Source organism: Lipophrys pholis (assembly GCF_963383615.2).
Source record: "Lipophrys pholis genome assembly, chromosome: 17".
Classification (NCBI taxonomy): domain Eukaryota; kingdom Metazoa; phylum Chordata; class Actinopteri; order Blenniiformes; family Blenniidae; genus Lipophrys; species Lipophrys pholis.
The window spans coordinates 16,812,850-16,922,972 of record NC_137643.1 but is presented as its reverse complement, the minus strand read 5'-3'; the positions used below and the strand labels follow the sequence as shown (position 1 = coordinate 16,922,972).

Here is a 110,123-nt window from a genome sequence, read left to right as displayed (position 1 = left end):
CAGCAGAGCCGAGCTGATGTCCTCTGGGAAAAGGTTTTTGGTTTTAACATACGTCACGAGCGAATCTTTTTTTTCCTTTGATACCACGTTTATTGATTTGTTACTCTCATGAAACCACCAGTCTGAATCACAGTTTTATCTTCTGCAAAACAATCATGATTTAAAATAACCAGACCCCAAAATTGTAATTATTATTAATTATTGCTTCTCCGTTCTTTCTTCTGCCAATTCTGTTTAACAATCAAAAAACAAAGGTATTTACAATGAAACCAAGATGCATTAGTTTAATGAAAAATGACTGTAGATTGGTTAGAATTCGCCTCAGTAAGAAAAAACCCTGGTTTGAGTCGGGTCTCAGACCGTTCTACTCCTCACTGCTGAACACATCTCCTCTTGTTAATTTTAAAATCTATCAGATTCTACTTCCCCAGCAGAACAAAAACAAATGATTGTATTTTAAAGGATAGAAGAGCTGCTAACACTCATGCATCAAGAGGGAAAAATCTGACATGGAAATCACACGGATCGTATGTTAAAAAACAAACTGTCAAAGAATATTTTGATCTTAAATAAAGTTAGATACATGTTGGATCACAAAACAATGAGAACGTTGTATTGTTCACTGATATTGCCTCACTTCAGTTATTGCGCAGAACTGTGTGGTGACACATATAAGAGCAATATCATATATTGTAAAAAAGAGCCATTCGAATCCTCCATAGGGTCAAATTCAGGGAACATACCGACAGTTTATTTGTTAAATTAGAGTTAATAAAACGTAGAGAAATAACAGAATTGCAGACACTGCTAATCATGTTCAATGCCAAAAATAGAACTTTACCAGCAAACCAGCAAAAATGAATTGTGTTCACTTCAGAAGGAGGGAGGAGAGTCGATTTTAAGCACCAAGTTGCTCGGACTAATTTGAAACAAATGTGTATATCAGTTGCTGGTGTACGAATCTGGAATTCCCAAATACAGGATTTAGTAGGTTGTAATAATATTTGCGGGCAGCTAAATATAAGAATATCTTTCTTCTGGCTGTTCCCTTCCAATCATTGAGGTGTTTCTGATCATTTAGGGTGTACTGTTGTAAAAGTTTCTTTGCTTTTATGAAAGGAACAAAAAATGAATGAATGAGTGAGTGAGTGAGTGAGTGAGTGAGTGAGTGAGTGAGTGAGTGAGTGAGTGAGTGAGTGAGTAAACCGTTTTCAACTTGTGTCGTATCACATGGAGCTTCAAGACAAATCTATGAGGGGGATACGAGGACTTTAATTCTCTTTAGCTGTCAGCTTCGTCTCTTACAGCTCTTTGCAAATGAACACGGAGGAGACGGAGTGACAGACGAGGTGAAAGGAGACAGATTCTGTCTCTTCACTGTCCGTCTTACGCCATGTGTGCATGCGCTCATCCTCTCCGGAGATCCACTGCTGCTGCTGTGTAATTGTGTGTGTGTGTGTGTGTGTGTGTGTGTGTGTGTGTGTGTGTGTGTGTGTGTGTGTGTGCGTGTGCGTGTGCGTGTGTGTGTGAGTGTGTGCTGGATGAACAGCAGCCGGCCAACCAGAAGGACCTGAGAGAGCCGACACGACGCTACAAAAACCCAACACCCTGACCACACTTGGCTGCTTGACTGTAAAAACCACATGATCTCTTAAAAAAAAAGAAAAAAAAAAAAAAGACAATCCACTCTTCAGTTTTTGTGGGTTGAGTGCTTTTTGGGATGACCTCATTGCCTGAATGTGTGTCCACTGGCAGGCCCCAGCATATTTACAGTTCAAAATAAACCGATTTCCTCATCTTTCACTGTGCGCAGACCATGTTGGGAACTTCTTTACACCCCCTCCAGGCCTCCCATGTCATTTCCACTCACATTAACCTCGAGTCTGCCGTGGCTTTGTCTTTGTCTGGCCCGTCCCCGCAGGGCTCATGTACGCCATTATTGTACTACCGTCCTCATATGGAGCACGGGGGCCAAAGGCCGCCTCCATTGGTCCAATTATAATTCGCATTATCATGCATTGTTGTTCCCGATTACTGTTAATCAGCTCAGCCTCCGGGCGGGGGGGAGGAGGAGCGGTCTGGACGATCAAGGGTTACTGGGGAAACTCCGGTCTAGACGCACAGCAGGACGCAAAGAGCAGAGTGTGGAGAAACAGGAGGAGTTGTTTTCCCTCGCCGGCTATGTGAGGGACATGCACGCTCGATCCTAAAGCTGTATTAATCCAGGATCTGTTTTCGACTGATAGCGTTAAAGTGGGGCTGCACAAAGACGGCCGCAAGGATCGGAGTGTCTTCCGCTGGCACCCTTCCATCTTTTTCTCCTTTTCCCGACCTCCTCTCCTCCTCCTTCTCGGGTCTGTCACCATCCATGTGGATGCCCAGCGTGGGGGGAAGGGGCGAGAGGCGGCTGCCAATTTCTGGGACACCCCAGCCCCACCACCACCCGTGCAGCTTCCCCCGTTGGCACTAATACAGATGCAAACACACACACACACACACACACACACATGCACATATAACGAGTTAACTCGCTTCATTTTCACGCAGTAACTCTTTGGTCACGGTTTATTCCTAAAGATGTGTCACATCCCATTTTTTTTTTAGCCACCGGCCTCGGAGTCAGCCTGGATCACCGCCCTCAGTGTGTTTAACACGTGAAGGTAAAAGTCACAGTGACGTCACGCATGTGTCATTTCTACGCTTCTGCCAGGCTACAAATAAGTAGCAGTCATAAGGTGACACAACACATCCAAACTTCACATTAAGAATGTTAGGAATCTGCCAGGAATGATGAGGAAATGATATTTGTAACGCATCGTGCCGATGTGTATTAGTCCACAAAGAAAAACAGAAATCCGAAGCGACTTCCCCCAGTTCTGATGGGCCGACCCCTCGCCCAGAGGAGGGACGGTAAATCCTCTTTTTCCGGGAGGAAACAACAGATGAAGACTTTAAAGGTTTCGCGTTGACACGGCAACGTTTCGAGACTGACGCCCGCTTACACGGCCACGGCGGAAACGCTCAAAAGTATGTCGTTTTCAAATAGGTCCACTAGAGGGCGCTGTTGACTGAATTTGTAATGAAATCAAACACACGCGTGCAGGGAACAATAGGCGGTGAGCACAACGACATTCGTATTGACGGACGACGACGTTGGATGAAGTATGTGCAGGAGAACGGTTCACTGCGGTCGTGGTGTGCGTGCGCTGGAGCAGTGTCTCTGAGGTCTAAATGGAGAAAGAGATATCAAGAAGTTGCGTTTCTCAAAAAGTTGCCTATTTGAACTTAGACTTTTGATGTGTTTTAGACATTTGGTCATTTGTTTCCATATCTGTTCCTTCAAAGTTTTTTCTCCTTTTGAAGACGGAAACATTTGTGGGATTTGAGTCATGCTGCACCATCCCATGACGACTCCAGAGAAGATTGCCTGATTAAAAAAAAAGAAAAGAAAAGAAAATGTACACAGAGATTTGTACAAAGCCGGACTAAAATGAGGACGGAGCTGAAAGAAATCTTGTTTGGTTTGGGACAGAAGTTGAGCTCAAACCTTAAAATATGTATTCGCGGTGACGGCGGCTTCCCAGATGAGCAAGGTTTTTAAAACTTCAAATCATCACATCCTGTTTTCATTGACAGGCAGAAAACAATGTGAAATGAATCTGAGTGAACCGCTACTCTCACATTACCAGTCGACGCCACGTTATCTCTTCTTGTTGCTATCAGTGAATCTCGATTGGCGTAAACCTGTGACCTTGTTCTCACACGTCCCTTAACATACCCATCTCTCTCTCTCTCTCGGCTTATATCATAACCTCTTTACAAAACCGACACACCATCGAAAGTTATCAGAATTCCCTCCCAACAGTTTTATTTCTCTAATTCCTTCAAGAGGAGTGTCGATTCAGATGCACGATGTGGAGCTACGAGGAGGAGATGGTTCAGTTTTATATTCAGAGACGAGACACAGCGAGCACGGGCTTATCTGCAAACTCCCTCTGAATCTAGATCCGATTTATTCATCTGATCTATTCTCTTCTACTTCTGAGCTTCACTCAGCTGTGTGGGCTTTAGGGTGGGTTTGAGTCTTGGGGGTGGGGGTACTATTCATTGTAAATGATCTACAGCCTACAGGTTGCCAAAGATTAGCAAGCATGGATGTTTCATCCTGATAATATACCGAAAGAGACACATGAACAAACTCCATGGTCTTTGCTTGCCTCTGTTTATAGATGCTGACACACTTAGCAGCCGGGTGTTATGTTGGTTTAATTCCCTTCTCCTCACCCCCCCCCCCAGCGCCAGCTTTTTACCCCACTCGGGGACTTGTGACGAAAAGGATTTGCAGCTCTCTTTCCTGCATCACTCCCGAAGGGGGTGTCATTCCTCCATCTGCGACAAAACGGGAGGGTCTGTTCAACTCATCACAGGCAGCCACCAGCACAGAGAGGAGGTGTGTGTCTGTGCAGTGTGTGTGTGTGTGTGTGTGTGTGTGTGTGTGTGTGTGTGTGTGTGTGTGTGTGTGTGTGTGTGTGTGTGTGTGTGTGTGTGTGAAGATGCTGACGCGACAGTGTACTGTACAAACACACACAGGTCACATGACCCCTTCTTTCACCTCCATTCAGGGCAAACACCTCCATTCAGAAGAACTCAGAGCCAATTAGCGCCTGGCCGGCTCCTCGCAGGCCCAACAGGCCGTTTGCTGCATGGGAAGAAGTGTGACGCTGAGAACTGCTCCAGCTGAATCAACAAAAACAACCCACACACACACACACACACACACACACACACACACACACACACACACACACACACACACACACACACACACACACACACACACACACACACACACACACACACACACACACACACACACACACACACACACACACACACAACCACGAGAAGAGGGAAGACTCCAAGGCCCCAGTTACACGACATCCAATACGAGCGTATCCGCAAAACTTTCTTCACTTATGGAGGGGCGGATCCACTGCATCCGTGAAGTTTTTATCCCGGCTCCCACGGTGGAATGTTTCATTCACGGTCGCAATTCCCTCCTGCAGAGACTGATGGAGGCGACGGAGCGCCGTTACTGCGCATACGGCCAACATGGCAGCCCCCACAGTGATAGGACTAACATTCCGTATTGTAGTTTTCTTGTCCATATCAGTAGTTTAATAGTTGAGACTCACCCCTGATTGCATCGTCAGTCCATACGAATGTCAGGTTCTCTCAGTTTTGTTCATGTTTATAGCGTATTGTTCTCTGCGCACAGGTCTTACAGATATTACAGATAACACGTCCCAGCGCCCGGCATACTCTTTACATCCTTGTCAGTGTGTCTGCCACTGCAGTGTAAATGCAACACTTAAAAAAAAAAAGGCATTAGGTGTTGTCAAATGAAACATTTACTTTTTCTCTCGAATTAGTGATTTAAATGGGGCCCGAGTTAGATTGTGGGTCACATAGATGTCAGGTCTCCATGAGAAAGAGTCACCAGGAGCACAAAGAACAATAGTTTTGATTTCCAGGATTGGTGGAGTTCTTTATAATACAACTGTGTTGTTTTGTTGTTTCACCAACTGCTGCAGGTCCTATCAGGTCTCCTCTGTACTGTTGTAGATTCACACAATGCAGGTCTATAGCAGGTGAATACATAAATGAATCCTGAGGAAGCCCAGTCTTTGCTGAGTCTTCTTCGCCTGTTGCAAGACGTTTGTAACCGAGGTGAACTGTGACACTGATATCAAGGGCTTTAACGCTCTCAACGCTGTCTGCCTGCTCCTCTCGTATGCCCTGGCCGTCAATTAATTTAATTCAAATCAAAGAATAGCTCTTCTGGAGTGGATGGACGCATCATCCGAACGACTTACATCCAAGAGACCAGAGATTCAGTCCAGTTTGGAGATGAAATTGAACACTGATTTTCATGTCGCAATTTCAGGGCACAATTACAGTCCTCAGCAACACCAGCATCTTCGTCCAAACCGCATGGAGTTTTGATTTCTAACCGAACAGCGACCGTGGGGGAGCATGACAAAAGTCTGCGGGCTGTCAGGAGGTGTTTTTCCCTTTCAGTGTGGTTTTGGTATTCCTGCCACATTCTCCCACAACTTCAATGTTACTTATTTAGTAGTACTGAGAAATGTCTCTGTGGCTCTGGAGAACTTCTGACATTAGGCCAAAATCGCTGCAGTTTATGAACTGAGACATTTTAGAAACGAAAAACCACTGTATCATGCTGTTGAAGAGTTTGATGCAGACGTTTTACACTTGACATTGAGGGTCGAATGAAAACCCAGTATGAAGAGTTTTGGTAACTATTGCATACCGGTGGTTGTGATTCTGAGAGTTGAGGCAAATATTCACATTTTAATGAATGGATGATTAAACTGGCACTTAGCTTAGCCTGACAATCTGCATCGGCTGAACCACATGAAGCAATTTCATCAGTTGAGCCCAGTGTTACGATGTTGGAGGTACACACTCTTTAGAGGAATCATTTCGTCTGATTGGTGTAAATCTGTGACCTCATATAACAGAAATCTTGGGGTTTCAATTATTTAGAATGCAGTTTCCATTGCGACTGGATCCAGTCTAAACTGTGTTATGTCTTCCTCTTTCTCTGTGATATGATGTGAGATCTCTGAATACCTTACATACAGAAAACCTGCAAATTAATGTTCCGTGAAATTAAGCATTTGAACTGCTAGAAAAGCTTCACCTCAGGTCTGGTTCTCTTCACCCTCTCTCAGGTCATCTTCACCCCCAGCTCCTTGGTCACTGTTTCTTAATCTCTGCTTCTACTTCATATCTCTTTTACCCCCCCCCCCCCCCCCCCCCCCCCACCCCCACCCCCACAGTCCCCCTACCTGCCTGCTTGTGCTGGTACAGCCCCCTCCTCTCTGCCTCTGTCAATGTATTTTGCCCTTATAAGGAGAGAGCACAGGCAGACTGTACTAACCGCGTGAGCTCGGCGGGGGTGTTGCAGGGGCACGGCGACTGTAGATGGGAGGAGGAAGGAGAATGGATGGAGCTATGGGGTGAGCTGGGGGAGTGGGGGGGTTGAGCTACCACACTTCTGTCAATGGCTCCCAAGTAAGATGACAGAAATAGGCACAGGGGAGGAAGAGGAGGAGGAGGAGGAGGAGGAGGAGGAGGAGGAGGAGGAGGAGGAGGTGGGGCTGAAGAGCAGAGGCTGCGGAGAGGATGGCGAGGAGAGGCAGGTGAATACATCTGGGAGTGGGGATGCTTGCACATCAGGCTGAGGTGATGCTATTAAAAGACTTCCGGGAGAACACTCATGTCAAAAGCCAAAGTTGTCCCACACAGATAATATAGATTCACACAGCTCTCGTTTGGTCAGTGTGGACTCTGCGTATCGCCAGCTCACCGGCTGCCCACATGCTCATCAATATAGAAGTGTAACATTTAGCTGCCGAGAGTCATGGAGGGAGAGCGTGGGCTTCAGTACGCACGGCTGTAGTGCAACGTGACTGATCCGGGCTTCAGATGTTTGCTCCTTTGATGAGAGGAATAAGGCCCTTTGACTACCTGCTCATACAATACAGCCGACACACTCATTCAGTCTCTTCGCACCTATCAGAACCAGAAGGTATCATAACTAAGAAGAAACATGATCAATAAAGTATTTCAGGGTCAACGTTAAGGCTCTGCTAATACAACTAATTATGCATGATGACAACAAAGGAAAACAGAAGTAAAGAAAGAAAAGAAGAGATACTTAGAGACTAATATGATATACAATTCTAGTTAAAGAAGCTAATAAATTAAATCAGCCCATAAGATTACATGTTAATGTAAATTATGATTGGTGGAATGACTGGAGATGTTGAGTGTTATTTTTTATTCAGGCTTTTTTCAGCTAGTTTATGTGAATCTTTAAACTAAAACAAGTATAAACAGATGAATATTGCTTTTTCATTTTGTGAAAAGCACTAAATGGACAGTTTTTGTGCACAAGTCCCATTTGGGTCATTCACAGAGAGATTTAATTATAAGCCAGGTTTCTTTTTATCTTGACAATTTCAGCATGTGTGTCCAAAGCTACCTTAAAAAAAACCCTAAATGAGTAAAAAAAATCATCTATATTTACAGATTTCCTATTAAAGGTATTATTGTCATTTTAAGACTAATTATTGCTAGAGATGCATTGTCTGCACAGTTGCCCAGTCTGTCATCAGATAATCACATGCAATTTACATTGATGTGAGATTGAGAGCCATCAGCTAATCTAATATGCATGTCTTTGGATTGATGGAGGATACTGGAGTAGCCTGGAAAAAAAATCTATTCATAGACAGGGAGAGCACGCAAACTTCTCACAGAAAGACACCTCTGCTGTGACTCTGTCTTTAATTTGCACTGATATCAATGACAGTATTATAGCATGTTACTTCTCTGATGCCGTTCGTGGGCTGGGCTTCTGAACATGCCACACCAACATTAATTTAAAAACTTTTAAATTACTTGTTTAAAGATAGTTATGAAATATGGTCTGTGCATTAATAAGTAGACTTCATAGAGTTTTAAAAATACCTAAACCTGATTTATTGTCAACAATTATGCGAGGGACCTTTGCAAAAAGGAAAGCTTGAAGGGCTTGGTTTTGGTATTACAAGTACTGTAATCATGATGCGATATAAAATTTTGCTCTGTAATAATTTCAAATCGGGAGAAACATTTCTTTAGGAAAAAAAGAGATGATTCATTGCAAATCAAATCAAACCTGGTAGAATATTCAGCGCATTACATGTAGCAGTTTGGAGCACTTTCAGAAAACTCACACTCAATCAAGTTAAAAGTTTTCTTTGATTCCAAGACCCAAAAATCTAAAGGTAATGAGTTAAAATGATGGCTGTAGACTTTCGAATTTGTAATTATGAACAAGAAGTGATTAAATTATAGTTTTGTTTGCACAGAAAAGCTATATGACAGAAGATGTGCCCTTTTTTAGAGGCTCCTGCAACAAATGTATGCTCTTTAAAAATGTAGCACCATTTAAAAGAAAAACAATGAAGTGTTTAAAACAACACTTTGGCAATTTCCCTTGTGACATATGAACGTAAAGCCCCTGCTCAGCTTTGATTTCTTTATCCCGGAATACCTCCTCCACAGTGCTTCATTTCACCCAAATGGCAGTGGTGCACTTTACTCCTTCTCATAATTCATAACGCATGCCTTCATGGAGACTAAACTCGTCTGAGGAGGCGGTACACACTCGACACTGTCTACCGTTCATGCGGTGGCAAGCAGGGTGGGACAATTGACCTAAAAAATAATAGATTCTGTATGAATAATCCAACACGTTCCACCTCACGCTTGTTGGCAATAATGCTCAGGTATTAATATTTCAGCTAAATAGACTTGCACTTCTGGACCGTGCAGGCTGGGTGTCTAGAAAGACAGAATGTCCTCTTTGCGGCTTGACAATCAGTTATGAAAATCTGAAAATGCCCTCAGCTCCACAGCTGATGTGAGTTTAATGGAGAGTTAAGGACTGCGATTATGAGACACAGAGCTTGAGACTGAGACTTCTGTGCCATTAGGCGAGCTTAAGCAATCATTATTTTACATTTATGCTCGGAGGGACGGTAAACAGCAGATTACTTTTGCTGGTAAACTTTACTTCTCAGCGCGTGCTGATTGAAACGCTCATCACCCTTCTTCAGTATCTGTGGATATTATGCTGTTTATTCATTGTGGTCCTCCTTCACTGCAGAGCTGCTGTCTGCTGTAATGCAACGTGTCCGAGTCAGGTGATGATCATGTGTCTCAGCCGGGGGTCTGCGGTATCTGCTGTTCGATCACACACACTGAACAGCATCCAGGAGGACATTTCACAGTGTGGCGCGATGTGAACATTTTATCTGTTAGTCAGAGTTCAGTTTGTCTACAAGGGCTCCCATCAAAGACATTGTTTATTCACGGACAACAGGCGAATGTCACCCCTCAATGCCCTCTCCGGTTTCAAAGAGAACATCTGGTCCTGTGCACGTTTGACTCATTGTGGGGAAGTGGCAGGGGGGTGTTTCATGGTTTGAGAGGCTTCCAGACTCTGATGCATCAGGTAATAAATGATCCCAGGAGACTTTTCAAAAAGGAAAAAAAAGAAAAAGGAAGACAATAACACTGTGAGTTTAAATAGTTTAGACTGGCTGCAGGTCATCAGGCTCAGAGTGCTGAGCGCCACCACAGACAGATGTCGCTTTATGGCAGGGGTGTCAAACAACGTTGGTCTAAACCGGCCCCGCAAGAGGCTTCAATTCGGCTTCAAACCACCACCACAAATTTTAGAAGAAAACAGTGATTTAAAAACCCCCACTAATTTCATAATAATAGCGACACAATACTGAGACTCAAGCTAAGATATCAATTATGCTCCCCTGACAGACAGCTACTCAATCCAAACGTTAGCCTTGAAGCCATGCTGTCATGGTGGGTTTATAAAAACATTCATAATGCAACAACGACAGGAGAAGTTTTTTTGGGACATTTCACTGTATTTTGCACCAGAAGGTTTCATTAAATGTCTTTTTATGTTGAGATGGCTGTCATTTCCACCCTACCACTGCACATCAGACTGCATCACCACATCACTGTCCATCTTTAAAACTCACTTAAAACAATTTTTTTTTCACACCTTCATTTGGTTCGGGTGGCGTTCACATTCAGATTTGAGACCGGACCAAACCATCTGTGTAATCTCACGCAATTACAATAGCTGCTAGTTTGGGGGCGCTGTCGCCTGACACAAACACTGACCAAAGAGGAAGTGAAGAAGAAACACGGCTCATTGATTGGTCCGGACCGAAACTGGAAGTCCCGCCGCTTTAGCCTGTGGTGGCTAGGCGAGTTAGCCCGTGGCTCATAGGTAGCCACAAACAACCGCGATATCTAGTCTTCAGTCCAGATATCAATAAGCGCCCTTTTCACTACTTCTTCCTCACTAGTCCACGGCTGCCCGCAAGATATTTTCAAACTTTTTCTTTCTGTGTCTGCTTCTTCTGATTCGCATTATGAACTGTTTGTTTACTACCCAGAATGCATTGCGCACGTCCCATCCTCCCCTGTCCTCTCCCCCCACCCGCTAGAAAAATCATTTGTAAAGGAACTACTTCCTCCACGTCTATGCAGGAGCCATTTTCCAGGAGAAAATGAATGTTACAGGACTACTGCTTTCTTTTCCACATCTTTTTCAGATTTGCACACCCAAAATGCATTGCGCTCCACGTCACATCCCCTAACCCTCACCTCGCCCGCTTGAAAGTCCATTTGAAAGAACACCGAGATCGGTGTGTTAAAGGGGACCAGGTTCCGCTTGAAAAATCCCGAACTGAGTTCGGGGTGCGTTCAGATTTCCCCAAACGAAACAGACTTTCCCAGAAAGTCCGCAAAGAGAACTCTGGTCCGCATCAAACAGCCGAATGTGAACGTGCTCTAAAATGCTTTACAAATAAAGTTTAGCTGAGTTGAGTTCTTTGAGTAGTAGCTGTGAAAATAGACATTTTTATCACATGTACTCTGCGCCACAGAGAAAAACCTCAGAGTTTAAATTGAAAGATGATTTTAGCGCTATTTTAAAGGTCCGGTCCACTTGAGATGAAATTGGGCTGCATGTGTCCCCTGAGCTAAAATGTGTTTGACACCCCTGATTTATGAACGGCCCCTGATTTCTTTGGGCGCCAGCTGCTGTAGAACAAGTAACGTTTGCGACCTGCCATAAACAGTCCTGTCACAACCCCACCGTAGCAGAACAGCTGCTTAAATATCAAAAGCGCAAAATATTTAACAGCAACTAGCAATATCAGCATCTAAAAAGTACGGAGGGTTCATTAACGGCGCTTTCACATTGGCTGTATTTAACAGACGAAATGCTCTGCGTATGCCAAAAGTTTGGCCTGAGAAGGCTCCCGTAGTCCGATGAGTAATGCAGATGAATTTATTAAAAAAAAACAAAAAAAAAAACACCTCAGTACTTCCTGCCATCTTGACATTTTATTCCATAAAACGCCTTACTGGAGCTGTACAACAGCGTATGTCACAAGATCATTCAAAAGAAGAAGTGACCACTGTTGGTTTCACTCGACTCCTGTAGCTCTGATGTTTGCTTCATGTCACTGCTGAGCGTCTTTGGATTGATTCTGACACCATAAATCCACAGTATGTTAAACAGGACATCCACAAAATGTAGGAAACAAAACATGGAACAAGTGTATGTCTTTTTGTATCCGATAAAACCAGTTTTCAAGTTTGAAAATTTAAGAAATGCAAGTGTCAAATTGCCTGATATTCAATTAAAATTGAATTGAGTTTGGGGTGAGAAATTGTGATCGGTTCATATTAAATTCATTCTGCTCACTTTTCTCTGGGGTATCACATCACCAGGATGTACAACAGGGAAGATGAAGTGAAAGAGAAACTACATGAGCATGTGATCACTGACAGTCTGTGCTGAATGAAGCCTGTTGAGTAACGTTAGAGGCTGTTTGATGATGTGAAAGTAGCAGTCAGAGGATCCACTTCTCACACACACAACCACAAAAACAGGAAGACGCAGACTCTCCTGTTTCTGACTGTCAACGCTGCATTAGGCCTGTCACGATAACAAATTTTGCTGGATGATAAATTGTCCCAGAAATGATTGCGATAAACGATAATATTGACGTTTTGATACCATTTTTCCACTAATATATTGATATTGGTATAATAATGCAAGAACACCCTTTTAAAGATAAATAAACTTTAATTTCTTAAGAATATTGAAAATTGGAATTGTATTATGAAAAAAGACATTGTAAATATCTAAAATAAATAATCAAAACAACCTCTCTCTCTCCCCTCCACTCTTCACAGGGGCTCTCATGCTGCAATCAGGTGTGCCAGGTGTCACCACACCACAGTGATTGACAGGCAGTGTTGAGAAAGTTCAGTTTCTACATGAACTATTTCAAAGTTTAGTTTACAAATTTTAATATGAACTAGTTAATTTCATGGTTCTAAATTCATAGTTCCAAAAATGAACTAGTTCATAATTCTTTTTTTCGACTCTGGTGGCTGCTGTTGCCAGATTGGCTGTTTGCCCCATGTTAAGGCCCGTTTACAGTGAGCCTTACCCGGGTTTTCCACTGGAAGGCTCAGAAATCTGGCAACTTTCTAAAACAACATTAAACCGTGAGAGCACCGTTCACTAACACCAAAATGAGCGCCACTCACAGTGACGTCTTTGGTAAATGAAAGATTATCGAGCCTGGCAAACTTATCGAGGTCATTTTTATTTATCGTGCAATTAATTGATTTATTGATTATCGCGACAGGCCTATGCTACATGGTAAAAAATATAGTTACAACCAGTTTAGTTACTGCTCACTAGGCCTGCGTTTCCATGAACTAAAATTCTCTTGTATCAACAGTACGACGCACTAGGAGCATTGAATAAATATTAGATCTACTTCATGGTAGCTGTCTGCTGCTGTCTGTATGTTATTTGATGATCTCACTTGATTTTGCTTCTGTGAACTCAGTCCAATCAAATTATTAAAAAAAGACTGTTATTTTTAAGTCATTTTGCATGATTTCCAATGGGAAAAGCTTAGTTCAAAGCACTTTCCAGTCCAATATCATCTTATAACAAGCTTATTGTACCCAGACGAGATGTTGAGTTAATTCATGATAAAAAAAAAAAATTAATAAATAAAAACTCAAGCAGAACCTTCAGGTGGACCCAAACTCACTCACACAACCTTCTCCATAAGAGGGAACTGGGACTTTTTCACCTCGTTCTGACCTACATTTGGCTCCAAAATAAACTGCAGCTGAGGACAGCAGCTTTTGGTCCGGAGCTCTTTGCTCTGCTCCGGTCCCCCCGGCTGGTGCTGCCACAGTCTCTGGTCTGAGTACATGACCAGCAGACAATAGACATTCTGTTCACTCACACACTCTCACACACACATAGACACACACAAGAGTGTCAACTTAGCCATGGCTCATTTAATCGTGGCCTTTCGTCCAGGCTGCGACCCTGAAGTAAGAGTCCCTAATGGGAGTTTCCAGCATCATGAATTCTTCCTCAAAGATGAGAACAATGAGGGGGATAGACGGCACAGAGACCCACTCACCGGCTGTTCCACCTGCTACACGGACAATCACGTGCAGAACGTCTTAAATAAGTTCTCATTCCTGCCCACAGCGTGTCAGCACAGCTCAGTTAAACAGTAAACACAAACACCTTCACGCTCACTCTGCCTGTAACCGCACATAATGTGAATTTCCTTCCCTCTCTCTGCAGCAGAGAGGCAAATGATGCTCAAGCAGTCACCCACACAGTTTGCAAAAATACCCTGACGCACATCCCGACTCACCATGATTCATTTTCACACTGTGTGGACACAAGAAGTCACTCTGCTGCTGAAACAATGTCAAACACAATACAAGTCTGCGCGCGCGCACGCACACACACACACACACACACACACACACACACACACACACACACACACACACACACACACACACACACACACACACACACACACACACACACACACACACACACACAATTACACAGCAGCAGCAGCAGCAGCAATTCACACACAAACATAGTCCCCCCCCCTTTAACTGCCAGCAGGGTAGTGGGAGATGTTAGTCAAAGGGGGAGGGGGGTGTTGTGAGGACATGCTGAATGTTTGTGAGTGTGTGAGTGTGTGTGTGTGTGTGTGTGTGTGTGTGTGTGTGTGTGTGTGTGTGTGTGTGTGTGTGTGTGTGTGTGTGAGAGAGCGAGAGAGAGAGAGAGAGAGGGGGGGGGGTGTCTTTGTGAGTGAGAGAGGTGGGAGGAGAAGGGGAGAGGGAGGGGGACATGGCGTTCTATTTCTCATAGACCAACAGCTGCTGTCTTTAGAGCAGAGAGAGAGAGAGAGAGAGAGAGAGAGAGAGAGAGAGAGAGAGAGAGAGAGAGGGAGGGCTGAGTGGCGTGAGGCAGTGCGTGTGCTCAGTGTTTAGGTGAATCCACAGCCCTCTGGCTCACAGGGATAAAGGATCCTCACTGAAGAAGAGAGAGGAAAGAAACAGGTTTTTTTTCCAGCTTATTTTTTAAAGAGGGCATCTGCAGCAGTCTTTCTCCTCCCGTAAGCCACCAGCTGCCGGTGTCTGTTGTTTCCTCACCCTCCTCTTTTGTCCCCCCCACCCCCCCTGCATCCATCTCTGCTTCACCTCAGTCCGGAGAGAAGGAAGAGTCGAGTCAGAGGCATCATCCTCCCGCACGCCCAGCCGGTAAGTTGTTGTGTTTTTTCTTCCCTCCCTCTCTCAGCATCACTCCCGTGCACGCTGCACTGATAGCAAGGAAGACAGCCAGGCAGTCCCACCCTGCACCTAGAGGAGAGGCTGACCAGAGATGTGGGTCAGACTCACGATGGAGGTTTGAGTTGGCAGGATTTTTGCGTGTGTAGATGGAGCGGGCGTGAAGCGTGGACGGAATATCCCGGGGGGCAGGGTGGGAGTGTGTGCGATGAATTAAACCCTGCGGGGCTGGTCGACTGGGGCTTGTCCTCCTTCACTGCAGTGCCTAGCCAGAGCGGCGCGGTCACTGCCTCAGGAACAGTCACACACACACACACGCACGCACGCACGCACGCACACACACACACACACACACACACACACACACACACACACACACACACACACACACACACACACACACACACACACACACACACACACACACACACACACACACACACACACCAGCATCTATTCTGTGTGCATTACTTGAAACCCATCAGGGGAGAATGAAGTCTAATATGTGTATATTTCCAGTGATGGATGATGCTTTAGTCACAGGACATATGTGACCTAGAACCATCACAGCACATGCATCATATATCACATCGATGCAATGGAATGATCTGTGCACAATGTGGATAAATTACATGTCAAGCACCGACCCCCCTCCACTCGCCTTTCCGGGCCCATTATCACACGCGCTTTGCATTCAGTGGACCGACTGTACAAATAGCACTCTGTTTTACACGGAGGCGGGCGTCTGAGGTGCGAGCGTGTGCGAGCGTGTGCGCCTCGTTTTCCTGGGTAAAAACAATAGCCCCCAGATTGCAACGCTGATCCAGAAGGGGTGGGTGCATGCGACTAGAGTGGAAGACAGGGAGGAGGGAAGGAAAGAGGAAGGGAGGGAGGGGAGGAAAAAAAACTGAATGGAGGGATGAATGAATGAGGGGCCGAAGCTTTTCAGGAGAGTTTTGCGCTTTCAAATGTGATGGGGGAAAAAAAAAGGAAAAAGAAGACATCTGGAGGAGAGAAGGGTGCTGGTGAGGTCTGGTGATGGGAGCGGGTGAAGCCACCTTCACTGTGCTACCATGTGACTCTGCAGGTCTTCTTTGTGTGAGTGTGTGCAGAAGATTGGATGAGAGAGTGATAGAGACTCTGTGTGTGTGTGTGTGTGTGTGTGTGTGTGTGTGTGTGTGTGTGTGTGTGTGTGTGTGTGTGTGTGTGTGTGTGTGTGTGTGTGTGTGTGTGTGTGTGTGTGTGTGTGTGTGTGTGTGTGTGTGTGTGTGTGTGTGTGTGTGTGTGTGTGTGTGTGTGTGTGTGTGTGAGAGAGAGAGAGAGATTGAAGGTTCTGGTCTGTCTATCCTTGCTGTAATCTGGTGACTGGTTGTAATCCATGTCAGCAGATGATGTACTGCCATGTTGACTTTTATTAAGTATTATGCCACACACACACATACATGTATGCACACACTGTAAATGGGTTTACGCATCTAGCATACAATGCAAATCATGTCTTGCAGGCATGCGCGCCTTATCTTCAATTGGGGATATGTTGGTGCATTTGCATCTGTACACACACACGTCAAGCATGTGTGTAGACATAATCACACATGTACATTCATTGATATGCGTGGCACATTTCACCATGTACATTGACACACGTCTGTTTAAAGTATTGTTCATACAGATGTTCATGGATGTATATATAATTACAAGATACGAGTGTGTGTTTGAGTGTGTTTGTGTGTGATGTTATATGGTGGGAGACGCGATGGGGGCTGCTGTGGTATTTACTCCGCTGTTGCTAGGACACTCCCTTTGAACATTCCAAGTGAGGCTTCTGATTGGCTCGTGGCGATGATGCAAGATTCCCTCACCCCAAATCTTTCCTGAGCGCCCATAGAAACATGCCCGTCTGCATTTCCTCCACTCTCCTCATCACTCTCTCCATCCCCGCCACTTCCTCCTTTCTACATTTACACCCTCTCACTCTTTTCCTCTGTCCCTTCCTTCTATTCCCTTTTCTCTTCCTCTCTGTCAATTAATTCCTGCTCTCAATAATTCTCTCCTCCAATCAAGTCCTTCTCAGATCTCCCGTTTCTGTCACTTCCGCCTCGCTTGTCCAGTCACAGCGCTCGCCGCAAAATGGTGTTGAAAAGCGTGCGGCGTCGCCACCATCGGCCTCACCCGCCGTCTTGCGGAGGATTATTCCTCCCTGTGTTTCACTACGTCCCATTTCCTCCCTTTCGTATATTCAATCTGCCTCCATGTGTCAAGATTATCGGGTCTGACAAGGCGGAAAACCAAACTGGGGGTGGAGGTGTGTGTATGTGTGTGTATGTGTGTGTGTGTGTGTGTGTGTGTGTGTGTGTGTGTGTGTGTGTGTGTGTGTGTGTGTGGGTGGGTGGGGGGGGCTCTTCATGTACATCACCTTTTTTTTTTCTACTGTATGTACAGTCGGCTCGTCTTATCTCTGCAATTACGGTGGAGATCGTCAACCTTGTGGCTGTGGCGTGTCGGGTTATGCATACTGAGGGGAGGGAGCGGAACACGGGGGTATGTGAGGTTAGCGAGAAAGGAAGGGGGCCGGGGTGAAAGGGGGGCAACGACGTGCCGCGTTTGTCTTGTTTCCTGCTCTCGTTTGTCACTTTGGAAGAAGTGCTGTCAACACAGCCCATCAGGTGTAATAATGTGTAATGATCTTCAGCAGCCTGCGCTGAACTCCACTCTCCTGAGGTCGCAGCATCATCTCACCTGACAGTCTATGAATGAGGAAGGATGTGCGACGATGAGGGGCAAAATGTGCATTGCTGCTCGCAGGTGTAGTGATCCATAGTTGAAAATGGACATTAATGTTATCAGGCGTTTCACAGAATGACAGAAAAGCCCAAGTATTTGTCTCTGAAGCCGTGATTTGAACATCTGACACAAATCTGCTTTAATTTTTTTTACATAAAACTATATTAGAACATTCTGCAGATGGTTCATTATTCTTAAAAAGTGAAGTGACAGGAGGACGGACAGCCATGTTGCTTTCAATCCTTGTAATAAAAGACAACCTCGTCCATATGCTTGTCCATGTGGCTCCGCTGATTCTCCTCAAAACGCCTGACAATCCAATCCCAACACTTCTAATCTTTCCGGTCCATCTGTCCAACAGCAACATCTGTTATTCTGACATCTGCCACTCCAGCTCACCCCCTTTGTTTTCCTCTCAGTGCAGAATAATGTACGAGAGCTGAAATAAATTCAGGAATCTGAGACGCGATCCCGTCTCTACCTGATAATCTGGGTGGTTTTTAAGCCAGCGCTGTCAGGAATTAGGGATTATTCCCACAGAGCTGAGATGATCCTGTTAAAGGGGCACCGGGTGGGGTGACGTGGGAGGCAGTAAGAGAGGGTGAGTCCAATTATGGAACGTAGCGCGGTGTCTAAAAGTTCGCTAACAGTCACAGGTGAGGATAAAAATGCTCAAAGAACTCAATAAAAGAGAGTAAAATCTCTTTTACAGCCTTGACTCTTGGGTTGGAGTCTTGTTCGGTCACCTTTAGCCTCCTGCTGCGAACATCATTGCTTTCATGCATCCGTGCATGACCAAGTCGAGCACGGCCACATGTAATCTGCCTGAAAGTGCTTTTCCCTCGACACGCAGGCAAAAATAAATAAATAAATAAAAAAAATAAATAAAAAAATGCGGTTCACTTTTGAGGGAACGTCGTGTTTTTTTTCCCGTTTTTTTTTTTTTTTTAAAGAGAAAGATGTCGTGTCTGTTTGAAGAGTATTTACAACATTAAAGTTGAGTCAGAGGACACACCAGGGGTGAAAGAGAGAAACTGTGCCTGTTTTGATGCAATCTTACACTCTGAGGACCCCTCCATGTTAGTTTGACTCTTAATGCGGTTAGTGCAGAAGATTGATGCTACGGTCACGTTTATAACGTTGAGTCAGCGGGTCGGTTGCTTAGTCTAGCAAAATATAAATAAATAAATACAAATACAAGGAACCAAAAGGAAAAGTGTGATGACCTATAATTCATCACAAACCGAGATTAGTTTTTGACTCAAATATATATGTTAATTTGAACATTATGCCAACTTGATTTCACTGGCTTCTCCAGAAATCACATTTAAGACTCGACACTTAATTGAATATTCCAACTTACATGGATTCTTTAATTAAACACGTATCTATGAAGCGACTCACTGCATCAGTGAGAAAGTGGATTGCTGCGAGATTTAGTTGCTCCGGACAAGGGAGCGACGATATGACAACTCATCGATCATATTTATACACGTCCCCAAACTCTCAATGTTTGAGAAAACTGCTGAAAAAAGTCTGTGATGGCGGGGAAGCTTTTCCCGAAACGTGCGATATCCCGAGCGTCAAGGCACAGCGACGACTTCGGCGAATCCCCAGCCGCTTCTAAACCAGACGTGACTCGGCTTGTCAAACTCGCTGTTTCTGTGGCAGTGACGAACGGGGGAGGGTGAATTTCTGGCTGTAATCAGATTACCTCACATCTGCTCTCTCGGGCGCCACGACAATACTGTGGCCTGTAGTTTATAGATGCGATCAATCGCTGTCCACTAACATCAATAAATGGGCCAAATGCTCAGCCTCTGGTCATATTTAAGATCAATATCCCCATTTCAGTAGGCGAAGCTGATTTGAGCCGAAGGAGGGCCTGAGGAGGGGGGGGGGCTGTGCGCACAGGAAGCAATACGATATTGCAATTAGTGTGTAATAAGTGAGGAGACACATTATCTACTTAGCGGCTCTGGCTATCTTAATAAGTTCTGATACAGTCGAGTGTTTGCTTATTGAGGCTCGGAGTAAATTCACTCACAGGAAAGAGGGACTGTTTGCCCATGAGGCAAATGAATGAATGAGTGAATTCAGTTTTTTTAATTGAAACATCCTAAAGTGTTACCCAAGTGAATATACACCGTATTGAGCCATTTATACACTGTGAAATATGAATAAAAACATTATGCCAAACAACATCATATATTCCATAATTGCTAGTTTTAAAAAAGTCTCTAAATTGGATTCCTCTCTTAAAATGTGTTTCATGCTATTGAGCTATACTGTCTTGCATTATTTCAAACTTTCAGACTTATATATGACTTACTAACAGCACTAGACATGTTTAAAACAGTTTAGTATGTTCATTGTGTCGTCCAGGAAAGTCTTTTTCAAAGCTTATTATATTTCTAAGATAATTAGGCCCTGTTTAAATGGAAACATTATCAGGTGAAAATGGCAAACTTTCTTTGCGTTTTTAGTGTACGTTTACCCGCTCAGCGGTGCGCTGAGCCACTGAAAATGCAACTTTTCGAAAAAGGTGGAACTTTTCAAAAGTGCTCTGACTCGATTTTCATGCAAACGGGGGAAAATGCAAATTTTGGAAAACACTGACTCCGTCACCGTGTGAACAGGGGGCAACGCAACGTTTCTGAAACACTGAACTGAGCATTTGCACCATGATCATAGTAAACAGTTCTTCTGCACATGTATAACAACAATGTTTGCCTCCAGAGCGTCATGACTCATAGTTCCTATTCTCCTGGGACTCGGTAGTTTCATAGTTGAGAGTCACCGTAATAACAATCCAACTTTGTCTTCTGTCCATATGAATGTCCACGTACTCCTATTGTTAATGCTCATAGTGCATTGTTCTTTGCACGCATGTGTGTAGTTTGATTACAAAAACTAACAACAGCACCCTCTGGAGGCCCTACACTGTTCTGTGTAAACAAACAGTGTTATCTAAAGTTTGCTGTGTGAACGTGAAACTTTCGTAAAATGAAAACACAAAGACGATGCATCATATAAAGTAAAATCAACCAAATGTGAAATTGAAAGCCTTTATTGCTTTCTCTGAGTTCTTTCTAATCCTTAGAAAGAATTTATTTGGAGAAAATGAAATAACCTGAACTTGCTCCCTGCTCACTATACTTGACAATAATCTCATGATAATCACTTTAATGGAAAAAATGTACATGATATATTAGTGTTTCAGTGTTTGTGTGACCTCAGGAAATAAAACGTCCAAGGGACTATATGTAGTAATGTCTGGATCTGCAAGAAGATAACAAATATCATCTAAGTTTGTGATGTTTGATAAAGTTTCAAAAAGAAAAATCAAACTGAAAGATTTGTGGATCGAAACATCAATAAAAAGGTTTGTGCAGGTATTTCTGCATTATGTATGACCTACACAACAAACATCAGAGCCATCTGAGAGCATGAGAAACGCCGTTATCAAAGAGCTCCGAAAGCTACAACGTGATCACTGAAAATCTCAAAATTCCTGTTTTATCGGGAAGTTTCACAGTGTTTCAGAAGTCTGGCGGACACGGAGCTGAGAAGAAAGTCCATTCAGGTTAAAAACAGCGTGCAGGATGTGTATACAGCTTCGGGCTGAGGTGGAACAATGTAGAGTGCTGCTTTCAGTCTGTATTAGATACGTAAACCAGCACGTGAGAGAAAGTTATGAAGCACTCAAAGAAGCAAGACAAACCTCTGAGGTGGACCACAGTCCGCTATGATAAATGCAAGGAATTCACTTCTTTATACAGGAGATAATTAAATGAAGCCAATCGGGAAAAAGATGGATCTAATAACTGAATATGTAACTGCTGAATAAATATTGTAGACCGTGAACCAAACAGTTTAATAGTATTAAAAAGCGAGTTGGGAAATAGAAGTAAGGGTAGGATCAACTAAGCTTTCCTTCTTGATTAAGTTTATATACACTATAGCTGTAATATGGGTACATGACCTGTGTTTATAATTGTGCGTGTATATGTAAATATGTTTAAAACAAAAATGTTATAATTTCTATGTCTGGAAAAACAAAACAAAACATCAGCATAGACGCTGTCTAAAGTAAAGCATGGAGGCAGCACCATCACACTGTGGGGCTGCCTTGCTTCCTGTGCTGCTGCAGGCATAAAACTGTATTAAATGTATGCAAGGAATAAGTGAATCTTCAGACTTTTAGAAAGAAATCAACTCTGGTAAAGTTTTGAAGCATGATATCAAGGGGATGGTTGAAAAGGCGAAGATTCTTCGGAACCTAAATCACAGTAAAAATGTTTGAAAATCGCTGAAAATTGTGAAATTTTAAAAAGAAGAAAAACATTCTGAGGCGATCATTGCTGGAAGAAATTCTGCGAACAAGTACAAGAGAAGGATGCCAGTGACGGTGCCAAGAGCACATTTTGTGTTTGGACTTATTATACAAAGAGAAAACTATTGTTCGTGTTATTTCTTTCATTTTCAAATTTGGACAATTTCTTAAAACATTTCAGTAATTTGGCTCATTTGCATCAATATTGGAGATTTGAATGACTCTGCAGATATTTTCCTCGTTCTCTCAGTGCCTTTTGACATTTACTTGATTGTTTTCCATTCGTCTGTGATGACATCCTAACATGTTATTTCAAGTGTGTATGCACACGGGTGGACAAAAAACAAGCATTCACGTTTTTACTCACTCAGATTTATTGCTCTCCCTAGAACCAGTTCTGCTTTTACGATGATCAGATCGGCCCTTCATGCACTCATAAGAGCTCAGGTGGAGATTGGGACATGGAGTTTTTTTTAATTTCTTTATATACAGTCAGATTTTTGTTCACTTTATAGTGTAACTTCATTAGATTAGAGATGTTGTGTATGCTCTCCCTACGATTGGGTTTTGTTTCTGATGAACCGAGTATAATTAAAGTTTGATATTTCACTTTTAACTGGCCATACGGCAACAATATATATCATCATCTCTAGATACCTGAGATTAATGCAAAATAATCTCATTAGTGCTTTAATGAATTATCTGCCCGTGGGAACATAGGTAGAATAATACTGTTGGTATAGTAGCGAGTAATGTATAATTGTCACGTCTTGAAGGTGGAGTTTTGGGCAATGTCAACAGATCTGATTCAAGAAGTTTATTCTGCAACTTTAGAAATACATTAAGAAAAACATGGTAGTAGTAAAAACAAGTAGTATTTACCTGTGATTAATACAAAAAAATATGTCAATGAAACAGGCAGGAATTGTTTTGATATTCAAAATGCCAAGTTTAAACACGTGTAAGTTTGATGTCATATTTTGACTGAAAGAATAACATGGATGCTTAAAATGTCAGGGTAACAATTATTTCTCATTACAGTAACAGTGTCATTTACTCCTCAAGTTCAGTGTTTGTTGGACTCAGAAAAGGACATTACATAAATTTGCAGTTTATTTCATATAGAAATAGGACCAACACACTCTCCTGATCCTTGTTCCAAGCATATTCTTATATAAAAATCCAACAACCACTGAGAAAAAAAGTTTGAAATAGCACAAAATGTTCTCCTGTTAGGAGATAGTATATCATACAATCATGACAGTGTACATACACGGCTTTCTTCCTGAAATGGTATATTCAAGATCCATGATCTGAGGCTTTTCTAAATGATGAGAAAAATGAGTTTGACAGGTGACTCCCTGATAATCGAGGAGGGCGGGGCTTGTCAGACGTCAGCGTGTAATCTCGACTGTTTAGTGTGTTCCAGCGAGTTTCTGTGTGTGTGTGTGTGTGTGTGTGTGTGTGTGTGTGTGTGTGTGTGTGTGCGTGTGTGTGCGTGTGTGTGCGTGTGTGTGCGTGTGTGTGCGTGTGTGTGTGCATTCGTTCACGTGTGCAGTCCAGATCTGTCATGGGCAAACTCGGATGCTGGCAACCGATACTTCTCCTCTGTGTTTGATCAGGCTTGTGAGACTAAAAACCCTCTGACGATTTTCTCTTCCGCACACACGCACTGCACGCTAATTAGTTTAACTAAAGTCTGCGAGGATTTATCGACCGTATACATCACTGTTTTTAGCATCAAACCGCAAAGACAGAGCGGGCATGTAACCCAAAAATAAATCACTGGACAGAAATAAACAGAGGAATCATGCCAGGATCTCAAACTTCCACAACAGGGATGCAAACCAGTTCACATTCTCATCCCGTTCCATAAATTCTTTTTATTTTTTTTCCCTGCATCAGCTCAAGCCCATGCCTCACGCTGAAGCCAATTTCCGATATTCGAGAGCTGCCGCTGCTGTCCGGCCCCTCCCAGTGGGACATGGAGTAGTGTAGCGCTATATCCTCTGCCATGTGAGATACACTGCAGCAGTGTGATGGAGCATCGCCTCCGCCAAGGACGAGCCGAGCCGGGCCGAGCCGAGCCGGGCCGGGCTGGGCCGCTCGTCTTCCTGCGAGAGCCAGACGCACCGAGCTCAATATAGATCTGAGGTCACGGCGGGGTGAGGGGTCAACTCGTGCAATTCTTCTCTTAGGATCACGTGCCCTCGTTCCACACTTCACGGGGAATCTCATTTCCCTCTCACTGCATAACACCATGCATGGTGTTTTTAGTTCATTCACACGAGCTGTTTTCAGAAATGTGGTAAATGCAGGTGAAATCCATTCTAAAGAGCTTTTATTGGTTTGAATTGACTTCCATCAATCGACTGCCATCAATCTGTCCTCCTCTGCCTTTGTGCCGTTTCTGGAAATCCTTCTTTCACCATTTCACTTCAAGATGAAGATGATGAGAGTATTGGTTTTATTCAACTAAACTGGCTGAAAAAGATTTTAGTGAGCTCCTGGAATCAAAAGAATCAGTGATTCTTATTGATCTGGTCTGTGCAGAATAGATTTCCCACAACATTAATGCTTTAATGGATAAAGAGCTTGACGGTTAGGTTCGCTTTTTTTGGGGGGGAAATTAAAATGGTTTACACAAAAACTAGACACATTTGCATCCGTGTCAGTCGTATTAATGAAATATTTTCAACAATTTAGTTGTTCCTCAATACTCTCATAGTCATAGTGGTCTCAACGTAATTAATCAAATAACCACGAATGGGAAAGTGAGAGAAAGGATCCTCCAAGCATGTCAGTTTGTTCCTCATCCAAGTTGGCGTCTTCACCCAGCAGCATCTGCACTTCGTATACGAGCTCCATTTTCCTCGACCTCTAACTGACGAACGGATTCATGGATGGACGGAGAGCCCGTCATCACACGATGAAAAAAAAATTCTCGATATTTTGCGAAAGTGTTGCACGACGTTTGTAAGAGTCGTGAGCACCAAAATTTTAGTTTACGTATTTATCTATTTTTTTACACTACTCTGTACACTCGACAAGAGGCAAAAACATGAAAATGGCATTCAGCTACAAAAAGATGAGAAAGGAAAGAAAGTTCTAAACTCGTGGGAATAGCGGGTGGGACACGCCGACAAAGGAGCAGGCAGTTAAAAGGACAGACCGAAAGGTAATGAACGGCCCGAACGAGTGAAGGAGAGTTGAAGGAGATGGGAGTATCATAAGACAGTGAGACGCTGGGGAGTTGAGTTCAAACTGCATTCACGTGCTGTTTTATAGAAGTCCTTGTCTCTTTGTAACTCACTCGCAGTTCAACACACTCACTCCCATGTGCACACACACACACACACACACACACACACACACACACACACACACACACACACACACACACACACACACACACACACACACACACACACACACACACACACACACACACACAAACACTCACATAAATCAGCCCCATGTCCAACTCCAAAAGCCTTAGTGTTGTTTTTGATAGCCGCTGATTGGAATCAAACATTACAAATAAAAATAACTGGGACTTAGAGTGCATCCGTCTACATGCCGACAGCAAAAGCACAGATCCAAAAGTGCTATTAAATCTAAAATGTAAATCTATAATTTTTTCCAGCCCTGCTTTGCCAAGGTTCAAAATGCCCCAGAGCCAAGCAGAAGAGGTCTTGAAATATTAATGCCTACATTAAATATCAGCCATACATTAATCTCTGTGATGGAGAAGAGAAAGAAAACAAGAGCACTGTAGATGAAACACAGCACTGAAAATGTCTTATGTTGGACACTTTGACAAACATGATGCAGCCACGGATGAATATATACAACAGAAACCATTAAAGCACTTAACGCCGAGACATCAGAACTCTATTTCTTTATCCACCCTTGAGCTAATAAGCCATGAAATCCCCCAGTTGCTGCCCCATTTTTTTTAATTTTTTTTTTTCATTGCACTTGAAAAAAAAGATCACAGCATGTTAAACAATGGAAATAGATTCAAATACTGCTTAAACATTCTATACCACCTTTCATCCTCGGCCATTTCTCCCCGTGTCTCACGCTATCATCCTCTTTTCTTTGTCAGCTTCTCAACGCAGACTTGCAAGGCTCATTTGCTGGGATCCTTTTATGAGGCATCGTGCTCTGCTTTGCACTGGTGGACGTGTGTGTGTGTGTGTGTATTTGAGTGTGTGTGTGTGAGGGAGAGAGAGAGAGAGAGAAAGAGAGAGAGAGGAAGAGAGAGAGGGAGAAGGGGGAGGGGTGGCGGAGGAGAGTCGTAACCTCTTCTTTCGATTTCCATCTCTCATTTGCTGTCTGCCATTCCAACCATCGCTCTCACGCTCTGTGCTTCGTTCCCCCTTTTATTCTCCTTTTCCACTTCACCTCAGTGAGGGACGCGATATCTATTATTGCGTTTGTGTGTGTGTGTGTGTGTGTGTGTGTGTGTGTGTGTGTGTGTGTGTGTGTGTGTGTGTGTGTGTGCATTAGGGCCTGAGGCAAATTGGCAGGAGCATTCCATCAGCGGTCAATCTTTAGCGATGGTCGAGCTGAATTTGACACTGCCACCTTCCATTTTACCGAAAGTGGCTCTTTGTCAAATTTCTTTTCTGATTCCTTCCTTCCTTCCTTCCTTCCTTCCTTCCTTCCTTCCTTCCTTCCTTCCTTCCTTCCTTCCTTCCTTCCTTCCTTCCTTCCTTCCTTCCTTCCTTCCTTCCTTCCTTCCTTCCTTCCTTCCTTCCTTCCTTCCTTCCTTCCTTCCTTCCTTCCTTCCTTCCTTCCTTAATAATGCATACTGAAATACTCTCAATTACACTTCACCAGCAAGCAAATCTTCTTGACTTTATTTTTGTCCTCTGATCGATTCCACTCCTTTCCTCTTCAGACCTCCATGTGAGGCTGCAGCAGCCCCTTGCACTCGCCTTTATCTTTAGGGAGAGTGGGCACAGGATAAAGAGGCCGACGATAGCGGGAGGATACAAAAGACACGTAAAAAGAACAGGAGGTCAAAAGGGTGTGCAGCGAGGAGATGAGTGAATGAGCGGCTGCTTTAAAGAGCTCCGGGTGAAGAGGAGGTGGATAAAGGGGGGGGTGGGGGGGGGGGGGGGGGGGGGGGGGGCTGGAAGAAGCGAGCGAGCAAGAAGGGTAATGATCATCAGGACCAGAAATAATATGAGCTGAGTCTTCACAGGTAACTGGACTTGCTGAAGGGACTGATGAGATAAAATGTCCTTTTACCTCCAGCAAGTCCAGTTGAGTTTCAAGATAAGAGAGAAAAAGACACCATGACCGAGAAGAGTCTTCAAAGACGAGGTGAGCTGAGCAACATTGCGAGCACATCCATCTTGCTCTTTGTTTATACGGCACCTGGTTCTCACTTTGCTCTTATAAAGCAGTGTCTGTACATTCAGAGTTTGTCCCCTGCACATTTTCTAGACGTGTCTGACAGCGTCTGCTCTCTGCAGACCGTCGAGTAGGCTAATATTTGATTACCACGACGCTGATTCATCATTGGGCTCACCAAGTGGCAGCATTGATATTGAGATCTTCCTGGAATCTCATTGATTGGTTTTGACCATATATATTCACATAGATGAACAGAAAATGAAAAGACATGCCTTAGGGACTTGGTGTAGAAAGATATAGTGTATGTTTTGCTTTTAATATTCTATGCATCCGTACGTTTACATGAGAAATTCTAATGCTGCATTTCTTAAGACATCCGTTTCCGGTGGAAACGCTTACATCCACCCAGTTGTGCCTGGGATATGGTCACCTCTCCCTGCTACCATAACCTGGAAACCACAGGTATGAAAGATGGATAGAAGGATGGACGGAGATAGAAGCATACCCTTCCAGAATCAGCATGATCCTTAATGACTTGCAGAAAATAAGTCTCAAAGACCCAATGCTAAACAAACAGTGGTATTGAGGGGTTTAGTCATCCAACCATATATCTGGTTTAGTCTCTTGTCTCCTCTCCCAACACTGACAGATATGGGCGATTTCGGGTTATAAATGACCTAACATACATGTCTTTGTTGGAAAACGCCAGAGAACCAATAGAAAACTCAATGAGAACATGCAAACTCCACAAAGAAACGCATAGGATCAAAGCGAGTGTTCACTATTCCGACACCATGCAGCGCTGTTCAAGACGGGTTAATGACAATTGAGGTTTGTGGTCAGATTCATGATTGCTGAGAAGGCAAACAGATGGCACTGACCGCAGACTAATTAGAAGAATGGAAAACTGAAATTCATCAGAATGTGTAGTATTGTCAGCATTGGTAAGAGTTTGTGTTTGTCCAATCAACACGGATATAATGAGTTGTCATGGCTGTGTATGCCTCACAATGTCCAGCAAAAGGCGCTTTTGAACTCTGCCCCGATAAGACAAGATCAATAAGCATCAGCCAATTAACTACAATCAGTCGGAAGAAAAACTCTGTCCGTAAGGCCGGGAACATGTCATCCCGGGAGTGGGCCGGTAGTTTACAGCCCCCACAGAGTGGTGAAGCAATTGATTCAGGGTCTCACACACACTCAAGAGATTGAGGAGAGCACAGTCCATCACTCCATCCGTCCAATCCGCCTAATTGATAACTCCGAACTCGCGCCCGGCTGTGTGTTGCCATGAGAGTCGGAAGCTGTGTTTCCCTAGCAACTATTCTGAAAATATCCCCGCCTTTCTTTTTGGACTGACTCGATGATGCAAGGGCAGCGGCAGTAGTGTTAATGGTTACACCAGTCGGTCGGTAAGTCGGCACTCGACCCACACGAGATGAACGATGAGCGAGATAAGCTCACTCGGCTGAAACGGAGAAGACAGAGAGACAAGCGAGGAATCTTCAAGGTTTCCTCGCTGCACTGACCTTTTGTTTTAGTTTGTTGAGTGTTTTCAACGCTCTAAACTCGGAACTGCTGTGGGGAGATTTTCACAGCTCAAATAGTATTACTCTATCAAGGGCATCGTGGGACACTTCACGCTGCATGTTTGTACAATAAAAGCTAACCAAATGGCTGCCGACAGCGTGTTTGCTCACAGTGATGAAGTCACTGAGAATCATCAGTCTCCTCTTCTGCTGGCGAGCCTCTTAACTTGGTCCAAGTTCACTTTCTTGAGCACTTTTCAACCACTGATTGTCATTGGTGTTTTGCTTTTTTTTGTTTTTTGCGAAAATGACAAAGCCGTGTGGAAATTTGAACAAGGATAAAGGATAAAACTGTATGAATAATACTGTACTGAAGAAGACAGACACATTAAGCATAACACTGTTTACTTCAGATAAAATAAAGGAGAGTAACGACACGACCAAGGAGATGAGGTTTCAAGGGCAGACGTTCCCTCCGCACAAAGTCAGACGTTTTCGAAAAGTGAATCCGCTAACATTTTTAAACAAGCTATGGATAAGTCTGAACATGCTGACTCGGCATCTCCGTCTTTAAAATGCTGACGTACTGGCATCTTAGTACCACCTCCCCCTTAACCTGCAGGCAGTAACCCCGATAACCAACAACAATTGTGATTGTTTTGGCTTTCACAACATACTTTCATTCATCTTCTGTGTAAAGTTTTAAATTCCAGTGTGAGACAAAGCCAGACATTGATCCACAAAAATGACTCTCCTTCTAATGGTTTATGGGTCGGAAGTTATGGTGTTTTTGTGAATGACGCACAATCAATTTCTTTATAATCGATGGATGGATCCATGCTGTTTTTTTCAACTTGCAATGATGTGATAAACACACAGTTATTACTCAAGTAGACGGTAAAAGCAGAGACAAATGCACACGCTTAAGTCTAAAACACGGATATAAATCTTGCAGTATTGGCTTACCGTATATTTAGGAGTGGCACATATTTCTTTTGTTCGACTGGTGATAAAGCTTATATATTAATCAGTACTGACTATGTGGAACCAAACAAATGGCACAAGATGCTGCTACGATACCACAGAAAACCCTCCATCACAACTGGGATTGATGGATAGTACCAGTAAAATGTAGCCAAAAAGAAAAAACTACACAGCAGAATTTATCTATCAATAGATACATCTATAGATCCATCAATAGATCACTATAAAAGCCGTAGGATAATGCGTTTTGAGATTTATAGCTTGATTCATATTGTTTAATATTTGCACAAATGCTTTCAGTTTGTATTAGAATAATATAAACTTATATAAATAATTGAAAAGATACTGTGGCTGTTCAAATAAAATCAGCCGAGCTGTGATTTCCACCTGTTTAAATCTTGATGCAGAGTGAGTTTGATAACCTGATGACACTCTGCATTGTGAATTCATAATGAACACATCCCCAGTGTTGTGGTCTTTGTTAATCTCTCTTCATTTCTTTCTCTCTGTCAGGTGGTGGGTGCTGATGCTGTAACCACTGTGTGGAGCTGACAAGCCCTGGTTGATGCAGTGAAGTGTTCCAGTGGGATAAACATAAGCGAAGGTAGGAACGAGAGGCGGGGAGCCACAGAATTCACCAAGCAGGAAGGCAGGAGAGTTAAGAGGAGATTGAAAAGTGAGAGAGCTGTGAAGGAACACCCCATGGGCCAGTCGTAGGGAGAGGTGGCGCATTAGGGAATGAGGACACGTGCGTTCGTTGTGTACAGTGCAGCTGCCGAGCGGTGAGTCACACAGCGCTGAATGGCCAGTCGGTGACAGGCAAGCAGATTGTGGTTGGCTGTACACATCCCAGGGAGGAAAAGGGAGTTGGATTGGTATTGCTGGTGAGTTAATAGAGGTTTGACTTGGCAAAGGCATGCAGCGCTGTTTCTGCGCTCAATAAATCCACAAAGATGAAGCTCCCGGGCAGTCACAAGAGGGATCTTTCAGCGAGAGCTGAAAGGAGGCTGGGGGGCTCAGCTCCACCGCCCGGCTCCCGGTCCAGGACCACGTTTGGCTTTTCAGGCCCATACGGGAGCCGAGCCGCTGCTTTATTCAAGCTCGAGGAGCCCCTCGCTTTGGTTTTTCTTGCCGGACTACAGATGAGAGCAGTGTGTGTGTGAGAGTGTGTGTGTGTGTGTGTGTGCTGTGCAGTTGCATAAGAGAAGCACTTTGCTCCACTTTCACGCTGACTGCAAACACTGTGTGTGTGGGTGAGCACGAAACTGCAACCAGTGGTCACCAAACACACTCCCAAATGCACAGCATCCAACATCCGATAGTGGCGCAGGGCCAAAGGTTTAATGGCAAACGTGTGTCTGTTACGATTTTAGATTTTTTTGCCACCTAAGGGCCACCAGTGAGACTGAATGGCACCATGACAGCGATGTGCTGTGACAAGACAAGTCCAGAGGAGCCGGGAGAGTGCTGCTGAGTGCTGAAACAGAGAAGTGAGAGAGGAAAGAAAGCCGGGGGGGCAGGGGTTGGATATATTTGAGGAAACCATTCTGACGTCAAAAACAAAAAGAGTCCAAGGAGGCTTTGTATCAATTGGATTTATATAGATGTCTCATTCAGGAGATAAAGGTAAACAACATATAGCACACACTCATAATGGCAACAGCAGAGTGAGAGGAAAAGAAAACAAAAGAGCAGCATCTCAAACAGAAAATTAATACACAAAAAACCACATGCCTTTAAATAGATTGACGAAAAAGAGAAGTGTGAAGTAGACCAACGAATTCAGAGAGACAGAAAGAGAGAGCGAGAGCAGAAGTTTCTTTAAGAAAAAGACCAGTGCCACTGTGGGACTGCAGTTATCACCCGGAGCCGAGCTAACCTGGGATTTACTCACAGCAACGAGCGCAGAGACACCAAGGAAAGTAGACGAGAGGAAGACGGGCGGGCAAAAATAAAGGACGAGACAAAGCAGTCATAGGAACAGAGGGTAAGGAAACAGAAAGCTATCCAGCATTTAAAGCTTAAAGTGGTGCGTGTTTATTATAATTCCAAGACAACACTCTCATAAGCTGTAACAACCAGAGGATTATTGCTGTAAGCAATCTGACCCGGTGTGTGAGCGAGCTGGATGCTTTTCTTTTTTTTTTTTTTTTTCCCTGTTCCCCTCCATCTTCAGCTGAGACGAGCAGACGATATTACCAGGCCAACAGTATCCTGGCAACCATCAGCCGAGCTCCACTCGCAGGATGGACCGCATGCTGCTCCAGACTCGAGCGTTAATGTGTGTGTGTGTGTGTGTGTACGTGGCTGGTGCTCGGCCACCTCTGTGACACACACAAACACTAGCAAGGCATTCGCGTGTCAGAAATCTGTCGCCACGATCTCGATCTTCTCCTTCGCGGTCACCTTGTCGTCCAGAGAGGACGAGCGTCTCTTATTCATGTATTCATGGGAGGTCGTCGGCGTTTAGTAGCAGGTGGTGTTAAAGTCAGGAGGAGAATCGGGGTGGCGTTTCACACACTTGGCGCGGCGCTCTCGGGTTACAGCGGTGACGCAGCGTTCTGCTCGGACTCCTGGCTGGAGACGGACACATAATACAAGAGATGCAGTATTCATGTGGGAGTTTAAAGCCCGTCAGCAGGCCGTCTCAGCGGCTGGACGTTGTAACTCCATCCCTCCTCTGTGTGTGCAGCTCAGTGCTGCATTGCTACACCCTTTCTTGCTGAGTAACAGCAAATACAATTCCTTTTTTTTTTTTTTTCAGGTAGGTGGCATCTCATAAACATGCTAATGCTGGCCATAAATCACTCTCGCAAAGAGGGGGGAAACTGATAGACTTCTGCGAACATAGCATGTAAAAACCGTGGGTACGGCAGAGGAAGTGAAACTTGGCAGACGTTTAGCTTCTGCCGCCATCAAGAAGGGAGGAGACTAATAAAGAGAGAGGCTTTCCGACTCACATTTCATTTTTGATTTCCAAATTCCTCTTTTTACGGAGTTACCGATTCTTATGCAACACATACGTACACAAGGCCGCATGAGGTCTTTCAGCCCACACATTGTTCAGCATCCATTTACCGGGAATGTTCCCTTTATGCCTCTTTAAGTGTTTCCTGAAATCATCACACGCTATTACAGTATTGCACAATATTCTTCACACTTTTCGAAAATGAGACACACAATTCCATTTTGCACCCTGATTGGGCAGGGAACATGTTCTGCCGGGAAACTCGTCGTCGCATCATTGATAACGATGTTACTTTGAACCACATTGCAAACGATCAATGATAAAAAATAAAAAATGGGAAGGAAGCGTTTATTTAAGGATAATTTTGTGAACGCTGCAAGGAGCCACTAAAGAAGGACTAAAGAGACGCATGAAGCTCAGAGGCTGGCGATTTTAGACCCCTGTGGTGGACAAACAACTCTTATCCATAAAGGTCCATTTCACAACTTCCAGGACTTAAAGGACCAAAGAAGATACCAAAGAACACATTCAGAAGTCTGTAGGAGTCAGTACATTGTTGGATTAAGGTAGCATAATGTGACCTGTACTATTCCCCCGTGTTTATATTCGGCTTATTGTTTTGTAATAGACGACTGATTGTTTTATAAGGATGAATCACTTTGCGCCAGATTACTTTGGAGAGCTTCTGAAGAATTAGAGAAAAGTGATTATATCGCACATAATCTGGAGCACATAAAAATGAAATTATACTCCAATGCACCTGATACAATGCTCTTTGGTTTGGTCCTCTATATGAAGCTTGTTCAATTGTTTACGCTGCCCGACATTATTATCTAATGAAGCTTGCTTAGCTCTGGCATCTGGCCTTTTGGTGTATGAGGTATATAGAGCTTGACATAAAGTATCTATAGACTGCTGTACATAAAGAGCATTAGAGGAGAAGAGTCCGAACATGGCAGGCTTTTATTAGGTTACTATAGTAATGTAAATGGATTAAAACTATCACTCGAGCTCCACCGACTCCACGTGAGTGAGCTAAGTGACTCACCGCAGGATTCCGGCCTTCCTCTAATTGAATACAGCGTACGCTGCACATTGGATGCAAACTGTGATGGGTGTAGTTTGTGACGTGACTGTCGGACTCTGTTCTGGAGATGTTGCTCCGGCAGGGAGAAGGACGGAAAGGCAAAAGATGAAGGGATAATTAGAGAAGTGCAGATGAGTTAAAAAAAAAAGAAAAAAAGAATAGGCTAAACCTGCTGTGTTCTCCATGTTGCATGTTGTGTGTTTTCTTACGGGTTGCCAGGTTCTGCGTACTGTATGCATTTTGTTGTTTCCTCCCTGTGCAGGTCGCCAGCCATGGGGAACCTCATTAAGGTCCTTGGCAAGGATTTAGAGAACTGTCCACATTTTTTCCTGGACTTTGAAAGTAAGTGAGCGCCAGGGTGTGTGCACGTGTCTGTGTGCTTGAACAGTGAGTGCACGTTCATGTGTGTTTTCGTACGTGCGTGCGCGCGCGCGTGTGCGTGTGTGTGTGTGTGTCTATGTGAGCGTGTGTGTGGAGCGGAGGTGCGCAGTCGGAGGTTGGCGGGTGGGGGTCAGGGGAGGTGTGTTCGGATGCGAGCTGCTGAGTTGCTGATGGTGTGACGGAGGGCTGCTGAGGGTGTGGTTTGTCATTATCAGACGCTCTTTAGTCCCACTCTCTGCACAACACTCGAGATTATGAGGCAAAATCAAGCATCTGAATAACAAGAAAGATCAGGTGAAGCCAAACACAATCACGAACTGAAACAGAGATTTTGAAACTGGAATTCAATCCACCAAATCTTAGGAAAAAACGATCTAATCCATAATTGCCGTGTTTAGCCTCTTTGAGAATGAGTGTAATCTTTAAGGGGAACAACACATTTATGTTACTGGCTAATAGACTTCTAAACATCCCCATTACCCAGATTGGTAATGAGATGTGTAATGTAGAAATAATTACAAGTTTTGGCTTCATTGTTCCTGAATCAAAGCTCTAGAAGTCCAAGCTGCTTTCACGTCTCAACCCTTTTTCTCAACTTTGTTCAATGCAATTAAAATGAAAAATCTCATTTCATTTTTTTTTGGGGTCTGCTGGGAAAAGAATAACTTAAAAAGCGCTACAGATTCTCATGGAAACTCTTTTTTTTTTAGTATCAAGACAGTACTTATAAGCTCCTTTTATTATGCAGGATTTTTACACTAATTAGCAACATTTAAGTTGAATTTGTGTGAGTATGAAATGTGCCAGGTAATCAGCTACAAAAACGAAGGCTTCCCTCATATATAGCCGCAGTCATTCCTTAATAAATGCAACACTTAAGTTTTATTTCACTCTCAACTATCTGAACTGAGCCGCAGAAAGTTTCTGTTTAATCACATTGATCAGTAATCTATAATCTCAAATAATAAATGTGAGGGATTCAGGAAATATTGGTAAATTGTCATTTTAAATTCAAAATTCTCAGCTGCTCTTACAAAACAGGCAAAAAGAAGAAGAAATCTGGCGATAACAAAATAAAGATCAAAAAGCGTATATCTTATTAAACTACAAAGATTTGGATGTCAGCAATTTTGTTGAAAACTATGATGACGCAAAGGAACACAAAATGCAATGTTACAAATCCAGTAGAGGCTTCCTGTTGTACAAATGTGGTTAATTTAATTTTGTATTTCCTTCCTTGTATGAATAATAGTCAGATAAAAATCACATTCCAGGCCTGAAACTGGGAAAATCAACCTGAGAACATACAAGATGACACAGAGCAGGCTGCAGCACAAAAACCTGTTTGGTTGAATATACATCTATCTCATATTTTCCATATTTATCTTTTGCATGCCGTTAACCAGCCTAATCAATGAAATTAATAGTAAAATTGCTGAGTGGCTGGGATTTTAATATATAACTCTTAATGAAACCAAAATAATGTAACAATTAAATTCTATTTATAGAAGGTTTGGAGGTGATTTTTAGTTGTGTCTCAATTTGAATGTAAGAATTTCTCAAAAATGATTAGAAGTAACTGAATCATGTGTTTTTTATTCATTATATTTTGTTGTTCTTTGCAGTATACATGCTTAGATCAAATTACTACTACAAATATGTAACATTCCCAGTCAAAAATGTCCGAAGAACTCGATGAGAGTGGGATTAAAGACACCCTGCATCCATGTTGCCATGCTTCACCCAGGACATAACTCCCATCATGCCATTACAACAACCTCCTCTCATCCAGTCCCCCACCTCCTCGCACACCACACACACACACACACTCACACACACACACACACACACACACGCACACATGCACGCACACACACACACACAGCTCACACACACAAACACACATACATACACCCATGTGCGCACAACCCCGACACCCATCCCCTCGTCACCCACAGACTTCTCCCCTCTCTCTGTTCCAGGGGGCTCATGGGAAACCTCCTGAAAGTGCTGGCTTGCACCGAACTTGAGCATGGCCCAATAGTTTTCCTTGACTTTGAACGTGAGACCATCCGCTTCTTATTTTTTTGAGTTATCCCTTTCTCTTCGTTGCCTTTGTTCCGTCACTCCATCCATCTCAGCTGATCATCCTGTGTCATCTTCGCAATCTTATTTACCCCGCTTTTTTATCCTCCCTCTCCTCCCCATTGATTTCTGCTCCGGGGACTGGCATTTGAAAGTCATCTGGCTTGCTTCTTGTAAGGGTCTTTTCCACACATGCCGTATTAAGACGCAGACAGACGCACAATAGCACGGCGACACTGTTTAAAAATTGACAGATTTGATCCTCTGAGCTTCGAAAAACTGAGGGGGGGGGGGGGGGGGGGGGGGGGACACGCAGCGTAAATGCCAGTCCTGTGTGGGTTTCTGTTGCTCGGAGATGACGACGGCTCACAAAGGGTCTGTCGTCATCCCTCCGCCTCCTCATCCCTTCGTCTCCTATTGTGTGACCTGCTGCGTGTCTGAAAGAACGAGTGAATGAAAAAGACCAGCAAATGAAATCACCTCCCGTCCCTCCTTTGCTCATTTTCCCCGTCGGTGATTTCTAAACTCTGCAGTGTGAAAACATCCATCCTAACAAGTCAGTTTTACTCCTCAGTGTGGAAATCCTTGGATTATTTGTTGCTACAAAAGCGGCTTACGCTGGTGTGTTGACGTCCGTGTGCTACACTGCTGTTTTCCTCGAAACCCAATGTCCTAAAAACAAATCCCTGCTAAATAAACTGTTAAGAGGATATTTTGCACTGTCTCCCAACATATTTGGCCCCTCCTCAGCCACTTGCCCCTGCTTACAGCTGTCTTCCTCCTCCTCCTCCTCCTCCTCCTCCTCTATGTAAAAGTGGGATTGGAAGAGCTCACTTCTGGCAAAGACGTCAGCTGTCAAATGGCTCGAATTTCCACTTCATTCATTGAGCCTGTGATTCACTTGACTTCAAAAGCAAGTGGAATGAGTCAGGCTCCCCCCCCCCCCAACCTTCCGTCTTCCCAACCTTCCGCTCTCTCCTCACCCGCCCCAGTGCCATCTGTGAGCTCTCCTCCTCAACCTGGAGACACATTCACCTCTGTCACACAGTTTGGTTTCCACTGCTGCATCCTGGGTGCTAATTGTTACATCCAATGAAAACCTTTCGGAGGACAGGGAGAAAGTCCGACGACAAACTGAAAGTTAAAACTTGAGAACATTTACCCTTCCAGTTTCAAGCAAGTCCGACTCAGGAAGTAAAAAGAAAACTGCCAACTATGAAAGCAAAATCTATCGAAAAAACATTTAAATTTATGGTTTTGCAGTGAAGCTTTCTGGTGGTTTTCTTCTGGACTTATTGACGAGGAAAAAGTGACCCACTCTTAATTTACTTAACAGTGGCTGATAGATCAAATACTTTATATATGTCTATTATTCTAAATACAGCAGGTAAACACTACATGGATAACAACTATATTAAATGAGATAATGTGTATTTTTGCATATAGAAGATACTAAGTTTTGGACCATTAAAGTGTACAGCAAACTGGTGAACCGAAACAACGGATTTTTCCAGCAAGGTGGTCAGAAAAACCCACCCTCATATTGCCTCATCGGGTCTTCTGATGTCTTCTCTCCTTGGCCTGTGCGTAAAGGAACTGAACACATCAGCCCCGAGGCCAAAACAAATAAAAATCTAATCAATTTAATATCAATTCAATTTATGTGTTGACCAACAACAGTCTCATCGCCTGCGCTTTAACGTGATTATGTCAAAATCTTGTTAAAATGTATAAAAAGAACAATTTAAGCTTCAGTGAATAACAACACAAAAAGGAGCCGAGAGAAAAACTCCAAGAGAGGCCATTTCAAAGATGGCAGCTCTCTATCGGTTACGATTAGAGGGTATTAAAAAGAGACATGATCTTAAAATCTGGGCTAAAAGGACAGAAACCACAGATCCGGTAGCTTTGAATGGACTAGAAATATGAATTTAAGTTCTGCTACTTTCCAGTTGCCTTGCACCTAAGAATTCCTTGGTAAAAAAGTAATAAAATATAGGTAGATTCTTTTATTTTGTGGGTTGTGCAAGGCTGTACACAGTCGGATATATTATCATAAACAGTGTTATAATATTGTTTTGACAGATTTTTTATTTTGTCATTATAATGACTTGTGACTGCTGCATATGAAGCTAAGCTGTTTCTAAGAAGTAAACGTTACAATATTTAAATATCCCAGTGTTACTGGATGTAGTCAAGACTAAAACTGCTCTTGAATACAACAACACTAGTTGGATACGTTCATATTATTTTCTGCCTGTTTATTAAAGTGACACTATTCCAAATTAGGAATTTTGAACTCTGAGGCAACTGAATCGCATCGTTATCCCTTAAGCTTCCTATTTTGTCCTGCTAAGCTATGCTAATTGCTAACTATTTTTCGCTTGAGAGCGATTCAACCCTCCCACATCAATCCCAGTAAAAATTTTCACCCTTCAGTGGTTCGGATTAAGTTGCAGCCATTCAATTACCACTGAGTAAACATAAAGATGTTGTTGTTTACTAGAAGAAGGAAGGAGCACATTAGAGGGAAGCCTCCAAAATAGCAACACTGCTGTGTTTATGAAGCCAGCCGTGGGTGTGCGCGCGGAGGTGAGCAAATATTCCATGATTACTATTCCTCTGCGGGGGGGCACTGCCGCGGGGGGGGGGGGGGGGGGGGGGGGGGGGCAAAAATAATCAGCAGTGCGGCCGCATGCTGCGAGCAATCCCACCGATCCTTTTTCTACCCGAGTCACAGGGAAAGACACGGAAAGCAAATACGTCGATGACTCATGAGGACCGATGCTAAAATGCGTCCTTTTAAAGTCCACGTCCCTCCTGTGTGACTGGGAACAGCCCTGCAGCAAAACACTGAAACCGTGGCACTGAAGAGTGTGCACGTGTGATAAGAAGAAAGATGAAGCATGCCCAGAGATTGTCCTCCCTGCTGCTCGTGTGTTTTAGCGTTCCTCACAATTAAAGCTCAAGGGCAAAAAAAAGAAGAAGAAGAAGAAGAGTAGAAATCGTCTTCCCATTCATAAAAGAGGAAGGGGGAGAAACTAAGTGAGAAAGAGATGGATCAGACTATTACATCAGTCGATGGGCCAATTACACCTATCTGGGAATACATATATATCACAGCTGACTGGACTGTGGAGATGATTACAGTTCAGAAGGCAGATATGATATATAAGCGGTGAAATCCAGCCACTTTTAAAGGGCCTGGAAACCATCAGAAATTTGAAACTATTAGTTCCCTGAAGTGAAACTGGCTGAACACGCGCCGTAATCAAACCTCACTGTGTGACAGAGCGTACCTGTCAAGTCTCTCCTGCTAATTCTTTTCAGTAAAATTCAATCATTTATACACTTTCCGCATCCTGACTTTTGAAGTTTACAGCTGCAGCAATAACTTAAGTCCACTCGGAGTAAATAAAGCACAGTTTTTCTCAGGTTTCTACCTGCCGTTCTTCTCTGAATTCAACAGTAACCTTCTTTCTTTCTTCAAATATTCCCTCCCTCCTTCGTTACCCCCCCCACACACACACACACACCATTTCCCTTCCCAGATGCCCAGCCCACGGAGGCGGAGACGGCCGTGTGGAACCAGGTCAGCGCCGTGCTGGAGGAGGCTCATGGGATCCTGGCCGAGCTGCAGTCCTATAACGGCGCGGGGCAGGAGATACGAGAAGTGAGCACGCGGCGGTGGATCAGCACCGATAACAAGTCTGGCTCGTAGGGAGATGCGCACCAGATATAGACGGAGACAGAAACGTTTCATGTAATGTCGTCACAAGACACAGGGCTAGGATTCTGGGGGTTTTCCTGCGAAAGCCGCTGATAGCTCGCCACATTTATAAGTGCTGAATCATTTCCTCGCCCTACTTCCCCATGTTGAGGCCTCAGAAAACCGTGTTCAGCCGCCCCTGCCCCACGCCTTTGCATGAATTTCACTTTCTTCTTTCAACAATTTACCTGCAGTCATGTTAGAAAAACCTCAGCCGCTGCACAGGCTGCGATTACTGACAGCAATAGTTCACGTTTCAGTTTTTCCAGCAAATGAAAGAAATTCTACACGCTTCCAGCAAAAAGAAAGTCCAAATGTTAATAAAAAACCAAACTGCTCGCCGTGATTGTATCATTATTACTGTCGGGCAAATATGACTGGAAGCACGGATTCAAATCTTCATCAGGGATTTTCAAAGTTAAATCCCGGTCAGTGAACATAAAACTCTTTTCCCATTCCATTGAGATCATTTTCTTGAATGAAACCGGAAAAAGCCTTAAAGAGGCTTACTAAGCATTTATCTACGTCTGAGTCTAACTAAAGTTGTGGGGTTTATCCTCCTTTGTAAGGCCATGTGATCTGAATCATGATGCCTTTGTGGTGCTAAAAGTCTGAATTCACTTAAGTGGATTTTACTTAGTGTTTTTTTTACCACTTCTTACTTTTGCTTAAACAAACATTCACACCCTCAGCTACCATGTTAGGGAATTCAACTACCGGAGCCACAGCCGTCTAGTTCAGTTCAGACTTTTTTTCTTGATAATTTCACCCTAACCTTCATGCCTAAAACTTGATTAACTTTTAGCAAGAAGGAAACACAATCTAATATATTAGAGAGTCACAGCCACTTTATAAAAATCTAATTTTAAGGAATTGTCTCCACTTGTTTTCTGTTCATTCTGAACTCTTGATCTTATTTCACTGTATTGGCCTTTTTTCATTTTAGGTTCAATAAACGCTAATCAAAATTTGATCTGACTGTTTCGATAATTGCATTTATAAAGAAAAGTTTACAAGATATGTACTACTGCAAAAACATAATTACAAGTTTTTTTTTTGTCTAGGCATCCCAAAAGATTTAAAAAAAAGATAAAGTCTTATCATGTCAAAACAACTATTTGGCAAAAGACAATGTTGTTCAAACTTTGAGAGAACTCATTCCCACACACACACGCACGCACACGCACACGCACACGCACTTGATCTAAGTATCTGATTATCTATTATCTGACATTTGGTTTCTAAATATAATTTAAATCTAAATGCACTGTCCACTCTCGTCTCATTTACGTCTGCTAAACACTGCAGTGCCCTGCTGTTTCAGGATATGAATTAGTAACCATCACAATGGATAAGTGGTTTTTAAACATTCACGTTGTAAGTGGAAACAAGTTTGTACAAAGCGAACAATAAGAAGTACCTGTATCTGAGTTGATTTGGTGTAGAATGTTAAAGTTACATTACTCTGGCACATTGTGTTAAGCCTTGACCTTGAGTGTGAGGGATCCAGGTTTGAGTGTTGAAACCAGCCAAAATGTCAGGAATTCAATTGATACAATAAAATGAACCTTGTTTCTGTCTCAAGTTCAGGAGAAAATGAAAAGGGTTTTTCACTAAAGTCAGACATGGCTGTAAGGGAGTCAGCTACGAGGAGATGGGAAGGTTTTTAAGTAATTTTCGGAAAGAAACATCTGCTTGTGTTCCTTGCCCACAGGCCATCCAGAACCCAGGTGACCTGGCTCTTCAGGAGAAGGCCTGGAACGCAGTCTGCCCCCTGGTGGCCAAGCTGAAGCGGTTCTATGAGTTCTCCCTGCGTCTGGGTGAGTGGGGGGGGGGGGGGGGGGGGGGGGGGGGGTTTACATGAGTTCATATCATCAGCAGCACTACTGTAACTGTATCGGTCAAGGTGTGATGTGGGTTATCGAAGCTTTTCTAACATCCATCCTTCTTCAGCAAAAGGTGTCATATCTCTCTTTGTTTATCACACTTTGGGACAAGCACGCGTGAAATGACTGGGCTCTTATTGTCATCTGAACGTCTTGCAGTGCATAAGCGTGCTCAGATTTGTCTTAGATTACTCCCGCATGCCAACACAACAGTGACAGGGCGTGCAACTGGGACTGTATGTGACAGACTGTGCTGTTCACACTTCCTGACAAACAATGTGAGGACGAAAAAATGGGGTGCATGCAGCTTTTCTATAAGAACGGGGAGAGTTCATGTGGAGGGGGGTGAAATGAAGGGAGCAGGGTTACATACAGTTTGAGTTTGACAGCGTTCTGTAACACAATCATTCGTATGCCGTCATGTCCTCCCTGCCATCACTGCAGCATCCTGACCTGGCAGCCAGGCAGCCGTTGCTACGGAAACAGTACATGGTCGTCCAGCAGATAGAGAGACAGGGAAAAAGAGAGAGAGAGAGAGAGAAGTATGAGTAGAGAAAAAGGAGTTGAGCTGCCGCCTCTGCTTTGCCTTCCAATAATACATTGATCTCAGGGACATTGTGTTCTCAACTTACCAAACAACGGAGGCCGACTAATAATTGATGATAATGTATCAGCGCTAATGCATCGATGTACAAAAACCCCACCTCGGCGGTACAAAGGATCGAATCCTAATGGCGCAGGGTAAAATCTAAACACCTTTCCTTTTATTTATTTTTTCTTAGCTTCATCCGTCACTTGATGGAAGAGGCTAAGAAGCCACGTGTCCAGTAAACAAACAGCTTTGGCGTCTCCTCACGCCGTCCGTCATGATGAGCTGTCAGGAGTCAGTACAGAGGGTTAGGGACTGCGCTGCAGGAGGGACCCTGGGGTTTACGCCCTGACCCTTTAGATGAAACACTTCAATGTTGTATTTATAGAAGGCCCCTGATCCATTTTTAATGCGGAGGAAGGGATGGGGCCTTGGGAGGATTTGCTGCGGAGGCATTACTACTACGTAGAACCTCTTGGGGTCCGGCTCGGCCTTCTCATTTGTCTCATCCCGCAAAGCAGCAAAGTGTCTTGGTTCAATACTGCATGTAGCACTGGGGATATGTCCACTGACACGGGAGCCAGAGGGCTGTCTTTGGTGCACTCCTCCCAGGATACATGCATTCAGTTAGTGTGAGGGAGAATTATCCCAGCATCTGTGGTTACAGTGGGCAAAAAGAGTCTGTCAGGGTTAAACTAGCTCTCTTCTTAGACAACAACAGCAAATAATTAAAGCGTGAAAAGCCACTTTCCCCTCTTGAGCCGAGCACTAAAGACCCCATGAATGGAAAGTAAATAAATTTCCTTAATTTCATGTACATTCGTCTGCATTTATCAGCCCAACAACTCACAAAAATCGAACGTCAAATTTTCCTCTTCCAGGAAAATATCGTCAAATGTCTGATGACTCATGCTGCACTCAGAAGAGTTCATTAACTCCACATGCAATAGAGATGCAAATGCAGCTTAGCGGGTGTCTCCCCTGCATTAAAAGCAGCACCAGAAGTAGTGGGGATGTATTTTGCACCAAGAGCAATTCCAGAACGCACCCTTCCTCTCAACTTTTGCAGGAAATATTGAAAAATAGGGAAATCTAATAGCACTCAGTTTCTGGAGGTCTTTGAATGAAGATTTATATGTAGAGCTTCACAGCGTGAATTTTTTTGCTCAAGTTAAATCTCAGTGCGAGCCGGCTGACCAGCGGCGCTGAGCCCTAAGGTCTCCTATTCTGCTTGATGTCCGCCCCTACTGTGAAAAAAGTGCAGGATCCAACAGGCAACCCCCCTGTTATCACAAAAAAAGAGATGACAAAATCCTCTTATCTGTTTGTGTTGCCTCAAATTTGTGTTCTATTTTGTTTTCAAGTTTAGGACATGAAAGAGTCTTATGATCCTGGCCGGATCACAGAGAATTACAGCAGTCGGATCTAAAAAGAAAAAACCCCAGAAAAACCTGTACAGGGGCTCGCTGGAAAAGATGAATTTCTGACATGGAAATGCGTGTATCCTTGCAGAGAATGCCTTGCGCAGTCTACTGGAGGCGCTGACGAGCCCGCCCTACGCCCCCATGCAGCACCTGGAGAGAGAGCAGGCCCTGGCCAAACAGTTCGCCGAGATCCTTCACTTCACACTCAGCTTTGATGAACTGAAGGTGGGAGGAATCACTTCTCGTTGTAATTACAGTCCTCAGACAACGACTTTTTAACCACACCGGCAAGTCAATATGTACCCGCTTTAAGACCCGCCACCTTTCTCTCTCACCACGCAGATGACGAATCCAGCCATTCAGAACGACTTCAGCTACTACAGGAGGACTATAAGTAGGAACAGGCTGAACAACCAGCAGGTGAGGAGACGCGATCTGGCCCAGGCGGTTGTTGCTGTTGCATACGTGATCAAACGTTGAGCCAAAGCAACATGGCATCACTTTCTCTCTTTAATCTTTAATGAGTCAAGTGGAGGTGTTCCCTTCCTCCGAACAACACAAAGGGATGTACAATCAATATTTCATCTGGTATTGGAGGTACACAAATTAGAAGCTGGATTGGCTTCATCATTACACTCATTTTACCAGCATGCGAGACACGATGATTGGATTCGCGCAGCTCCTGATTAACGCTAATGCTAAGCCTCCCATGTTTGACATCTGTGTTCTTTTTTTGGTGTGTGTGGCTTGCAGCTGGAAGCAGAGAACGAGGTGAACAACGAGATGGCCAACCGAATGTCCCTCTTCTACGCAGAGGCAACACCAATGCTGAAGACTCTGAGCAATGCCACCACCAAGTTTGTTTCAGAGGTACATCCTCCAAATGATCAATATCTAGTACATGGGGTCCATGGAGTACAGGATTAGGCGCAACTTTACAGAGGGTAAACTTCATAAAAGATTGTTTTGCCAATTTTCTACATCAAGTTTAGAAATTTAGATACAACCGCAAACTGCTGAATAGTCTTGTTATTTCCCCTCTGAGACCAGACTATGCATTTGTAAATTGATGCACTGTTGTTAGTTCCGTCCATTATCACACTTATTATTGCCACCGCGGTGCAAGCGCGGCGCCAATTGTGGGGCGACACGTTTCCGCGACGACCGAGTGTGACGGCATGAGGAGCGTCACGTTTCTATGACAACCGAGCATGTCGACGAGGGGTGCGAACTGAATGGTGTTTCCCCACTTAGTGCTGCTTCTTGAATCCCATTTATTTGTGCACCTCCGCTTCCTGTTTTAATGAGTGCATAACTCATTTTGACATTCTCAACACAACGTTTTTCGGCACATGGTGATTAAGGCTCCTTTCTACAAGGCGTTGGCCTGACACTGCAAATACATCACTGTTCCTATGAGTCGTTGGTAGTTAAAGAATTATCCACAATGAGTATTTAATAGGAGTAATACAGACTTTCTGAACACAGGTTTTGGTGGTAACCTTTTATTCTGAACCAACAAGCAAATTACAGACAATATTCTGAAGCACTGCCCAAACGTTTTTAAACGTGTCCTGGTTCTCTTCTGCTTATGCTGTGAAACGCCTGAGCCGTCACCCCAGGCACCCTCTGCATCAAATCTCTCCACCACAGGATCCTTCGCTGTCAAAACACAGTTTTCGCGTTAGGGTGGGAGCCGTCATTTGCTAACTTTACATCTAAGTGCATCCTGATGGGACACACCTCTGAGAAATCCTTTTGGGACTCATGCAAAATGTAGAGGACAAGCTGCTGATGGGTGCCTTTTAACAGAGCAGCCTCAGAGGCCTCCGGCTCTTTGTCTCCACCTTGTGGTGGAACATTTTGTCCAGACGGCGCAGGGACACATGCCCACTGTGGAAAATACTTTCCACTTTTGCTCCAACCTCTCTTGTGTCTTTCCCTAGAATAAGACCTTGCCCATAGAGGACACCACGGACTGCCTGAGCACCATGGCCTGTGTGTGCCGCGTCATGCTGGAGACCCCGTGAGTGCTCTATCCCACTTCCTTTCCCTTTTCCAGTTCAATCGCCTCTTCCTCAATCCATCTCCTTCTGGCTCTCGACGAAGGTCAGAGGATTACGTTTTAATTAATAGGCCTTTTTCAGAGCGTCTCACATATGAGAACCTGATTCAATGGACTGAACAAAGTTTGACTCATAGAGTCCTTCATGCCAAATTAAAGATGTTTAATCTTCCTTATTCCGATGTGTGTCTGTGCGAATGGAACGCCATCAGTAATTGGTTCTCTCTCCCTTTGTAGTTGCTCCGACGCGCTGTCCCACTGTTCGGCAGCTCTAAATATAACAAACGTTAACTGAAGACTCTTTGGGTAATCACTTTGCTCCGCGACTGTCTCCTTCACAGGGAGTACCGCTGTCGGTTCACCAACACAGACACCATGCTGTTCTGCATGAGGGTGATGGTGGGCGTCATCATCCTGTACGACCACGTTCACCCCGTCGGAGCATTCGCCAAGACCTCCAAAATCGACGTGAGTCGAACACGCCGACACGCACACAATCAGAGGTCCAATCATATAAGTTGTATTTTACTTATTAAAAGTACAGCAGTGGGGCCATTTGTCTGAATCGAGAGTTTTTCACACGACTCAACGATCAGAAGTCGTCAGTGTTTCACCATCATCAGTAAAAAACCTTCATAATAAGCATCCTTAAAATGATATATTCAAACCTTCATTTTAATAACTTAATGCAGATTCCGTCAACACTGTGTGAAAATAAGTTTTTATATTTGGTGAGATGGCCTAAGTTAGTTATAGCTGATCAATGGTTCTCATGAAAACTTTCAAATTAGATCAATCAATCTAAATATGATCGACCACTAAAAGCTTTCATGGTTTCATTCTGAGCGAGGAAAACTGAGGGGGTTCAGATGAAATAATAGCATTTATTGTATAAGTAAATTTATGTGAACCTGTCTGAGCAGTACACGCTTAATCACTGTTCTCTGCTCTATTGAGGGGATGGATACCAGAAAGTAGGAAACTAAACCGGTGTGCATTGATGAGTTTAATGTGGAGAAGCTAAACCCAACTTGGGTTTGCAAAGTGTCAAAATGAAAAAGAAGACATGAATTGTTTTTTTAACATGAGCATGATCATGAGTTTGTGAAAAATGCATGCTGAAGGCTGCATAAATCCTGTGATCTGAGAAACAACAGGCAGGATTGACCTTCAACACTTTATTCTTTAGAAAACATCAACTTTTTCAAAATAGATTTTGCAAAGAGTACACCAAATTGAAAAATATTCAGTATGTATTTATACATTTCTTGCATTAAACTACGGTAGACATTGGATTTGTTTTCATTGATAAGTTGATGTGTGAAACTGTGCTTAATGTGCCAAATGTATCCTTGTCGTTCTCGTCTTAATTCCTACGGCCACTAGAGGTCGCCTTATACCTTTACACAAAACATTCAATCTACCTGAGCTCTGGAGAAGACAACAAACAAATGTTTATTCGCCTCAAAGTGCAGACGTATGTCTGCTTCCCTGAGAAGTAATTTGCCTTTAATAAAGGTGTGCACTAAGTCGGTGTTTGAAAAGCTGCTGACCTTTCACGAATGTTTTGCGGTGCGCAGATGAAGGGCTGCATCAAGGTGCTGAAAGAACAACCGTCCAACAGTGTGGAGGGACTTCTGAATGCACTGAGGTGAGTATAACCAGAGAAATACCTCCGCCTCGAGACCGAACCGGTATGTGAGAGAGCTCAACGCTTCTTCTTCTCTCTCCAGGTATACAACACGACATCTAAACGATGACAGCACCTCCAAACAAATCAGGGCCCTCCTGCAATGAAAGACCGAGGCGAGTGACGGAGAGAGAGGAAGAAAGAAGAAGAAGAAAAAGGAGGAAACAACCGCCTGTGGCTGATAAACCTGTTTGTTTACAACGAACAAAGAAATTCATCTCCAGGTTAAGAGCGACCTGATGATACTAAGAAGAGAAAAATAATTATATATATTGTCAGCTGTCCATCATTCTGTCTCTCATTTTGTAAAGTAATAAAAGAGAAAAAAAGCCAGAAAAGAAGATTATAGATATATATTAAAAGAAGCGAAACACAAGCAGCAGATGAAGAGTAGGTAGGGTTAAAAGAAGAAGCTATATTGGAGGATTTACAGTCAGAACCAAACTGAAAATGGAAAAAAAAAAAAGAAAGAAAAAAGAAGCGTTCATGTTGCAGCAGTAGTCTGACAAGTATTTTTGCACACACTTTGAAAACAATGCCATCTCCTCTCCCCTGAAATCTGACCCCAAAACTGGTTCCCAGATACTTTCCTGTGTCCCTCCCTTTCACACACACACTCATACAGCTGAACTGGCGGGGCTTCCAGCGGTCCAGGCGAGCCGCGGCCTCTCCGTCTCCCCCAGCTGCACCGATCTCTCGCCGTTCGGGCGGATCGTGAAGCAATGTGATGGATTCACTCCGGAGATTTGCTTACACCTGTTTCGGTGCAGCTGGAGGAGAGGAGACAAGTGACGAAAGCCCTCTTTCTTCCCACTCATCCAACCTCCCTGCCGGAGATGTGGTTTTTCCTTGGCACAACAACAACAACAAAAAGACTGACACACTCATATGTGCCCTGACGCTGTTTATGTTCCAGCACAAAAAAGCATCTCGTGACTTGTCTGGCTTTACTTGAACAAAGTCGTTCACTCTGTCTTTCTCTCCATGGTGCTAACGTGGTTTAGAGATCACAGTAATCGCTTGTTAGGCATCATTTGGCTGCAGCCGACGCAGGACATCGAATAGGTTCAATCTCAGATCTGTGCTTTCACATTAGTGCGGAATAACCGGCAGGAATGAGGTTTCGCAACAATTGTAGAATCCGAGCAAACCACAGCACACTTTAATCTCTTCACCCAGTGCCAAAGCTGATTGGTTTACGCTTTTATAACACCACTGAACCGGGCCGGGAGCGAGCCGGAGGGGTGTCGTCCATCCACCTTCTGCGAGGACTTGAAACGGCCGAGGTGACAGGTGGCAGACACGCATACACGAGTTTTCAGAGAGAGCCGAGACGCTCCTGTGTAAATAGGCTTTTCTCAACGGGCATCCGCGCGGCCCACTCGGGTCCTCAAGGAAAAATCACAACCATCGTCAAACACCTGCATTCAACTAGACTTCTTCCTTTTTTTAGGATGAGGTCGAAGTCATTCACAAAGTGGGATAATAAAGTGAAAACAACAACAGAAAAAAAAAAAAAAAGATTTAAAAGCAAGTGCTGTACTTTGGATGTCTATAGCCCTTAGTCTAACTTAATTTGATCTTCTAATATATTTTCTATACAGGGGTATGTGCACAAGCATATTCTGTATAAATACATAGATGGCATGTTGTAAAAGTTCTGACAGAAAAACGTGTAAATAAGGTGTTTTTATTCATTTTTAATTGTTCAGTGACGCTGAAATTGGGTATGTGTTGTCTCTCAGAGTTACCATGCGTTTTGGCTTGGGCCATCGGACTTGCCGTAGTCATAGGTTTCAGAACTTCAGCTTCATAAATGGCGAGCGAACCGGAGGGAGGGGAGGGATGCTACGGTGTGGGGGAGGGAGTGGGGGGGCGCGTCCATTTGCTTGTTATTTTGTATATTTTGTGCAACAATAAACTTGTCATTTATTACATTCAAAAAAAGCAATGTCCCGTGTCTCTAAGTGGGAGGAATTGCGAGTTTTGCCAATTATTGCAACAGAACTGAGGAGCATCTTGTTGATTTGATAAAACACCATATTTACGGACGATTGCAGACATTTTTTTTTTTTAACAGCCGGACCCTAACATCAAACTGTTTTCATCAATCTGTTATACCTCTTTGTACAACTTATTCCAAGGGGTGTGCAGGTTGTTGACTGTGGACATGTTTTCTGTGAATCACAGGATTTCAAAGAATACCAGTCAAAAGTTTGAACACACCTTCTCATTCAGTGTGTTTATTATTATTTACATTGTAGATTCTCACTGAAGGTGTCAAAACTATGAATGGACACATAAGGTATTAGGTAGTAAACAAAAACCTGTGAAGTAACTCAAAACACGTTCTATGTTTTAGATTCTTCAAAATAACCACATAAACACATTTTGCAACCATTTTAAAGGAGTTCCCAGAGAGGGTGAACACTTGTTTGCCTTTTTGGCTTCACAACTCGATCCATTTCATCACCAATATCTGTATTGGGTTGAGGTCAGGTGACTGTGGAGCCCGGTCATCTGGCAGCACTCCATCACTCTCCTTTCTTGATCAAATTGGCCCTCACACAGCCTCGAGGTGTGTTTAGTGTCATTGTCCTGTTGAAAAATAAATGCTGGTCCAACTAAACATGAACCGTATGGGATGGCGTATCACTGCAGGATGCTGTGCTCGCCATGTTGGTTCAGTGTGCCAAACATTTGGAATAAATCCCCAACAGTGTCACCGGCAGAACCCCCACACACACACACCATCACACCTCCTCCTCCATGCTTCACGGTGGGTACCATGAATGTAGAAACCATCTGTTCAGCTTTTTAGCTTTGCTGCGTCGTTTCCAAGCAGCTACCTGATTATACTGGCCTGATTCACACAGTCTCTTCTGAACAGTTAATGTAGAGATGTGTCTGTTACTAGAACTCTGTGTGGCATTTATCTGGGCTCTAATCTGAGGTGCTGGTAACTTACGATTTCTGAGACTGGAGACTCGGATGGACTGATCCTCAGCAGCAGAAGTCACTCTTGCTCTTCGTTTCCTGGGCGGGTCCTCATGTGAGCCAGTTTCTTGGAAGCACTTGATGGTTTGGGCTTGGGGACACATTCAAATGTTTTTGGAAGTAATGATGGACTGTCGTTTGTCTATAATTAGCTGATTTGTTTTTGCCATAATATGAATTTTAACAGTTGGGGCTGTCAGCTGTGTACCGACCTGACTTCTGCACGACACTACTGATGGTCCCAACAACATTAAGAAGGCAAGAAATCCCACAAAGGAACCCTGACAAGGCTCAGCCGTGACACGAAATCCTTGTCATGAAGCCCAGTGAGAGAAAGTCAAGGGTTCACAGCGTTCCTTCATAGATTTGATGTCTTCAGTGAGAATCTACAATGTAAATAGTCAAGAAAATGAAGAAAAAACATTGAATGGGGAGGTGTGTCCAAACGATTGACCGGTAGAGAATATACAGTGTTATTCACACACACTATCCGTCCATTGGGAGCAATTCATGGTGTAGCATCTTGCTCAAGGACATTTCAACATGTGAACATTGGAAAAAGGGAGTCGAACCTACTCTACCTACGACCCACTCTACCAGTCAGCCACACAGCAACAGTGAGAACAACAACACACTAGAATTATGTCAGCGAGGCAAACAAATACTGGCAATATTTTGACTACAGACCTGTTGATCCAAACTCTCAAGGCAACTATCAGCTTGTTAAATATCAAACATGTAGATATGCTGTAGTTAATATTAAGATTTTTTCTTGACTTTGGTACCAATATTTGCACATCTTCCACCCATTTGCAGAGAATGACAACATCTTCTGTTTACCAACTATTGAAATGTAGACAAAGTACACCATTTAGATGTTTGAAACATCAATCTGTCCATCTGTCTTCAGGCCAGCGATCAGTCTAAAGGTAAGACATCCATCCTCCATCCACACTCACCAAACATGCAAAGAAAGAACACGTCGACTCCACATCGACAAGCTCTGGATAACGTACAGGTTTGCATGCACACCCACCTTTATCACAGTCATTATTGAAAATAAATGATCAAACAATAACAAAGGAAAACCACTCAGTTTGAACTAAATGAATACGCAAGTGACACATTGACCCAAAAGGTTTTCTCACCAACAAGGTGTATTTAATCCTCCAGAGATGGTTTTAAATGTGAGATCTCTCATACAGAGCTGCCACTCATCAGGACCTTTTGTTTTTATTCACAAAGATTTAGGAATCATTTGTCACCAGTGAGTGTGTTATGGTACAAGGTGTTCTCCCCCTGCAGCATGTACTTCAGTCGTTCCATTATTCTCACCACAAGGGCGCAGCAAAAGATCACTTTCCAAAACGCAGCCAAACCAGGCCAATTAGGACAAAACGCACAGACGTAACCAGCATGATGTGGACCTAATGATAATCATTTTACATTAATTAAAATGTGAAAGCTGGTAAGTAATCAGCAACACTTAATTCTAAAGTAGCATTAAAAGGTTATAAATGTGAGGTCTTAATACTGTGTATATGGTCATCATTCATAGTGGTGAAGTTGTTGCCACAGCAACAAGGTGTAATTTCAAGCTGTGTGGAGTTTGCATGCTCTTCCTGTGCACACATGCAGGGTTTATTTCCTCCCCATAATCCAAAGACATGCTTGTCTCTGACATTTTGTTAGCTCTGGTACACAATTCCTGTCTCCTCATGATCTGGGATGAAGCGGGTTCACAAGATGGATGGATGAGAGGTTTCTGCCATCAGTGTGTGATGTAAAACTGAGCACATTTAATCCAAGATATGATTGCAGTCCATTCAGCCTTACAAGGTCTGTTTGCGCTGTACAGTACAGCTGCCGCAAAATGGAAAGTAGGGCAAGGGGGCACAGGAGAGCCTGTCAGAGAATATATATGGAAAAGACAGCAGCAGGCTGACACTGTACCGTCTCCTAAGGTGAAACACAACTGCTGGGAGAAAACAAACAGGCACTCATGAATTAACAAGTAATCAGATGTCAAACACAAGGTGAATGAGGTATTTTGTGGTTTTTGAAAGGCAGTGCTGAGTGTGTTTGTGGTGTGGAGCGGCTTTGGCTTTGTGCCCTAACTGTCATGTAATAAATAAGGAACCAGTGTCTCACATTACTTCCCTAACATTTAAATTCAAAACACACACGCACGCACAGGCACACACACACACACACCTTGTTCAAACCTTTTTTTAATGTTTATCACGGCAGACGATGCAGAAACAATGAAACAACACCGGCTTAAGTCAGACCTGCAGGGTGACTGAGGTCGTACAGCCTGCACCTTTTTGACCCAGCACACCTTTTCAATCCTTCGGGACGCACTGTGCTTTTCCACAAAGCAGCCATCCATCCATCCATCCATCCATCCATCACTCTCACTTTAAACCCTGGCGGTGCCACGAATGAGTCGTTGTCATGAGCATGAAGTCAAGTGACCATAATGCACCGGTTTGATCACGTCTGAGGAAAACTTCAGTTAGACTCAACGGTCGGACTTATCAGATATGACGTCAAAGTTCCCCTGAAACGTCCCCCTCCTGCCTGGTATCGTGGCGCTCTTTCTCTTTCTTCCCTCCTGATGCCGCGCCACAGTTTGGGCCGGACTAATCAAGTATTAACCGTTAACTGCCAAAAGGAGGGAACACCTTATCAACCTAACTGGGAGTGATACACGCTCTCCAGTGGTTTCCCTCCACTGGCTTCCCCTTACCGCCTTTCAACACACACACAGCCTTTTCTCCCCCTCATTTCCCTTTGTCCTTTGTCTCACTCTTACACACCTAACTGATCTCTTCTCGTGCTTCATATCAGCAAACACTCGCCAACCACAATGTGAATCAGCGCCAGTTACCAACTGTTGTCCAAGTGTGCTGAGCAACTGTGCTGAGCAACAGATCCGTGGTGTGTGTGTGTGTGTGTGTGTGTGTGTGTGTGTGTGTGTGTGTGTGTGTGTGTGTGTGTGTGTGTGTGTGTGTGTGTGTGTGTGTGTGTGTGTGTGTGTGTGTGTGTGTGTGTTCTATTCAGTGGAAATGCATCATTCAGCGCTAATGCAACACATTTTGTACTCCACTGAAAGACAGCTAATGCACTTAAATTAATTTTTGGTCTGAAAATCACAATCTTGGGAGAAAAACGTGTCTGTGGAATAAACAAGTCGATGTTTATTCATTCTGCTCTATTCATGCAAGGCAAATTCACATGACTTGGAAACACATCAAAGCAAAAACAGGGTCCAGTTTGTGATCATTAAAAAAAAGAGAAAGCAAACGGTTATAACAGGAAGGAGATGTGAGATGTTTAAAGATAATAGCTGCAGATTATCCGCACAGTAAGTTGCATCCCCTCTTCAACTGTTTTGAAAGAGTTGATCTTCGAAAGTTTGCTTGGTTTTGATGCTTGGCGCCCTGAGGAAACCTGTTCCAGTGAATCCAGTTAATCAGTGATGCAATTAGAGGCAGAGACGATTTAGAGCAGGGGTGACAAACATAAGGCCCGTGGGCCAAAACTGGCCCGCAAGCGTCTCCAATCTGGCCCGCCAAACCACCGACAAAATTATAAAGATTTCAATAAAAATTGGGGGAAACCTCCGCAGCATTCCTTCATATGATGATCTCTCACGTGTGGGCATGCGATCGCTAAGTCTTGACGTAATTCAAACATCCGTATCACGTGTGTGAGTACCTCATTTGGGCGGGAAAATACATGTACCAAATGTGCAAACACAAGTGCTTGAGTTCTGCATCCATGCCACGGCCACACATAACCTGCAACAACAGAACTCACAGATATTTAATAATCGATAGCCCACTTTACATAACTTCTCCACCTGGGATCAAATATCACACATGCTGTATGTTTGCTGCATGACAGCGGTGCTCCTTCAGCATAAAGCTGGTGAACTGCAGCCGCAGCAGCAGATCTGGGATCTACCGCAGCGCAGCGCTTTGAAACACACCAAGAGTAGAGGAAGAGAATTTATAGTATTCGTGGGAGTGAGACCCTCTGCTGAATCCTCCATCCCAAGGTTTTTTCAGGTTTTTTTTTTCCTCTTAGCATGTTGAAACATACAACTTCTTCATATAACAGGGCCCTTTGTTAGAAACGGGGTGAAGGAAGGAGGGGTGAAGGAAGTGTGTGTGTGTGTGTGTGTGTGTGTGTGTGTGTGTGTGTGTGTGTGTGTGTGTGTGTGTGTGTGTGTGTGTGTGTGTGTGTGTGTGTGTGTGTGTGTGTGTGTGTGTGTGTACAACAGCTGCTATTGGTCTACATGCCATCTAAAGTTACATATGGTTGCATAACACACTAAAAACATGAAGCAGCCATGTGCTGCTACACACATGCACATCTGTCCCACAGTACCTGTGGGAGGCCTTACACTGGACCGCCAATGTTTGACTAACAGTGCAGGTTTAAGAGTGGAAACAGTTCAGGACGTCAGCTTGAGGTTTTCATGAGAATGTGCAGAATTAGATGTCAGAATTAAAAGCATTTTAAAACAGATGATATATATGTTGCGTGAGGCTCTCTCGTTATTGTTGACGGGGATTTGTGATAAAAGCCGAAGAGGTTAAAGAAATGTACTTTAGCTTTCACTAGAAAATCCAAAATGCTTCACGTTCTACTTGATTTGTGGTTAAGTTATGTTAAGTAGGAGAAGAAGGGATATTTAGACTAGAGGGAGCAGGGATACACCTCCCCATGAAATAGCACCCTGGGCGGGAGGCTGAAACATGGAAAAATTGTGAAAGGAGGTAAAACAGCAAAGAGAAATCTTACAGGCGGAGTGTGTGTCCTCAGTCCTAATTAGTTTTGTACAAGTTATTGGACGTGGAGCCGCTTTACAAGTAACAGCAACTAAATGGTGACTAGATAGTGGAAAAAAATAACAGTCTTTTAATGTTTTTTGTCAATTATTATAATAATCTGCACATTATTGTGATGCTGATCCGCATTCGATGAGCTGAAGTCAAATTTATAGGAAGAAAGAAGCGGACAAATAGAGGAAAGCGGTGTATAGAGGGAAACATGATGTAAATGTGAATCTGTTTCAAAACAGCCGGGCTACAGTAACATGTCCCTTTAAAACACATCACTTCCAACATTGGACAGCAGTGAGGAAAGTGGAGAACAAGGCCGGCTATGTTACCTGGTTTATCAAAACGGTCCTTTACCTAAGCACAAACATAACGTACGCGACATCTCCAGCCTGGCCTCAGGTAAAATATGACCGTATAAATACTGCGCGGAGCAAATACAAACCACATGTGCAACTTCAAGTCGGTTAATACAACTCGCCGTAAAGACGGATGGACGGACAACGGGAGTTTAACCTGGAGCTGTTGTAGGGAGACAAGGCTGAAGATTCGAAAGAGAATAAAATCCACACAAAATTAGATAAAACGCACACATTAACCCGTTTTTTAATTATCCTAAACTTCATCTTAAAGAACTTCAAATCCTAAATTGATTCAGTATTCAAGACTTCATAAAACAAGCAGGAGGCCAGATTGTAGTCCAAAGTGCGAGTGGCTTTAACCGCCGGGTTGCAGACTGGCGTGGAGCTCCATTCATCTCCTGCTCGCACGCCGCCTTTCCACACTGGCAGCAGAAGTGTTAAGTGCTGCAGTAGGGGAGGAGCCCGGAGACGCCCTCTCGCACGCCTATTTGCATAACGGGCGGGAAGCTCGGGCTCTTTGTTGCTGCTGATCCCAGCCAAAGCCCCTCCCACAAAACGCCGCACTGGCGGGAAAAAGCCGGCTCCAGCACTCAACTCACTGACAACAGAGGAACCCAGATGCACTCTCTCTCTCTCTCTCTCTCTCTCTCTCTCTCTCTCACATACACACACACATAAATGCACTCTTTGTCTCACACATTGTACGGTGAGTACATGGCTCACAGTGCACACACACACACACACACACACACACACACACACACACACACACACACACACACACACACACACACACACACACACACACACACACACACACACACACACACACACACACACACACACACACACACACACACACACACACACACACACACCATAAAAACGAGCGCAGGTTCTCACACACCAGGCTTTATGAGCCTACACACCCAGGAGAGGACTCACTGAAGAGTGTGAGGACTTAAAAACATTTGAGCAAACCACCAGACACAATAAATGTCCAAAACAAGCTTAGAAGACAGTCGAAAAGGAGAATATGCACCGTGTGCCCTCCCAGGAACTGCCCTGGGAAAAGAGTTCACAGGGTTGGTGGAAAAACAGGAAGGCATGTCAGGCACTGGATTGGGGAGGGAGCAATAAGAAGGGAAGAGAGGAGGAAAAAAAAAAGAAAAGTAGAGAGCGGCCCCCGCATTACATAACCAGGCAGGAAATATGCAGCAGAGAGAGAGTGAGAGAAGGACAGAGAGACTATAGGAAGCCGAGCATACACTGCACCTACGACACTCTCCTTAAAGGCTTTTCACATCTGATCACATCTCCCGCTTCCTTCTGTCGCTCTCTCGTGAACGGCGGGCGCGAGAGGAACCAGACAGCATGACAAAAAGAGAGCGAGGGAGTCGCATGAACCCATTGAACTCCACATTCATCCCTATAGACGCACACACACTCGCATCAATAAATAATGGTCTGCACTTGCTGCAGGATGCATACAACACAGTGAAATGTTAGAAAAACTGCATCTCAGGTTTGTGCTGCAAACTGTGTGTGTGTGTGTTTAATCTATGATGCATAGTCTCACACACACACACTCCTCCGTTTAGGGAAACCACAGCGGCGTGAAGCGGCAGTGGTGGGCGTGTTCTCTGTCATATTGGTAATATGAAACATGACAAACACAAACCTCTCGCATGCCCACAACACAATGCCTTCTTATCTGATTTGAGTCACACCTGAGAGTGTTGTGTTTCTCGCTCACTTACGCAACTCCAGAATTTTCGTCTCCTTCCTTCCTCACAACACGGCGTGACACTGACCCTGAGCATGCACAGGCACACGCCGATCTTTTTGCAAGGGAAAACAATGTCAGAGGACACAAATATGAGGCTCAAATAGACACACTGAAATGACCTTTTAATACTTGTAGCCGTCTTTGCCGGCAGCGACAGCAAGAGATAATCGTAGTCCTTCACATTCCGCACGCTGAGATTATGAAGTGGTTTGTGGTGTCTACCAGTTCCGTTTTAACCAGGAACGTTCAGATTCTGCATTCGCTGCCCGGGTCCGACTGCAGCTGCGCCTCGATCTGATTAGCCACTCGCATGTCTGCCCGCATGCGTCGGTGCGTGTGAATATTTTCCTCGTCTCGCCAGAGCCAGATGGCAGGGAATGTTTAGTCAAATGGGATTAGAGATTAGGATTAAGTGGACTTCAAATTACCTAGACGCGCAGTCACTGGATGACACACTACTACAGCGGGGTGTGAGGCTGAGAGGCCACACACACACACACACACACACACACACACACACACACACACACACACACACACACACACACACACACACACACACACACACACACACACACACACACACACACACACACACACACACACACACACACACACACACACACACACACACACAGCATCATTGACATCGCAGAGAGTGATAACTCAAAAGAAAAAAACAAAACAACCCAAAACATCAACATTTCTTTTCAATAAAAGCACTTAACCTTCTGGCTTGTTTACCAGGGATCACAATATTGTAGTAACTGTAGACATAACGCAAGACTGTAACCCAAGACGAGACACGGGACGCAGCAATGCGAGCACGCTACCTCAGAGAAGCATCAAGGATGATGTTGAGGTGGACCTTGTGAAAACACGGAGCTGAAGGCTGCAGACCTTGTGTGCCCTGAGAAGAGATGTGATTTTGGCAAAATTAGTCTAGAAAGAAACACAGGATTACAGAACATTTGTCAGAGCTGGACAGCCAATTAAAATGTGTTTGGGACATTTTCCCGCAATTTGTGCCAGGAGGCTTTATTAACCGTGACAACTGCACCCGTCTATCTTGAAAAACTTTAAATTGTCCAGGTGCTGTAAAAAGCCAAATTTAAAAGGTCGTTTATAATGAACTCCCATGTCTTTACGCTAAAACAAACGGATGAGTAGCTGTTGTCAATATTTATGAAGTAATTGTGAGTGGACCATTTGTGGATTACAATGAATGTGGACTGTGATTCAGAAGAAAGTGGTCCATCTGTTTACCGTCTATAAAAACCATACACCATCTCCACATTTTACCAGAATGGAAGCAGCACATTAGATTTACACAACAAATAACAATCTGACTTGATGAACTAAGTGGTAAGAAAAAGCACAATTTGAGAATTATTTTAAATTAACTAGGAAATTCAGGGAGAAAAAAAAGTCAGTTTCCCACAGTTTTTATGATGTTGAATAAAAATAACTTCGATTTTTCATCAAATCAATGCAGTATGCTCTATTCAAAGTGAGAAATGACATGTTTAGAATTTCAATTAAAGTGTTACTAAGTCTGAATGCTGCTTTTGACACTGTTGACCACAACATACTGCTCAAAAGACCTGAAAAAGTACTGGTACTGGTACTTCAATAAATTAGTTTAAACCTCACTTGGAAAATAGTAACTATTCTGTGTCAAAAGGTAATTATGAATGTGAACAAAAATGCCTTGTGGGGTTCCTCAAGGCACCATCCTTGGGCCTGTTTTGTTTAACAACTAACTGCTACCCGGCTCAGATCATGGAGGATATATATATTATATATATCAGTGTCAGTGAATGACCACAGCCCTTGCTGAGAGTAAATGGATAAATATAATCAATGAGTGGATGCTTCAGAACTTAACTCAGGAAAAATAGCTGTGATTGCTTTTGGCACAAACTTCCTGCTGATGCTCTTTTTTGTTTGTTTTTAATTTTGCCTTAAATCAGTATTATTTGCTCTGTTTGAAGCCCAACAACTTGCCTTGAGTCTGAATGCTGCTACAGTAAACAAATAAATCTGCCTTCATTGAAGCGGCGGCCTCCAAGCCCCGCCTACACGCTCCTATCGCCCAATCAGAGCTGGTTCTGAGAACCGTGCCATCACGTGCCGATTATTTCATAACGTAATAAAATAAGCAATTACTTGTGCACATTTCCTTCTACCAATTGCAGCTATTCTACAAAATGTCTGCCGTAGAACGACAAATTAACATTGAATTATTAGAAAATAATCTTGAAGTCGGAACTAAACCTAATTGTTTGATCGCAACATCCAACCAGTAAAGGAAAAATATCAAAACACTCACGTTTTCCGATGTGACATCTTACGGTGGGGCACTATTTCCCACAAACGACGTGTTGCACTACAACAGAAGGTTTGAATTTATTTTCCAAAGCTAAATTTATCTCTGATTAAGTCCTCGGCCGCTAAAGCTAATGCTAACACGGCCTGGATCGGCTCGACCTCTTCGCTGGGAGAAAAAGCTGCAGATGGACCGCGTCAGTGCCACCTAGCGGAGGAACGAGGAAGCACTTCACTTGTTGACTGGCGCACAAAAGTTTGATCCTAAAAAAATAATAAAAAAAACTCGCCGTTTGTTTTACAAATTATTTATTTCTGTGATATTTTTCTAGGAGGCCAGACAAAACGTTAATGTATTTATAAAGAACCATTCAGTTCCAAGGCAATTACCAATGCTTTACAAAGAATATATTATAGGTGATTAAGAATCTTGAGTGATTACAATTATGAAATGCATGAAAAAAATAAAACAATCAAGAAAGGTGCGAAAGGGACATTAAATATAAAAACTTTATTAATAGGAAGGTAATAAACAAAGTAAAATCTATTGTTTATTGGGAAGCCTGAGCAAATAGTGTTTTAAATCCCTATTTAAGAGAAGTGAGTGTGTCAGCAGTCCTCAGGTGTTCAGGAAGTTTGTTCCACAGGTGATGAGCGTAGGAACTAAAAGCTGCGTCACCTTGTTTGCTTCCGACTCTGAAACACTGAGTAAAATTCTTCCTGCGGATCTCAGCGGTCTTGATATTTCATATTCTACAAGTAAATCTGCGATGTATTCAGACTTGAGACCATTCAAAGCTTTATAGACCAGAAGTAAGTTTTTGAAGTGGATCCTTTCACACACAAGCAACCAGTGCAGAGATTGATGCTCAGGTGTAATGTGCTCCACCCTCTTTGTGCTGGTGAGGACTCTGGTTGAGCTGCACCTGTAAACAGTTACAATTGTCCAGCCTGATGAAAAGAAATGCATGAACAAGTTTTCAAAATGAAAACAATATAGTTCTATAGTGAGATTCTTGTATCCCTAAATTTGTAGAGGAAAAAAAAAAAAAAGTCAATGGTCATTTCATTGCGTCTTTTGTCATCCACCATCATGCAAAAGCCACAGTTAAGGACAGACAGGAAAAAAAAAATGTTGTGTAAACTGTTAATGCTCGGCACACTTTAGAGACAGTGCACGCAGTGTAAAGCCAGTACCTCACTCTAAAGCTCCATGGTAAACAGGCCAGACAGCGAGCATGTATAGACTGCAGCATGTGTTACATAAGTCAGCCTGCAGTTCCCCCAGTGCCGGGCCTCATGTATAGGACAGTGTGTGCTCTGTGAACATACACAGCTACTGAGCGGTTACAGGGCTGAGAGAGAGCGAGAGAGAGCGAGAGAGAGCGAGAGAGAGCGAGAGCGGTGAAACTGGGTGAATTATTGTGTGGCTCGCTGACTGATGCAGCTATACATACAAACACACACAGCAGTCATCAAATCAAGAACTCAATGCAAAAAGGGCCCCACTCTGAAAAGACTTTTGAGCGTGTGTGTGTGTGTGTGGGAGGGGGACAGGGAGGGGTGCAGGTTTCCTATTTCAAAGCCTGTTTAGTCCGTAATGAACTCATCGAGTGTGTGTGTGTGTGTGTGTGTGTGTGTGTGTGTGTGTGCGTATGTGCATGTGTGTGTGTCCGTAGATGATCCTCCGCATCGCAGTACGCAAAGCACTAATTAGCCTTGTGACCGCGGCTGAGGCTCTCCTTCTACACTTCCGCAAGGTTCAAGGGGCTTTATGTCACGGAATTGCGCAAGCCCGCTTTCTTGAAACCGCGGCGTGATTCAGCAGTGCCTGGAGGTGCCAAGCCAGACTCGCCGAGGCTCTCCAGATAAGAACATACCAACACATAGTGGAGTCACCACCGAGAATGCGAGACATTTGAAAGAGTCAGATGACTGAGTAGCACAAATCTTTCCCTCATGCAGAGAGCTCATTGTTTGGATCTGTGCAATTAAAGAGATGATTAAGATGGAACAAACATCACCGGAGAGGAAAGAAAAACAAGTTGGATGAGAGAGAGATAGAAGGGTTATAAAACAGACACTAGTTGCACAGTGACCTTTACTATCAACGTGACTCCCTTACTACTGTATGGTAAGCCCCCAGTAAGCTTGAGGACTGACCCAGTTCAGAAAGAGGGAATGTGGGACACACACACACACACACACACACACACAATTATATTGCTGGGAGTATTTTTAGTCATGTTGATGAGGTCAAGTGGTGGGAGCCTGTGAACCGAAGGTGCACGAAGAAGCGGTTTCCAAGGTTGAAAACGTTAAAGGAAGAGACGATGGGGGTGGTGACCAGGAATGTGTGAGAAGCGGCGTGATCTCCAAGAGGTGAGAAAGAAAGAGCGCGGCAGGTGAGAAGATGGAAAAGGGAGCGTCTAAAGAAGCCCTTTGGAGCCGCGCCAGGTATTGTGTAAGCGGTTTTACAAGCAAGGCGGACGCAGCACACCTTGGTCTGAAAAGAGGTACTTCAAGAACAAACACCTGCAATCACTGCCGCGAACACACTTTGAACTGAAGGTTTACACAACTGGCAGGGCAGGAATGAGCTGGGCTAAGCCCCGGCTGAAAGACAACGGCATAAATCAGGCGACTAGTCATTATCAAACAAAGTCCCAGAGAGGTGTAATTCATGGCAATAAAACAAGGTGGCAGCAGGCAAACAAAGCACAGTAAACCACTGCTGGAGCTCAAAGGGATGAAGACGAAGCTATTGCTGATGACATAAAAAAACATCTCGTTTTCACTTTTAAGATTTGTGTTTTCTTTTTTTTCCCCCCCTCCTGAAACGACTTAGTTCCAGAATAATTGGCTTCATTCAAAGTGAAATGGGATTGTGTTGAAGCATAAAAATCTCTTTGGATGAGGATGAGTTTCATTAAATTAAGAATATAGAATGAGAATTCAGTTAAGGCACACCGCGTACGAGTAGGAAAATAGATCTTTATCTTAAACAATAAATATTTTCAGGCAGCAAACAATGAAATGATGGATGTGATATCCCGCTTTCACTTCAAAGTCCAAATACAAAAAGTAAAGTGCTTCGAGGATCAATGTTGTCTAATGAAAGATGATCCAGCTTGGATTAAAAGTGTTAATAGTTCCATTCAGCTCCACAGACAGCAGGAGCGGAGCCCTGTAAGAGCTGTAAGGAGCCCTGCAGTCACTGGTGGAGGCAGCAGCCTGAATGAAAGCGAATGCAGTCCAGCATCAGAGAGTCACAGGTACTTCCTTGTGTGTCGCCGAGGCGTCTTCGGAGGCGTCCAGAGAGGTTTCGCTGCAGCCCGGGGCAACAGATCCACCGGGGTCTTCTGAGAGCGACTCTCCTGCAGCGGCGCCGCTACTGTGGGACTGAACACAGGCTGGATCGGACCTCCGCTTTTTCCTCACGTGATAGTGATGCTTCTTGGACTTCAGGTGAGCTGCAGGTGAAAGATGAAGACATTTCGAGCCGAGCCGTTTCGCCTGTGAAGAACTGTGCTCCTCCCAGGTTGTTCGACGTGCCTCACCTGCCCATTCCAGGTCGCCGATGATGAGCTTGTCACACAGGTCACACGTGTTGTGGCTCCGTTTGTTTCTCCGCTGTGTCCCTTGTACTGCGATTGGTGCCACGGTCGGCTCTTCACCCTAGTAAGAGTGAGCAGAAACACACGTGGGTGTGTTAGGACCTATCTAGTTTACATGTCCAAACACAAAATCAAAGATCAAAGAAGAAATGCGGCGGGAGAGAATTAACAGAAGACGAGCATGTGTTGGTGCGATATGGCTCCTCCATCGTTCACACAGCTGAATCAAGACTGGCTGCCATGGCAGGACTCCACACTCTTGTGTTACATGTCACGTCGGTGATGCAGGAAAGCCTTCATGCTATTGAGAATCACACAGGAGGGAGGCTCTGTGCCGCCTTTGTTTAGTTCGGAGTGAAAACAATGCAGCTTGCATTTAGTGGTTTTCGGCGCAGTGGCGAATGGGACATGAGAGATAACTGTCATGGAAGACCATAGAAGCAAAGGGAGATTCCTATGTGAAGAAAAAAGTCGATTTCTAATAGATACAGACTTAAAAAAGCAGGAAAAAAAAAAAAAAAAGACAGATAAAGTTCCCTGCAGCAGTCAAGAAGGCTGTCACTCGGGTCTATTGGGGCCCCACCTTAATGAGACTGTCCAGTATCTGCAGTGCAGGGTTCAGCACGGTCTCCTCCCACCTCGACACATCCGTCACATTCAGGCCGTACACCGCCGGGATGTTGTCTCCTGGTCCTGCACACACACACACAAACACAGAGGTGAGGTCAAGCACACATCATGCTAACGCAGGCTGCCAATAAACATAATCAAGGCTCTTCAAGGCTGATATTTGAATCCGTCTTGGTGATTTATTGTTATTGGGTGGGTGAAACGCCCCAGACCACCACCTTTAGATTGCCACCCACCGCAACCAAGTCACGTAAATGATAAAGCTGCTATTTGATGTATGAAAAGATAATTTTACACTCACGTAGGCATTAAAACGTAGAATAATTAAATGATGCTGCATGTCAATACACTTCCTTTGTAAATGACTTTAGAGGGTTTGGGTGAACATTGAGAAAGGCTGAGCTGGACCAGTGCAAACTGGGAAATGCACACAAGCCGTGATGTGCCGGAGCCGCACCCTGAGGCTCCGTCAACCTGCTGACTCACACTGGCTCGATAATGTCTCTCCCTCCTTTCTCCTCCCACCCTTCTCTCCTGTGCACCATCTCTCTTCCTTTCACCATCAGTCTTGCTTTGGCTTTCACTCACTCTCTCTCTCTCTAACTGTTACACCCCCGTGTTTCTATTTTGCATCAGTCAGCAGTCTGCAGGCCAGGCCTCAGCACTAAACAGCAGCACCAGACTCCGCTCTGTCCCCCCCCATCTGTCTGTCTGAGTGCATCATGATCCTCTGTCCTGCACTGACACACATGTAGAGAAAGTGACTTTTAACACCTGCAAAGTCATATCTAATCATCATCCAGCCGGTGGAAAAGAAAGGGTTAATGTGAGCGTGCGCTGCGCTGCGCTCTCTCTGCATTTGTATTTCAGGAAAAAGGGATAAACCACATCTTTATTGTACGGGGAGCGGAACATTTATACATTCAGCTGAAGAGTCTTTGTGGCTTTGACAAATACCATCAGACCCTGGCAGCCACGATTTGAAATGACCTTTCTGGCTTTTCAAACACGGCTGCTTGATTTTCTTCAGAGGTTAAACCTCCGTGCCAGAGAGCACGTTATCACAGAGAGTAAGGAGGGCACAAACTGTAATGACATTGAACTTAAACAGTGGCGCTGAAACGACACAACTCGGACTGATCCAAGGGTTTAGAAAAAAAGATCTCAAAACTGATGCAGTAAAACCTGACTTATGAACATTTATTGTAATGCAATGGCTGTAAATTCAGTCAGCATGTTATAGTAAAAGAAGGATCTAGTCTAGTACCTGGTTACTAACCAACCAATCTGGCTGTGTTGGGAAACGGATTCTTTCCATTATTAATAGCATTTGATCAATTATCCAAGTTAACCGAGTTACAACACAGTTTAGTTTCATCAAGTTAATAATGCAACCAGACTTGTAATCAATACACCTAATTTTTCAGGACTTTTGGGATTTAGTTCACCTGGAAAATCAGAAAATCAAGAGTTGGGAGAATTGTCTTTAGTGTACTTTGGAATTTTGAGTGTGGCTTCAGGTAAAGGAGTGTTAGATGAAACGAGGATACTCTACGAAAGGTGGAAGTGAGACCTTGCTGGAGCGCAACAAACCAAGATGGCACGACAGCTCACATGTCAGAAGGGAAGTAGAGGACGCCAGATCATCTTCCCCACCACAGCCGAGTCACGTGCGAAGATGCACACAGCTGTAGGGAGTCGGAGCGTTTTCAAAACGTTGTGCGTTCAGTGTATTTCTGACGCTACATCTACGTGGAAAAGAGGGACAACGCAACTTTTCCTCAAACTCCCCCCAACTGTGCATCACGGCTGGAGTAGATACTTCTGCACACATGCGAGTCGCTGGACAAAAACAATAAAACAATATGCGTGCTGGACAGAAAGATCACCACTGCATTGACCTGAAAGTGGCAAAACACTGTGTAGCGGGTACAGTACAGGGGCAATACACTCTCCACTGATGTCAAAGAAGATACAAAACTGGCTTCAGTTCAAATCACCTGCCTGTTTGGTTTATAAATTCTATGTGCTAAAGCCACACTTGTGTAAATGAATCTCATTAACCTGTAAAGTAGTGTTAGGCAACTCAATTATGGCTTAATCCTTTTCACACACGCTGAACTGTGGGTATGAGGGCAGCAGACGCCCGGTAGACTCAAATTGCAAACTCTGCTGGGAACCGCACGGGCCGCCCGATTAATATTGCAGAGGAACACGGAGTAACTGTACGTCTGGTCTTCTATACAGCTAACTGAACTGACCCTGCCAGAAAACCATGTGTGAGAGAGAGTGAGAGAGAGAGAGAGAGCGAGAGAGAGTGAGAGCGAGAGTCTGCACACGGCCACACCCAAGAGCTTAGTTTATAAAACCAATTTACCTGACAAGTGGTATTTCAGTCGCTTCTTTCCAAGTAAGAATTGGTTCAGTTTGGTCCAAAGGGAAATGTTCTACTTTTTACAAGGAAAAAAAAAAAGATGTATTTTGAAAGGTCTTTGAAGGGACACTTATGTGTTTCATCTGTGTGTTTAAACAGCTCGGCGGTAACTCATTTTCAACTGTACTTACTGTTAAACAAAGCTTCAGATTTCAGTCGCATCCTGAATGTGTCTCCGAGTCAGATGGAAAGCCTTTTGTGTTCGCGGCACAATAGCAGGCAGGTGGCGGGTGCCACCTGGCATACCTATGCCAGATGCACAGTTGGCGGTCTGTCTTTCAGGTGGTCTGATAAAGGCTTACGACCCCGCCAGTCATCGACTGCCCTCCTGTTGTCTATCCATGTCCCTACTTTTTTCTTCTTCCCTTTCATCCAATTCAACACCACCAGCCTCCCACAGGGCAGAGTGTGCGTCGTGTTGGTAAATAAAAAGGGCGACAGTGTCAGGAGGCTTGCCAGATGCTGGATGGTTACCTCTCTCTCCTCCCTCCATCATCACTCTTGTTTAGGATCTGCTGAAATCTAACTCTGCTAATCCGCCACGTTCTGAATGAGAGTTGATAAGAAACGCCTGACGGGACAAAGGAAGCGGGGCGGTGGGCGCGCACACTAACCCAGAAACTCAAACTGTGGCCGTTTGCTTTCAGGCACTCGGGGGAGACGGCTTTGCCAACAAGAGGGAGCGTAATCTGTCGCCGGGCAGCTGCTTGCCAGTGCTGAGTGTTCGTGCGTGTGTGTTGAAACAGTAGTCCACCTGTTGCAACAAGGCGGGCCAGAAGTCATTTGCTGCTCTTGTTTACTAAGAGAGGATGTGTGTCTGTGTGTGTGTGTGCGCGCTTTGCTATAAAAACTTGGTTGTGGCGCGGTGCAGTGCCGCCACCCCCCCTTATCCCTCCCACCGGCCCAGCTGTGCTCCTTTTGGCTGCCGTCCACCTTGGAAACAAGGCAGCTGCCCCTATTCACTCCACAGGCTCCTTCCTCCTTCCTACGGTTCCTCCTCACTTGTCGATTCCACCGCCTCCTTTTGTTTACCTGTTGTTTATGACCGACACTTCCAGACAGGTCAAGTGCTTCAGTTCTCCTGCATTCATACAACTGCAGCCTTGCTATATTTGGTTTCTACTTAGTCACTTCTATCTACTTCAAGTACTTTCTTTGTTCACAGGCTACCTACGGTTACATCTCATACTAATCACCGACGCAGTATAAACAAAAGATCACATGACATGTTGCATGTGACCAAGGCCACTCCAAGTAATGAGCCGATCCCACATCCGACACTGCAAGGCCACTTATGAGCACGGAGCTCTTAGACATCCTTTGTTTTGTTTTTACGGCCCCCGACGTTAGTGTTTGGGTTCACTCTCATAGAAGGCAGACAGCTGTTTCAGATAAGAACAGCTCTAAAAATATACCACGCGACCAGCAGCTACAAGGAGATGTTTGTATTAGGGCTTCGTTGGGACCAAAAACGGAGCTTAAAGGCGGCTTGTGGTGTAAAAAACTTTATGAGAACAATAGGTTGATTGTATTATTTCAACTCAACGGCGCAGGTTGTTTTGGTTTTTTTTCTGCGCAGTGTCCAAAACCTTCTTTTGAGATGAATTAGTGGAAGTGATGGACTGGCGACCTGTCCCAGATCTACCCAGGCTTGTATCTAATCTCAGTTTGGATTTGGTCCGACACCCGGCTCCCCTGACCGAGATAAAGTGAAGAAAGCGTGAATGACGTTATCGGGCCTTTAAATCTGGAGGTAGAGAAGCAGAGGGAGATTTGTGAACAGGGCACATTTGAAAACAGCTGACAGTGACTGTCGTTGCCACTGGTGGTGCAACAGTCTTCAACATCATCAGCTGGATGTCGCAACGTCCTGTTTAAAGTAAAACTAAAATTAAAAGTATTTCAGATTTAGTTCAGCAATGGTCTGATACACATTTTTTACTTGTGCAAAACAGTGACGAATGCATCTGGATTTATACTCAATAGAAAGCCCCAATTAAGAAAAAAGTGGCTCACAAACAACTGTAAGTGTAAATAAGCAACTGTTTGCTACTAATAATGCAGCACAAGCTTAAGAGATAACACCTCAGTGATATGATCACAGCTTCCAGGCAGCTTAAACTCAGTCACTTCAGCTTTCTTCCCAGTAAGATGGTGAGACAGTTTAGTGTGGATGTGCATTTTTTAACAAATTTAAGAGAATTGTGATTTTATTTTGTCTTTTTATCACAATGGAGTTGTGTTTGGTAATGAATGACTTCGTCTCTGCTGACTCACATGAGTCCTGCGGTGCTTTTATGAGTCACCATGGTGCAACAGGGGGGGGGGGGGGGGGGGGGGGGGGTGACATGCAGTAAGGGCCCCAGCCTGGACCTGGACCGAGGCCGATGTGGTTGCATACCCCGACCACACCCCTGCTATTTCTGTTCTGTATTTAAGCTCTGGTTCTGCTACAATGGGGCGACAATTTGGATTGTGTTTTACTGTTTTTAAAAGGCATCACTACATGTTTATATGGAAACGTATGAACTCCAGTGTCTCACTTGAACCCTCTGCGACTTTCCCCGTCTTCCTCGGCTCTCTCTCCGCCTAGAGGAGGTCACGGAGAGGTCTCTGTGGCAACAACAACACCGGCTTGGGCTTTGTCACCACGGGAGAGGGATGTGTTTGTGTGTGTACGTGGAGGCTTCGAACTTGCTGGAAGACAAGAGTGTAAACTCGCCCCACACCTGTTGCCCCAGCTGGATCAGATTACCTTCACTTTCTATCCACCCAGCTCTCCATGTGCCGTCCCCCCCCCTCAGCCTCCATCCATCGCTCACTCGTTCACTCTTGGGACTAAAAGATACCAATACCCCTGTTACTTAACACTCACGGGGCCGCAGTCAAACTACACCTGCGTATCCCGGTTACAGGTGGAGTGTGTGTGCGCTCACATCTTTAGGGAGTCAATACAAAAACACTTGATGATTAAGAGTACACCTTAGCAATAGTAATTGAACATCAAACTGTAACTACACAAATACAAACAAGCCATACGGGCACGCCCGTATGCAGATTCAGTTTTAGTTAAATTGAGGTGGATTTCCGCCGAGCCGGATGAGCTGGGGTTTAAATCCCCACCTCAACCGAGGTTGAGCACGTCGAGAACGACGACTACAATGGAAAAGTATTTAAGAAGCTGAACGCCCACCTGCTCACTCAGACTGCCACCGCTAAATGCTTCAAATGTGAACCGTAAAAGTGGGTTAAACTTGTGCCTTCCAGGCATGCGTCGCTGCCTCTTTCCGTATATTTACACGCAGAGTCAACATTCGGGTCCTTTGCTGGCGTCTCCTGCCCGCCGCATTGTGCGTGCCTGACTGCGTGTGCCTGACTGCGCCTCTGTCTGTCACTTCACATCGGGCTTCTCTGTGTGACCCGCTGCTGGTCTCTGTATGCTCGGGTTGGCCCGCGCGGACCCCGTCGACCCCGATGCCTGAGTTTGTGTGGTCGGGGCAAATTCCCAGCAGCTCTGTAACGCTTCAAGAGATTAGCCTGCTCAGCTGAGGCCTGCTGGCATCTGTGTGAGTGTGTGTGAAGCTCAGACTGGGGGGGGGGGGGGGGTCAGCAGTCTCAGCAGGACATAGAAGTCAATGGAAAGGACGCAGGAGCGACTGGGAGAAGTTAAACAGCAAAATCTTAGGTTACAGGAACACCAATTCAGGATTGGACACAAGGACTGGGCTGTACTGAAGCTTCAAACTGTAAGCATCCTCAAAATTTTATTATACTAACAAGGAGGAGTACAATCCTCATGTGACCTTTAAAAAAATCTGGGTGGTATTCTCACATTTTGTCCATTTTAACAACATTTCATCATATTAATCCATCATCGAGATTAAGAAACAGTACGAATTAAAGTGAAGGATCCGATTAATAATTAGTGTGTATTTACCAAACACACAGTGTGAACCCATCATAAAGTTGCTCAAGATGTTTGTTACAAAAATCAACCTTGGTGAATCTCTATATGCAAGATCACATTCTTCGCTGATGAGGCTGTCCTTTAAAAGCTTCCTATCTTACCACAGCGAGCAGAGGTTAGATATTTACAGAATATTTCATTCCGGCCTTGCATGTTTCCCCCCACTAACATCGAAAATAGAAAATAAACGCAAGGGTTGTTTAAGGTGTGAATGCTGAGTAAAATGCACGGTAACAAAGTTCAGACTCAATACTGAACGGAAACATTTTGCTCACGAATTTCTAGAAATATCAGCAGTTGCAGTTCATCAGGGCCGGGGTCAGGGGGCAGTGACTTCACCCCTGGTTGCAACAGCATGGTGCATTTTACCCATGATACATCTGGAAACAATAGTAATGTTTCCCTCAGAAATTAAAGACGGTATGTGCACTGATTAATAAAGTTACAACCAGCCATGACAATAGCTGGGATTATGCATGAACACAAGTGGGATCTCTGCTACATGCAGCAATAGTTACAATAGCATATCCACATTCAAACTGCTACAAGGTCAATAAAGAGGGCTCCCACCTCCAGGAGTAATACGGTCAGACCCAAAAACAGTCGCATGTGCAACAACACCAGACAATCACAGGCAGATTACGGCTTTTGTAAAAAGAAAAAAAAGAAAGAACAACAAAAACAGCAATGCAGGAAAACGACACACTTGTGATGGAGACCATATGGTGTGCGCAGCGGGCAGGCAGGCAGTCAGAAAGAGGGGTATTGAGGTTTACGGCCTGCCGTAGCTTTAAGCCACTTGGGCCTAACAGGATTAGGAGGCTGGGTTACTGCAGGGCAAGCGTCCAGTGGGACAGAGAGGCCAGCTCTGTTTTTGGGTTGGGGAACGTACACTCAGCCCTTTTCGGTATGTTTTAAAAACACGCCTCACCGCTCAGGGTGGCAATAAGGGTGAGAAAATTGGCACCTGCCAAACACAAGTGGGTTTCGACTGTGGTGGGTATGACTCTGGCAGGTAAGCAAACACCACAGCTCATTTATATGTATTTGGACACATGAGGCAGTTCAGTGGTGGGGAAAACCAAAAAAAAAAAAAAGGCATTATGTGGGTCTTAGTTGCAGGTGTGCAATGGGAATAAATCCAGAAACAATATCCTGGATGCTGCAGGCAACCAAATGTTTACAAAAATTGGAGAGTTTGATACCTATTTTTGAAATAATTATCAAAAAGGTAAATTCTTATTGAACCAGTCCTTTAGAAATAGAAACATTTTCGGAAAATGTAAATAAAATTATACGTTTAATGAACTGGCAAAAATAAAAGGACTAAAGAGACATAAATGCACTCCACCTCTGTGCCTTGCAACACAATACTGTAGCCGAGAAGCTTATTGTGTGTCTAATGGAGCGCATGAATCTCATCTTGTTAAAGAGAGTGCTGATTGCTTAGGAACTAGACTGTTTAGGACAACACACACACACACACTGGAAGAAGGGTACTCACGTTTAAGAAAGCGGTTAAGGACCCATTTATTCTGTTTGCGAGCGTAGCGCCTCGTAGCGATCTTCAAAGCTTCTATACCTGGAGGGAGTTACAAGGCAGTGGTTATAAATTAGGCAGAAATGAGAGAGAGTGAGAGCAACAGAGAGAGAATTGATTCTTCTGGTTGATCGGTCAACCAGTCCACCACAAGCTCAGTGACTTTGATTGGGTATTCTTCCTGACCTTTGTCTCGCAGTGCGTCTTTCTCCTGCTGGGCGCAGCTTTCAGGAGCAGTCAGGTAGTCATGAAACTCCTTGAAGCCAATCGACTGGAAAATCCCGTGTTGGTAGTCCTGACTGAGAAAAAGAGAGGGGAGAGGAAACAGCATCTATCAATATAAAAACTTTCTGTCTCCAGCGTCTCCGCTGGTGACTAATTTCACCTTTTCCTTCAAAAGAGAATTGGTCGGAGCGAACTGAAAGAATACCACAATGTAGGCTGAGTGGCGCAAATGTAGTACTTAAACAGATGCTACCAACATCACCATCATTCAGGATTGCAGTTAGATTCAATGATCTGGTCAGACTACAGAGGGAGTTGATAATAGAGTTTGTGTGAGGTCTGTGTGAGGCTATCGTGTTTTCGATCCTGTTACTGGCAGGTGAGCGGACATTTTTAGAAAATCAAACTGCAGAAACACAATGCCTGTGGTGTAATGGCGTATAGGTCACCACGCTAAAATGCAAGCAGCAAATCAATATTATTAGAAAAATAAAAAGCCTTCTGTTTAAAGGATTGGTTTTATTCTCTTCGTCAAAAACAATGTCGAACAAACGTTAGCGCCACAATCATAAGGGCCATTTTTAGATGCTTTAATTTATGTGCTTGCAAGTGAAACAACAAGAGGAAATAACAAAAACAAATCTGGCCAGACGGGTCGAGACAGAAATTTGAGAATAGCCACAGAGCGCAGGAAATGTAGAGTCAATGGAGGGAAGAAAAGAAAGAGAGAGGAAGGGAGGGGAGGGGTGGGTGAGATTTGACCTTGATGTCTGGCCACAGCAGCCCAGCCGGGGATGGAGACACAAGGGTAAAAGAGACATAGACAGAGAGGGGGGGGAGAGAGAGAGAGAGAGAGAGAGCGAGAGAGAGAGAGGAGGGGGTGGAGGGAGTAAAGTGCAAGGATGATCAGATTGCTGAGAGGGCAATAGTGGAAGAGATGGGGGGATGCAGACAGAAAGAGTGGGGGGTGGTGTGAGGAGGGAAAGGAGGAGGCTGGTTGGTTGGTGAGGTGGGATGGGGTGATAAAAGAAAGGAGGGACGAGAGAAGGGAACCAGCAGCTTTCCTGGGCACCGTTCCACCAATGCATCAACTCCCCGCAGCCACACCCCGTCGCGTGCGCACTTACACACACACACGCACACACACACACACGCACGCACACGCACACGCAATATCGACACCTGCAGTGCTCATATACTGAATAAAGCCCACATGCTGCATATACAACATACCAAAGTATCTTTTTGGATAACTGGTCATACAGGTACAATAAAGTCTGTGTTTGATCATTTTAAAGACAAGATGTGGAACATAAGAAATCTACCAAACTCCGTCTGCCAAATGAATAATACAAAACTTGTATTACAATTTAATGCCGCATCCCGCTCCCACCATGCCATATGGTGAGTAGGTAGCAAGATCTGAAAATGCCCCAGTGAGGATAATGGAAAGTTTGTTCCCCGCCAAAGAAAGTGCTTGTTACTCAAAGTAAAAAAAAAATAACACTTGGTGAGGCAGTGGCTGCCTGCTCATGAGTGAAAATGTCAATCACGATGACTTTCCTCCGTACTCACAGTGGTAATTCAAGAGCAGTCATTCAAATATCTTTAACCTGGAAATCTTCCGCACACAATATGAACAATAGCCAAAATAAGACAAGAAAGGCATTTTCGTATTGAATTGATGTGTGTGCAGCGAAACAGCTGTGGGCCTTTTGGTGAATCTTCATGAGCTGCACCAAAATCAAGTGCAATTTCTGGCAGCCTTTCCTTCGGCTTGTTGTGGTTCAGACCGCAGCCATCTGTGGCGAGTTCTGGTGGAATCATTCCTCACTCTGGATGAATGAATCTGACAAATCATGTAGGAGATGACACAATCCCTGCAAAGCCACTTTGAGTCTTCCAACATTTTACATCTCAGACATGGCAGCTTTGGAGGATTAACATCAACAAGCGGCAGCCTGGAAAGTAACAGAGATGGCTGCTGTAACACAACCGCAGGGGGTTGGTTGTGGTTTGTGGGTCTGCACAGTGGCGTAGTGGTTAGACTCTCACATTGCAGCTGGAATATGCTCAGGTTAGATTCTGGTCTTGAGGGGCCTTTTGTTGTGGAGTCTGTCAGGTTTTTCTTCAGGTACTCCGGTTTAATCCCCTCTGCATGTGTAGATTAGCGTCTCTGAATTACTCATAGGTGTGAACGTGAGTGTGTGTGGTTGTACTGGCAACCCGTCATGGATCAGGTGTGATTGGAAATCCAAAAACCCATGCTCAGGTACCAGACATATCACCACCAGCCAGCAGCTTGTGGTTACTGTTGAGAAAAAGTCAACTCAGCAGTTGGTAATTGTGTTAAAGTCTATTAAGATTATTGATCTTGATAATCTAAATTCTGCTCTCTTCAGACGACACGGCAAACAGGATGTACTTTGTTCCAGGGCCACTGTGATGTCTGTTAAAATTCCCAAGGAGCTGAGGTAATAAGCACCGATCACCAGACTCCCCTGGTACTGCTAATGTGGGATGAAGTGGGGCTTATCTTGGCAATTATTAATAATCACTGGACATCCTAAAGAAATATCAGTCCCATCTGAGCTGAACGCACATCAGGCGTGGGCAGGATCTTAAATTGGTCTGCATGCCTCATGGGAAAAGGCAGAACGCGGTGACCTGTCAACACCGGGAAGGAAAAATAAATAACTGGATAGTTGTTTGGTGGAGTTCCCTCTGCTGGGAGGACAGGACCTAAATCAAGGTCCAGGCTGAATGTCTTCGACGTTGATTCAGAGACGAAGATAAAGAATGTGATGTGTTGCACTGATGCAGCGCTCATGATTCAAAAGTAAGAACAGATATGAAAGAACAAAATAAAGACTTTAAACCAATTGAATTTGTCTTTTCAGTTACTATTACTTCTAATGATGCAGTCAGTGAAGTTCCTGTGAAAACATTTGGAAAGCTGCTGTCTCTCCGACGCTCCTGTTAGCTTTAACATGAGTCTACCACCATTTTGACCCCAACTGATGTGAATCGGACATCTCAGTGGACAGACTTGATTTCGATAATAAAGAAATAGTAACACACAAGTTACTTTTCAATGGATACAGTTCCTCCACTTCTTTAAGTAACTAAGAACATGTATTTTTTGGTAACTGGCCCAACACTGGTGCTATATGGCGGACAAAAGAAATAAATGAATCGACTCAGATCAAAAATGGACAATCGACAAATCCTGAAGAGACGCCGGCATTACTGATGATGTGAAACTGAAGAACCAGACTGTTGGGTTTAGATTTGATGTTAAAATAGTTGTGAAATAATAGAAAATGGAATTTGAATAACAGAATTTGAATATGAAATCAAATTCGAAAAAGATGGAGGGGTAGAAGAAATTATATTTCCTCATGAAAAACACTCTAAGGGGCAATTCAGGCTAAATAAGAGCAGTTTACGTTCAGCAAATGTAAGCATGGCCAGAAAACAATTAAAGACAGCATGCTTGAGTCTTCAATGAAATTAATAAAAATTTCTTCACCTCATTAATAAAATATTTTTAATAATTGGCTATAGCGGGAAATTTTCTATCTTGCACAGATATGCTCATGCGATGTGTCTGCCTCTGGCACAGATAAACATTCACACTGCAGATGATTCATGACTCAGCCAGGCAAGAAATAAAACGAGTATAACTTCAATAAGAAGAAAAAGGAGTCCTTGATATCAATTCGCCTTGAAGACAGACTCAAAACTGCCTGTTCTTGGTAGAACAACACAAGAGGCTTCAGAGAATTAATAGTAAAGCATACCGGGAAGGTTTTCAAGAGGGGAAAACTATAAAAGGATCTTATAGATACCAGGATAAAGCCTGCAGATGAAACGCCAAAGCAGCATACAACATTTATTCAGAAGGGGGTGGAAGAGGGGGCAGAGAAGTTGAGCCATGCGAGCACGACCTGGCTTTGATAAGAGACGTCTTGTCCCGCGGGTGTTTAAAGAAAACTGCCGCAATTACATAAAGGAGGAGCCGTTGCCAGGTCTGGGGAATTACCTCGACTGAGGTCACCTGGGTGCACGTCAGTTCAGGACCAACACATGAGGGTCTAAAAGCTGAGGCCAGTTAAGTTAACAAATCTCTGCAGTCCGAGCCTGATCTCTGCATGAGGACAGCAAATCAAAGCACTTTAGTCACTTCCAGAATAGCACGGAGGGAATCTGGACGGATGTGTTGCATAATGGGTAATATAGGCACTGTGTTTAAAAAAACAATAAGCAAGCTTGTGTTTTTAGGGTCAAAGGTAGGGGTGACAACGAACAAAAACAGTCGAACAGAGCAACAAGTGGTTGTGTTTACTGAGCGGGAAGGATTTTTCTTCTTTGTAATTCTCTTACCTGTCATCCTTGATTTTCTTCTGATTGTAGCGGACATGGAAATCTCTGAGCTCATCTATCAATCCTGCAGACAACATCTCATCAACTCGACTGTCCAACCGCTCGTCCAGAGCTGAGAGGAAAAAGAAACAAAATAAAAATATGAAATTTAAGACGGTCGATATTGTTCTGAGCCATTTTATGCTGCCATTTCTTATTTCTGACGGGTTTTTTTCGCCTTACTTTCCATGTCGGCGTGCAGCCAGAAGATGCAGGGGTTCGAGTATCTGAGCGGCCCTCCCAGCCCGTCGCCTCCCTCCTGCCCGCGCTGCTCCTCCAGCCAGCGGCTGTGGGGGATGCCCGTCTCTTGATGGATTTGAAGACTCCTGCAGAAGTAAAGCAGTACAATTTATAATTGACCTTCTTGTACACAAAACCAAAGTGACTAACCATTCCTGCTAATTCCTTTGGTAATGATGTCCACTTCCCGACACCTTATCTAAAAGCAGAGAAATTGAAAAACACAAACCATCGCCACAACAGAAAGCAACAAGTCTGTGAAATGTCTTCTTTTTTTCTCTCTTCTTCTTCCTCTCAACAGGACAATGATGAGCCTGTACATTCACACCGAGCTCGCTCTTCCTTCGAGACGCTGAGATTTAAAACCAAAGCAGGCTCTTTAGTCACGCCCGGCTGCACTCTGAGGTTATGAGGAAAAGATGATTCCTGTCATCTGCTGTCAACTTAAAGAACAGGGTAACCTAACCTGCTCACACAAAAGACCAGAGCACACACTGCGCTGACTCATCAGCTGTGTGTGTGTGTGTGCTACTACTTGGCTGTATTGTCAGACTGAGATGAGTCATTAAAGATCTAAAAAAAAACATGTCAACCCTGAATGGCATAAGTTAACACAACCCACAATGTAACACATTCAACCAGGTGTTTGAAATAGGATAATTGGCTTTTGTGTCATTGAAAACATTTATCCAGCTTTTGTCTTGGCTCAATGGGCTAATTTTTCCTCTGGATCTGTTCCAAATAATTGGGAGTATTTTAGAATGAATTGTCTTATCGTTTTACGGTCAAACTAACAAATATCACTCTGACGTCCATTTACTGAAGCCTTAAAGGTCCCATATTATGCAGTTTTTCAACAATACCACATCGAGGTCAGGTCAAACAACCTTGTATTCATGCTGTATTTCCCCAAATCCAGCTTCAGTCATGAAGTCCAGACAGTCTAAAAGTCCCTCTATTGAGCTCTTCTGAGAACAGGCTGTTTCTGTGTCTGTACCTTGAAATGCTAATGAGCTGTGCTGCTAAAGGAAGCAGATTGCCATTTAACAGGGAAACCAATTAATCTGCAACACCGGTGCAATTTTGCTAATATGTGTCTGAATATGTTACTTAGTTTGGTCGAATGTGTTCATACAGTTACTACCAAGTAGCTTACGCTAGCTCCTGCTAACTGTACGGGTAACACTGTTAAAGTTTTTCATATTATACTGAATGTATTCAGTAATCTTTGTACGGTTCCATCTACCTGTGGGAGGGTCAAAGTGAGTATTTAGTATCCACTATCAGAAGGAGTGGTTGTTTCCCCACATGACATCATGAAAGGAAAAATCTCTGGATCGCCTGTAATCGCACACATTCTCTAAAAAGTGGAGCAAGTGAGGGAGATGACAGACTTTCTTCACTTATGGAGCCTCATACACAGGCTATGGAGAGACATATTACTGTTAGAAAATCTTTACAAAGTGAGTTTTGCATAATATAGGACATTTAAAACAAGACAAAAAGAATAGTATCCGTCCGGCATCCTACCTGGCTATCTTGCGCTTGTCATTGGGATGCAGCATGGCCGCCATTGCTGGATCCACCTTCTCCAGGCGTTTATGTAACGCAGCTCCTCCCAACTTCTCGAGCTCCAACTTCCCATTTTGATCTCCTTTGTCCGGCTGCACATTTTCCTGTAATAAAGCCATTTTACTTCAACTTAAACATCCCCTCCTTTAAAGCGGCTTTTCTTGAGGCTCCTGCAGATAAATATTTCAGCTTCTCGGTGTAGTTTAAAGGTCATTTCACACCTGTTTGTGCGCATCGCTGGAAAGAAAGCCTACGTAGATTCCATCATTGTTCCGAGTGGTTTTTTTTTTGTCTGAACACGTGTCTGGAGGGAATCTTATATACATTAATGCATTCTCAATAATGTGTTATGCAAATGGAAATTAAGAGAAGCTAAAGTCCCCTCGGGCAGTTTTATTAACATTGAATTATTATTCTGCGTGAACTCTGGCCACATTTTTCTTCTATCTTTACGCCATAGAACTTGAGTCCACTGTGGATCAATGGTACCTACAGTCAAAGATTTAGAGTGTTGGAGTCATACTCACTGCTGTATCCACCAGGACTCTCCACAGCAGAGACTCGATGTAATAGTTGGTTCCTCCCACGACGATTGGCAGTTTGTTGCTGTGGTGCATGTCGTCTATGTTGGAGCGCGTTAAGGAGGAAGCCAATATGCCTGAGTGATCGCTGGGAGAAGCGTTATCAATGAACGCACCACAATCATAGGCATTCCGTAATGACCTATAGCGAGCTCATTCAAGTACTAATTATAGTAAAATATCTCCAACTACTTCTAATTCAATCAGGCGAAAAAGAGACTGCCAGCTCTTTCGAAAACCCAACATGCTGCAGCTCATGACTTCATGCATTCACACAGCATGAGGTCCATGAAAGCCAAAGCTGAAGCAGAATATATGATAAAAAGGATTAACACCACTTCAGTCAATAACACGCTGTGACATGGTCAGAGCTGTATGGAGATCCACATATACACTCTCAGCGGACTTCATTTCTTATTAAGCCTATAGTTGAGGTAATAGAGTCATCATTACAACCAAAACCACAAGTTTCCTTCCTTCTCCTCTCGGCTCAGTTTACTTTCAGAATGGAGCGTGACCATCCACCATTCCTTTGGCCTTGGGGAAATTAATTCTTTGCATTTGACTGGTTCGACTCAGTACAGTGTCGAGGGACCAATTCATGTTCTTGAGCCGGGGTATTGGTCAGAGACACTGAGAGGCATATTAAGCCAAACAATTATGTCTTTAATAGTGTGAGGGGGCTGCAGCACACAGCAGAAACCCATGCAGTCGTGGAGGAAACCTGCACACTGGGAGAAGGCGTGGAACCGGCGATCCACCGTGCAGGCCATTCTATTCCTGCTATTAGGTCGGAACAACAATTCAGCCAAGTTATGGTTCACGTTCATATCGTTCCAGACTGATAAACGATGTGATCAACTTTATCGAGGGTAGGTTTTTGTGAAATAAGTGAAAATTCACAGTGAGTCCAAGTTTCAAACTCAATGAAGTGAATGTCCAAATGCCAAAGAACGATCCAAAAGCAACTTAACAATCATCTGAACTCAACTACTGCTCAGCAGAAGTGTAGCAGCTTTGACTCAAACCCCCCGCCCCCAAAAGAAAACCTTCACTTTCGGTTTAGAAACTTTGGTGAGCAATGTGAAATTGGCAGATTTGCTAGAAGCTGCAATCATAGTTCAATGGAAGTTCATATTCAAATGAGTTCAATCTGGTGGCACATCGCGCCACCTGAATGATCTCGAGTTATTTTCTGAAAAAGCCTTCATGCCAACTCGTTTTCACTTTCTAATCTAAACGAACCAACTACCAATCCAGTGGTTTAGGCAAGAGAACTTCTCGATATTTTCTACCACACACTATCAACACTGGATAAAACGCTTAAGACCTTGTACATGGATAAAACACTAACCAGCTAATATTTCTGGGTCTGTCTTGCGAGGGGTCGGAGGTTTCATCGTTTAGCCAGCTAATTGTGCATATCCCTAAGTTGACACATCCTCTCGTAGTTAATCTTCATGGCAGGTGGGGAATAGAGTGGATCTCCCTCTCACAGTAACAGAAGCTACTTCACCAGTAGAACACGTCAAACAAATGTACATCAAATTCGAGTGAAGTGCAGCTGCTGACTATCGCGTACGGAAAATTACAGTTACGCCAGTGAAGGCAAGATCCCATTAAAAGTATCAATACTTGGGAACGACAGTAAGTTTGACTGATGAAGATTTGAACATGAAAGAATAGCAGGTTACTGTGTACATTATCTATGAAAGCTGCACTTTCAGAAAGTGAACGTGTCGTTTTAGGGAACCTGCAAACTATTGTTTTGGTGCAGAACTAGTCTCATTAAGACCTTTATGTCTTTTTCCGGCTGCACTGCGTCTATTTGTCGTGAGGGGCTGTCGATGATCTCGGGCTTTCTGTGGTTGCACGACCGTGACACCAGCCGTCTGCAAACCTCTTTCCCCGTACAACACAAGACTACAGATTCTAAGCCACAATCGCTCCGCCTTCATCTTGGAGGGATAAAATCTTACAGTGTGCAGCTGCATTCAATCTGCACTGTGGATCTCTGGACGGAAGACATTCTCTGAGCACCAATCCATGAAATATATTCTGAAATTATGAAGTTCTGAGCTTGGGCTACCGGAGCTTTTATGTGCAGACTGTTAAAATGTAATTTCAATATAGGTTTTTCTTCAAAATTCTCTCCTCACAAAAAGTAGAGGCCGTGAAATAACAAATGTCACTGGTTGCGCACACACAGCTTGTGCCACACCTCACTTACTCTCTCTCCTTCTCTGTCGCATTCTCTCTCATCTTGCACCTTTCCCCTCCCCTCCTCGCTCATTTCAGTCGCCCACCTTCCTTACTCTGAGATAATTAAATAACCACTCAAACAAGATAAAGGCTCATCAGCCGTCGCTGTTCACCGCCTCTCTCTCAGATGCAGCGCTGCCTTTGTGTGCCTGCAGAGGCAAGAGATGAGAAGGAGGGCGAGAGGGGAATGAAGAGAGTCACAAGAAAAGAGTTGCAGAGGGAGGGAGTTTAAGCCAACGGCATGTGAGAGTAGAAGAATTTACAGCCGATCACAACGCATCATTAGGTCTTGGAACTTCAAGGCTGTCGCCTTTCTTCAACATTCACACGGGGCCGCTCAATTTTGTCTTGCTTTGAAATCCTGCATGCGGCTTCTGTCCCCACAAATCTGTATTCAGCTCTTCCCATTCCTCCCTCTTCCCACCAGCAGGCTCACGCTGCACTGAGCCTATTCTTGGAGATGCTGCATCCCCGCGCCACACTGGTGAGGGTGTGTGTGCTCGAGAGAGAGCGCGAGAGAGAGAGAGAGAGAGCGAGAGAGAGAGAGCGAGAGAGTGTGTGTGTGTGTGTGTGTGTGAGCGTGTGTCATCGTGATCTATTAATACCTTCTCTAGTTATCGCCTCCCCTCTCCACATCTGTGTGACGGCCGGTGTCTGCGGGAGGGTGTGACTGCCCAGAGTCCGTCTGAGAGTGTGTGTGTGTGTGTGTGTGCATGCCTCAGACAGAGACGCAAGCTCTTCTATAAATACCGTCTCTTCTGATCTCTGCCTTTCTAGATTTTTTTGGCGCAACATCTGCAGCGAGACGCGCTGACAAAATGAGGACATGGCAGACCCTCCTTGCACCTCCAGACCAATTAGTAAAAGTCACATCGGCTCAAACCTTTTCCCCGCAGCTCCCACTTACTACGACGCTGCGACGTGACAGCAAATGAGTGGAAATGAGGTGCTACGGAGGAACATGGTTCCCTCTCCCCTCCACACGCCTCCAGGAAAGGATATTAGTGCCAGAGCTTTGTTCCTGAAGTCCACCACCGTGTAGCTGCTGACCAGCGGGTCCACAAAGCTGATCATGTGATGTCTGCACTGAGCGGACTCCTCGGCTGTCACCTTGTTGGTGATGATGTCCAGACCTTGGTACACCTGAGGAGAGAGACACTAATGAAACAACAGCCAAGTGATCGCAGCACAACACTGAAAGTAGGTAAAAACAATCACATGCTGTGTAACTGAGCATCAACACTTATTGCAAAGTTAAGATTCAGTTCTGAGTCCAAGAAAGCCCAAAAAAAAAGGAAAACCTTTGACAACACTGTACAAATTAGTTTCCATAACACAAACGGAGGAGATTGAAATCTACGCTCGCGGGAGGGTGTGTCTATGTGTGAGTGTGTTTGTCAATGTCAGAAACTGGCAGCGGGGCTGTTATGGAGCCAAGGGAAGACGAGCGCTCGCTGTCTGCCACGTGAAATGGCTCGGACCATTCCTGCAAATTATGACACACACCCTCTGTCCATTTTACATCAGCCGGCGAGGGGGCTCCCTCATGGAATGTGACAGCTGGGTGTCACCCAGGAGCCCGGCATGATTTTTTCCAGTCTCGTGCGCAGATTTGAGAGGTTCAGAAACTAGATATGTCAGGCTTTTCTAAAGACCATTTGCATTGTCATATTTCCAAGTGATGTATGGATTTAATTATTACATAAATACTCATAATTGGTGTTTGCACTGTATTTCTCCGTCACTGTATATGAAGAAGTCATGTCTATTTTGTGTCGTGAATTTATCTGCACCTCTGTTGTGGAAGACACCCGAATCTTTTCAGATCCTGTACACTTTGCATTTATATTGCCTGCAAACAGCACAGGCTAAAAATAAAAAGTGGATTCTTGTTTGTGTGCTGATGTGTGAACAATGTCAAGAAGTATTTGATTATGAAGTGAAGAGGTCCAACATTGAGGGCTGAAGACATCCGGATACACATGACTGGAAGCAAAGGTGACCGGCTACCCTGGGCTTTCAGCAGATTTGTAGCTGGTGCACGTTGCAGGAGGAGCCGCTCTGCTTTGCTCCTGCTTATTGAGTTGCCATTGGTGTGATGTCTTAAACAACAGTACAGCAAACCCATGAACTTGCTGGTTGGGTTATATCCTGGATTTAAATGGCCGGTTTTCAGATTTGAAAGAGGATTGTCTGTCAACCAGGCCATGGTGTACATAGATTTATTAATATCTGCTCATACATCTATTGATTGATGATTTCAAGCCATTTTAGATTAAGTAGTTTGATTAAAAAAAAAAAAGTACATTAAAAAACATCTACAAGTGTCAGAAAAGCTGTAAAGTATATTTAAGATGAAAAAAAGAGGGGGGGGGGGGGTCCCTATTATACTTTTTTCTCACAATCTAAATTAGATTGGGGAATGGTGTTTTAAAAGGTCATTAATTAATCAGTCACTTTACAAAGATAATCAGTTTCCTCTCGATGTGGTTCCCTCTTCACTTGTGACCTCTTCTCATCTATTGCCTACACACCAGCTGACTCAACTCCATAAAGACTCCAGTCATAAAAGTATAAACTATGTGAATGCGAGCAGTAAATGGAAGCTGCTGCTTTCAACAGTAGTCCTTTTGTCTTTTAATGCTCATCGTTTTTCCCTGTGGTGGAAAAATCTAATCAATTCACAAGTCTTTTTTAAAAGAAAAAAAAAAGCTTTTCATTTGGCCAGGGTCTAAATAGCTGGATGACCGTTGGGATGATTACAGGTTCTATTTCCTTACGCTCAAACAGTAGTGCGATTCACCAACTTAAAATCAAACTGGGGTCCTTCTGTAATTTTCACTTAAAAGTTTTCCGAGGGACACGAGACTGATTCTCTCTCTGAGCCATACCCATGCTTTGAATAGTTAATGGTAGACTACACAGAAGAATACTGTATTTAAATAATAAATCAACGGCTTCCAAGCAACACAAGAGCTAATTCATATGCTTTGCAATCAAGTTTAAACTACTATCAACTGGATCTCATGATCAATTCTAGATCTCGTTTATTTATGTGTTAAAAGACAAACTCATCAGATACAGCTGTTATGACCCATTTTCTGTAAATAGAGCTGTTGTAAAGACTTGGAGCACCATTCTCAATTATATCCAATACACATGTAAAACAAATCCAAATGACAGCACACTATTTTTGTTTTTTTAGCAGGACCTCAGAGCTCTGGCAAGTCATATTTAGAGTACTTCAAAGAAAAAGACCTAATGGAGACATTTTAAAAATAGAAATAATTACATTTGTGATATTTCTGTAATTTTTTACAATTTCTAACTTTATTACACAGGAATGGCATTTTAAGATGTTGGTGTTTGATGGAATTCATAAATCCCTTTTTTCTCTGAACCAAATGTTGTCCAACAGGGTGGAGGGTTATTGTTTCCAGTATTCCACTACTGGAGTGCGGCAGTCATGTGGGTTTGTTTTTTTTCTATAATATTTATGTAGCATTGTTATGTGGAGCGATTTTAATTTTCTCTCCGTTGACCGAAACCTGCAAGCATGCTCCTATTTTTGTGTGTTTTGGAAAGCTCTGTAGAACGACAGCCGCGTTGCTCGCCAGCTCACAGGAGTCTTCTCAACTGAAACACACACCAAAATCTCAACTTGATCGACCTACTCGGCCAGCGTCTGAGTGTGCTCACGGTCCGAGCTGGACGAATTTTCATTGTCGATTACGTAGAGCATTTAGAGAAGCTCTAATATTTGCAAAGTGGATTGCCTTGCTCAGTCCCAATATTGCACGAAATGTTTTACAGCAAAGCACGTCTGTCTAAAGTGAACAATGCTGATTGAATTTTAAAGAAAAAAAGAAATTCAAATCGAGAGCATTATGGACTGCAGCTCAAGCCCTTGTGAACACCTAATGTTGCATGCATGTGTACGTTTAGTTCTTTCATCCAACGATGATAGATGATCAATACGGTTGAGCAGGTTACTGGATCAAACAATCCTTGGTGATCGTGTGGGCGGGTTGCATGTACTTTGCCAAATGTTCCCGAGCTATGTGCCAAGCCAAAAGTGAGGAGCAGGGCAAAGAGGAACAACTCGGCCTGATAAATTATTCACGGCTTCTCGGCACGACACCACCAGGGGAGGCTTGGGTGGATGGTTGAATGGATGGATGGACGGGTGAAGGCAACGGAGAGCAATTCAAGGAGGATGAAGACTTGAATGGGTTTTTTGGAAGAACAAGCGCAGTGGGGAGATAAAAGGAGACGAACAGACAGAAGAGCACTGTGTACTTGTTACAGAGAACAGGATGCTCCCTGGCAAATTTGCACACATTATCCTCCACCCCCCCCCCCCTCCTCCCGTCTTCACTGCTTCATCTCTCGCTCACACAGATTGTACAGAGAGAAGACAGGATGATGAGGAGTGTCGCCAAATGACGCTAAAAGAAAGACAGGTTGATTCTCGAAGAAATGGACCACAAAGAAGACAAATTAGAAGATAAAGAGGGATTCTTCCAGCCCTTCCAAAGCAGACAGAACCAGGTGCTGGTTAATGGCTGGTGCCGGAGACAGTTTTTGGTTGGTTCCTGTCGAAGCTTTCATAAGACCAGTTGGCTTTTGCTCAACTTTAGGGGCTGCTACAGACAAGTCGTCACAGGGAAAAAAGAAAAGAAACCGTGCCGCTTCGAATCCCTCTGCCGATGGGTCCCCGAGCTCCAGTTGAGCTAGAAAAGGCATCTGGCGCACGACTTGTGCCAAATCAAACATGCGGCCCACATGATCTGCTGTGGCAACCCCGGACAAGGGGCAGCCAAAAAAACTAAAAAATAAAATAACATTGTCTCACTTCATTCTGTTAATTAAAGTGGTGACGGTTGGTGGTAAAAAGCTGGCAGGCTTCCCCCATTGTTTTCTCAACTTGGGAGGATGACCACACTGTTGCAAGAAGGCAGGCCGTCTCCTCGACAAACCACTACTGTTTTGGTTGCACGTCCACATTTCAAAACATTCTGGATGTGGATAGCACTGTTACTGTTGCGAAGGGTTATCCGGGGTACAGTCGGACATTACGCCGTGTAATGAGCAACAGCTCAGGCGGCGGATTAAAATCTTTGGTGTTCCGATGTACAGCGGGAGGGGTTCACGCAGGGTTGGTACAGTCATGCAACCACAGTCGAATTGAGATCATCTCCTGACAGTCCAAGTAATTTCACAACTGTCGTCAGCAGGTGATAAAGATACGCCTGTCGGAGCCTGGAGACAAGCGGGCTTGGTTTGGGGTTTTTTAAAAATCTGATTAGTTAGCATTTCGTCCAAATCTTTTCCCTGCCAGCCTCGACCATAAGCAGTTTGGCGCAGACGAGCAGAGTTTCGGTGCCTCTGCAGCAGCTGTTTTCCAGCTGCCGAAAAGCTCAAAATCGGCTCTCAACATGGCAACAAACTTAGCGAATAGTTTTTGTTGCTGAAGAAAAAGTTTTAGTGAGTGATGGTCATAAGTCTCATAAGAAACTCACCCCTCATACAAATCTTAAAAAAAAAAAAAAAAAAGGGTTTAATCATACTTACACAATTGCCACAACACTTTCACTCAAGTCTCTTTCGTTGCTTCCGTCGATTCATTTATTTTTAATTTTTTTACCTGCCAGCGCTCGCTTTAAACCTGGTTATGCAACAGCCCCTCTACCGTGTGCGTTTCCCCGGAGAGAGTAGGAAATAACAGATTGTGATGATTTTAATTTCGTCTTTAAAAAGTACCTGGAGACCCAAAAGTGAAAGCAGCGAGGAAGAGAAGAAACCGGAGTGTAAGTCGGGGGGGAGAAAAGAATTAAAAGAGCCACTTGAGTGGAGGGTACGAGAAGGAAGAATGCTTTGAGGGAAGCAAGCCGCAAATGAGAGAGAAAATGAGAAAGAAATTAAGACTTCTCGGTCGAGGCGGTGGAAATGAGCTACAAATTGCAGTGATGTACGAGCTCGGAGTCAAGAAGGATTCAAAGATTTAAAAGGAGGGAAGAAGAAAAAATAAATAAAATAAGATCAACAGAGTTAATCATGTTTACACGTCTGCTGAAGGAAACTAAAAGAAGTTGTCACGATAAATTGGAGAAGACTGGATGAGTCATTGTTATTAGAGGAATTTTTAAGTAAACATTTTAAATGAGGCGAGTAACTTTTCATCCACTGGCTTGGATGGAAGATACGTTGAAAAGAGGGAGCACCGCAAGCGCGCGTCCATCAAATTGTATCCGAAGACCAGACGAGATAATCTACTCAAGTGTGCAGCAAATTCATGGGAATGTCCGACTTTTACTGAAGGCGCAGAAGCAGTTTTGTTTTTAAACCGAGGAGCAAAATGGTGAGGGAATTCACTACAGTTTGTGTAAATTCAGGAAGCTAAACTTGCTCCTGTTTTCCATCCAGACAAAAACCTCAACGAGTCATGCGGGACGCCGTCTGAGAGGAGTTGCTCGAGGAACGCGCCGCATTCAGCTTTTCTAACCCTAAATGTCACAATTCACACTGATGCACTTCAATGGAAACACCGGCTAATGTGGGCTCAGCTGCCGCCTCGCTCCCGCCTCGCTTTTTAAATAGACGTGAATGGATGCGACCGTGTGGCTTGTGTGCGGGCGAGAGAGGAGTGTGTGTGTGTGCGCGCGGCACAATGAGCTCAGTGTTCGAGCTCCGCGGAGCCTGCAGCCGGCCTGCCTGGCCAACCTTACGCCCCGCACGAGACAGCTGTTCCTCTGCCACAGAAACGAGGGAGGTGGGAGGGGTAGGACATGGTCAAAAGAAAGAGGGCAGGAGAGAAAGAGGTACAAAGCACAAACGGTCATTTCAGACATAAAACAATATACAGAGAAAGCCAAAACGAAAAAAAAAAAAAGAAAAGAGGGGGCTGGAGCAGGTCTTTCACATGCAAGTTGCTCGTCCATATTGATGCTTCAAAAGATCCCAAAACATGACCGTCTGAGGTGGAATTAGTAGAAATGGACCAATTCAATAACCTAATTGGGCTTATTGGTAACAAACGGTTTGAGAACAAATGATGGTTAAAGCCCGTGCTGATAATAAAACCAACCACAGTCAATAAAGTAGCTAATACATGTTGTTGTTTTTTTAAATGACAAAAACTCAGCATAATCAAGTTTCACTGGCGTTCAAACGGGGTCCGAATAATGCAGTTCAGAAGAGGCCATGTCTTCAAAACGGACTCACACTGGTAAAGTGTAAAACAAAAGTTTTTGGCAGCAGTGTGGAGATTTCCCCCAATTTTTTTTTTGCCTTTTATTGAACTCTGAACTTTCTTTTTCATGAGGAAATGATTACTTCTAACGCTGCACAACAAATGTGGACATCGTTACAAGACCGTCTGAGTTAATATTGGTTGATGATACTAATTTATTTGACGTGTTTAGTAGCCAATGGCAGGGCATGTAGGGTAACATGCAAACTCCATTTAGAAAAAAGGTCCTGGCCCAGATTCGCACCCGGGTCTTCTTTCCGTGCCACACTCACATTAACAATACAGCAATGATCTTGGTCGGGAAAGATACATTAAATGTTGATGTATTCACATGTCCACAATCTAACCAGCTGAAATATGTGGAAAGAGGAACGTTTTAAGAAATCTTGCCTGCTTTGGAAGCCTTTCTTAATATCACATGGCTTCCTGAGGAAACAACACACGGCTGCCCGCAGCCGAAACGGCTTAATGAAGCGATGCAGAATCATGTACATGCGTTCAGAGGCCTGTTCCATTTTGTACGTATACACAGAGGGCCGCAACGCATCTCCGTGCAGCTAATCTAACCGAGAGCAAACGAGAACTAGTCAATCACAACGCTCCCCAAGCATCTTCATATTCTCTTTGCTGAGCCGTTTGCTCCGCCTGCGTGTTGTACATCACTTCGTCCCACTAATAGATTCATTGCAAAGGGGGGAAAAAGCTCTTTAAAGCTAACTGCCTTGCCAACCCTGACTTCAGAAAGGCCTTTAGCGTCAGTCGCTAATTGAACGAGTTCATTCAGTTTAAACTAAAGATGTATTTGTACCATAATCTCATGACTGACTGCAAATCATGCCACTTCAGGGTTAGTGACAGTTCATTAAGGCCACAGTAAGAAAAGGAAATAACAAATGGAAAGTGATTTTTCTGCTTTATTTGACATTTCACGAGTTCAAGAAAGTCAAAGCAGCAGAAAAAGGATAATTCCGCAACATGATTTTAAAATATAATGAAAGTTCATACTTTGGTTTGGTCAAAGTAACATTCTAACGCCACACTCATTAATATTTGTGTGAATTCTTCTCATCATTCTTGTTTGTATTGGACATTTCAACCGGGGCCGCACCATGTTGTGACGGTCAGCTTTACTGTACGTGTCTGGATTGAATCTTTCTGTGTGGAGGCTGCATGTTCACCAGGTTCTCATCACCAAAAAGTCATGAAAGCAGCTAATTCACTTTACCAACTGCCTTTCGATTGGGTCGGATGTTGTGGCGTTTCCAAACCGGCACAAATTACAGCTTGTTGTTATTTGTTCCGATTCAGATAGGACTAGAAATAAGGAAAAGTGCTGTCAGCAGGAATCAGACGTGAAGACGGTGAAGGTTGTCCTTCCTCTGACCCTTTGACATGCACATCTACTGTAAGATGACACCACACCACTGCTTTCCTCGCTGAATTCTTCCCTTCGATGCGCTCACACAACACAAGCGAGCGAACACCTATCGGCCTCGCTCTCTTCTCGTCCCTTCTATCCTTCCCCTCAAGGCACCATCCTTCAACAATTTATCCCTCCATCTTCCTCTTCTCCGTCTCTCTGTGGGGAATGGCCCAGTAATGCCAGACTAATAAATCATTCATGCCATAGCCTGCCGCCTTCCCACCCCCCCCTCCTTTTCTTCCTCCATCCGGCTATCCTCCTCTCCCTCGATGCCGTACTGTAGCGGTGACCGCATCACCACACCCGCAGACTACACACACACACACACGCACAGAAACACACATAAAGAAAATGAGAGTTAATCAGCTCTTCTTTTTGGCGCTCTCTCCCACACCGGCTTAGATTACTTGGAAAGATGCATCACAAATGGGATGTGGGAGTCAGCGTTGCCTGAGTTATAATACAAGCAGATACGTCAAAGCCCAGACAGGTCATAGCTGCTCCAGACACATGGGGAGAGACAGCAGTGTGTGTGTGTGTGGGGGGGGGGGGGGGGGGGGGGGGGGACGACCATGAGGAAGAAAGACAAGGAGGGAAGGATGACTGCCAGCAAATTAGCATGATGTTACACATAGCTGCACAGTTTCTGACTGTAGGATGTGTTTAATACATAAATAAGCGGTTGGTGTGTGTGTGTGTGTGTGTGTGTGCACGCGTGTGTGTGTGTGTGTGTGCACGCGTGTAACAACCTCTAACTAGTAGTACCCTTTTTAAAAAAAGAAAAAAGAGCCCACCTCGCCACAGCAGTTTCTTCATCACATTTTAAATTGAAGAGGCAAATCGGCGCTTGGTTTTCCCTTCTTTTTTACGATTGAGGTTTGCATCATTTCACTTTAATGACACCATGAAGGCCAAGATGACACATGACAGCTTTCCCGCTGTTCGGGCCCATTTCTCACATTCAGCAGAAAGTGAATAGGCCTGACAAATCATCTTGCTTTTCAGCGCTTGGGCTGACCTCAACAGAATGCGGCGGTGCCCTCGTCACACATGTCTAAAGCGACGGGTCACCGGCCACCAATGCTCCCAAACACAAGACGAACTCAAGCAATGGCGCCTGCATGTGCATGACCTGTTAAATTGCTCCCGAGGACCTCCGATGGCCCTTCGGTACTCGCCGCCCAGCCACGCCCACACTTACCCAAACACAAGCCCACTCTCTTTGCATCCCGCCGCGGCAACAATATGTTATTCGTTAATTCATCACACATGGGTCTTTGAGGAAGCGTGAGAAAAGCGCAACAGAAAAATGTTCACTTGTGCACAAACTTTGGACTTTTTTTTTCCTCCCTTCACAAATGAAACCTGCAGATGAACGTGTATTGTCATAAAATCACAGAATCCATTGATGCAAAATTAAAGTTGCTCTTCCAGCAAGGCTTTTCTTTTATTGGATTTATCCATGGAGAGCTTACTGAGTGATGAGATTATCTACTCCATATTAATCACCTGCAGTAGGAGCTTCCGTGCAGCTGATATAGTACAGCATGTGTACTTGAATTGCCAAAATACTGAATGAATTTGGGGTCAGGTCTGTGTTCCAAAGGAATTTTACAACAACAATTTTGTCGTAAACGGCTGTCGACACCTATAGGCAACAAACCCATTTGGTATAGCGGCTATACCTTGCCTCTACTTTGACAGTAGAGGTAAGGTATAGGTAGTTCTCCATTTATAGATTTGCAGTTGTCAAATCTGTTAGTCGTCATCGTTTAAGAGCTTATTATATAGTAATGTGTCTTATTATAGTCACATGGAATTTTGTCTATAATACAACTCAAGCAATGTTTATATTCTTGATATGGCAACGCAATATCAAATCTAGAACTTTTTTCCTGGAGTATTTCAAAAGGTTTATTTTGTAGGTCAATTTAAAATAGAAGTTTAATCAAACTGACGTTCGCAGCAAACTGTGGGTTAGGTGGACTAGTCATGCCCACTCTACCATCAATCTAAACTGCAACACGAGAGACCATTTGAATAATTGTCTGCTGTGCAACAACATGAAAATAACCGTATTTGCATGTCGGTTTGTGAGGGAGCCGGTCGCTGCGGCGCCACAGGCCGGTTTTGACAAAGCACAAGGAAAAACCACATATCTAATAAATAACCACTGGGACAAGTGCATGATAGTGTAGGATGAGGAAGCACCTATTTATCATCTCAGAGGATGGTATAAATATACCGACTAAAAAAAGTACTCACCAGCTGGAAAACAATGCTGCAGAGTAAGAAACGTTTCATTTAGCAAAAGAATTACAGAATTAAAAGAACAAAGATTTGTTTGGTGACGCTCTACCTTCAAAATAGAAAGAGCCACAGACTTTCTTTCTCTTCCCATTATGCCAGACTGACTCCACCATGTCCTGATAGAACATCTGTGAGCGCCACATTTCAAAGGTATCTGCAACCTTGACTTGCTGGAACTAAACTTTCCAGAGGTGAAACCCATGAAAGTTTCTGTGATGGTTTCTAGTACTTGGTTTAAGTCCCTGTGGTCAAACTGCCCCTCATCACTGCCAGAACACTAAAGCTGCAGGGTACATGGATCGTATATAATCAGATTGAATGCCCATGCGATTAAGATTACAGATAAACAGTTCAAACGGATCACGTTGGATGCGTCTGATTGAAATTATGATCAGAAAGGATCCAATTAGAATCAAAGTAAAGGGCGCATGGGTTTGTATATTACTGTTACGCATTTCACTATGTGACGCTTCACACAGTGTTTAAATGGTGGAAGCAAAGCCACCATCAATACAGGAGACAAAACTACCACTTCAGTTTGTAAAAAAAACACAAAAACCTAACAAGCTTGATTAATCTAATTGACAAATCAATATTAGTGGGCCTTGATGTGTGCGTGTACGAATGGGAAACGTCACTATGCAAAGCATCATGGGATTGAGCCCCTGAATAAATTGGATGATACTTGTAGTGTCTTTAGACCCATTTTCTTGGGCGTTTATGTGAAAGGGACAAACAGATCTCGCGATGAGAATGAAAAAAAGTGGCCTGTGAACAAAGCTATGGTAAAGATAGTTCTGAGAAATTGGCTAAATGTTTGGGGTTGTGCCCCCCCCCCCCCCCCCCCCCCGACGCCTGTCAGATGCCTCCTGACTGTATTACTTGATGGATAAGTGACACTTAAACCAACACCTGCAGAAGGTTTAACAAAGGGTTGTACAAATAAAACTGTCTTATCAATCAAGTCAGTGATTACGTGAACTTTAGCTGCACTTTTCCTGAAAGGAATTACAGATGACTCTGTGAGGAGGGGCAGTCCACACACACACACACACACACACGCGCGCACACACGCACACACACACACACACGACAGCAGCGCCAACACATTAAGAGCATGATGGACAACTCCACAGTACACTTAACCGATATCACGCAGTGCAGCAGGGAAGGCAGCAGATAAATGACTACCACGGCTTTAAGGTAAACTGCTGTAGCGTTTCGCTCTGCTCCCGCGAGTCACTCGGTCAAACTACTCGCTGCCACTGCCCGTGTCAACTGTTTCGTATTACCGGTAATGCCTTGCAAAGTCATGTCAGTAAGGGAAGCCATGATGAATCGTCCTTTTCCCTGAGGTGACACCTGATTAACAAATGTCTGTCCATTACTCATCAAAAGGCCTGATCTGACCAATTAAACCCGGCATCTTGTGCATGTCAAACAGCCGCTCACGACCTTGATGTACGATTGTTCCCGATATATGTTTCTTAAATTGCCCATATTGGCTTGGAATCTCAGGTGCTCTGCCTAATCAGTCACACACTAGAACCTAAACCACCTGTAGCAAGTAGACTCTTCCACACCGAGCTTCATTCATATTTTAAGACAAGCCGTCACTGCTAAAACACTTCATCTTTTTCCCCAAAGTGCCCGAGGCTTCACGCAAGTACTCGGTGGCAGAAAACTGGAAATAAAATAGGAGAACAGTTTGAAGTCATGATCATTGCAAGTAAAAAATGCCACTTTTACATTGCAGTCTTTTTAATGTGGTGTTCAGCGCTGTTGCAAAGGTTTGAGGCAAGAGTGCAAATATTTTGCAAAGTAGAAATGCTCTTTAAAGACCTTATGGCACAAACATTTTTGAAAAAAGCAATAAAAAAAAGACAAAAGTATTTTCATAATAAAACTTTGTCATACTGCTGTCATCCGCTAGTAAACAAGACCTGAATGTGAGCATTTTTCTCTTAATGAATACGTTTTTTTTTTGCCAACTTTTGCCAGCTCTGGCAAAATATATTTTATTTAGAGCCGAAATTTCACCTTTTCGTGACAAAGAAAAACCCTGAAAATTAAAAAACTAAAACAAGAGGAACATCTTGTATATCACTGAAGACTTGTAGTTGAACACGACATTTAAGAAAACAAAACGCACTCATGTTTTAGGATTCCAAAACAACCTAAAACAAATAATTAGGACAATATTTATTTTGAATGCTATCTGAAAATTGATACTGGACCTGGAATTTTACCAAAGAACGAACAAGCAGAAATTTTGATAATAAACTTATAATTCAAGCCTTTTAACTCTTTTAATGTGTTGAAAATCAATAAAAAAACAAACAAACAAGCGAGTCAAACTGAAATGGAACAAATTGTCCTGTTTGCTCTGAGCAGACAAAGAAATCTACAAGAACTCAAAGAGAAAAGGGGCATTGAGTTTAGTTAATTTTAGAAAAACACATGCTGTGTTGTGCTACTGACCCAGTTCTAATACTGAATATCTTGAGATTCCCTGTATGAATAAAAACGAAAAAAAAAAAAAAGAGTCTAAGTTTAGATCTTTTAGACTTGGGGGAGGATTTTGTTATATTTAAGGGATGTGATAGAAACAATGAAGGCTGTCCAACTTCAAATCAGTACTTTTGTTTTTCCTGAAGGACCCCTGCTGGTCCCTGGACCTCACTTTGGGAACCACGGATTTACACTATTTGGCAGCCCCTCATTCAATGACAGTACAGCGAAGCACTTGTGTGTTTGCCATAGATAGCATGTTCATTTAATGAGGGAATAATGTCCTGCTGCATGTCCAATGAACTGTGGGCTGGGGGCATGGGCCAGGGGCAGGAGGGAGGGTGATAGCAACACAATGGGAGAGTTAGGGAGTGTGGGAACCAATTCTCGATGGGACAATAGGCACTTCCCAGTGGCCACAGCGTGCCCATTCACTATCAGCTGCAGGACCGGCGTAGCACGGCGCTGAATGTGCACCAGCTCAGCACAATGCTGCTTTCTCCCAAACAAGAACAGACTGTTTCCTATCCCAAAGACAACACAGGCCGGCTCTAGCCTATACACAGCCTCATTCTCACATAAGCAGTCTCTTTCTCAGTCACTCCATGTCTGCATGTCTCTCTCGCTTTCTCTTACTGTCACACATACCAACAGGCGGGTAGCAACAAGGCCAGGGATTGTGGAGATTGTGGCTGGGGCTGCCGCGCTGTAACTAGGCCACTCGTTTTCCCTCCACCCGAGCTGCTGGTCGTCGAGATATTCTAGGCTGAAACGTTATTAGTGTAACCCAGTTTACCCAATACCAGGTGACTGCTGGGAGAGGCGCTCCCCCACAGGGACACGCTGTCAAGGACGACGTGCTCTAAGAGTGGTAACGAATTGGCGGGGGGGGGAAAGCAGGAAGAAATGTTCAAGGATCTGATCGGTTATTGGATTTCGCTGCAGATGTGAGCAGCTGGAGTGACAGTGTGTGTGGATATAGATGCTGTGCACTGGGCTGACCCAGAGACTCTAACCAGTAGCCAACCTTTTCTCCTATGTGTGCGTGCCCTTTGGTTGCTCTGGCAACAGAGCCTGAGAACCAAAAGGCAGGGTGAGAGAGAGCGAGAGAGAGAGAGAACAACATCCATGTTTCTTTTTAAATGTCACCCTTTAGACACATGCATCAGACACACACTGCTGAATGACAAACTGCAATTAATATAATATCTGCTTCAATTACCACATCCAGTCTGAAATAATCCAAACATGCATTACAAAGAAATTTACACAAATCCTAGTAAGCACATTGTCGTTATCAACACAAGAGACTGGCATGTCAATAAAGGGCAGCAAAGGGTCTAATGAATGAAAAATACATGCAAGTAGCACTCAGGACTCCTCTAATCACTGTGACACTGCATATTTCACACATTGCAACAATACAAGTGAAGAGTTCTGAGAATATCCTCCGCCTTTACCAGCATAGACAACATGTTCCTGCCAATTACCTTTTGTTCAAATCCTATATGGAAATGATGAAAACAATTGAGATAATCTCACTTATTAAAAGGTGTCAATGATGTATCACAATTCATTCCACATTCTAAAATCTCACGTAGAACCTGTAATTTAAACAGTACAATGTGAATAATTGAGTATTTGAGTTTGTTATGTTCAGATGAGAGCAGAAAGAATGGAACTGCACAACAGTGCTCTATTTAAAATGCATTACAAATCACTTTGGCACCTTGACCGACCAAACATATACACTTTGATAGTGACACTGAGACAAATATAGGAAATATTCATCATCTCTGAACAACCAGAAGCTCGCTGCTGGGAATGCAAAAACACAGAATCGAGTTGAATACGCAATATAATGCATTAAAGAAAGGTGGCATCCGTTCATATGTCCCTTAAAGACTTTAAAATACACTTTACCTGAGCAGATGGCCTCACTTCTACCATGAATATGAAGAATTTGACTGCAGCTGTCTCATCACGTTCTGGCTAAAGCTAAAGCAGATCAGACGTCAAAACACGTTTCTCCTGCAGAATACGGGTTGTTTTGAGGAGGTCGTTGTTGTTATACGACATGCATTAAACATAAATAGTCGGTTTTAATCTAAAAGACCACCAGATACACGTTTTTTGCCGTCTTATATTTGCTACCCTCGGGTACTTTACTTTATCACTTGGCCTGACTAGCTAAACTCTAACTTCCATGATATTCTGTTTCTTTAGGGTCACGTCTGCAAGAATAAGCCAAACATGTGCATGTTTTATCCTGCTAAACTCGAATTCTGAGAGCAAATCGAGTGTCATCTGAGGCATAATGGCTGCCATGCCAAGGACTCTCCGCGGATTTCCTCGTGCTCACGCGGCTCCTACCTGCATGGAATCGGCGCTGATTATCTCTCCACAAAGTCGTTTTCCGATTTCGATAGCCAGTTTGGACTTCCCCGTGCCGGTAGCTCCCAGAATCACCACCAAAGACGGGGCAATTGCTCTGCGAACCGCGGACTGCATGTTAAAGGTGGACGCCGCCATGATGCTGCCTCTTCGGCACCCAGCTGACGACGCGCGCATGCGTTGTACACGTCGAGGCAGCGGGGGGCGGGCTCAGTTGCCAGGCAACTGGCAGCCGTTCCCGTGGAAACGCTGGTTTAGCAGCAGTTCTGTGATTTCTGTCGGACTTTTATGATTCAATTTATTTATTGGAAACATTTTTCAATCATAGCCTTCCTGGTGTAATCACAGAGGTTTTATTTTGTACAGTTTTGGTTGAGGGAAAAAAAAATCATTCAGAAGCCACAATGAATTAATTTGACCTCAGGTTTGCATTTCTGAGCTGATTGCTGGTTACATTCACAAAGAATAAAAAGGTTTATCGTGCTGTGTTCTGTATAGTTGGGATTGTTTCTATGGAAACTGTCAGAGCGCTGCAGTATTGAGAAAAGACGCCTGTGGCCACAGTGAAGATGCTCTGATTGGGTTACCTGGGAGACGGATGAAAACAAATAGGCTGCTGGTTGAGGGAGGAGAGATATCCGCTCACTCGTACAAGTGGTTTCAATAGTTTATACACTGTGTTCTACAACTAAATTTGGATTCGGAGTAAGAGCTATCACATTTACATATTCAGAAATATCCATTTCAATGAGCACACATGACAGATATGAGGATATGCCATTTATGTCAAACCATGAAATTTATTAATTTTCTGACATACTTTTCTTACATAGAGGCTTATGAGGTACAGAAAAAACAAAGTGCTGAGACAAGGCTCCAAATATCACCATAGCTGAACTCCCAAAGTAAGCAATGTCCACTGCTACTATGACCGTGCAACAGCAGAGACCAGTGACCAATACACATCGAAATAAACAGGAAAAAACAACATGCAAACCACTAACCACTGTTGTGGGTGCACCCTATTGGGGAGAAATAAAATCAATTAGGGTTACTGGTGGCTTGTGCTGATGTGATATAACGTATTTCTTCAAACATTAAGCTTCTGATCTAACACTATTATCTCTGAAGTGGCTGCAGAGGGTACGTTATGTATACAGCATGTTAATATTTTTCAAGCATAGCCTACGGCCCTATTGCAAGAGCTAGAGGCTACATGGATTTTCCTGAGTGCTGGTAAAGCAGGGCATGCTACTTGTCATGATTTAGTCATTTACAGTACTAGATCCAGGGCTACAGTGTTCTGTCGCATGGCTTATGGAACAAGAGGGAGCACCAGGCTTGCAAAAAAGAGAGAGGAAGAGAGAGAGAGAGGGAAAACATTAACATTGATGTCACTAAAGGCTACACACAGCCACAAGTTTAATCGGTAGATCCTCTTAAGTCCCCACCCCCTCTGCACCACCCACACGAGAGCTAAGAGTGCTATGGGAACAGTGATTGGATTGAAGGCAGCAGCATTCAGGTACTTTCCAATTCAGAGAGTAGAAAAAAAAAAAGAAAAAAAAAAAGCCACATCTCAGTTTCAGCACATAACCACCAGTAAAGCCCTGCTCGCTACAATAGCAAAAACAGTCATTAGCTCACACTGAAACATGACGGTAGGAAAATATAGTATAAAACTTTTGTCAGTTCTGACTTGTACAAATGAAAGACCTCAGAGACAGAAAATGAAACGGTCAAACAAGTAGGCTTTGCAAAAAAAACAACAACATTGTGACAAAGTGGCTAGTGTGATCAATGTTCAAAGTGTTTTATTTCAATTTTTTTTTTTTTTTATCATTTTATTAACAAAAATAGAAGCTTTGAGTTATCTTTGAAAAGCCAGCAAGCTTGGCCCTGGTTTAGGACACAGGGCTTAACAAAAACTAGGATGAGTATAGTAGACACCTCTGGTTTTGGTTTGGAAGGGACTGTACAGAAAGGGTACTATATACATAACATCCAGCTGGATAGTCTACATACATCAAAAGGCTTCTAAAGGCATTACATCAAAATGCAAAAAAACAAAACAAATATATCGGATAGCAAGATGAAAAAAAATATACAGTTTGAACTCAATGGGCTTAAACTCCAAACAAACAATGGCATTTTTGCTGTTGCACAAACACAGATCGAAGCCATTCTTTAAAAACTGAAGCCGACATTCACCTTTTGGCTGATCTCCATGGCACAACAATAAAGGGAGAGATGAATCTTTGTATTTTCGATGGCGTCAAAAAGAGATGCCTGCATGGCATCTAATCTTTCTATTTTCTCGAAATGCTGCATCAAAAAGCCGTTATTAAGGGCGCTGCTGAAACACTTATGACGCAAGAAGGAAATACTGGAGTTATGAATGGAACCTGCAGGGATAGAAGTAGGGGTTTAACCTCGTCTATGCCAGACATGCAGCATAAAATTGGCTCCTTCCAGTTGTTGCATTACCGCCGCTCGACTAGGGCTTGTATGAGGCTAGAGATTTTCTCAAACGCTGAGGAGGGAAAAAGAGCAAAGAGTAAACTAGGAGAGACGAGATGCAATAGTGATGGGGAAAATGAAACATAGCAGGAAAAACAGGGCTCAACTTGAAACTCAAGCCATGTGACAAGCACTAAAGAGCAGGCCCATTGAGGGGGTGGGGGGGGGGGGGATCGGCCAAGAAGCTTCAGGGAGACATCACAGCTGTGCAAGCACAACAAGCGCCATCACAGCCAACTCGCCTGACCAGCGCAGCAGTTAACAGAACAATTATAGCAGTTTATCAAACACTGCTGCAGTCTCAGCAGGCTTTCCTATAGCAAGCAACTGCTTGAAATATTTTTCACGAGGGGAAACAAAACACTTGGACAAATCTCTCTTATGTGGCCATGGACATATTAATCTGCCCGTAAAGATGCCTCATTACAAACAGTCCCTCGCTTGCTGTCCTGACGGCTTGTAGCCTTGTCAATCACTCAGAAGCTAATGTGCAAAACAAAACAAAATAAAACAGACACACAAAAAAAAGAAAAAAAAAAGAGGGAAAAAACTAAATCCACCCGCACAATTCCAACGTGACCACCTCAAAGTGAGCATTAGTGTCTTTTCTCCTTCATCTAGTCCCATTCAGTTATGTGAGTGTATGTGTGAGGCGACAGCTGATCCCGTCGCTCAGGATCGCTTGAGTTGCGCTAGCCTCTGCAGCAGGTGCAGCTGTCTGCTCTTCAGCTGCTTCCTCTCCAGAGCCTTCTGCCTCTCGCTGGCGTGCAGCTGCTGCAGGTACTCCGTGGCTCGAGTGAGGATCGCAACCTTGGGAGTCTTGGGGCAGTCCGCCAAGCCAGGGATCTCATCCCGCAGCGACAGGAACCGCGAGCGCAGGTCATTGCGCCGCTTCCGCTCGAGGAAGTTGTGCGCCTTGCGCTTGTCCGTGTCCTCGCAGTCGGACGACTGAGGGCTGGAGAGGTGGGAGACGGAGTGGTGCTTTGAGGGCGAGCACTGAAGATGATGCGAGAAGGACGAGCAGGAAGAATGGGGAGACGAAGGCGATGTGGAGGAGGTAGGAGAGGAGGCGCTGAGGTTGGGCGACTCCGATCGGATCCCCGCCGCAGTCCCGTGAGACTTCCTGCTGTCAAAGTTCAGGGGGGCGTGGCCGTGTCGGGGCTGGTGGTGATGGGAGTTCGGGTGAGGCTGCGTCGCCTGACAAGAGGCCTCCTGCCTGACCCTCTTTCGGGGCGGCTCAGCCGGCGTTGGCAGAGTGTCCGGAGAGGGCGCAGCGTAGTTGTGCTGCTGTTGGTGGATGGAAATGTGGAAACGCTTCATGCCAGGGTCCAGGGGGTCGGCTCGCACCGTTATGGTCACCGGCTTACGGGCGTTGACCAGCCGCCGAGGTTTACGCTGCTGTTTGTGCTCCACCGTCACAACATCGATCTCCTCTTCATCCTCATCTTTGTCATCTTCATCATCTGATGAAAGAAAGAAAAGAAAAACCTGTCAAATAAAACGTCTGCGCAAAAAAGTAACATTTGACTCAGACTATAAATGACAGGAAAGGTGGGAACAAGGGTTCACACACTGGACCCAGTCCTCTGAGCCTCCTGTCTTTACAAGCCCAATAAATCGCTTCTGTAAAAATTGAACTTTTTATAACCTCGAGAAAACCTGAATGATCTCTTGCACTTTACAGAAAGCAAACTCTCACTCTTGCTCTGAATCATCAGTGCATGATATGAGCTCCCTGGGTGGAAATTCCCTCTCTTCATTCATGTATACAGAGTGAGGATAAGAGGGAGAGACAGGCGAGGTTAACAAGCGCTCGGGTGCAAATCGACAATCTTCAAACTTGTTAAAACGAGACTACCAATATTCAAAGCTCTGCACGTTTAACAATTTCCCCTTTTTGATTCATTTACTGGGGTATTGAACATGAAAAGAGGCCTTGCAGACTCTCTTCTAACTGACGAGCCCTCTGGGGGATTTCCAATGCTTTTGTAAACTGAAAAGCAGTTAAAATAATTGTGCTTCCACATATTTTGACAGTTTAGAAAACAGTAGCCTTAATAGGAAAATCACAGTGGCAATGGGGCTGAAAATAGAGCTCTGGCATGAGAGGTGCCAGCACTATTCAACACCTTTTATCTGACAAAAGATGACATCTAGTATTACTAGGCACACAAAATTTATTCTGTCAAATAACTATAGAAACGCTCTGTAATGAGGTCTAAGCATACATGCTTCCTATAATTGGTCATTCTTTTCCCCTTTGAGCACTTATTATCCCTTGAAACGGTGTGAAATACTCCCTCAAACTGGTGTCAAAGAATTCTGCAGGCCTGGCGACCTCCTAAATGGCTAATCCTGCTCTATTCACAGCCCAGGCTGGCTCGGCCCAAATCCACCCACTGACACAATTGGCGCCGCAGCCTGTTGAGTGGAGGAATGCAGCAACAAGTTCCCTTTGTGACATTCCACACACCATTATGGATGGTCCGAGCTCAGCATCACATGGCAGCCTACATACCGGATTCAATCATATGGGCTCAGGCTGTGGGGAAATGGAAAGAAGTAGGTCTTGGGGAAAATATGGGCTAGACACCAAGAGTTTTGGGGGTTTTTTCAGTTTTTTTTTTTTTTTTTTTTTTTTTTTTTAAAAAGGGGGCAATTTTGCCTTCCCTTCTTGTCCCCGCCCCCTTCCCTTTCTTGTTACATAAACTCCCAATATGGAGTACCCATTATTCAATTCATGTCAAATCGGAGCTTGGAGATGATATTGTTATCATAAGTCAGACTGTAGGAGCATGGAGAGGTAGCAGCTGGTCTGCTGGAGCTCTGCCAAGCAGCAGATGTTTCAATGGGCGTGCCACTCAGGGCTGCTTCAAGCATGTGTTGCATGCGCCAAGGTAACGCAATGCAGTTATCATGTGCTAAGCCAGCCTTTATTGGCATCCACAGCAAGAAATATTAACTGAATGAGTGATTAATACAAATCCAATTAAATCTATAAAGCCTGACAGAACTTATCCCTCGAGGGGAAGATGATTGCAACTTAACTACATGGTACACTGTAAACAAGGCATCTGTCACTGACCTGATGAGTCGCTGTGTGATTCCGATCCAGAGGACACCGCTTTCTTACATCCACCGGACAAGGGGAAAGTGAGAACCGCCGCCGGGTCCACACAGTCCGTGGCCAGGCTGCCAAGAGCCGCCGCGTCGGCCGGTGCGCCCTGCGCCCTCCCCGGGGACGGCACTTTGGTCGTCCCGGGACAGGACGCGCAGCGCTCCCCGACAACTCTCTCCAGCTGCTGCCCGGCGGAGAAGCCGCTCCACATGCAGTCCTGGATGATGATGGAGCTCAGGTTCCCGATGGAGTCGCTGGCCGTGGCCAGCTTGCAGGGTATGTCCTGCTGCTGCTCCTCCTGCCCCAGGAACTGAGAGACCCACTCCAGCTTGTCCCCCAGGGAGGGAGGCAGCAGCCCGACCCGGCCGGACCCCTCCACCGCCCGGATGGGAGACATGGGCGGGGTCGGCACCAGCTCGAATTTCTTCCATATGTCCTCACTTGGCGCAGTGGACTTGAAGAAATCCTCGTCCGGGTCGTGGTCGTCGTAGAAATAATGTTGGTAGTGGTCGAGGTGGTCCATGTCCCAGTTTTCATAACGAGGCGCGGTGGAGCTGATGCCCGGCATGGGGGCTGCAGGCAGGGGGTGGATCACTCTCTGTTCCCGCTGTCTGCACACACACACGTACACAAACACGCACGCACATCCATGAGTTGAATCAAAAATAATTACACCTCTGCCTGAGGATGCCCTTTGAGGAGGGATGCTTTTATTTTGTGTCCGTGTATGATGCAGCTTTAATGAATGCATAGGGTAATTATAGTTAATCGTGAAAATGATGTCCCATCATTCATGTAAAAAAGAAAATAATAATAATAACAATAAAGTACCAGCTGAAGGTGTAACATTTAACAAAACCAATCAGGAGAGCAGTCATTACGCAGCGCAGACTGGGGAAAATAAAAATTTAAAAAACACTGTTTATTTTATACGTTTAAAGCGCTACGAGGTTGAAACATCATCTGTAGCTGCTGAGATGTTCAAGTTTCGCAACAGTGTTTCATTACATAACACTGTTTTAGCAGTATACTGTGTGTGTGTGTGTGTGGGGGGGGGGGGGGGGGGGTCTTCTGGTGCGTGCTTTGGAGAAAACTGCGATTAAATTAGATTCAAATTGATTGATTGGTGGGGCAGGTAGCGGTGGATTTGCCTGTTCAGACCGTATGTAAAGTGGCTTTATGTGACTCCTCCTCGACGCAACTTCTCATTACAGCTCAGAGAAATCAGCCGCGACTCAAACGCGCTTAATTAACGTGCAGGCGCGCGCCGGAGCGCACTAAAGACACCTAAAAACTTTACTATCAGTGAGACACACACGTGAGCGTGTATGTCTAGGTGGTGTTTCAGGAGGAAAGAAAGTTAGTTTTAAATTGAGAGGGACTAAAGTGTTGTTGTTGTTTTGGTTTTCTTTACCTGGTGTGGAGAGTGAAAAACGTGTCTGCGTCTTCATAGATCCCTCCCGTGCGTAAATGTCCAAAAAAGCAGGAGCAGTCACACGGTGTCCTCGATCAGTGTGAGTGATCCAAATTATCCTTTTTGGAATTTTTCTTTTCCCCCAGTAAAGGTAAAACGAGTGCGTTTAGTCGCAGTCCGGTCGCGCAGACGGCTGGACAGGCTTCAGCTGTGGTCACTTTTCTTTGCAGACTGCTGCACTATATGATCCGGGGGAAGGAGAGCTGGCTGTTATGCATAAAAGGCGGGTCGTAGTAGCAGAGCCACGCCTTGGTGCTTAAAGGTGCAGTCCACTCAAAAAAAAAAAAACGCGCCTGCAAGCGCACCGGCAGAGGGAAACGTTGCGCAAGCTGCAGCAGCAGAGACAGGGACATCATGACACTGATTTCATAAGATGACAGCGGGCTGCTTTTGTAATAAATATGCCAACATGATGCGAATCTCTTCTCTTTCTCTCTCTGCAAATATGAACATGCATGAACACCTGTGTTTAATCATCATGCTGCACAAAAGAGGTCGGAATAATGAGGGTACCTATCATAACAAGAAGCACTAAACAGTTCTTGATGAGTGTGTTTATACTTATGTGTAGTATGCGTTGTTGGTCATCTTTAACAGTATGAGGTATGATCCTCCTTGTGGGGACACAAAACAAGTCCCCATATGGCAAATAGTAAGATATTACCTTGAAGTGTCACTATGTTTGTTTTTAGTAAGTCCGCCCGTTTTAATATTTTGATGTGTTTTATGTGTTTGATTAGTTTTTCTAACAGTTTGCCCCCTGTTTTATAATTGTATCCTGTATCCATCTGCTTGGTGGTGTAGCACTCCCATCTGACAGTGGGAAGTTTGTTTTCCTGTGTGTATGACTGTTTGTGTTTGTCCTGTGATACTAAAAATATAAAGCAATTCGTAAGAATATTTAATTTTATATATATATTCTCTCTAGTTTTATCTTTCAAATGCCTGTTTTGCAATGATTGGTTGATTAATAAACAGGTGCATGTAGGTGTTGTAGTTTCTCTATGTTGGTGGCGGTGTAAATTACATTTTGGGTATTTATAGTTTCATGAGTGTAATTTTACTCAAACAGAATCCACAACAATTCTAAGTAGATACTGAGTATGCCTACAATTTCCATTGCTACTCAGGTCTTTCGATCCGCATTTTCTTCAACCATAAGTTTAATATTTCCAAATGAACATTCCTGCTTCATATTTATCTTTGTTTGTAACATGTTACATTGCTTTTTTTATTTACTCTATGGTTATCTGGAAAATTGTGCTTTGTACACATACAGTGGTTAGTAGAATTATTTTTTCTATAATTCAGCAGCAATCAATTTTTTAACCTCTGGGTCAATGTTCGGATAGTAGTACGGTTGTTTCCCCGTCATTAAAGCTCAACATGCGCACATATGTGAGTGGAGGATGTGCACCTACATGTGTGAGAGCCAGTCACTTTCTCATGTGTCCAGTTTCATGTGGGCATATGGCTGCAGTGTCCGGTGTCACCCTTGCATCTCCCCTTCTTTGTAATCAATATCAAGCCTATGATGTAAAGCCCTTCCTCCAAGAGACAATATGGAGCAATGCTCTGTCTGTGTTGTGCGTGTGCGTGTGCGTGTGCGTCTCCTCGACAGCTGCACACACGACTGCTGACACTTGTTTTTCTTGCCATTCGACACCAGCCCGCTGGTGCCTGTTCTGGAGTTATGAAACTGCACCGCACAAGCTCTGGCACATTCGCTCCGAAATGATGATAGTTGGGAAACATCCTTCCAGCGAGTGAGCCCATGAAGTTCCCCGCCTCTGGATTTTGTGGCGGCAGAGCAGACAGCGTGAAATCCTTGTGTGTCCACTTCATCTTCCCATCAAACTCAGACTCCCCCTGCCCTTTATTTCTCCCAGACCCCATCTTCTGTCACTCATCCTCTATTCTTTCCTCCTCAGTTTCACTCCAGCCTACTTTCCTCCTCACTCCTCCCTCCAGACCCCCTCTGGAGCTTTTATCCTCAGTCACCCCCGATCAAAAAGATCTTGACCCTACATGAAGCCGGGAGACTTTAGAGGGTTATATCCTCCGTTTCCCAGGAGAGACCCTACAAAGACACAGAACTGAGAGACTGAAGAAACAGAATCTTTCAGTCATCCCTCTCTGTATCACTTTCTCTCTCACAGCTCATCCTCATCCTGATCTCGCTTTCTCTTCACTCTTTCATCTTGTTCCTCCCTGTCCCCTGTCTTGTTTCATAATTTGAAAGGTTTAATCTGCCTCCCCTCTTTGAATTAATCATCAAACGTGTATAAGTAAAAGAACCATATCCATAAAATGTACAAAGCAAAGTCTTTTTCAGAGAAAATCAGTCAGTTTAAGGAGTCCCTACAGGACCTAGTCATTTGCATCTACCAGAATTGCACAAACATTTAATTGATGTGTAAATGTAAAATGCAGTTTCTAACAGACAAGTGAGGTTTGAGGGGAAAATGGTTAATTCACAGTAATTCCCCGATGGATTTATTGAACCTTGTTTGCTTGAAAATAGGAGGAGTAACTTGTGATATGTTGTGAGGCTCTGATTTGTCTTCCCCCCCATTTTTTTTCTATTAAAAACCACCCACAGAGAAATGGCACAGTGTCATCGGATTACTCAAGTGTTATCACTCACAAGGCCCCAATTAAGCACCATCTTCTCCCAGAATAGCAAAGCTGATGATGTTGATATGCACTTTACATATTTAATATATACCACATATATCACAGTGCCGGGGCTCCATAGCTTGAAGCTGATTCTAACATAAGCCTTGTTACGCATGAAAACTGGAAAGAGGGGAAGCTTGACCTGGCTTTGTTTGGATAAAACCCCAAAAGAAAACATACTAGAGTTTGGAGGGTGGATGTGCCGGGGCGGATGGAAGGGTGAGGAAGACTCTCAATTGTTTTACACTGATGCTTATTTTTAATGATTCCCCTACAAGGGCAACATCTTTAACATTCTAACCTTAAAGACTGGCCTCTGCCCGAACACATCCAAAGTACACTATTTGTGTCTAAAGCCAAGAAAATAGAGTTTAAATATAGAGCCGCGGTATATTTCCTGCATCAGTATGGGCACAATTTGCGGAAACATTCCTGTGGGTTGCATTACAGAGGCTTGAAGGCAAAAAAAATTAAAGAATAAAAATAGTTCCAGTTCTTTGCATTCACAGTAATACAAACTATCATCTCTGAAGTGAAGTTTAGTGAACGTTTTTATCCACAGTCACACACACTGACACGTCAATTAGGAGCCATCAATTAAGCCAATCAACCTCAAACACGTGCTTCTGGACTGTGGAAGGAAAAACCTGAGAAAACTCACACAAGCTGATGAAAAGCCTTGAAGCTAGATTCAAACCAGGGATACTCACACTGTGAGGCTGCAGTGTTAACCCACTTCACCACTTCTTTTCTTTCATAAAAGGATTTTCCCCTGTTCAAGATGAGTAAGGCAGCCCCACGCACGGCTGTTGAGAGCAATAAAGACATACACAATATTAATAATGACTTGCAAATGTTAGGGTTACGGTGTCATTTTAAAATTAGGTGGCACCTTGAATTTTTATACAATATTTTGGTCTGAGCCTTGCTGGTTCTATACAAGGAGGCACATTTAAAGCATTCATAAACTGTTTACTTTTATAAAAGTTATTTCACGTTAGTCCATATATCGCATCAAAATGAGAGGTCCTTCAAATGAAAAGACATCTGAAGTAAAAGAGACACATTCGCTGCTACTTCTGTATTTCCCAATTAGCTTTACATTTAATGAATTATGCAGAAAGTATGAGTAATATTTCAAAGTAATTTGGTTGTTTTTAATGATTAGATTAGATTGGATTAAATAAAGCTTTATTCATCCCTGCGGGGCTCCCGCAGCAGCTACAGTGAATATGAGTTTATATTACACAATACAGTGGCTTATAAAGTGATCACACTTAAAATGCAAAAAAAAAAAAAAAAGGGGTTGAACTTGAATAAACTTGTATTAGATATACAGCCTGGACTGATCAGCCATTCACATTTGCATCGCATGTCAGCTCATAGCCAATCAGATTGAAGAAAACAGTCTTAAAGATCTCTTATCGCTGAATGTGATGATTGAAGGATACCCTGACAGGAATTTCAGTATTCACTTAACAGGTTGTTGGTGTGTGTGTGTGTGTGTGTGTGTGTGTGTGTGTGTGTGTGTGTGTGTGTGTGTGTGTGTGTGTGTGTGTGTGTGTGTGTGTGTGTGTGTGTGTGTGTGTGTGTGTGTGTGTGTGTGTGTGAAAAGAGTGTCTGTTGTGTGTGTAACACCAGACGGCAAGGCTGAGAACAGATGCAGCTGGACAGATGAATGACGGTCAGGGATGTGTAGGTTGAGAGTGGCGATGACAAGACAAGCATCAGCCGTCCCATCGTCTCCTGCATCTGACCCGTTTCCTCATTCCTCCAGCCACCCCAGGCTCCCTGACCTTCCAGACTGATCAATGCACACATCAGTGTGTGTGTGTGTGTGTGTGTGTGTGTGTGTGTGTGTGTGTGTGTGTGTGTGTGTGTGTGTGTGTGTGGCGTCTGGGTGGCCACAGGTTTGCAGTATGTAATCTGGGAGACTGTAAAGGAGAAGGGACAGCTGCTACCCACTGGATGATGATGACCTCCTGCCGACACACACACACACACACACACACACACACACACACACACACACACACACACACACACACACACACACACACACACACACACACACGGTAAGTTAGAAGATTGCCTTTCAGTCCAGATGCTCATTACATCAAGCTATTGCACACTGAGACTCATGACCTCCTGCCGACACACACACACACACACGCACACGCACGCGCACACGCACACCCACACGTACACGCACACGCACACTTTTTATGTTGTCTTTGAAGGTACAATGAGTATTATTCTTTTTTAATATCAACATACACAATAAAACAGTCTCGATTCTCTTCCATTGATCTTGATGTGTTGTGCAGTACCGTTGTACAGTCAGCATCTCGTCAG

General features: G+C 44.0%; 3 protein-coding genes across 10 annotated transcripts; 1 reads left to right on the top strand and 2 right to left on the bottom strand.

Annotated features, from left to right (window-relative positions):
* The first annotated feature begins 14,847 nt into the window (after positions 1 to 14,847).
* On the top strand, positions 14,848 to 48,801 carry fam49al (family with sequence similarity 49 member A, like). 8 transcript variants are annotated; one of them, XM_080484849.1, is made up of 13 exons: positions 14,919 to 15,291; positions 30,835 to 30,925; positions 34,639 to 34,718; positions 36,740 to 36,819; positions 40,394 to 40,515; positions 42,326 to 42,431; positions 44,599 to 44,735; positions 44,853 to 44,930; positions 45,264 to 45,380; positions 46,457 to 46,536; positions 46,917 to 47,043; positions 48,156 to 48,226; positions 48,309 to 48,801. In XM_080484849.1, the coding sequence occupies exons 4-13, from the start codon at positions 36,747 to 36,749 to the stop codon at positions 48,370 to 48,372; spliced, it is 975 nt and encodes a 324-aa protein (XP_080340975.1). In that variant the 5' UTR covers positions 14,919 to 15,291; positions 30,835 to 30,925; positions 34,639 to 34,718; positions 36,740 to 36,746; the 3' UTR covers positions 48,373 to 48,801. The 8 variants fall into 8 exon arrangements, with proteins under 8 accessions (XP_080340978.1, XP_080340975.1, XP_080340980.1 ...); XM_080484854.1 differs by lacking the exon at positions 36,740 to 36,819 and having other exon boundaries at positions 15,016 to 15,090; positions 15,237 to 15,291; XM_080484851.1 differs by lacking the exon at positions 34,639 to 34,718 and having other exon boundaries at positions 15,024 to 15,090; positions 15,237 to 15,291.
* A 14,769-nt stretch (positions 48,802 to 63,570) lies between these two features.
* trit1 (tRNA isopentenyltransferase 1) lies at positions 63,571 to 98,115 on the bottom strand (the record flags this gene model as incomplete). Its single annotated transcript, XM_080485673.1, has 11 exons — positions 63,571 to 64,067; positions 64,155 to 64,272; positions 64,795 to 64,904; positions 72,747 to 72,824; positions 72,969 to 73,081; positions 77,394 to 77,505; positions 77,616 to 77,758; positions 79,203 to 79,348; positions 79,772 to 79,850; positions 83,070 to 83,230; positions 97,957 to 98,115. 11 exons carry the CDS (start codon positions 98,113 to 98,115, stop codon positions 63,856 to 63,858), a joined length of 1,431 nt encoding a protein of 476 aa, XP_080341799.1. The 3' UTR covers positions 63,571 to 63,855.
* Positions 98,116 to 99,773: 1,658 nt separating this feature from the next.
* myclb (MYCL proto-oncogene, bHLH transcription factor b) lies at positions 99,774 to 105,270 on the bottom strand. Its single transcript, XM_080485304.1, has 3 exons — positions 105,030 to 105,270; positions 103,583 to 104,226; positions 99,774 to 101,960 (listed from the first exon to the last, which is right to left on the bottom strand). Exons 2-3 carry the CDS (start codon positions 104,181 to 104,183, stop codon positions 101,170 to 101,172), a joined length of 1,392 nt encoding a protein of 463 aa, XP_080341430.1. The 5' UTR covers positions 104,184 to 104,226; positions 105,030 to 105,270; the 3' UTR covers positions 99,774 to 101,169.
* Between the last annotated feature and the right edge of the window lie 4,853 nt (positions 105,271 to 110,123).

Excerpts from the sequence above, each read along its gene's own strand:
- fam49al (XM_080484849.1), top strand. The coding sequence starts at position 36,747 with ATGGGAAACCTCCTGAAAGTGCTGGCTTGCACCGAACTTGAGCATGGC. Across the intron at positions 44,931-45,263 it reads ACAGGCTGAACAACCAGCAG|CTGGAAGCAGAGAACGAGGT; the intron begins GTGAGGAGACGC and ends TGTGGCTTGCAG. Across the intron at positions 48,227-48,308 it reads GGACTTCTGAATGCACTGAG|GTATACAACACGACATCTAA; the intron begins GTGAGTATAACC and ends TTCTCTCTCCAG.
- myclb (XM_080485304.1), bottom strand. The coding sequence starts at position 104,183 with ATGCCGGGCATCAGCTCCACCGCGCCTCGTTATGAAAACTGGGACATG. Across the intron at positions 101,961-103,582 it reads ATCACACAGCGACTCATCAG|ATGATGAAGATGACAAAGAT; the intron begins GTCAGTGACAGA and ends TTCTTTCATCAG.